At 34.6% G+C, this 141,432-nt stretch overlaps 3 protein-coding genes and 1 long non-coding RNA gene across 5 annotated transcripts; all 4 read right to left on the reverse strand.

Annotated features, from left to right (window-relative positions):
- Positions 1–41,497: 41,497 nt before the first annotated feature.
- LOC129003371 (uncharacterized) lies at positions 41,498–53,858 on the reverse strand. Its single transcript, XM_054431662.1, has 2 exons — positions 53,678–53,858; positions 41,498–41,775 (listed from the first exon to the last, which is right to left on the reverse strand). Exons 1-2 carry the CDS (start codon positions 53,856–53,858, stop codon positions 41,498–41,500), a joined length of 459 nt encoding a protein of 152 aa, XP_054287637.1.
- Positions 53,859–57,173: 3,315 nt separating this feature from the next.
- LOC129002083 (uncharacterized) lies at positions 57,174–78,164 on the reverse strand. Its single transcript, XR_008491534.1, has 3 exons — positions 78,081–78,164; positions 62,080–62,145; positions 57,174–57,242 (listed from the first exon to the last, which is right to left on the reverse strand). It is a non-coding gene; the product is annotated as an uncharacterized LOC129002083 (long non-coding RNA).
- Positions 78,165–90,825: 12,661 nt separating this feature from the next.
- LOC129002127 (ubiquitin-conjugating enzyme E2 W-like) lies at positions 90,826–119,879 on the reverse strand. 2 transcript variants are annotated; one of them, XM_054429718.1, is made up of 6 exons: positions 119,823–119,879; positions 115,478–115,569; positions 114,831–114,933; positions 113,468–113,623; positions 110,506–110,581; positions 90,826–92,526 (listed from the first exon to the last, which is right to left on the reverse strand). In XM_054429718.1, the coding sequence occupies exons 1-6, from the start codon at positions 119,844–119,846 to the stop codon at positions 92,513–92,515; spliced, it is 465 nt and encodes a 154-aa protein (XP_054285693.1). In that variant the 5' UTR covers positions 119,847–119,879; the 3' UTR covers positions 90,826–92,512. The 2 variants fall into 2 exon arrangements, with proteins under 2 accessions (XP_054285693.1, XP_054285692.1); XM_054429717.1 differs by lacking the exon at positions 119,823–119,879 and adding an exon at positions 116,680–116,751.
- A 17,598-nt stretch (positions 119,880–137,477) lies between these two features.
- On the reverse strand, positions 137,478–138,287 carry LOC129003372 (uncharacterized). The gene has a single exon (XM_054431663.1). The coding sequence runs from the start codon at positions 138,285–138,287 to the stop codon at positions 137,478–137,480; it is 810 nt and encodes a 269-aa protein (XP_054287638.1).
- Between the last annotated feature and the right edge of the window lie 3,145 nt (positions 138,288–141,432).

Raw genomic sequence — 141,432 nt, forward strand, 5'->3', positions numbered from 1 at the left:
CATAACTAAGTAGCTAAGCGAGTTTCCATGTTTTCATTTGACTTGTTTGCATAAACACATAATGCTCACTTTAACCTGCAACGGTTTTAACATAATTGAAGTGCAACAGTGATTATTAAGTAATTATGTTAATCGTTGGTTAATGTGTTTAATCGTAAATTAAATATCATAACTTTATAACATTAGCAGATGTAGAATTGTAGAATGTAGAAATGTAGAATACTATACCTATGCATTCCATAACTCTGCATTGGTGTACAAACTTTCAACATAGGCTTTAAAAACTAATTCGTAAGACGATTTAATTTATCAAAAAAGGTTTAGTAGTTATAACAAGAGGTCGCCACGTGGTAGAAAATTCTACCAAAAGTATGTATTGTGCAAACTTCTTTATTTTTAACACACGCTGTAAATAAAACATGTGATTAGAATTTGTTTTGATTTTCTGTTTATATTCTGTTGTTATTTCGTCACCAACATGGCAACCCATAAAGCCCATGTTATTTTTTCTAAAATTTGTAATTAATTTTTTGTGCTTAATTTTGAGCCTATTTTAGTTTATAAAGGGATTCTGCACATCTACAGGAAAATATCGTTCATTTGGTACCAACCGCGTGTAATTCGGTCCAGTAGTATGGTCAGGCTAGCTGAGTAAATTTTGCAAATGTTTTTTTAGTACAGTATATAAGATTCGCGGATGGTTTTACTAGAGAAATTACTTCATACAACGGTCTCCCTTGCCTGAGAAAATGTGGTTTGTTAATTTTACAGCTTAGGGTTGGTTGTCTTGAACCACCGATTTGCAGTATTATGACATATAGTCTGTATGATGGAACCTGCCCCTTGACCCTTCATGTACTCGAGACTAGCCTAGACCTTAAACGATTTTAAACACGTCCCATCATACAGAATATAAACTGTTTGGTGAGTGGCAGGATTATAACTCACACCTCCATAACAGAAGGTCCGCACTCCAAACACGTGACGAGCCATACAGAGCCTCCTCTTTTATTGTTTTGTGGTGCTATTCTCAAGAGTTTTAAATGAGGCAATTAATCTGTTTGGAAAAAAATACAAACCTTTGAGTTGAAAGTTAAGGTTAACCATTTTGCATGCTTTCGTTTATTTTGTTAAGACTATAAAATTGAAAGCGCAATAAAAAACTTCGCGCAGAATTTCTAGACGGAAAGATCGGATATCAAAATATATTCGCAAACTTTCCAGATAAAAAGGTCTTCAAAAATTCATAATTCTTGAACTTTCCTTGTTTATTACAGTAATAGGATATTTAATGTATGGATATTTAAATTATTCTTTACTATACCAACCTTATTGAAAAAATGATTACCTCTTTTTTGGGAATCTATCAAATATACCAACACGATGTTTTGTTGTCGGAACTTCTCCGTGAATTCTCAACTGAGTTTCTTAATAGCTAAGGTCACACACTTAAAATATAAATGGCCTAATATTGTGATACTACAGTTTCATCCAAGAGAATGCGCAGATTTGAGAGGTTTACACAGTTATTCTAAAAGCGTTTGAAATTAATTGATACAAAACGCACTTAGTAAGAAAACGGTAAGAGATTCAAGAAATACAATGAAGAGAAAAGAGTGTCTATTTCAATCACGTTTTTCTTCCTTTCGGGCACTTATTAATGCGGAAATTATATTTTCAGCCAGTAAATAATCTAGAAGTTAAATAAATACAAAACGTAGTTAACCCATTGCAAAACCAATTTTTGACGACAATTCGCTGAATAATAGTTTGCTTTTCTAGCTGAGAGAAACTCATCCAACAAAAACATTTCACTGCGCAATCTTTACTGTCCTTTGTTTTCACAGTGTCAAAAGCTAGGTTTACATCATTTTGACTTTTGTTTGTGAAAACAGAATCTTTTATTAGTCCGGGGTCAGCAAGATGTTTTATTTTCCAGGCTTTTGAAAGAAGACAATGAAAATAATGATTCCGTAGGAATACGGATTATACAAAAAAAATTATATTTTAATGCATATATTAATTTTGTGTGATGAAATTACGGATATATGGATGTGGACCATAACTTATGGTTAAGCTGGGTTTAAATATCTAAAAAAAAAGGCTGACTAAGAATTTGAGTTGGGGTTGATTTGAAATCCGGCTAAAAATCTATATTTGACAAAATTTGACAAATCTAATGAAAGTCATACCTCACATAGTGATTTAAGTTACATATTACCATTATGAATCTGTATTAAAGCATTGACTATAGATCCTAGTTTTGTGACTTAAGCTTACATTAAGAGAAGATTCGAGCAGATTAGCAAATATAATTACTATTAACAAACTGTAGACATTAATGAGCTGCAGCGTACATAAATTATGATTTATGTATAACGCTCATCCCAGTAGTTTTCATTAGGAGTTACTGCATACTTCATCAACTGCTATGAATAATTCCACTTTAGAATGAACTACAGCTCATAAAATATTATCTATACAAATGAAATGAGGGTTTTAGGGTGGAGGGTATTAAAGCTTTAAGATGTGTTTTTAGAGACGATACTTTTATTTTATTTTTATCGGGCGTGTAAATAATATCAATATTTAAATGTATTTCGTAAATCTTCGTTAAATGCATAGTGGTTACGGTTTTGGACGTATGTGAAGAGTGCTGAAGAATTATACTCGGGATATCCACAAAAACTGAGTCACTGCATCAAGCCCAATATCAAGTTAACGAGTATACAATTTAGTTTCCCCATTTTTTTTTTATTCCATCGTAAACATGCACATTTTGCGGACAAATGTAAAGCTTTCATACTTTTTGTCAGTTAAAGTCCACTAAAATTGTTCCGAATACATTCTAGTAAAAATTTATATTGTGAAGCATTTTCTATGCTAAATGAAAATAGGTTAAAAAATAAGTAAATTTTATTCACTGGGAAAGCATGTTGGCTCATACATTCATACGGACTATATTGAGTGATAGGGTGAGGAGGGGAGGAGAAGGAAAATCGCGTTGGGGGTTCCCAGGTAAGACATGCCCTTATTGCCTCGAGACGTCACCACTTACATAATACATGTGCTTGAGAATCATGTGTCTTATGTCAACGTAAACTTATTACTTCAAAAGGAAAAGCAGTATCATAGGAAAATGCTCTATGTTATCCTTACAAAAATATTTTAGGGGCTATTCAAGATTAATAAAAATAAGTGAAATACAGGCTAAAGCGTATAGAAAGGTTTAACATTAATAGAACTAAATACCGTACTAAAATACTTCTTCCTACCCACGTCGATGTATTTAAATTTTGTTATAATTTGCAAGGGATGTGCTACACTAGTTGTCGGATATTAATATACAACAATTTATGTTTAATAACCGAGAGGCTTGGGCCGTTTTCCCTTACAAAATTTTATGATTATTTTATACAAAATAAATAATGCAGTGTACTCTATAGTAAACATTAAACTATTATAGAACTGGTTTTTACCACCGAAGTCATTAGTGTCAAATTTGACTCAAAATTGTACAGTAATGCCAAATATTACAGTAATTAACTCCTTTTAAATTAATCTCCTAGTTAGATAGTTAGATTTTCACAATAATTTTCTTAGTTTTGTTTTAAAATGGTGCACTAATTTGTATAACTAGGAAAACCTATATTCATGTAAGGAGTAAAAAAGCTAATATCATATAATTTTAGCTACTAATTTTCTGCAGGTTAATTAATAAGTTCATACTATAAACAAATAAGATTTTTTTTTTTATAAAAACTTCAGTAAAAGCCTAATTTAATTAATGCTAAATTGTATATATTTATTTTACTAAAAAAGAGATTATATTGGTAAAAATGTCACCACCTTCAAGATAAAAGTCTGACGCATTAGGGATTACAATAAGCTACCTACATCTGGTCTTGATTTACTAGAGAATTCGAAAAGACTAAATTCAAAGATTGGACATAACTATGTGTCACGGGGATTTCTTTCGTATCACGAATAACGTATCACAAGAGGTACAAATCTGCATCAGGAGAATTCCAGAGAAACAATATTTTATGAGGCCAGAGATGTCTTGAAACCAGCCATGCATTTTTATCGATGAATTCATCGATCCTGTGGTTTAAACGTATCTCAATTTCAAACATTTGTTTAACACATTTAAACACTATTTTTTACCGTTTTAACGAATGGTGGTTTTAATTCCTACACGTAGGCCTACTGCAGTTTAGTTCTATGTGAAAATACCTTTTCATATATTTAAGACATACTGTATATAAAAGCAAATTCTTATGAAATTGGTAATAACTTGACTTATAAATTTACAATGAAATCATGGAATTATAATCCTCCCAACTCAATTAAAACCAAAATAAACATCAATCAAAATAAATTACAGATGTTAATAAATATCACAGCCTATATTAATAAGCATAGGACATTTACCTATCTCTTGCTTTTTCTAAATATTGAGAATAAACAAACAAGCAACAATCAAAATCAAATAAATAACATTTTATGTTGATTAATATCGTATATTAATAGGCAAGCATGTTTATTGAAAATCTTTTTTCTCAGCTCGTGTGCATCGCAGGGAAAATCTATGCATACTGTTAGAAACATTTTTGTAGCCTGAAGATGTGCAGAATACCGTTCCTTTATAAATTAAAATAGGCTAAAAAACGGTAAAAAAGTGGACTCGATTTTGAGTTATTAAAAAGCTACATACTTTGTTCAGGATCGAACAAGCAACCCTTTGACTTTCAGGCGAACTTTAAACAATTCAGCCACCCATATATTAAAGAAATGCCATTTCATTAACACAACACATTAACAGTTAGAAGCTCAATGTAAACTTAGGAGTTACGATTTAAACGACAGAGCAGCAAAGTACATTTTCTCTTTTCCCGTCAAAGTTCCCCGACAAAGTAAATGAGAACTGTCAAACCTTATGAAGCAGAGAATAAAACAGTCAGAAACGAGCCACTTACAGTAAGGATTGCAATAACATGGGACTAATGGAGACTCTTTCAACGACTTGCGACTTTGTTCTCTTACTGTGTTTTTGACAACAGATTCTCAGATATTGCGTTTGATGATATTAGAATGGTTTCGTTTCATATTATGGTATCTTTAACGTTACAATTAACTTGTCTGTTAATGTGTGTGTCTGTTAATTGCCTGTTATGTGGTTTCCTCTTAATGTTCTTAATGTATAAAAATATTGTTGATATTTAAAAGGAGTATTTTCTTAAATTAACACCAAGCATACACCATATTGGAATAAACTTCAGTGACCATTCATTGATGTAATTTACAGTACTATTTTACTTCATTTTTAAACAGCATAGTGTATCCATCATTGGATTATTCTAATACCCCATATATTGTTCCATATATTGTCCATGGATTGTTCTTATACTTATTTGTGTACATCCTGGCATTATGATTAACCTTTGGTGTAATAGTATTTATAGTAGGTTAAATATTTTGCATGCCCTTTTTTCTGTTTTAAGAAGTGTAGTTTTTGAATTTAAATAATGTAATTTAGCCTCGATATTATTAGGTTTGGTGATGTGGTTTGACCTATGTGACCTACTATTATATTTGTGCATGACTAAGTGAAGCTTATACGGAAGCTGTTAGGGAGTGATAGAGAGGGATGAAGAAGGATAAGAAGAGATAGGGAAGAATAAGGGGGGATGAGGAGTAATGAGGAGGGGTAAGAAGTGATACGGAGGAATTTAACGGGGTGGGGAGTGATGGAGAGTGATAAGAGGGGTTGGAGAGTGATTGAAATTCGAAATTCATGGGGAGTAATGAGGAGGGATGAAGAGTGATGGAGAGTGGTGGAGAGTGATAGAGAGTGATGGAGAGTGATAGAGAGTGATGGATAGTGATGGAAAGTGATGGAAAGTGATGGAAAGTGATGGAAAGTGATGGAGAGTGATGGAGAGTGATGGAGAGTGGTGGAGAGTGATGGAGAGTGGTGGAGAGTGATGGAAAGTGATGGAAAGTGATAGGGAGTGATGAGGTGGAATACGATGAATAAAAAGAAAACCTTTTAAAACACGATTATATAATGTTGAATGTTGAAAGTTTGTCCTATAAAATTATATGAATGTTAATGATTGTTTGCTATTAAAAAAATTACGTAATAGTTGTCATAATAAATCGTTTATCTCAATGGTTTGATGTAAGCACTAAATATTTCATCGTATATTGAACTATAGTTAACAATACTGTATAGAGATATTTACAATAGTTAGGAGGGTAGCACAAGTTTTGGTCGTGAAATAAATGTTAGTTCCCTGCCCAGAACATCGCAATGCTTGTAGGTCGTATGTTCACTACAGCGTTGCATGTGATGGTTAATTTTAGATTAAAAGATACCAGATGTTCCCAGCCAACACTTTAATTGAAATAATTGTCTTAGTCCATTTGTTTAGTTAGGTGTATAGTTTATTAAATAATTTAACTAACCAACCAAAAACCTTAATAAAAATTCTGGGTATTGGAATATTTTCCAAGGTAACAAAGATCATAGCTTTTGTATCAGAAGGTCCACAAAATAGTGTAATTGTTTATTTCTATATTAAACATTGTTTTTATAATAATAATATTACACGTATAAACTGATAAATATAAATAATATAAACTAAACTAGGGTGAGTTCATTACCATTGCTTAGTAGATTTTTGTCTATCTGGTCAGTGGTATTTTTAACAGTTTTTTTTTTAATCAGGAAACTGTCCAAACCCTGGTCTTTCTACTATCCAAGGTCAACTAGTTGTTCAATAGTTTATAGCACAATGACAAAATGGCATCTGGAGTCGAACCAGTGATCTTCAGACTTGCAAGTGAGCACTATAATCTCGGCTACCGAAACTTAGCAATTTCAATCTTAGCCATACTTAAGTACAAAATAATACAGAGTATAATTATTTTATACGTAACATTTACAATAAAAAGGTAGATTTAAATTGTTTTAGTCAATATTAATAGAATTAACGTTATTTATGTCATTTTTCTGTAAAGAATGTACAATGAAATCTACTTTTAAGTTTAATTGGTTAGCGATTTGCCTATTTCACAGATACTTTATGTGAAATATACTCAAGAGCAAGCAAGATCCAGGTCAAGTATTCCTACCTTTACTTCCGCTCTATAGAGTACTTAATAATTTACCGTCGCATTTACTCTGCTTACAGGCCATTTCCAGTATATGTTCCCTTCTTCCAATGCAAATCAGGCTAATGTTTTTATAAAACTATTTTAAGTTAAATTAAAAAATCTTTTAATATCGTATAAGGTATGGAAATGAACAAAGCAGGCATCAACAATAGGCTTTGATAACTAAAAGATTGTATTTATTCTTATCACTCTTTATTTCTAGCATTTAACGACATAGAAATTGTATTTTTATAATAAATAGATGCTACCATGGACTTCACCCCGTTTGAATTCATAAGTATTAATAAAACTTGCGTAAGTATTGGTTAAGTATAGCTGAAATAAACAAAACAGAATAATACAGTAATACAGTTTATCTATTCGTTTGGATTATTTGTGTTTAAAGGGCCCTGGTTGAACTAACAGCTGATTTCACTAAGTAACAAAATTGTACAAAACATCTGATTTCATTCTATACTCATCCATCACTTTATTTGGATTAAAATACGTCCAGTTGTCAATCCATATTAAGTTATTTCTCGATATGGCATCGAATATTCACTTCCTGCCTGTATGATGAACTATATTTTTCGTCATATAGCAACATTATGATGCTACGACGCGAAAATTATTGTTTTTCGTGTAAAAAATAACCTCTCAAAAAACTTGGTTTGAGTTCTGATAATGCAAACAAACAGCTGTTTAGTAAGTGATAATTATTTCGTCTATTACGATTGTGTTAGTGTACGTTATACTATCTATATGTTAAATTATTGACAACAATGCAACAATAAGCTACAACAACCAATAAAATAAATCGTTACATAATTTCGATTCATGCGATTGCTTACAATCTAAGATTGTAATTGCAACAGCTGACTTTAACACCCTAGGGAGTAAAAGAACTACTTCATACCAGCAATTTATGTATTAAATATGGCAGGGTAACGATAAAGTTAATTTATTTAAGTAAATTAAAAGAGGCACATTAAAAAAAACAAATCTCAGAGTCTCACCCACTTTATTTTCCTCTTTGTTCGACTCAAATAGTTTATGGTCAACTCGGGTGTCCCTTTAAACACATTTGAGCCCATAAAACACCAAAACCAGCTGTGAAAGGGTTTTACATTGTGTAATGTACTAAGAGACAAATTTATTGACACTCTTTTGTTTGAGAAAATATGATTTCTTACGTGTTATAGTAGTGTAAAAATTTCAAGGGTAGTACAATGCATTAATTTGTTAAACGATTACATCACGTTTATTGGAGGTTTAGACACTACTGTTTTAGTGGTTACTAGAACGCAGGACTTGTTTTTTTTTCTTCAGAAGGCAAGGAGTTTTTACAAATCTTAAGACATTTAATTAAGTTTCAGATAACTAATTAAACGTTTCAGTAAAAAAATGTAAAGTTGAATTAATACAATACAGGACATAAAAAAATATGAATTCCTTCTTTTAAAGTCACGTTTAGCTTTGAGTTTCATCACAAATAGTATATGGCTAAGGCAGGGATAACCTTCTCAATTTAGGGGTTATTTTTAAATTGGAACACTACTATAAAACTAAGTTCAACGAACAATATACTTTCATACTTTTATAGACTTTTCACCCTATCGTCACAAGTAAAAAAATAAAATGTACTTTGAAAACATACAGTATTCATTGTATTTGCATCTATTTAGAATAAAATGTATCTATAATAAAATATTTATCAGATGTGTACAGCAAGATACGAGTGCAGAATAGTTTCTGCTTACCTCATGTTGTTTACTAGATACCTAGCTGAATATAGAGGAAAAATATGTTTATTTTTTTATTTTGGGTGAAGATAAAGCGTTGACTTTGGATGCTTCAGTCTATTGCAGATCCATTAGGATGAATAAAGTATAAGAGAGTATGTTCAAGAATTGGTCCAAGGATTATTATCTAAGGCGGATTTTATACCAAAGGTCCAAGAAATTAAAAATTTTAAAGCTATTGACGAATGGTGGGGTTTGAACCCAAAACTTTAGGACACAAGGCACTAGGTTAACCGTGTCTCAACAATGTAAATACAATCACTAAATACGACTATAAAATACAATTATGCGTTTAAGATAACAGTTTCAGAATAACTCTGGATTTAGGTTTCAGTGTAGAACGACAAGTTGTAAGGCGTAGCTGGTATGCAATTCAATTTTACAACTTTAAATTGCTTCCTTACTTATTCTAACTAGAGTTCCTGATAGCGTAATGAAATGCAAATACAGACCTGACGGTAAAACTTTCCAACTTTACACTGAACTCTTGTTATAATGTCAGCATACATATACTACATAACCCTATAAATAAAATCATAAAAGTATTGAAATGTGAGAAAATATGAATCTTAATCAAGGTTTTGTAAATGGTACTATAATATGGAACAGTTTACAATATGTTATGAGAAAACAAACACAATTCAACTAAATATTTGTTCGATCCATTCGATAAAGAATCAATCTCAAAACTTATCATAAAAACCATATTGTAATCAAACGGGGTTGTATGTATTACACATTACTTTTGACTCATTGAATATCAAATAACACCTCGACTGAGCTACATAATGTATTGCGATGTAGCCTACATGAATAATGTATCGCAGCTTACAAATCCATCGACAATCATCTTAAGTTGACGACTCTTACCATCCAGTCAAGTTAGATTATTATTCAGAAATAAACTGACACAAATCTTAATGGTAAAAAGTTTTAATTCATATACTGTCAGTGTAAATTAAATAGGCTACGTTATATATTTTCAGGTCTATGGGGTCTATGTGTGCAGATCTTTATGATGGTTATTGTTAGATAGTTAAATCTGTAAGTGATTAATTCATCAGCTGACTTATTATTATTAAGTTTGTTAGTAAATATTATGTTTATGTTGATGTGTTTAAGAATTAAAATAAAATGGTTCTTTTGTATTTTGAATAAGTGTAATTCTACAGTTATAAAATAGTATGGTAGCCTATTAATCCTTTATTAAAAATTCTTAAATAACTTTTCCTGTTTAGGTTAAGGATTCTTTCATCAACCTCGAATCCGTCTTGAAGTCTCCCTATCCATCCGTCCATAGCAATTGGAACCTTATCAAAAGGAGCCTATCAGTTGTATTGTTGTGAATCCCTAAAAATAAGTAGTCAGGTGAAATGAGTCGTGGTGCAGACTGGAGAGTGAGAAACAAAATAGTTGATGGTGTCGTTGTAACATGAAAGATAAATCACACTTCTACTCAACTCAACTGTCAATTTGTAACAGATTTATAACTGAACAACCAAACTGTTCCCCTACAGTAGACATTACATATTTTGATAAATCTATTCCATGTGACACAAAATCTTTGTTTTACTATCAATAAATTGTTACCGACTGCTATGATAGTAAACCTTTTTAAGGTTTTGTCATAAACTACTATATAGATTACAACGACATTTAAAACTGAGGTTTTTTTATAAACTATTGATGTAAATTAATCAGTGCTCTTTTACACGGAGACCAAAGCATAGACCTCCAAAATTACGAAGTTATTTGTACGTATAGATAGGTAACTGTGAGGGTATAATGCTGATTGAATCAAAAGGTCACTTCTACAAAAATCCAGAATTTTTGTTGATTCGAAATGGAAAGGGAGGACCTGTCTTTACCAACCTTTTAAAAAATGATCCTGTTGAAAGATAATAATTGGTAATAATAAATCCACATTCAATTTGAGCTCATACTTCACTCACATTTTCAGGTTTAAGGTATTGGGATTGCTAAAACGTAAAATCACTTTGATTCTAGAGCTTATTTGTAGCCTTTACGACATTAATTAAGATCTCCCAACTGCTACAAATATTACATTTCTGTCGGTATCATAAACTATCAACATGCTGTAAGCCTATCTGTAAAGTTCTTCCTGTACACAAGAGCTGTAAAACGATACATAATTACTATAGAGGGGTACAATGTACATTTTCAGATAACGTGATAGCTTGAGCAATAATAAGTGTCATAAGTCATAAGTTATTTATTTAGCCAAATTAACCAAATACAATCAGCGTTAGCCATGTCAAATGTCTTACAAATCATCCAATAAAGTCTGACTCTTTCGTTCAATTCCAAACGCAGGCTATAAGTCATAAGTCATTTATTTAGCCAAATTAACCAAATACAATCAGCGTTAGCCATGTCAAATGTCTTACAAATAATCCTATAAAGTATGACTCTTTCGTTCAATTCCAAACGAAGGCTACTAAACTTCGTCCAGGCTTAGGCCTACTATTTTTAGTTCAAGCTATTAAAATTGTATCGCAGTCTATAAAGTTACTTAAGACGAACAAGTCAAGTTTATGTTTGTATACATTGATATGAAACACTATGCATGTATACATAGTGTTCTACAACACAAAGTACCATGTAGAACACACTCTCTACTCCAATCACACACTCCAGTCTAGAGGACGAGTCATCCATATTCATTGACTCCTCTTTGAGTACAAAGCTTTGTTTGTGAAACTCATATTAAGTTACAGAGACACAGATTTGTTCATTGAAGTTGCACTTTCCCTACAATATTTAAGCAATCAAGTTTGTAACATCTTACAATAAATTGGTCATTCTAACATTTTATTACCAGCTCTTTGTTTTTACCTCTTAAATTCCTTTTGATAAGGTGTTTGTTTTATTATGAAATTTAATAAATCCTTATGGTACATAGTACATAGTATACTAAAAATACAAAAGGAAAAGTGACAGTAGGTTTGCAGTGGGAGGAATTCATCCAAGAACAGGAAGAAGGACAAACGGAGAAGTGTATACATACTTATGGACTTTCGATATTCGACCTGACACACACATAAACTTCAGTGTCGTCTTAGTACAAGTTGTCTTACAAACCTCCTCAACTCTGCCCCTTGCAATGTACCATTTTATATAACATATTTCCTATACAGTAGAGGAACTTTGACGCTGTTTGTAATTTGGGTACTTCATTTCACTTTGATAAATCAATATAATTTTGCCTTTCTTTTATCTTTAACAGAGAGTAAATCTTTTTGAAATCCTGGAAATCAATCATTAAGGGCTGTAAGATTTTCTCCAATTTATCGAATCCTTCAAAATTAAAATATACAAAACACTATGAATATTTTAAATAGGCCTACATAGCTTATTAAATATTTCTATTAGTAAAACTAAAATATTTTACATGGTTTGATAACAGAATAATCAACAGAAGCTACGTCTAAAATTATTGCAGTATTTTTAACCTTGAAAACCTCGTTAAATATCATATTAACAGATAGTAAAACGTTAACCCAAGACCCAAGGATTTAAAAACAAAATGGCTTTCACTTGAAGTTGGAGACTAGCAGGAAAATGTAAATGTTTTAATAATGTTTTAGAATGTTTGTATTTTTAATAAGTTGGCTCAAAAGGTAGTACAGTAGAACTCGTAGTATAAGTAATACAGTATTAAAATTAACTCGAAATATTACCTACTCTACTAAAAACAAGAGAACTAGTAACAATAGGTTCTCGTTGTTCATTTCCCAAGAATACAAAAGCCACATTCGATGAAATCTTAATTAGCAAAGCTCTGCCCCAAAACTCGCTCTCGCCTTTAACTAGCTTCTGAGTTGTCTAATTTGTCTAGTATTCAATCTAACTTGTACTCATAGTTCATCTCATTGGATGTTGTTTGATGATTAGTTTGCTGGGGTGTTGTGTTGGTTTGGTTTTCTAGTGTCTAATCAAACTTTCTGGTTGATTGTCTGTCCAGACTATTCATGGAACATGTTTATTGCCATTGTATGCATTGTAATATTACATTCAATGTGTAGTATACACTGATTGTTGTATTAAGTACAAACAACGTATATTTTTATCGCACTCCATTGAAAAACAATATATTATTATACACAACTGTGAAAACTAAGCTAGCAAGTTAAATGAATTTAGAAAATTATTCGTATTGAATTGATTTAGACAATGAAATCGGATTAATGCTTAGTGAAATGTTAGGTTTTCAACAAAAGCTGGACCTATTATTGAAATAAATCTATTGTTTTACTCTTATGCCACTGTTTTGTTATCAATGGGTTGAAATATTATGGGTTAGCTAAATATTTAGCAATTGTTGCATTGTAAAGTAAAGTCAAACAAACGTGCAGTTTTTGTCGGACATTTGGTTTTGGCATTTACCTTTTCATTTCAAAGATAATTTTTAGTAATTAAAAAATGAAAGTTTACAATATACACCATATACAAACTGTTTTTATTATAACAATCAATACCGTGGTTTTGTTCAAATTAAGTAGTAAATTTTTAACGAGCTTTCATTGCATACACTACAATCTATATTTTCTTTGGCTCAAATTGAGAGATTCGTATATATCATCCCAAATTTTGAAACCTAAGTACCGTAAAATACATAACACGACATCAGGGAATCCCCTGGGGCATATTGTAGGGGATCACAGACTTATCTTTCCCAATAACTTTAAAGATACGTTCTTTTACAAAAATCTTCGTACTTTATTCTCGCATTTTGTTTTTAATAAGATTAGGGTTTCAACAGCCAAATATTAAACTATGTTTTCTTATTAAATATTTTATTATTTTGAAGTTAACTACTTTAAATGCTCTACTATAATTTATACTACAATAAATAAATAATAATGTTTCATTTACTAAATCGAGTCGATTAAGACGACTTTAGTCAAAAAAAGTACGACAATAAGAAGATAAATTCCAATTCATGTACATTGTTCTTAAGGATCGGCTGAAGACAGTTTTGAAATATGTTAATGCTAGTTAATATAGTAAGAGGGTTAAGGCATAGTCTCCTCCTCTACACTATGGGCCACGAGAGTCTGCAGTAGGTGGCAGCCAATAGCAAGTCTGGATTGGCGCGACGTTGTAACATCACCCGTTCACTAGTTTTCGACACTAATTAAAATATACTAAACAATATTTTCAAATCAGCTGGTATTATTGGATTTGGCAACAGCGCATGGTCCTCATTGACTCCTTGAAAGTCACGTGGTAAATATGCTCCTCCCTCAACTGCAGACTCTCGTGAACCGTACTGTAATGCAAAGCCGCGGCACGACAAAAGTGGCAACACAGCAAGTCCGGCCTACCAAAACAGCTGTTGCACTAACTCGTAGTGGAGCTTCTATGCAACAATCAACAGTTATGTTTACACTTTTGTCATTACTGTTATTAGCTTGGTAATAGACCACACACCATCGCCGATGCCTTGTATTAGAGAAAGCTAATGGTTAAGGCATTTTCCTTAGAAATGTCATGTGAAATAGCATTGCCCTACATAAAATTTCTATGAAAAAAGGTTTTGTAGAAGAAAACAGTAAAAACTTTTAATATTTCAAAAGGTTTGTATTCAACTGAGTTTCATGTATATGGTATTAATATTTCACTCATAAAATTTATCTTTTCGTTGCACCTTTATTCCTGTGGAAGAGAAAAGTAGTAATATAGATGTAAGGTGCACCAGGGAGACATTTGTGAGGTTGTAATTCCTAGGTAATAACGTTGTTGTAGTCGCTTTGGGAGACTCTCTCACTCCCCCCCCATCGCTCTCTCTCACCCCCCTATTGCCCTCTCTCCCACCCATTCTCACCCTCATTGTTCTTTCTCTAGGTATGGGTTTACAACTATATCCCCTAGTAGTATACCCTACACAATATATACTTGGTCAACCAATTTCAAAACCTTTTGGTATTTCACATATGAGTGGACGTATAACTTTTATGAATTAGAAACCCAATATGAATCGAAGTGTGGGGAAAGAAAGTTGCCAAATCAAACCAACACACTACATTTTGTTAGTTTAATTTTCAGAACATTGCTTGTTTGCAAAAAAACGTGAATACAAGAGGTACAAACTACATCTGAGATTTCTCAGGTAAATGAATGGTTTGCACAGTAAAGGCGAACCTGAATGCATTCATGCTGACGCAAACAAACGATTCTGTATTCAACTATGAATTATTGCTTTGTGTTCCTCTGTTTAGCATGAAAATCGGAATATTTTATGGTTCATATATATAAAATAAAAGGTAAAGTAGAGCCTAAGTAAATCTATAGATATTAAAAACGAAAAATCCACTTTATATTATTAAAACGTTTTTATTAGCTCGCTTTCTTGTCCGGTACAAATTTTGCAATCAATTTTAAACCCACTTCCCGATGAGCTAGAGACTTGAAACTTGAAACATAGCTCACAAATGGAAGACAATGCAACATTATATAATTTAATTTTCATATTTCCCTTAAGCTACGCCCCATGGGTTTGTTTTTATTAATTCGCTTTCTTGTAAATTTTGATACTTCCCGATGAGCTAGAGACTTGAAACTTGAACCATAGCTCACAAAATGGATGACAATTCAATATTATATCATTTAATTTTCATATTTCCCTTGGGCTACGCCCCATGGGCTTGTTTTTATTAGCTTGCTTTCCTACAAATTTTGATATCAATTTTAAACGAAGTTCCTGATGAGCTAGAGACTTGAAATTTGAAACATAGCTCACAAATGGATGACAATGCAATATTATATCATTTAATTTTCATATTTACCTTTGGCTACGCCCCATGGGCTTCCAAATTTTCCATGTTTACATTTGATATAGATGCTTGAAATAGATTTAACATCCACACACACATTAAAAACTAAAAAGGAGAAAATAATGTATAAATAAAAAACCTTTTTAAAACAAGACATTTTTAAACGCAATAAAAAGTAGAAAATACTGTTTAAGTATATGGAGAGTATAAATACTTGTAAGAATTAAAACAAAAAACGTGGGGTGCATGCAATTGATGATAATACATAAGTTCAATAGGTGAAGGTAATTGTAAATTATCTATTACATGCACATCACGTGTTTCGTTTTATATTTTACAAGTATTTATACTCTCCATATATTTAAACAGTATTTTCTACTTTTTATTGCGTTTAAAAACGAGTTGTTTTAAAAAGGTTTTTTATTTATAAATTATGATTTGTTATATTCTCACCAGCAAGGCTTTTTCATAAAAAAGTGTGATTGGGGAATGAAAATAGTTTTAAAGTGTTACAAAATATGTTACACCATTCAATATATTAAGACTTAAATTTTTAGCTGTGCAAGAGATTGTTTTATAATAAATCGTTTTCAAGCTAACTATATGTTTTTACTTTCCTGATATTTTTGGGTTACCCAAATGGGTGCATCATCATCTATTAATCATGAATAACATTATTTTACCAAAGGTTTATTCATACATTTTTCTTCTTATTGACACGGATTAATGAGCCAAAATTGTTTTCTTTTAAAAGTAAGTCTTACAATCTAAAGCACCTACGCGAGTATAAAAGACCAAAGTAATTAATTCAGTCAGGGACAAGCAATGTTATCTGTGGAGCACATTACAAGGGTCAGACCTTCATTATTGATGTGTACAAATGTCTGCCCTTGTCACATTGCACCTTGGGGTTGGTTGAATTGCCACGAATACACTGGATTGTACTTTAAACCAATTATTTAGATTAGTTCTTTAAACAATATTCTATTACCTACTACTTTGTTATGAAATATGAACTTTATGGATGATAAACAAAATATATATTCAAGTTTTGGCTTGATGTGAAATCTTAAACAATAAATTTAAAATAAACTTATTAATGGTATTTTTAGACTTATAAGTTAAACACCTGATATTTGTATAATTAAAAACTATGCAATACTTTAATAGTATGCAAACACTCAACTGTATAAGAAACTAGCTGACCCGACAGACGTCGTCCTGTCCTAATGTGGTTTTATGTCAAATGCTCGTTCATTTTCAAGATGAGCACGTTCGCATGGCTCAATCACGTCTTGGTTGAAGTTCGTTCGCTACGCTCACTCACCTTTAGGTTGGAGCTCGTTCGCTGCGCTCACTTGCCTTCAGGTTAGCTCGTTCACTACGCTAACTCGCCTCCAGGTTGAAGTTCGTTCGCTATGCTCACTCACCTTTTGGTTGCAAATTAGCTGTTGTCATAAATGTAAAAGAAATAATAGTGCTGCACCCTGTTGGTAATCCTTGTAACTTTAATGCTATTGAACATCATAGAACAGAACCAACTTGTTTAATTGAAACAGCTGTTAAGATTCATTAATTCCATTTCTCATAAGGTTAACATGGGAAACTCCAGAGCCACTGGGGCGGAGCCGATTGGACGGATCACGAAATTGATGGTGTATAAACCTATTCCATGAAAATCTACAAGTATGTACCAAGTTTCGTGGCAATCGGTTCAGCGGTGTCTGAGTTTATCACTGCCAAATCTACATATATAAAAGGCAAAGCCCTCACTGACTGACTGACTCACTCACTCACTCACTCACTCACTCACTCACTCACTCATCACTAATTCTCCCACTTCCCATTTACCTAGGAGGCTGAAATTTGGCACACTGATTCTTTAGGAAAATAGGAAAACTAAGTGGTTTTTATTCTGATCGGACTCTCGGGCTCCGCCCCAGTTGCTCTGGAGTTTCCCATGTTAACCTAATGAGTACTCATATTTAAATGGAATAAATTAATCGTAACAGCTGTTTCAATTAAACAAGTTGGTTCTGTGCTATGATGTTCAATAGCATTAAAGTTACAAGGATTACCAACAGAGTGCAGCACTATTATTTTTTTTAATATTTGACAACAGCTAATTTTAAACCAAAAGGTGAGTGAGCAAAGCGAACGAGCTCTAACTTAAAGGTGAGTGAGCGTAGCGAACGAACTTCAATCAGGACGTGTGAGCGCAGCGAACGTGCTCCAACCTAAAGGTGAGTGAGCGTAGCGAACGAAATTCAACCAGGACGTGATTGAGCCGTGCGAACGAGCTTACATATGAAGTTAAACGGGGCAAAGCCCGCGGGTACAGCTAGTATATATATATATATATATAAACATCCTCTTTTATACTTATAGAAAAAAACACAGAAGATACACAACTGTATAATATATATTTTGTATTAAATTAAGTACCTACCTTGTAATTGAAATACCTAAGCATATGTGAAATATTCCTAAGAAACATAAATTCTGAAAGTAAAGTAGTTCATATTTCTGTGGTTTTAAACCCGTTGAATGAACAAGGATTGTTTTGTATCTTTCACATTGTAAAATGTGTAGTAAAAGAAAAAGGTATATCTTGAACGCTTGCTATGCACCCCATGTTTACTAAGATATACACATATTTGAGGTACTGGTATGTAAACAATTTTTACATTAAAACTATCGACAGTGCATATATAATTTAATTAAGAACATAATAGTCAATCTGTTTATTATTTTTTTCATTTGCACTAACGAATTCTTAAACCCATGTTGAGCACTCAATCATGCATCTATCGTTCTAATGTTAACTGATAACTTACCTCAAAATTAGGTAATTTCTTCTAAATATTATGATGATTCCGTGACGGCACCTTAATCAAAGCCTTTCTATCAAGTCATATTCTGTAGTCGAACACCTTAAACAGAACAACCGTCTCTGTATTTGAAATCCTACCACTTAAAATCATAAGATATTGTGTTTCAATAGTTTATAAGAACAAAAATGTAACAGCAAAAACATATTACACATTTTATTGTGTCTGATTTTTTAAACAAATTGATTTCTAAAACTTAAGAAAGAAAATACGTTTTCCGCTGGACACAACAAAGTACATAAAATAAATTGAGAAACATACAAAACAAAACAAAAATGTAATATCTACAAATTTCAAAACACGAGCAATTTAGTGCATGAATAACACTGTACAGAGCATTGTGTGAGCTTGAATAACTTCAAAATGAGAGATTGTCTGCAATAGCCAAGCTCCGTGATAACTGGGCTCTAGCAATTTTGTTTTGATGTAAAAAAATGCAAAGGATGTAAAAAATACATATAAAAAACAGAAGTATAGAAATGTATGTTTGAAAAGAGATTCACATTATTAATAAATAATTTTTTTTATTTTATATATTTTTTAGTATAGCATTAAAAACCATACACTATTATTTAATAATTAATAAACCATCTACAATGACAATAATGTAACGATAAAATTGACACACCCATTAATAAAGTAGAAGCAGCCCTTCATTTTTTGACAAATTAATTTGGTTTCTTATAAAATTAACATAACAAAATCCGATTAACATCTGTAAATTAACATCCAATTTCATAACTGCAACTACTAAAACCCCTAATTAAAATTTTAAGTATTATATAATAACCAATTTATCAATAACAACATTTGCTAATGTCGTGTTCAACATGTGAACACATTATGTCATTAACGCTTAAGATAATCCAATAATCAGGGATCCTGTCATATGTGAGGCAAGTCTGTAACTTCAAAGGGGGATTTGTCACGGCTCTGGACAGGAATGGACACATTTCAGGAAAGGTCTTTTTAACTCTTCTCTCATAAAGTTCAGACTGGCTATTAAAAGCTTAGGAATCATATTTTGTGGTGTCAAGAATAATAAAATTGATATATAAAATTTATAAACTTAAGAGGTTGTAACTGTGCAGCTTACTTCAGGCAACACGTTTCAAACATAAAATACATTTTAAACTAACAATTTATTTCTAACGGTAAGAACAATGATGTAAGTAGTTAGCTTTTCATATTTCATATTAAAGGTATAGAACTGTCAGGTAGTTAAAAAAACTAAAGGCTACAAAGAAAATGAATATGTAGTTAATTCAAATTCTACTAAAATAGCAGTAATAATGTTTGTCTTCTGCTGAATTAAAATTGTTGTACTTTGAACAACTATTTTTGCTGAATAATCAATACTACTAATAATATTCTGCTAAATTACATATATCTTTATCCATCAAGATCATTTTAGTTTAATAAGTTTAAAAAATTATAGCAAAAAAATACTCCTGTTACTCAATTTCTAAATGCCTTTTTAAATCAATGAGTTATTTTTTCTTTGTTCTTTTTTTACGTTTATTCTTCTTTTTTGTTACAGTATGGTCACTTAACAATACTGAAATTGAATAAGATCAAATAATTGATAAAAATGCTGATACAGGTTTTCTTTGAAAGGTCTAGAGAGTTCTCAGAAATTGATGTTTCAGTCTGACGTTTATGTTTCTGACATTACATTTTCTATTTCCTCTTATCTTCCAGATATGTCCAGTTATGGATTTCCGACTTATAAATAGGTATAATAGTAAGAAAAAAATATTTAAGCTGATTGGCCATTGATACAAAATGTATCTGTTAAAGAAACTAAATACTTTGAAACAAATAAGTCTTGTTATCAATTCTTATTGATGTGCAGTAATATGACACATTGTGATTACAGTATGTATGATATCAAATCAAGGGGATTTTAAAACCACACTTGTACAAGTTAAAAGCTTGTATAGCACGTAAATATTAATTACAATTAATGTGCAGTATTTAAAATAGTGGGAGACGGTTTAATAATTTGAAATGTGATAATCACCCAAACGGACAAGAGTTAAGCCGTTGGTCTTAGGATTATTTCACCAATAAATCTTGGTGTAAATTTACGGAGCTTTTAGCATCTGTTTTGAGCTTGCTACTCAAATTAAATATATTGTATGTTTCTATTCATTTTTAATTCTGATAAAAATTCTTATTTATTAGCCTATTGTTTTGACTTTTTTGGCCTAATCTTAAGCCATGATTTTGTCTTCAATACATTTGAGTTACTTTTATTCTACTCTTCAGCCGCATTTACTGCATCAAGTTTAAAACATTTTTAATTTTGATAGTACAGTATATGCATCTCTAGCGTGATACATTATTATAGTTCATCCCTAAGGCCTAAAGTGGCCCTTTTAGACCAAACTCGTTGCAATTTGTGGTTAGCTCAGAAGTACCTACTGTATTTACATGCTTACTCCACTCAATACTACAAACAAGTGCATTGTACAGAAAGTATTTATATTTTCATATTGGCAAACAATAGCAGCAGATTTAAATCAAAAATATCTAAGAAACTACATCGCGCGTAGGGGAAAATGGAAATTAATTTCATAGTCTACAATTATTTACTGTTACACGGTAATAAACTTCTTCAAATTAAGATCAAATATTAAAATGAGTTTTCTTATCAGGCTGCAATACATTATTTTACAATCTGTAAGTAGATTATGATCAATTTATCTCATACATCAGAATCTATTGACGAAGCATTTCATCAATGTCACCACCTGACGTCATCATATTGGTTATCGCTTAACTCGACGATGTGTTCCATACAAACCAACTTGCAGCTTAACAATGTCAATCATGGGTTAAATTATCTCATCACTTCGTATCGACAAGCAATTTTCGTTTTATCAGTTTTAAAACCATATATTTTTATTAAGTTGGTTTCGGGGTAAAAGTAGATCGCTATGAGTACCTTTGTAAAAAATTATAAGGTGGAATCGAGGACATTAGATGTACATTTCCTGACTGCTCAATTCATCCGGTGCCAATTTCGCCGAAGAAAATAGTACCGAATATGTCATTCTCTAATACAAGGCCGCGGTTAGACAAAATTGGCAACGCCGCAGACCAGGCCTGCCGAAATAGATGTTCCACTAATTCAGAACGGAGCTTCTGCTCAATGTATCTGCTTACAAGTCTGTTTTACCGTGTATAGGCCGGCCAGTGCGACGTTGCCACACCCAACCTTGTATTGGAGGATGCTATGTTACTATCGTATCGTTATTTGATTGGGTTCGACATATTGTCACGTGATGTATTACAGTTTACTAAATGCACTTTTATCGATATTTCAGCAAAATAAAACAAAAACATAAAATAATATTAAATTTAAATTAAATTTATCCATGTGTTGGTAAATGCCCTTTTATCAATATTTCAGCAAATTAAAACACAATCATAAAATATTAAATTTAAATTAAATTTATCCATGTTTTGGGGTAGGCCAACACAGCAAGAATTTTAACGGACACAGTTCGTTGTATTTATTAGCAAATGTAAATTAAACCATTTTGGTACCAATGTTTCCAAGTTAAACTTGTATACTGTTAGAAATTTCAGTTTATTTGAGTTAATTAGCTATAAAAAAGTGCAGCATAAAGATACGTACAGTTCATCACACTGGTCAATTTTTTTTATTTTTTTTTTTTAAGTTAAGTGACAAAGGAAAAGTTGATTTGATTTCATAAAACTATGAACAAAATGTAGAAGATTATAGTATTCTGTAAAAACAAATTGTTGGAAGAATGTAGTTTTCAAGACCCAGAATGTTTTAGTCCGGTCTAGTAATTTTAGTCACAAAGTATATAAAATCGAGTTTTCAAATCAAGAATGTTAAATTGACCATTGTTAGTTTACTTCTGCTCCAAATATCAAGGGAACGTATTTCATTACTCTACTTGAAACTTTTGTGAGCGTTTGTTTCTATTAGTTTAGTATTCAACTGTAAACGTCAATGCGAAATATGTGATGGAATTTTACAAATATTTTACTAGCTTTTTCCTTATTTATTTTGTTCACTATAGAATTTAAAAAGTTTACAAATTTGTATACCCTTTGTATTGGTACTGAAAAATGTATGTTCTGGAAATTTGAAGGTAAAATAATACCCCGCTGCAGCAAACCTGCCGACTAAGAAAATCGACTGATTTGATTTTCAATTATTTCTATAAAAAAAAAAACAAAAAAAAACATTAAGGTAATACTTTAATAGTTTAAGTTTAACGAGTTCCTAGGTTTGCTGCTACAGGTAGTAATAACGTGGGGGTTTTAGTAGAATATAAATAGGTTATTATAAAATAAATCTATTTACCAGGTTTGATCAAAATATATCCATAAATGAGCAAACTACAACAGTTTACAATATTCTCTATAAAAATAGCATGGAAATTTAAAATTTAAATTTTTAAATTTTCTTCGTAACCAATTTTGTACAAAAAACTTTTACGTACTAAATTATTAGTATTTTTAAGTTCTTCAAAATAGTCTGGAGAGAAATTGAGATGTTTTGTGTTTTGAGGGTCGAAAATGAGAAACTCAAATTTTTACCCATTACAAGGCGTTCCCATGGTCCGATCATGCTGGTTTGCGAACTCGTTCGACAATGTATTGCTTTAGCTTTAAAACAGTGTATTTAAACCACACTGATCCCATATTTTTATAGACTCATTTGCATTTAAATAATCAGATTATCTGTAAATTGGGAAAAGTGTGAATCCATGTAGCAGGTTTAAATCATATTTATTATCTGCAATCATACTCTCATCAATCTCTCATCAATAGAAAGATTATTTTTGTTTTTTTACTTACAACAGTTTAGTATTAATAGTTTTCAATAATTTTATATGTCTCTCATATTAAGTCTCAATGTTTACATAAGTATCCAATTTTGGGTTGCAGTTGGAGTAATGGATACTAGTGGTCAAAAACTCGACCAAAAATATGTATGTCCAAACTTCTCTATTTTCACCCCACGCTGTAAATTAAACTTGTGATTGGAATATCTTCCATCTGTTTATATTTCGTTGTTATTTCGTCACCAGCATGGCCCATGTTATTATTTTTTTATTTTAAATTCAATTTTTGTGTTTATTTTTAAACGGATTTTAATTTATAAAGGGATTCTGCACATCTACAGGAAAATATTCTTCTAACAGTATGCGTAGATCTTCCCTTCGATGCACATGAGAAAAATGTGTTCAAGAAACATACTTGCCTATTAATATATAGGATAGTGCAAGACTCTTGTCTTTGGAGTCTCAGGTTCAAATCCCGCTAAACTTCAATGATGGTGAGGCAATTCGGACCCTCTCCTGTGGTCAAGGGGAAAATGCCCCTCCTAAGAAGATTATTTTCTTTTTACTTAATAATCCCCTTCACTAAAAGAAAAAAACTGCTTAACTATCATGCAACATCTTTTTTTTCTACTTAGCAAAAAAGCAGCATAATTTAGTGTAAATTTTGTCTACGGAAAAGATAAATTGGTTAAGGTAACAACACTATTTGTTACTTAATATCCTATCAATCAATACACAGCCTTATTTAATAAGGTTCTCGTATTCCTTTATCAGACAGGAAGGCGCAAACAAGGGAACAACGCTTTGAAACAATATACACCATCAAAAGAGTCATCCCACATTGATTGTTTGAAATAAGGTAAAATTTTGATGGGGTCATTGTTTTTGTAGAAGTTCAAAGGCAAAGTTACATAAGGAAAACTTTAACGTATTATAGCCTTCCACTTTAAATTAGGTAATTTGTGTTATGTCAGAATAAGAAAATATTAGAATTTCCTAGTTTGTATTTGAATGTATTGGATTTCTTGAAGCTGTGTTTAAAAAGGTAGAGAAATGTTTATGCTTCATACTAACATCGACATTGTTAGTTGGAATTTAAACATCTAGTTTCTTTATTGGTATTTATAAATTTACAGCTTATACAAGTGCTAATTGCTTAAAATAAATTGCTAGATCTATATTATAAACCAATCTGTGTGTACAGTCCTAGTACATTAAAGTAGACATTCAGTGACACACTCTAGCTAGAATGCAATGCATACTAGATGAGCTGGGTGACCTTAAAGGCTCTTGTACCTTCCAAATTAGAGAAGGTTGTGATTTGATACTATACTGGAAGTAGTGGAAAGCAGAAATAAAAGAACAGATTCTGTAGTTAGTGTAGTGTAAAATAATGGAGGGTAGGTTCCTAACCATACAATGTAAAATAGCCACAGAAAAGTAGACTGTGTAGAGGTAGAAGGCGGGACTTCGTTCCTTGAGGTCCTGGGTTCAAATACCACCAATCACCAATGGATACTATCTCTATGCCTGCATTCATGTTTATGGTTCCGGGTATGTGGATTTGGTTTCAAACAACAAGAAGAAAATCAGGTCAGAAGGACAACATTTCTTATTTATAACATAACAAATGTAATGGATTGATGAAGATTAAACACAATGGATGCACTTTGGTAAAGTGTACAGTCCCACGTCAAAGTTATAGTAAGTTTTAAAATGAATAAACGGTATCAGCAATCTGACACATATTTTCTCCCTTTACCTTGTCTACGACCTATATGATAAATAAGCAGTGGGAGTAGCAATGGTATTTTATGAGTAAAATCACAATAGTTGCAATTACTTTTGGGCCGTAAATTTTAAAGTATTGGGGATTGAAACATTTTGTTACGAGTACCATAGCGTTAAGATTAAATAAATATTCAAACTCTTCTTTATAACCATTGCTTAAGCAGATAAATAAAGGCTGGCAGTTAAAAATACCAGTTATATACAAAATAAACCGCATGCAATGTGTCCAACGGGAATGGGAGCAAAACCACAGAATTTTAATAGAATTTAATAGGAGAGTCAGTCTCTATCTGACCAAACCATTTCCCTGTGGTTTGCTCTAGTAGTATGGGTCAGAATAAAAAGCAGTAATACGGTTGTAGTTCGTAGAAAATTAAAAAATACAGTCATGTCATAAAGTAGGCTACGTTTAGAAAAAATAGATTATGAACAGTTGTCTATAACCGTGAACAATTTATAAATTGTTCAATTGTAGCCTGAAAGAGTTCTGTCATATTCCCGATCTTGATCCCCAACAGCTTTAATGTTTGGTTACCGTGGAAACTGTAAGAACTTTCAATGTTTACATTAGCTTTATTTAGATTTCACAAATTCTTTGTAATTTACATTGTTAAAGCCAGGAATATGAAGAGCATGATTCACTTGATGTCTGTGAAACTAATGTCTGTAATATGAACATATAACTGAGAAAAAACTTATTGTAGACACAAAAACGCTTAAGAAGGTTGCGTCAGATTTACAACAACGAGGAATCACAAAATGTTATGATAATTATGTGAAATTTTTGTATTTTTACGATGGCGAAATTGTATGGCAATCCTTCACTCATATTTAGGTTTAAATACGCACATAGGTGGCATACTCATCTTAAATTATTATGATAATGGCCTTAGGAAGATTTAAGTTTGATATTTAAGTTTCCCTAAACCTACAATAGGGAGGTAAGGTGTTGTGTAATTATACCTAGATTTGATGTAAAAGAATTTGGCAAATCATTTCTATGGCATTATTTAACAATTTTTAATCGTTAAAAACTTAAACCACTGGAATATTAAACAGTTTTGAAAATAGAACAGGAATCTCTTTGCTTCATTAGGTAGAAATAAATATTTTGGAACTTAACTCGAACTTCATGATTGTCGATGCAGATAATTGAAAAATAAACTTAGACTAAAAAAGTTCTTAAGCTCTGGTTTGAAACTTTTTCTGAGAACATTTACCTTAGACACAAGAGTTGGGAGTAGATTGCGTGGAAACTGCAGCGGGAAGTTTCTTGATTGAGTAAATCTAATTGGAAGTAAACTTTGAGCAAATATAATTAGCGTTGTTTACTTGCGATTTCAAAGTAGATTATTTAAAAGGATTTAAATTTATCACCACTGGGTGTTTAAATAAGACAGTTTTCATTTTATTTTATTTTTAGCAAATTTCTCTTAAAATGGATAATCTGTTACCGTAGGTATCATGAAAGACTAAAAACACATTACATTCCCTGTTTCAGCAAATCTAAGAATGAGTCGATATAATTTTATTTTAAAAGGGAATAAAGCTGACATTTTTAAAGGAAATTTCCAGTGAATATCAAATCATGTAAATGAAAATATAACTATTCTGTAGGTTTGCTGCCACCGGAGTATTTTTTTTAGTATTGTATTAAAATTGTAAATTTTACTTTTTTCTGTTTTTCAATTACATAGGAAGTTTTGCGACATTTTGGATTAATTATTTCATCCCATTTTGGCGTGTGAAGAAACATTAAACATAATTCGATTAGTACACAGTGTCGGGAGCCACAAATACGGAATACAATTAAGATTTACACTTTTTAAGTGATTTACACTTTTAAACATCCGCCCCAGTGGCTCTGTAATTCCCCATGTTAATTCTATTGAGAATAATCATTATATGCACAGAAATAACTCAAACATCTCTCAACAATCAGTGCAGATATTATATTCATGAGGTATCTCCCAGCTGTGGGATTAAGCATCATCATTATAGTTGGATTACCACTGTCGTTGGGATTGCTGTTTATCTCAAATGCACAATCAGACTGATTATGTTTGTTATTTTACTTTTGTATTTTGTGGAGAAATATTATAAACCACTTGTTTACTTGTCGTATTTTTACCAGCTGAATGGTTTTAGAGCTTGCCTAATCAGCATATTGCAGATCGTTCCTAAAAAGTCAAAATCTTTTTTCATACCACTGCATGGAAAAATCACATTGCCAACCCAGTGAACAGTACGTAAAATAGCTAATATCTGCTTCATCCATTCTCTCTCGGGTTTGCAAACGGGAATGGTTCAAACCTAAATCCAGCTATCCTTCATATTAAATTATGTTTTTTATAATGATCTTGGCTGAATAACTAGCTGATCTAGTAAGTCAAAAGCTGTCATTCATTCCAAAATTTAAATACGCACATTGGTTCAGGCATGTTGTTAAAACTGATGTAATCTATTTTTATTTTAGGTAGCATAAAGTATTGTAACAAATAGCCAAATGGTTAGAAAGCCTTTTGTAGAAGTTACTTTACTAACTTCGATTGACAGCAGATTGACAAAGTAAGTCTTTGTTTCACGTGTTTTGTGCCTTCAGAGCTTTGTGAAACTGTGCTAAAGTTTGATGAAAAGTTTGATACCTCAATGGAAGTTAGACTAACCAATGCTGTACAAGAAGAAACATAGTTGCTAAAGATAATTTAATAGTTGTGTAACTAGAGCGCAAAGTAGCACTTTGCTGGTTTATAGAGACGGGCATCACATATACTGCACATTAAATTATTCCTGAATCAAGACAAAAACAAAAACATTTTTGTCCTATAGTTCTTGTGTTAAGTTTCTTACTAAGTATCAATAGCAATAATTTACATTTGTATCGATATTTTCGTTAGCTTTGTCTATTAGTAAGGTACTAATTGACTTATTATTGTATTAAATCGTTTTTAATCATGTTCACAATTCAATTTTTATTTTTAGAGTAAATATGATCGGTTCTTAAATTCTTTTAATGATTTATGGCTTATGCTAAACTAATTTAATGAATTATTATGTAATCTAGGTAATCTAGTAGGTTATTGATCTGGAATATGAAAAGTATAAAAGTAAGTTTAGGAATCAACTTATTTCCGTGTTATAATAATTAATAAATTGTTGCTTTTTGAAGTAATTTTAGGAAATTATATTGTTTGTGTATGTAACTGAAATAATTTGTACAAAATCGGTAATATTAAAATAAATTTGATACCTTTTGGGGATCTTACTGGTGACTTACTCATTTAATTATTTTATGAATCAATGATCCGATGATGTTATTATGCAACTTTAAAATTATTATATAATATTTCATTAATAATCTGATTTATGAATGCTCTATCGGTTTTTATTGATAGGATAAATTTGATTACCAATTTTTAAATACTTAATTTGACGGAGAAAATATATTTACAGATTTTTCTTACTTAGATTTTTAATTTGAAGGTCTGTATATTTCATCATATTTCATCAAATTAAATTGTGTTTGAGTTTCAAAGTTGTAGGTACTTAAGGTAATGTATTTATTTTAAGAACAGAAAGAAAATAAAATACCTCATGAAAATACTTGTTGTATATAATGATAATTTTTTAAGGGAATATTTTTTTAAATTATTTAATGTTTAATGTTCACTCAATAATATACTCAAATAAAATCATTAAGGAAATAATATTTTAGACTACTTAAGTATTTTACATCTGATTTACATTTACAGATACGCAAATGATCTGAAAACATAAAAAGTTAAATTGTACATACAGCTATGCAAGTCAAAACAAAACAAATTAAATGTTACTTTAAGTATATTTTAAGTTATTTTAATTAAGATACGTAAAACTAACGAATTCGATTTCACGCTGCAGATTTCCCAAGGGGATCAGCGATTCAGATGTCGAGCGAACTCGGAATTGGGAGAATATTTTCCACGAGATGTACCTAACTCAACGTATTTACCTAACATAAAATTGAATGACAAATTTTCAAAGGTAAAGCATGGGCAGTAAACTTACTATCTGTTTACATTTGAAAATTGTAAATAGTACGTGTTTTTCTACTTGCTAGTTGTAATAACATTTGTGACGATCTTTTCAAATTATAATAAGGATAGTCCTGTAATATTAACATACACCATAACTACTGATACATTTTCGGGAATATAATATCTTGAGATGCTAAAAATATCTTGCTGCATTACTTCCAAACTCTTTAGTTTCTCCAATAACTTAGACGACTTGAATAAAAGTTATGAAAAATTCCGGACTTCTAAAACGTCCGCTCTAGAGTTGGAGCCAGTGAAAATCACAAACTTATGACCTTACAAAGTTTATTTAAGTACGAGACTTCCTTTTATTTCAGACTTTCTAAGTTCCCGTAGTGTTTTTAAATACAGACATTATTTAAATAAGTTATGCTTGTGATGTTATTATTGGCTACTTATATATGAAATTGCTGAAATTAATAACATTTTAATACTACTAACTTTATTTTAAAATAATTTATACAAAAATCTAAGAATCGCTTGGAAAAAAGTGCCGAAAACGTGTGTAAAAGGATTATGGGCCCATTTTATGCCTAACAACAGTGGGATTAATTATGACATACTCAATTTTTATGAAATCTGAATACTCATGGATTTAATAATATTGATGACCAATTGCATTTTTCGAGAAAACTAGACTTTCAGTTTTCCTTTTGGTTTTATTTTTTGAAATAACGAACAGTGGGTTAGTTTCTAATTACAAAGAAATTTTCTATTAGAATTCTATTATAAGATGCAAAAACAAAAATTAGGCTCGGTACAAAATATTGTGTTAAAACGTAGAGGTGACTTATCCAACAATACCTCGATGGTTGACATTGACGACTGTCAATAAAGTTGACGCGTGTCAACCAACCAGAAGCCGCAGCATCTCGCTGTCAAACTATCCATGTGTCAATTTCACCCACAATTTACACGTAACAATATGAAGGTGAATTGTGATGGCTTTGTATCTATTGTTTTCTTTGAGTCACACGACAGGCTGTGGTGTTTGTTACTAAAGAAAAAGTAAATGTTTATAAGAGATTTTAGCCAATGACATAAATATGATTTAGCGAAAGGTACTTAAAGATAAAGTGGGTAAAGTATGGTGTAAATGTTGTATGTATTTCATGGTACATCAATTAAATAAATACTAATGATTAATCCTGCAACCATTAAAACACTTTCAGTGACCAAGTTTTGTATTTTTATCTGGAATAAATTGTGTATAAATTATTCAAACTCAATAACACATATTGGGATGGGATGGCAAGAGAGGGCAAGCGATTGGGTAAAGGTAATAAATTCTATACCCTTATTAGTATAACAATATTTGAAGTCGTTTAACAGTATTTTGTGAATGTGCTAAAACTAACTTACAGTATAAACTGAACAAATTTTAATATTTCTTTTTTACTAATTGCTTCAAAGAACCAAACTAATGGTGAATTAGAAATATTAGTCATTCCGAATGGGTGATAAATTTTGTATGTCAAAAAGGAATAGATAAATAAATAAATAAAATTTCTTTATTTGCAAGCAAGTTTCATGTACAGCAGGTCAGCTTCCTGCACAGTGCATATGTCATCCATTGGGACGAGATTTGCAGCATCTGGGAAGGAGGATAGGTGGTCAAAGCGGTTAAGGCCAAAAATGAACCTTATGGCAGAATTTCGAATTCTTTGAACTCTTGCCAATTCTCCTTAGAGATGCTGTTTCCATATGCAGGAAAGCAATATGTAAAGGCTGGGAGGACCAAGGACCGCATGAGTTGCATTTTGACATATTCCGGCAGTAGAGTTTTAAATCTGCTAAGACATAGTCAACCCACTGCACGTTGAAATGGTTGAACTGCAGATGTGACATGGTCAGAAAAATAGAGGTATTTGTCAAGTACAACACCAAGCGTGTTGAGAGTGTCGCAAACAGACAATCTCATGCCATCAAGGGTGACTTCAATAGCAGATTTAGTCAACTCCTGCATCATAATGTGTGAATGGATGTGTGGATAAAGTTTGCTGAAAATTCATTATTTATCCCAAATAGAACATCAAATGAATAAATACCTGTTATTTTTTAATATCCAATCTTCTTCTTTATTATACTTATAAAAGTCAAATACCAATCACTGACCAGTTTATCTCAAAACTACAAGCCATAGAAACTTAGGAATTGGCATGGAGGTTCCAACCAACAATTAGGTGTGCAATAAGAAGTAGTGTTTTCGAGAAATTCCATCAGTGCTCTGCCCCAGTGGCTTTATGTTTAGTAGTTAAATGAATTTAAAAAACAAGAAGTATAGGCCCTACTCAGGTTGAACATTTAAACATTTGACTTTTGAATTTAAATCTTTGTGAGTGAGGCCACAACGGGTTTGCTAGTACACATATATTTAAAACCCACTCATACAACAAAACTGTGTCAGTTAAACATTGAATTTGTACGATTAGCCACAATGTTCAATCATTAGCAAAAAACGAACAGTAAAATTATATAAATTATATTTGTGTGATTGTTATATGAAAATAGTTGAGTTTTATAAACAACAAAACATTGTGAAACAGATACAGGCAACATATATTCTGTGCATATTTGTGTAACACAAGCCCGCCCGAGCTGTCCCCATATATCGGGTTGTGGCTGAGGTCCAATTTTCCAATTTCCCATTTGAGTGATCCTCTCCTACCTTCATTTTAGATTGTTTCTGTCTTTTTTGTACATTTATCTACTGTATTGTTTCTTGATTTGTTGTTTGATATATTAAATTTATTTTTTTTTAGAAACTGGTGCAATGTAAATTTAAAGAAGAAAAAACACAATATCTTGTGTTTTTAATTCCAGCTTTCCTACAAACAGTAATGATAGTTTATTTGTCTCCTTCGGGTGTTGGCCGCTCTAAAAAAGTACAATTTTTGTAACACACAACACAGTAAAGCAAGCATGTTTTTGAAAACCTTTTTTCTCAGCTAGTGCGCATCACAGGGAAAATCTACGTATACTGTTTGAAAGATATAATCCTGTAGATGCGCAGAATCCCTTTATAAATTAAAGTGAGCTCAAAAGAACTAAAATTTAAAAAATAAACATGGGCTTTATCTTTATGGGTTGGCCATAACACAAGAAACAACAGTGACAAAATAACAAAACAACAAAATGTAAACAAAATCTCTAAAAAATTTAAGAAATTCCAATCACAAGTTTTATTTACAGCGTGGTAAAAATAGAGAAATCAGTAGATTGCATATTTTTAAGGTCGGTTTTTCTGGTGGTAATATACATGTTTGGTTATAATAATAATAACATAATATAAAAACATAATAGCATAATAACATTAAAGGCTTTTGGAAACAAGCTTATAATACTTGGCTTAAAATACCTACTTTGTATGGTCGCCATTTCATTGAAAAGTATTCAAGTATAAAGAAAAACAACATACCAAATTTCTGGTTTTAAATAATTTGCATATCCCAGTAGAATGGTTCAAGGTTTGACCGAAAAGTTTTGTCACATGGTCCCACAGTGTATTTTTCAATCTCACTCTTTCCTCAAGTTTTCTCTATGAGTTATGAGTGCTGAAATGCAGAGTTATACAAATTTCAAATAAAAACTTCACCCAAATTTTAGAATTTCTATTTTCATGAGGCCTTTTGCTATCTATCAAAACACATAACACATCATCACACATAATAAAAACTGTATGGTTTTTATTTTATTTTGTAAATTACACCAGACAACAAATAGATGTCGAGATATGATTGCATTAATGTTTGGTTATGTATGTCAAACATTTTATATTGTTAACTATTAATGTACTGCATTAATCGTCAATTAGTTATATAACCTACATATCTCTAATATAGGTTTAGATTTATATCAAAGGCACAACGGTTTTAAAATAAGTTAACAACTTTAAATTCCCGTGAGGAGGGTCTCAATATAATACCTCAAATAATCTCAGTATCACCTGTAAAACTTAAATTTAAAATTTCATCACTATCCAGTAGTACATTACGTTCTCTGAGAAATCTTGTTTACAAAAATACCACTCTTTTGTTTTTGTGTTGATTTTATAGCCTATATAAATTGTAAAAGAATTTTCGCTGATGTAAAATCTTCTTACCTTGTGGTCAAGAGTTTTCGGGCTAAAGCTATATTTTATCCTCATGTCTCTCGGAATGACATATTGGATAAAACGGGAGCGGAAACTCTAGTCACCTTTCTGGCAATCTATCAAAACTCCCTTTAGAAAAACTAGTGATAAAACACACCCATATTTCTTAGGTTTGGTAAAATGTGAATTTAAAATGTTATGATAATTTTTCTAAAGCAAGTTCAATGTACGTTATATAACTTATTGGTACTCTTACTTATTTTTCTTTTTTATACATCTATACATTTGGCATTTTTTAAACATTTTTTGTAAGGGGATGGACCAAACAATGGTCTAAGTTAATATCTAACAAAAATATGTCAAAGTGAGACTTTTGCAATTAAAGAAAGATATTTGTGAGATAGCATCATTAATTAAAAGCACAATGATAAATAATGGTATATCTCCCTTATATTGAACCAGCGACCTTCAGATTTGAAGGTGAGCACTGTAACCACTCTGCTTATGGAGACTATTTTGTTACACTGTTCTATATTTAAACATATACATTTGTAGCAGCTTAGGTTTTTGCAGGAAGAAAGACAAATCTTTATTTTAGAATATTTATTAAAGCCATGATTGGCAAAACATTTTTTTGTTTGATAATAACATATTTTTTAGTACTACGAACAAAGATTTTAAGAAAATGAAAGAAAATTTTTCTAATCAAAATAAAGTTATAACACAATACTAGATGTAAGTAAATTTCAATTTTTTTAATACCTGCAATAGGACAGTTCCTGTATTTTTTTAATGGAAAATGATATATAGCACAGAAATGGCAATAATTAAAATAACACTTTAGATCAGTTACTATACTCAAAAGCAAACTTTCTCCAAACCAAAATATGCTTTTGAACAATACATGAACATAATACAAAAGATTAATTTTAACATTTATAAACACTTAGGAACTAGGTATATACTACAATGACTAACAAGAAACAAGTTTTGTAGTAATATAGAATGTGACAGTAAAAACACAAATAAAAATATAGCAAAAACATAAAACACTTCTCCTACATAAAACTAGAATAATGTTAACTAACGCAACCTATATAAGAAATGCTGAAAAATAATACTGGTTGTAAAAAGTAGAATTTCCAAGAAAGTAACTTGAAAGCAAAATTAATAATTGTTATGACTAAAATTATATATTTAGGTACAATGTAGTTGTTAGTTGATCATTAGAAACTATTGTAGAGACAATTATAAGGCACTTGGTTCATTGGGTTCTCTAATTAAAAATTCTAACTCGTAATTTGGAGGGGCCAAAAGCGATTCCTTGTGGGATTTCAGTTTAGAACCCCTTCCAAAAACAAAACTAATAAGCTTTGTATTGTTATATTGCACTACTATTCTGTATGATGGGTCCTGTTTCCTAAAACTTTGTCTACCTAAAGGGAGATAATTCAAATCTTTAGTTTTATAACTATTCTCAATCAGTGTCCAAAAAAATTGGAAATCTTAAAATTATTTGGTGACTTTTGGAATTTTCAGTAAACTTACAGTTTTTTACTGCTGAAAGGGACAAATCAAATATTGACTATAAGTTAAGGAATAGAATGTAATTTGAGATTCAACAACATAACACTATTAGCAAATTTTCTGTCCCAAATTTTTAAAACTAAATTATTGATGTTTGCCCAAAATGTAAGCAATATGAAAAGAGGTGTTCAATACTATTTTATAGTTAAATTTTAAATTCCTTGTGAATTGTTGATACCTTTACTGTACTACTAAAATTTTACTTAGTAGTTTATGAGACAATATCTCATCAATTTTGGCTGTTTTAAATTAATAGAAACCCCTACAATAATCGTTTATTTTTTCCATTCGTAGTGGTCAAACCCAATGATGTGGCTGTTGTGATGCTGAAAATGTTTTATATCAGAAATAGGGACGGTTGGAGTTAACGTTATAACACAATTATTGCTCAATAACACAAGATACTTATAGTAAAATCTTACATAGTATATAACATATAGAGAAATAAAATAGTTTGAAACTAAACTAAACGAATAAAATATATATGATGGGTCAAAGTCGATTGAGAATCAATACGACAACATATAATACAATAGTCTTGATTATATGATCTTTGGTTATCCAAACTTTGGTTATCAGACCCAATGATGGTTACATGATCGTAAGTTTTTTTTTTTCTGTACCATCCCATCCTCCCTGTGAACAATTAGTACCATGAAGCCCTGACTGTACTTGGACAACACAACCAGACTTGAAGCACCTGCACTTTGTGCAAATTGAAAACTGTGGCTGAGGAAATGACTGTTGCTCATCTTCTATTTTAAAGTTACAAGGGAATTTTTATGTTACTTGGGATGCTTGATTCAAAATGGAAAAAGTTTGTAGTTTTTCGATAAAACTAATCTTAAAGCTCCAAATAGACGAGGAAGTTTCCCAACAGTGGCAATAGCCAAAACTGCCCAGTTTGTAATTATTTAGTGAATTATAAGTAGATAATGATGGTTATGCTAAATCATAACAAATCTATTAAAAACTTGTTGATAAAAATTAAAAAATTAATACAAAAATTAAAATCTTGCCTGGCATAATAAGTTCAATGGTTGGATGCGAAAGTAAGATACATTCAATGCTAACTCAAGTGACTTTCATGACACCCTGTGCAAAATAAATGCTGGGTAAAACAATGGTTTGTACTTCTGATTGAGACTAAAGCATTGACTAGTCAATCACAAGTACAAACAGGAACTAGTAACAAAACTAAATCTATTTTCTAACACACAATAACTAGATTAGTATAAAAGTACAAAACTAGAGTTTGAATGACTTTGTAATGTTTTTAATTTTATTTTGCATATTCTTCTTCTCTATCTTCTGAAAACAACAAGTAAGAATTAGAATTGTTCTTCCTCTTCTTCATCCTTCATTTCTTCATCCTCCTTTTCTGCATCCCCCTTTTCTTCATCCTTCTTATCTTCATCCTTCTCCTCCTCCTCCATGCCTTTTCATTCGCCCCTTTTCTCTTCTAGAACACAAGAATTAATTGTTGCAACAATAAATGACACAGCTGATCATTAATTTAAACATTTGCTAAATAAAGTGTTTTGATTTGATTTGTAGACCTTTTCTTCAACGCAAGATTTGTTTCAGTGGTGAATACATCCAGGAGGCGCATGGTGTAAGGGTTATCTTGTCCAATCTTTTATTAAAAAAGGACATAGTTGTGTGAGCCAGTCAAAGAATGCACTAGTGTCTGAAATTCTATTTTCTACGTATTCTTTGTTGCTGACCAAGTTGACAGGTCGTAATAATTGGTATAGCTCACAATGACCCGGGGCAGGCCGTTGTACACGAGGAAAATAGTGACATCCAGTATCAATAGAGAGTAGTGGCCTTCAGTAAATATCCATGTATTGTCCTCCTTTATAGAGGTAGTTGATGCTTCAACGGCCAGTACGTAGTGGCAGCCAGGAAAGTCAAACATGTTTGCTTTTAGTGGATGTTGAGCGTCCAGTAAAAGGTCACGTGACCTAGTGGCGGCCATTACTGGACGTGTCTTTTAAGGAACTCACCACCAGTAGCTCACTGGACTCTGTAGGGAAATGTTGTTTGTGTGTGTCCTGCGGTTTTGTTATTATTATTTATATGTGAGATTTAATGTGTATAGTGTTATATATTTATTATTTCATGTGAGTTTAGTAGTTTGTGACGGTAATTTCCCTAACAGCCTCATCAACGGCTTCCTCATACTCCACAACACCATCCATTCAAAAGTTATAATGTTTTTAGCGTCACTTTAACTATAAAAAATAACTTTATCCTCACATGTCTGACACCGCAGATCTACTGGCGTTCACTAGGACAGTTTCAGTGTTTTTTGGTGTTCTGACTGTCAAATTCACTGGCAGCCACTGCCGCTACTGAATGTCACTATTGTCCTCGTGTACAACGGCCTAAGTCATTCCATTAGTTTGACCTGGTAAGAAAGTTTGCGTATTAAACAATCAGTAATTTAGATCAGCACTCTGTCAGTGGCTCACATCAATTACGACGATTTTGATACAAAAACTGGTGACAAATTTAACACGGGGATGGAATATCTAGTTTTATCAACAACAAAAATGTAAATAAACTATTTACATTATTAATTGCGTTATTAAATGTGTCACTCAAGCGGAACGCTGTACCTTCTTGACAAGAATAATTACACGTTATCATCTCATACATTTCAATATGATTAGTCCTGCCCAAACACAATGGCAGTGTTTATGATGACCAAATAAAACTACATTTTAAAGTCCCCTGATCGTAGCAAACTTTTCACACCCCGCACAATCGAAATTCGTCCACACAATTTGTAAAAATATAAGTGCGATTCTCTCAACGAAGTCCTGGATCCATCTCTAGTTTGTTCAGTTTTAATAACAAAATTATGCAAGGTGTTGATTATACATATTGCTACTAGCTCATCTATATATTGAATACGCTAAGCATATTTTTGTCATAATTGTTTTGGAGTGGTGGTGCTACCGATCACCATGTTCAAGGTGTCGTTAGAAAGGTCTTAGCATGTAGTTTTGCCATCAAACAAAAAAACTTTGGAATTCCATCAGGGCTCTGCCCCAGTGGCCTTCGAAGTACCCATGTTATTCTTATGGAGAAAATGTTAGTTTGAAATTGACACTAATATTTGAAACACATGGTTATACTAAAATTTTGCACAAAATCAAAACATGACCAAAAAAATGTTCGACATAATGGAGACTATAAGACGTTGACCAGGACGGCCAATAGGAGGAGGCCGACGAACTTTAACTGGTAGACGCAAACGAAATACAAATAATACTATTGTCGTTGATAGCCGAATACAGCAAGCACCCTTCCGTGCTGGGTTTAAGTGTGCTCTCCAACAGTCGCCAGAAGATTTCACATTCAATTTAGGACTGTTGGGTAATCGCTGCATAAGCTGTTGATTTTGGAATACAATGAGGAGGGTAGGACTAATTTGAAAACAGATGAGAATAGCATTAGCACCAGCAAATTCCAAATTTTTTCTAATTTTGTAGTAGCCATTTTTTGGCATGCTTCGTGGTACTCAACTAAGCAACTGTGATAAAACATAACCCTGTTAAAACAAACTTATAAACACACCCTTTCCATTTGCATAACAATAAGACGTTTTAAATAACGGAAACGGACGTACCAACTGATTAGTTTTACACCATTCTAGCTTTTTTAATAACCCTGTATTTTAGAGAACTTTAATTCATAATTTAAATTAATACTTGTACTTAAGCTAAATTTACATCAGCACGCAAAAGTTACATGGCTTTCAAGTGGCCAAAAAATAGTCTTCTTAAACCTCAGATGACGTGCCACTTTTAGTGAAGATATTTCAATTTTAGTGACTGGAGTCATTCGAGCTGACACCACTAATATTTGTTCCATCAACATTAAGCAGACAATTGTGAACACTAAGGATTACATCCACCTGGCAAGGGTTGGTCAAGTCTCTAAAACTATTTTAAGACCGGAGCATTACAAGAATGTATCTAGGACAGGGAAAAGGGTGCAAGGGAGGGGGGTGGCGGGTATTTTTTACTTATATTTCACGAGGATGGAAATACAAAGATGGCCACTAGCATTCTTAAGCTTATATTTTACAACAATAATAAAGTACGGGGGCCACGAGGGTATGCAGTTGAGGGAGGAGCCTATTTACCACTTGAATTTGTAGGATCCAATGAAGACCGTGTGGTTTTGCCAAATAATACCAGCTGATGTGAAAATATTGTTTCGTATATTTTAATTAGTGTTGAAAATTAGTGAGCAGGCGATGTTGCAACGTCGCGCTAGTTCAGTCTTGCTATTGGCTGCCGCCAACTGTGGACTCTCATGGCCTTGAGTGTAAGTTAGTAAACCATTTAATTTCAAAACCCAATATTTGTAGGGACCTGTAAATCCTTTGTCTGATGGCAGTAATCCCTAGTGTCCACAATTGCCAGCCTTAATGATGTGTCTGCAATATTCCGTTTCCGCAATCGCCTGCCTTAACCACCACAATTAATCACCAGCCCAAGTCACTTGATTTGAGTGGCTCAAGAACATTTTTAGTAGTATTTTGAAAGTTAGACTCTTTCTTATACAGTAGACCTCCTCATATCCAGCCTTGGTTATACCGGTCCTCTGTTTATCCGGCCTCTTCCAAGAACACATTATTAAAATGTTTTTCTTACAGCTTACAGACATTTAGATGCAAGCACTAGTCTTTATGACTGCTCAAGTCATCAAATAAATTGTTCTCACTGTTTATCTGTTTGATTATACATTTATTAGCTGTGTCACTATACTCAGTTGAGCTAGTATAGGCCTAACCTCTGATGAGTTGGTTGATCACCGGTATTTCCAAAGCGGGGTTAATACAGTACAAGTACATTAATTTTTGTATTTCACAAAATGGATAAGAATGCTGAATTGAAATACACGTACCATTTAAGTCCTAATGATCTTCAAGTCCAATTTATTGTCATTTTTTACACCATTTAATATTTTTTGTTACCTGGAATCATAGTATTTGTGCATGCTTCATTACTTTACAACTTATACCTACAAATAATTCTTTTCTTTTTAAATTTTTTTTTAATAATCCCAGAACAGACTGGAATGATACTTTTGACTGCTATATTGATTACCTATTATTATTAGGTATGAATTGCCTTCCCATGGTGGCCGGATATCAGGGATTCTACTGTATGATGTTTGCAATATAAGCTATCAGAACACCAAGCTGTAACGACCTTTACGCCTCTTTCACACGACGCGGCGCCCGCCGGATCCGGCGTAGGGCTATGGGAGTATATGAGTCCTTTTATACTATGTCCGGCGCGCGCCGCGCGGCGAATTCGCCGCACGGCGCGCGAGTTACCGCCGGATGCACCTTGAGCCGGACGATAGCGCCGCGCGGCGTCCACGCCGCACAATTCGGTAAAGGTGCATTGGTTCTTATGGGAGCTTTCACACGGTGCGGCGCGCGCCGCACGGCCCAACCCCTACGCTGTCTCAATTTAGGCAAACTACCTGACCAAGAGGGTGCAACAGTTAATTAAGAAATTATATATCGTTGTATCGGAAAATAATATATTTATTAACAAAATATATTAAGTTATTACAAAACATATATTTTTATGTTCATCCCATGCAAATCGGCCAACTTAAAGTATCAAAACAAAATTTTTCTTTTAATAACTAGAGGAGAATATTTAGTATTAAATTAATAATTTAGTAATTTATACGCAATGAAACATTTATATAATACGTGAAGGCGATTTCTACAAAATACTACTCCTCCGTTAATAATGGACGGATTTTTACAAACGATGTGTCAAAATTAAGTATTGTTTGTGTAGATGCCCCCTTTCACCAATTCCTGTAGTAAAAGTCCTCGGGCTTTGCCCCTCAGGCCATCAAAATCCCAATGTATATCTTATGAAGACAAGATTTTGTTTAGTTAAATTACTCTGAGGTTAAACAGACAAATAATTTGTATTAATTACAGCTGTTCATAGTACACACATGATACACACAAGAGTTTTCGTTTTCAGTTTCGATAGATGGAGTGGAGTGAGCGTTCGTTTTCAGAGTGAGTTCGTTTCCAGTTTCGATAACTGGAGTGGAGTGATTAGTTACATTATCTTTGACTTTACTCTCACACGTCAACGGAAATTGTGACAATTATTCGTAAAAAAACTCCTTTAATATTTTGCAATTGCTCAAATTCGAGCAACAGGTGCACTAGTTTATTAAATTTAAAATTAGCCCATTCATTTTATTTCAACTTTTAAGTGGAGTATTCATTTAAAAGCCACAACTGAACAGAAAATAATAAATATTTAAGAGTGCCGTACGGCGCGCGCCGCACGAAACCGTACTAGTGTGAAGACACACGCTTGTCCGGCGCAGCGCCGCGCGGCGGACGCCGTACGGCGCGCGCCGCTTCGTGTGAAAGAGGCGTTAATCTTACTCTTACATCTTTATTTCTCTTCTTCTCTTCTAATTATTAAACTATAGTGCTGTATTAAAACATTGCTGTACTCACATTTTTTCGTCCATCCCTTGTGCCCTTTCCTGCGTCTGCCTTTTCCTTTACCTTTACCTTTTCCCCGTCTTTTGGATTCTGTCCCGTTATTATTCATGTCTTCTTCTATTTGTATGTCTGCGTCTGCTATTTCTATTTCTTGAACTTCCTCCTCAAAGAACATCAGATCACCTGGTTCGTTTGGTTGATCCACTATCTCCTCGATCCAAACTCCTGAAAAAATATTAAACTTTTTTTAAAGTAGAGCATAAATTGTGGGTTCTTGTAAGTTTTGATTCAAAACGTTTGATTTTTTCATGTGAATGTTTTTCATATTTATATACTTTCATGTGACAGTGATACTCAACTTTTTTAGAATTAGTTCTCAAACCTATACGATTAGGTTACTGGCGACCGTTTTTCAAACTAGCCTTTTCAATTCAGTTCATAGAACTGAAAGGATTCACTTTAAAGTATTGTTTTGTTACTTTACAGTACCATATCCACTACCATATGCAAGTTACAGTACAAGTTTCAACCAATGAGGTTCAAGAATTAAGAGAAAAGAAGTAAAACTGCAATCAGAGCCGTATTTCCCTCGGGGGCCTCGGCCTAGGAGGGGGCTTCACTATGGGGCCTCAATCTTTTTCCTTGATAAATGTATTTTACTGATAATCTCTTTCGCCACCATCGCGGGAGATGTTGATAAATGAATAAATAAAAATGTCTTTATTAAGCGTTTCTCTGGTACACCAGCTTTTCAGAACAACTTTTGTCACTATGCTAAATATCTTATTCTACTATTTGGTCGTTAAACACTTATACAATAATAACTCAATTTTTTAAAACATATCCTTAAGTTTTTCTTTAAATGTTTTGCTAGATGCAACAACCTTCAGGCCGTCGGGTAAACCATTGTACAAAGAGGGACCAAAATATGAGAAGCTCTTCCTCCCAAGCTCAAGAGAAACTCTCGGGAGGTGAAGCCTCCCACCCTGACGTGTCCTGCGCTTGGAAACCTAGTCACAAAGAGAAAGCCTCTCGCATAAATAGTCGGGCTTACAAGGAGACAACACTCTGTGGGTCATGCAGCGTCAACAACCTGCACATGGCTTCAACGGGAAGCAGACTAGCTACTTCTCGAAAGGGAGAGACATGATCAAATTTTTTCAAACAGAAAATGAAACTGATTGTGGAGTTTTGGAGACGTTTCAACTGATGCATGTCTTCCTGAGAAATGCTGTTGCCATATGCAGGGAAGCAGTAGTAAAATACTAACAGTATTAGTGACTGCGCGAGCTGAAGTTTTGCACCCTCAGGCTACAATCCTCTGAACCTATACAAACCTCTTAGTCTCCCTAAGGCTCGCTGGGAAACAAAGGTGACATGATCGGAGAAATTCAGGTGACTGTCAATCACGACGCCAAGAGTCTTTGCCTTCTCACACACTAGAAGACTCCGGCGGTCGAGACAGACAGACACTCCAGCATCTCTAAGGTCTGCACTTGGTCCAGAGGCGCTGCATGCAAGACAGTGCACTTATCAGGGTTCAGTTTGAGCCCATTGACAAATGACCACTTGGAGATGCTCTCCAGGTCAGCCTTGAGTTTGTCAATTGCTTCTTTCACGACAACAGGCTCAAAAGACAAGTGCAACTGAGAATCGTCTGCATACAAATGTGCCATAGAGTTTTGTACACAGTTAGGGAAGTCAGCTGTATAAAGTGTGAAGAGAACAGGGCCCAAGCAGCTGCCTTGAGGAACACCCCATTGTTTGACGAGAAGTTCTGATGTCTCATTTCCAAGTCTAGTAACCTGTAGTCAGTCGATGAGATACGATCGAATCCAGGTAGTGATTTCAGAGCTAAATCCAAAATAAGCAATCAGCATGTCATGATCCATTGAGTCTAATGCTTTAGAGTAGTCAAGCATAACCAGTGAACTGTATCTACCTTTATCTTTGGCATCTATCATATCACTAAAGAGATTTGTCAATGCAGTACAGGTGTTATGGTTCTTTCTTAACCCTGACTGCAATTTAGGTAATATATGATTTTCATTAATAAAATCCGTTAACTGATTAGTAACTATCATTTCCAAAATTTTTGATATTGCTGGGACTAGTGATATTGGCCTCAGATCTTCCATTCTAGCTATAGATTGATGAAATATACGTGACCGTAAAAGATCTTCACTATTACGTCGTTAACGTATGAGATGTCACTCTATCCATCCGCGAAAGCGTAAGATGTCCAGCATTTTATCGCGACTGTGGGAGTCGAAGTCTAAGATCATGTCCGTGATAACTTGGAAGATCTTCACTATTTCGTAATGATTGCAGGAGACGAAGATGTTTCCGGGCTACCGCAAGATGTTAACTTTATCCATGGCCACATGAGACGCTCATGATTCAGGGAAGACGAAGATGATTCCGCTGCGATGGAACAGATGGAGATGGACGTCCCACACGCGTGGAGATGGCGCATGATGTGGACGATCTCTCCGCGACCGCAGCAATGTCCACGATTTTACTGTGACCTTAGAAGATCCTTACAATTTGGCGCAATCACAAATTTTGTATAAACCGATTATAGTACATCAATAATTAATATATGTAGTTTACATTTATTATTTTTAAAACTACGTGATTTTGATCCGATGCCCGAAGGTCAACATTTTTTACTCAATCTGAAAGAAATGAAAAATTTCTGGCCCCAACCTAAGACCCCTAATATTATTATTTTAAAAGTAATAGACTTATTTATTAGCTTGTTATAGAGTAGCTTGTTATTTATTAGCTTGGCGGCGGAGAGAAAGGCAATTTATCAGCTCCATGGGGAGGACCATGCACGAACAGAGGAACGCACCCGCACCTACCAGCTGTGGCAGGAGAGCTGGGAACAGGAGACTCGGGGACGCTGGACCAGGCGACTGATACAGCAAGTCCAAACTTGGGTTAATCGGCGGTGCGGAGAGGTGGACTTCTACCTCACCCAATTTCTGACGGGTCACAGCTTTTTCTGGTCATACCTGTTCAGGATGGGCAAAGCCGTGTCACCCGATTGCATATACTGCCCGGGCATTCCCGATGACGTGGAACATACCTTTTTCCACTGCCAGCGTTGGGAAAGGCCCTGCCTGGAGGCTCAACAGTTAGTAGGACTGCTGTCAATGGACACGGTCATACCGATGATGACGGAGGGTGAGGACAATTGGACCTGTGTGTCACATTACATCCAGGGTATTCTCTGCGCCAAGAAGCTCGACCTTGACCGGGATGCGGTGTAGGTCATAAAGTATCTAAATGCCAAAAACCGCGAGAGCCCTGAGGGCTTAGGTCACATGTTGGCCTGACTTGAAGTAATGTGACAAACAATTCCAGGTCTGTGTCCAACAGAGTAGAGGGGGTTTTTTAGTGAGCAGTCTGTGTCTCACACCACAGGCTGGCTACCTGTGTGCGTAAAAGCATTTTCCCTCCTCTCCCTTAAAAAAAAATTATTAACTTTTATTTTTTTACGATCGGATGGTTGCAAACAAAAGGTCAATTCATAGTGTTTAAACAATACAATGTGTATTTCTAAACCCTTAAGTTCCAACCTTCAAAGAATCAGAAGATAGAGGGGGCCTCCCTGGTGAGAGTCGCCAGGGGCCTCATCAATTCTAAATATGGCCCTGACTGTAATACTTTGAATGTCAACTTATCAGCTGTTAAGAGCAATTTAATCGACTAAACAATGAGTGAGTGATTAGGACAATAACTCGTTGTTGCATCACAATCAGTGGCAATAAGAGGTTATAAACACGAAAAGTGATTTTTTAGTAATTAAAAACGGCCGTAAGTAAACTAGTTTAAGCAACTCTTGTAATTAGCCTTTACGACACTCATACAAGTTTTAAAGGCACTTGCGAAGGCTCATACCTTAAACTTTCTAATAGTGTTGTAAAGCTTTTGGAGTGTATCTTGGCAGGATGTCGGGAGCATACGCCAATCTTACACGACAATGTGCCACGTCAAAGTATAGTGCTAGTGATGGAATTTTGTAAGAGTTGTACCTTGTCATAGGAGTGTGTGTTGTGAGGTTGAAGGGAGCGTACCCCAATCTTACACAACAATGTGCCACGTCAAAGTATAGTCCTTGTGATGGAAGTTTGTCAGAGTGGTACCTTGTCATAGGAGTAAAGGAGTGTGTGTTGTGAGGTTAAATGGAGCATACGCCAATCTTACACAACAATGTGCCACGTCAAAGTATAGTCCTTGTGATGGAAGTTTGTCAGAGTAGCACCTTGTCATAGGAGTGTGTGTTGTGAGGTTGAAGGGAGCATACGCCAATCTTACACAACAATGTGCCACGTCAAAGTATAGTCCTAGTGAAGGAAGTTTGTCAGAGTGGCACCTTGTCATAGGAGTGTGTGTTGTCAGGTTGAAGGGAGCGTACCCCAATCTTACACAACAACGTGCCTCGTCAAAGTATAGTCCTAGTGATGGAAGTTTGTCAGAGTGGTACCTTGTCATAGGAGTGTGTGTTGTCAGGTTGAAGGGAGCGTACCCCAATCTTACACAACAACGTGCCTTGTGAAAGTATAGTCCTAGTGATGGAAGTTTGTCAGAGTGGTACCTTGTCATAGGAGTGTGTGTTGTCGGGTTGAAGGGAGCGTACCCCAATCTTACACAACAACGTGCCTTGTCAAAGTATAGTCCTAGTGATGGAAGTTTGTCAGAGTGGTACCTTGTCATAGGAGTGTGTGTTGTCAGGTTGAAGGGAGCGTACCCCAATCTTACACAACAACGTACCTCGTCAAAGTATAGTCCGAGTGATGGAAGTTTGTTAGAGTGGTACCTTGTCATAGGAGTGTGTGTTGTCAGGTTGAAGGGAGCGTACCCCAATCTTACACAACAACGTACCTCGTCAAAGTATAGTCCTAGTGATGGAAGTTTGTCAGAGTGGTACCTTGTCATAGGAGTGTGTGTTGTCGGGTTGAAGGGAGCGTACCCCAATCTTACACAACAACGTACCTCGTCAAAGTATAGTCCTAGTGATGGAAGTTTGTCAGAGTGGTACCTTGTCATAGGAGTGTGTGTTGTCGGGTTGAAGGGAGCGTCCCCCAATCTTACACAACAATGTGCCACGTTAAAGTATAGTCCTAGTGATGGAAGTTTGTCAGAGTGGCACCTTGTCATAGGAGTGTGTGTTGTCAGGTTGAAGGGAGCGTACCCCAATCTTACACAACAACGTACCTCGTCAAAGTATAGTCCGAGTGATGGAAGTTTGTTAGAGTGGTACCTTGTCATAGGAGTGTGTGTTGTCGGGTTGAAGGGAGCGTACCCCAATCTTACACAACAACGTGCCTTGTCAACTATAGTCCTAGTGATGGAAGTTTGTCAGAGTGGTACCTTGTCATAGGAGTGTGTGTTGTCGGGTTGAAGGGAGCGTACCCCAATCTTACACAACAACGTGCCTTGTCAAAGTATAGTCCTAGTGATGGAAGTTTGTCAGAGTGGTACCTTGTCATAGGAGTGTGTGTTGTCAGGTTGAAGGGAGCGTACCCCAATCTTACACAACAACGTGCCTTGTCAAAGTATAGTCCTAGTGATGGAAGTTTGTTTGAGTGGTACCTTGTCATAGGAGTGTGTGTTGTCAGGATGAAGGGAGCGTACCCCAATCTTACGTTACACAACAATGTGCCTCGTCAAAGTATAGTCCTAGTGATGGAAGTTTGTCAGAGTAGCACCTTGTCATAGGAGTGTGTGTTGTCAGGTTGATGGGAGCGTATCCCAATCCTACACAACAATGTGCCTCGTCAAAGTATAGTCCTAGTGATGGAAGTTTGTCAGAGTGGCACCTTGTCATAGGAGTGTGTGTTGTCAGGTTGATGGGAGCGTATCCCAATCCTACACAACAATGTGCCTCGTCAAAGTATAGTCCTAGTGATGGAAGTTTGTCAGAGTGGTACCTTGTCATAGGAGTGTGTGTTGTCAGGTTGAAGGGAGCGTACCCCAATCTTACACAACAATGTGCCTTGTCAAAGTATAGTCCTAGTGATGGAAGTTTGTCAGAGTGGTACCTTGTCATAGGAGTGTGTGTTGTCAGGTTGAAGGGAGCGTACCCCAATCTTACACAACAACGTGCCTTGTCAAAGTATAGTCCTAGTGATGGAAGTTTGTCAGAGTGGTACCTTGTCATAGGAGTGTGTGTTGTCGGGTTGAAGGGAGCGTACCCCAATCTTACACAACAACGTGCCTTGTCAAAGTATAGTCCTAGTGATGGAAGTTTGTCAGAGTGGTACCTTGTCATAGGAGTGTGTGTTGTCAGGTTGAAGGGAGCGTACCCCAATCTTACACAACAATGTGTCACGTTAAAGTATAGTCCTAGTGATGGAAGTTTGTCAGAGTGGCACCTTGTCATAGGAGTGTGTGTTGTCAGGTTGAAGGGAGCGTACCCCAATCTTACACAACAACGTGCCTTGTCAAAGTATAGTCCTAGTGATGGAAGTTTGTCAGAGTGGCACCTTGTCATAGGAGTGTGTGTTGTCAGGTTGAAGGGAGCGTACCCCAATCTTACACAACAATGTGCCTTGTCAAAGTATAGTCCTAGTGATGGAAGTTTGTCAGAGTAGCACCTTGTCATAGGAGTGTGTGTTGTCAGGTTGATGGGAGCGTACCCCAATCTTACGTTACACAACAACGTGCCTTGTCAAAGTATAGTCCTAGTGATGGAAGTTTGTCAGAGTGGCACCTTGTTATAGGAGTGTGTGTTGTCAGGTTGAAGGGAGCGTACCCCAATCTTACACAACAACGTGCCTTGTCAAAGTATAGTCCTAGTGATGGAAGTTTGTCAGAGTGGTACCTTGTCATAGGAGTGTGTGTTGTCGGGTTGAAGGGAGCGTACCCCAATCTTACACAACAACGTGCCTTGTCAAAGTATAGTCCTAGTGATGGAAGTTTGATAGAGTGGTACCTTGTCATAGGAGTGTGTGTTGTCAGGTTGAAGGGAGCGTACCCCAATCTTACACAACAATGTGCCACGTTAAAGTATAGTCCTAGTGATGGAAGTTTGTCAGAGTGGCACCTTGTCATAGGAGTGTGTGTTGTCAGGTTGATGGGAGCGTATCCCAATCCTACACAACAATGTGCCACGTCAAAGTATAGTCCTAGTGATGGAAGTTTGTCAGAGTGGCACCTTGTCATAGGAGTGTGTGTTGTCAGGTTGAAGGGAGCGTACCCCAATCTTACGTTACACAACAATGTGCCTCGTCAAAGTATAGTCCTAGTGATGGAAGTTTGTTAGAGTGGCACCTTGTCATAGGAGTGTGTGTTGTCAGGTTGAAGGGAGCGTACCCCAATCTTACGTTACACAACAATGTGCCTCGTCAAAGTATAGTCCTAGTGATGGAAGTTTGTCAGAGTAGCACCTTGTCATAGGAGTGTGTGTTGTCAGGTTGAAGGGAGCGTACCCCAATCTTACGTTACACAACAATGTGCCTCGTCAAAGTATAGTCCTAGTGATGGAAGTTTGTTAGAGTGGCACCTTGTCATAGGAGTGTGTGTTGTCAGGTTGAAGGGAGCGTACCCCAATCTTACGTTACACAACAATGTGCCTCGTCAAAGTATAGTCCTAGAGTGATGGAAGTTTGTCAGAGTAGCACCTTGTCATAGGAGTGTGTGTTGTCAGGTTGATGGGAGCGTACCCCAATCCTACACAACAATGTGCCACGTCAAAGTATAGTCCTAGTGATGGAAGTTTGTCAGAGTAGCACCTTGTCATAGGAGTGTGTGTTGTCAGGTTGAAGGGAGTGTACCCCAATCTTACACAACAATGTGCCTCGTCAAAGTATAGTCCTTGTGATGGAAGTTTGTCAGAGTGGCACCTTGTCATAGGAGTGTGTGTTGTCAGGTTGATGGGAGCGTATCCCAATCCTACACAACAATGTGCCTCGTCAAAGTATAGTCCTAGTGATGGAAGTTTGTCAGAGTGGTACCTTGTCATAGGAGTGTGTGTTGTCAGGTTGATGGGAGCGTACCCCAATCTTACACAACAATGTGCCTCGTCACAGTATAGTCCTAGTGATGGAAGTTTGTCAGAGTGGCACCTTGTCATAGGAGTGTGTGTTGTCAGGTTGATGGGAGCGTATCCCAATCCTACACAACAATGTGCCTCGTCAAAGTATAGTCCTAGTGATGGAAGTTTGTCATAGTGGCACCTTGTCATAGGAGTGTGTGTTGTCAGGTTGATGGGAGCGTATCCCAATCCTACACAACAATGTGCCTCGTCAAAGTATAGTCCTAGTGATGGAAGTTTGTCAGAGTGGCACCTTGTCATAGGAGTGTGTGTTGTCAGGTTGATGGGAGCGTATCCCAATCCTACACAACAATGTGCCTCGTCAAAGTATAGTCCTAGTGATGGAAGTTTGTCAGAGTGGTACCTTGTCATAGGAGTGTGTGTTGTCAGGTTGAAGGGAGCGTACCCCAATCTTACACAACAACGTACCTCGTCAAAGTATAGTCCTAGTGATGGAAGTTTGTCAGAGTGGCACCTTGTCATAGAAGTGTGTGTTGTCAGGTTGAAGGGAGCGTACCCCAATCTTACACAACAATGTGCCTTGTCAAAGTATAGTCCTAGTGATGGAAGTTTGTCAGAGTGGCACCTTGTCAAAGGAGTGTATGTTGTCAGGTTGAAGGGAGCATACCCCAATCTTACACAACAATGTGCCACGTCAAAGTATAGTCCTAGTGATGGAAGTTTGTCAGAGTGGCACCTTGTCATAGGAGTGTGTGTTGTCAGGATGTCGGGAGCGTACCCCAATCTTACACAACAATGTGCCTTGTCAAAGTATAGTCCTAGTGATGGAAGTTTGTCAGAGTGGCACCTTGTCAAAGGAGTGTATGTTGTCAGGTTGAAGGGAGCATACCCCAATCTTACACAACAATGTGCCACGTCAAAGTATAGTCCTAGTGATGGAAGTTTGTCAGAGTGGTACCTTGTCATAGGAGTGTGTGTTGTCAGGTTGAAGGGAGCGTACCCCAATCTTACACAACAATGTGCCTTGTCAAAGTATAGTCCTAGTGATGGAAGTTTGTCAGAGTGGTACCTTGTCATAGGAGTGTGTGTTGTCGGGTTAAAGGGAGCGTACCCCAATCTTACACAACAATGTGCCTTGTCAAAGTATAGTCCTAGTGATGGCAGTTTGTCAAAGTGGCACCTTGTCATAGGAGTGTGTGTTGTCAGGTTGAAGGGAGCGTACCCCAATCTTACACAACAACGTACCTCGTCAAAGTATAGTCCGAGTGATGGAAGTTTGTCAGAGTGGTACCTTGTCATAGGAGTGTGTGTTGTCAGGTTGATGGGAGCGTACCCCAATCTTACACAACAATGTGCCTTGTCAAAGTATAGTCCTCGTGATGGAATTTTGTCAGAGTGGTACCTTGTCATAGGAGTGTGTGTTGTCGGGTTGAAGGGAGCGTACCCCAATCTTACACAACAACATGCCACGTCAAAGTATAGTCCTAGTGATGGAAGTTTGTCAGAGTGGTACCTTGTCATAGGAGTGTGTGTTGTCAGGTTGAAGGGAGCGTACCCCAATCTTACACAACAACATGCCACGTCAAAGTATAGTCCTAGTGATGGAAGTTTGTCAGAGTGGTACCTTGTCATAGGAGTGTGTGTTGTCGGGTTGAAGGGAGCGTACCCCAATCTTACACAACAACATGCCACGTCAAAGTATAGTCCTAGTGATGGAAGTTTGTCAGAGTGGTACCTTGTCATAGGAGTGTGTGTTGTCGGGTTGAAGGGAGCGTACCCCAATCTTACACAACAACATGCCACGTCAAAGTATAGTCCTAGTGATGGAAGTTTGTCAGAGTGGTACCTTGTCATAGGAGTGTGTGTTGTCAGGTTGATGGGAGCGTACCCCAATCTTACACAACAATTTGCCTTGTCAAAGTATAGTCCTAGTGATGGAAGTTTGTCAGAGTGGTACCTTGTCATAGGAGTGTGTGTTGTCGGGTTGAAGGGAGCGTACCCCAATCTTACACAACAACATGCCACGTCAAAGTATAGTCCTAGTGATGGAAGTTTGTCAGAGTGGTACCTTGTCATAGGAGTGTGTGTTGTCAGGTTGAAGGGAGCATACCCCAATCTTACACAACAACGTGCCTTGTCAAAGTATAGTCCTAGTGATGGAAGTTTGTCAGAGTGGTACCTTGTCATAGGAGTGTGTGTTGTCAGGTTGAAGGGAGCGTACCCCAATCTTACACAACAATGTGTCTTGTCAAAGTATAGTCCTAGTGATGGAAGTTTGTCAGAGTGGCACCTTGTCATAGGAGTGTGTGTTGTCGGGTTGAAGGGAGCGTACCCCAATCTTACACAACAATGTGTCTTGTCAAAGTATAGTCCTAGTGATGGAAGTTTGTCAGAGTGGTACCTTGTCATAGGAGTGTGTGTTTTCGGGTTGAAGGGAGCGTACCCCAATCTTACACAACAATGTGCCTCGTCAAAGTATAGTCCTAGTGATGGAAGTTTGTCAGAGTGGTACCTTGTCATAGGAGTGTGTGTTGTCAGGTTGAAGGGAGCGTACCCCAATCTTACACAACAACAACGTGCCACGTCAAAGTATAGTCCTAGTGATGGAAGTTTGTCAGAGTGGTACCTTGTCATAGGAGTGTGTGTTGTCAGGATGTCGGGAGCGTACCCCAATCTTACACAACAATGTGCCACGTCAAAGTATAGTCCTAGTGATGGAAGTTTGTCAGAGTAGCACCTTGTCATAGGAGTGTGTGTTGTCAGGTTTATGGGAGCGTACCCGAATCTTACACAACAACATGCCACGTCAAAGTATAGTCCTAGTGATGGAAGTTTGTCAGAGTGGCACCTTGTCATAGGAGTGTGTGTTGTCAGGTTGAAGGGAGCGTACCACAATCTTACACAACAATGTGCCTTGTCAAAGTATAGTCCTAGTGATGGAAGTTTGTCAGAGTGGCACCTTGTCATAGGAGTGTGTGTTGTCAGGTTGAAGGGAGCGTACCCCAATCTTACACAACAATGTGCCTTGTCAAAGTATAGTCCTAGTGATGGAAGTTTGTCAGAGTGGTACCTTGTCATAGGAGTGTGTGTTGTCAGGTTGAAGGGAGCGTACCCCAATTTTACACAACAATGTGCCTTGTCAAAGTATAGTCCTAGTGATGGAAGTTTGTCAGAGTGGTACCTTGTCATAGGAGTGTGTGTTGTCAGGTTGAAGGGAGCGTACCCCAATTTTACACAACAATGTGCCTTGTCAAAGTATAGTCCTAGTGATGGAAGTTTGTCAGAGTGGTACCTTGTCATAGGAGTGTGTGTTGTCAGGTTGAAGGGAGTGTACCACAATCTTACACAACAATGTGCCTTGTCAAAGTATAGTCCTAGTGATGGAAGTTTGTCAGAGTGGTACCTTGTCATAGGAGTGTGTGTTGTCGGGTTGAAGGGAGCGTACCCCAATCTTACACAACAATGTGCCTTGTCAAAGTATAGTCCTAGTGATGGAAGTTTGTCAGAGTGGCACCTTGTCATAGGAGTGTGTGTTGTCAGGTTGAAGGGAGCGTACCCCAATCTTACACAACAATGTGCCTTGTCAAAGTATAGTCCTAGTGATGGAAGTTTGTCAGAGTGGCACCTTGTCATAGGAGTGTGTGTTGTCGGGTTGAAGGAAACATACCCCAATCTTACACAATAACGTACCTCGTCAAAGTATAGTCCTAGTGATGGAAGTTTGTCAGAGTGGCACCTTGTCATAGAAGTGTGTGTTGTCGGGTTGAAGGGAGCTTACTCCAATCTTACACAACAACGTACCTCGTCAAAATATAGGCCTAGTGATGGAAGTTTGTTTGGGTGGCACCTTGTTTAACTCAACTCAAACCTGTTATGTTAATTCTATGTAATTCTAAAGTACGTAATAGTCCAGTGCATTTACTTAAAAATTGCCTATGTCTACATCTTAATTGAAAATTTACCTTATACTGCCAATTAATATGCAACGAACTCTTTTTAAATTTTTTTATGTTATCTGATCACCGAAGGAACTAATGTTTTAGAGGTTGAGGTTTTTGTTTGACTAAATACCCCGCACTAACAAATATGCACAGTAAGGAGGCTACAAACCAGCTGTACCTGGGGCTGTAGATGAGCAGGGCTGGAGGTTTTCTGGAGCTGATGAAGAGCTGGGCAGGAGGTCTGCAATCGGTGGAAGTGGAAAACTATAAGCTGTGTGGAGTACATTGAAGGTCAAAAGCACGTCTCTTTGTCGTGTGAGGTTCATTTCTTGATTCTCCAAATTCAGACTCCCATCCATTAGTTGTTTAATTATTGTTAATCTTTGAGCCACTGGGGAACAAATTTAATAAATTTTAGGAAATGGAGTTCAAGTATTGAATGAATTTCAATAAACGTATGTTCAAATTTCTATTTCAAAGATATTGAAATAGAGCTAAAACAATCTTTTTTGGAGCAACACAGCTAGAAGATAAATATGGACAGTATCCTAAAACAACATAAAAATATTCCCCATACCGTACGTCATCGGAGTTATTATTACTATGTTATCTCTGCCTTTGGAAGAACCTTTAAATAGTATTACAATTGTTTTGGTGGATCTTTTGTAGTTAAACACTTCCGTGATTTCATCAGTGTAATATGATTTTATTTCAAAAGAAAATATTTTTTTGGAAGACATATTGTAACTTCACAAAGGTAGGTAGGGTTTATATCCTTTACGGTGTAAGTTAGATTTTTACTTCGTCACGTCGCGTCAGTTCATATCGTACTTCTGTACAAATGAATGAACCCTCTAGCATAGTTGTGAGAAATTGATTGTGGGGTTACTGTTAAAGCTGGAATTTCTTGACATGGGGGATGTCAGTTAGTTGTCTCAGCCTTATCAATAACATAAAGTTGTCAATAAAATCTCTCTACGGAATGTTAGGTGTAGTGGAATACTTGATGCGAAGTTGGCTTTTATTCTTGAACTGTTAGGGACCTCCTAGTTCATATGATCTTGCGGCTTCATCGGCAACAAATAATGCAAATGACATAGCAATGGGACATTTCCTAAAAGCAAAAATACTGTAAATTGGCAGTTATGAATATATTGACGTTTACATATTGTTAATCAACGTATCTTATAAAGGATTATGTGATCTAGTTTAAAAGGAATATGACCTTTCTGTCGTGAAAGGAGCTGCTTAAATAGTATTTTCTCTTTATACCTACCATATTTTACAGCCAAAATGTCGTGTTATTTTCATTAATGTTACCAACCCAATGCGCCAAAGTCCATGGTATAGGCAGGTGCAAATAATTTGTCAAGATAGGTACCATTTTAGGCAAGAGGTAAGGTTTCTATGTTCAGATTTTATTAGACACGATAAGAGCAGATATTTCTACTTGAATATTTGATATGTGTAGAATAATATAATAAAATGTAGGCAAGAGTGGTGGAAAAGGCAGACACCAACCCGTTAAATAGATATAAGATAGTTCAATAAGAAATAATTTAAGAATTGTTATGATAAAAGGATTTTCCACTGATTTCGTAATGGAACGTTATATTGTAAAACATGACATGATAAAGAAGAAAATCAATTTTAAAATCAGAAAATATATTGCAAATACTTTTTTGGTAAAATTCAGTAACTCCCGATAAATGTGTGTTGTTTGAAATACAATTTAAAAATGAACAGCTGTTTCATAAAAAAGTATTATTCACATGGCCAAAATGTAAACAACTCTGTGGAGGGATCTTTAAAGGCTTCTGGGGCAGAGTCCTAAGGGATTTTGCTTAGTTTTTCTTTTGATAACTCATCTACAGACCAAGACCTTTCTTTGGACACCTCTACCAAGTTTCTACGCCCAGTCGTTCTCTCAAATTAGTGTGGACAAAGTTTCTAATTAAATATTTAGTTTCCCCCATGTTAATCTTATGGGAGAAACTCCAACTTTGATGGCCTGTGGGGCAAAGCCCGAGGATTTTTATTGCAGGAATTGTTGAAAGGGGGCGTCTACACAAAAAATACTTTATTTTGACACGTTGTTTGTAAAAATCCGTCCATTATTATCGGAGGAGTAGTGTTTCGTAGAAATCGCCTTCACGTGTTATATAAGGATAATACAAGACATAATAAACGGTATCAGCAATCTGACTCATACTTTATTCATAAGTATGTGGCTTGTCAACAACCTTTATCTTGGGTAAGGGGTGGGAGTATAACTGAAATAACAAAAGTTATTTTATACTGAAATAACAAAAGTTTCAATAACTTTTAACTCGTAATTGTTACAGCAATGGCGGGTTGCACTATTTTGTTTGGAATTATAAGGACCATAACACATTAATTAAAATTGAAACCGGTTTTTCACTCAAATTTTATTTTTTGTTATTATATGGGAAATTAACACAAGTATCAATAACTTTTGAACCGTAATTTTTACGGAAATGGGATTTGTACCATTTTGTTCAGAATTTAAAGTACTATTACATAACAAAATCTTTACCAAAATCTTTCAGGCCATTTTTGAGACAGTTCCATTTTTGGTTAATTTATGGGTTTAAGGGAAAATCACCATTAAAAAGAGATATAAAGAGATATATTAAAGAGAGAAAGAGATACCACGGATTGGTACCTACATACCAAATTTCATGAAAATCTGACTACAGGTGTGGCCTGTAGCTCTGTACACATCCACACACACAGACATCACTTTGAAAACAACTTTTTTGGGTTCAACTGAAAAATTTTGACGAAAACATTACTTTCTCCAAATACTACTACAGTAGAGTCCCGCAAACTCGGCACTCGATAACCCGGCAGTCTGGATAACTCGGCCATCACCTGGCTCAGAAAATTAGTGATTTTTTTAGTTCGAGTTAAACATGGACTCAAGCCAGCTCAAGTCAAATCATTCACAACTCGTACCAAGGATTTGTTGTACTATGTCTGATGACTTAATACTGACCTGTAAAAATAAATATAAATAAAAAATGCAATTAAAAAGTTTAAAAATTTGTATTGCTCTTATTTTTAACCCTAGTTTCTGATAACCCGGCATTTCACAAACTCGGCACCCTTCCAGTCCACATTATGCCGAGTTTGCGAGACTCTACTGTATATCGGAAGAAAATAAAAATGAAATACGTAGTCCCAACTCATCATGGATTAAAATTTTACGAGAAAATGAATCATATTTTGGGAAAGAAATGTTCTATGTACTTACCAAATAGGATTTAAGTTTGAAAAAAATATTGATAAATTTATGAACAAACTTAAAGAATTCATGGTAAACAAACCAAAGTATTTTTAGATGAGTTTTTCCACCTCTGTTCAGAACAGAAATAAAGATATGTATGAGATCAATGATGTTTAGTAATTACTGATGTATAATTACGGTAATAATTGACACTATTTATATTTTCTAATGTGCAAGAAATAAATGAAGACCTTTTCATTTGATTTCTTTGCTACACAAAGCTGTTACCAGTAATCTGCACAACAGGCTACTGTAAACCCATAATTGGCATCTTACATTACAATAATTAATTGTTTAAATTAAAAGTTTAGTTTTAGTTTCACCAGTTTCACTCACCGTCAAAGGGCTCAAATCCAAGCATTTCCTCCAGAATTTTATCAACATCCCATTTGAACTCTACAAGGGGATCCCAGGTATTCAAGCCTTCACCTCCCTGAAAAAATAGTTAGATAACAGTATTGCCAAACAACAAACAAGTTTTCCACACACATTTCCACAGTAAACCCCCCAATTTTATTCTGTCATCAAGCAGGAATCCCCACAAACTCAAAACATGAAAAGATAAATTTGTAATGATAAAGAATGATAATGCTACCCTGAAACTTTCGAAGATTTTCTTAGAATTGGGTAAATATTTTTATATTCATTGTAAATTGCCCGAAAATGGGGCTTATTGACCTTAATATTATTAAGATGGGCTTATTTTAGCTTCGTTTTGCCCGTCCCAATTATTACTCATTTATTGTTAATGTTCAATAAGTCAATACTTTATTAAATACAGTACAAATTATTTTAACAATAGGCTTGCAACAACCCTTAGTTCAGTCAGTTAAAATTTAGTCTCTTATCTGACTATCTCTCTATTGATAACACTCAGAACCATAATTAGGATAGTCTAGGGTGGGCTACACACTGAAACCCCCAATGGCCAATATAACCTAATCCATGAAAGTATTTTATTTTAATTTATTATTTTTTACATTTTTAGCGAATTTCCCTATAGGGAAGTAGCTATTACCGTAGGTGGCACGGTAAGACCTAGACCCGGGACCGATTTACTTTTTCATTTTGATGTCCCCAGAGGCCAAAAACACCATTCGTTCAAATTTTTATATATATATACGTCCGTGAACGTGATAACTTGAGTAATTGTTGTCCGATTTTGATGAAATTTGGTTTAAAGGTGTAAGGCGGGATAAACTTGAATTAGTTCGCGAACCAGCATGATCGGACCACGGGAACGGGGTTTTACGGGGGTTTTTATGGGGTAAAAATTGGGGTTTCTCATTTTTGACCCTCAAAACACAAAATTTCTCAATTTCTCTCTAGACCTTTTTAAAGAGCTTAAAAAAACAAATAATTTAGTATATTAAAATGTTTTTGTACGGTTATCGGTAACGGAGAAAATTTAAAAAAATTATATATTTAAAATTCCCATGTTATTCTTATGGAGAATATTGTAAAATGTAGTTTGCTTGTTTATAGATAGGTATATTTTAAACTTGGCTAATTTATTTATTTTATACTAAGCTATTAATATTTTAGCAAAAAATACACTTTATTAGTTTCCTTGTAGCAGCATACCTATAGGTACTCGTTACACCTAATGTTATTAAATAGGTTTAATTGAAAATCAATTCAGACAAATGGAAATTCGCTTAGTCGGCAGGTTTGCTGCGGCGGGGGTATTTTTATTTCACTTTAGGTACTTTTGGCACTGAAGGGCAGGTAATAAAAATCCATTCTTGCAGTTTCGGGGCCATCACAGCAAATTATAATAACAGCGAGACTACAATTATTTTACACACTTTAATTAAGTCAGCTAATGATTTGCAAAACAATGTTGATGAATGCAAAAAAAAACCTGATCATACGAATTAGGGAGTATTCTACGCAAATATTGCAAGCAAACTATACACAAGTTTCATTATTTTCTCTGGTAAAATACAAATATTTAATTGGATTACAATTCCTCAAACCATACGCAAAATTTAAAACGTTGCTGGGGACGAATAATTGGGTAAGGTGGCCGATAAAAAAGGGGCTGAATCTTGACACATTGTTAAATTTAATCTTTAAATGTTTACAAACGAATGCAAAACCAAGGTAGCAGGTAAAAAAGAGGGGTGGGTTTTTTATCGTGAGGCACGGCACAATTCAGTGGAAGTGGATTGTAGTTGGATACGGGGTTTGTATATACCCAAGAAGACTTACTAACTATAACGAAACGATCAGTATAATTTCTAGAAAATATTCATACAAATAGACACTTCAACTATTACAAAAGTTACAAACGTATTTTCTAATAACATATTTTATCGTGACGTGCTCAAAAATTCCAGTCCGTCAACGATAAGATAAGACAAACAATAACTGCAAAATGAACAACAATCGTAATGTTTAAAAACGTCTGAATTCGTTTATTACATTATCAAATATTTTGAGAATACAATGAGGCAGGAGATAAAAGACGAGTCATATCCGGTCTTATCGCGCAGGTGCACTGGCGAGTGGCGATAGTGATTGCGTCCCAGTCGCGAAACTCTCCAAAGCATTGTATCATAGATAAAAGGAATAAAATAAAGATGTGAAACTACAAACTGTTATAAATATCGATGTAAACATCTCCACGCAAAAGTCATACAAAAATCCATTAATTTTACTAAATCAGTCGCAAGAGGATATACGGAATACAGTACTTATATATTCATATTATAAATAAGACGCGTTTAAAAATATATCAAGGAGTCAAGGATGAACCGGGAACGATTTTAATTATTAAACCCAGACAAAACAAACTATGAATATATAATAATTCATCCAAATCAAACATAGTGGTTTAATACCAATAAAACAACAACTATTGTACGAGATTGTACAGTGTTGCCAACTTCCTTTCCCTTTCACCCATTCATACAACATTTTGACTAATTGTAAGACGTACCTTTTTCTATTTTCAGATGATTTTGCTCTGAACACAATATTTTTCCTACAGTTACCTAACAATGTACATGTTCTCTCACTGATTTGAGAAAGCAAAGTGGCCAATTCGCTCATCAGTGAGACAATGTTAACATTGTCTCACTCTAATTACTTTGTCTCACTCCAGATTTGCAACGTGAAGGCGCGAAATAGTGAGCGCGTAACATGCAGGCAACGTCGTATGCGCGCGAAATACGTTGGCAGCACTGGCTGTAAATCAGCTGGTCAGCTGATGTACTGTTGTATTTGTCACTTCACATTAAATGTTATATTAAAAGTTCACCTCTGTGTAAAAATAGGTTATGTTTCTTTACAAATTTATTTGTTTTATGGTAACTGTAGGAAAAGTATAATGTGCAACTCGAGTTCAAAGTACAATTGCCTCACTCGAGAAACCCTGAGTAAGGATTTGAGTAAGGATTTATCTCGAGTGAGTCAATTGCTCACTTTTCTCACTAGTTGCACAAATAACTAATCCAGCACCAATTGCGTTAATATGGTTTTTACCATTATATCTTTTTGCAGGATGATAAGCATTACACTAACACCTCAATGTAAAAATCCGTAAGTATAACGGCTGAAAATTGAGTGATACGGGGAAAACTCTTTTTGTATTGGTTATTATAGATTTTTTATCCAAAGTTTTAAAGTAAGTTTTTCATTGATTGTTAAGGTGAGAATGAGATAGTGAATGAGATAAGAGGACAATGCGTTAAACTGCGGGAAAACACCGGGGCAAAAGGGTAGGTCATTAAAAATTACGTTAGTATCAGTCCAACTAAAATTAATTATTACACATGATTTATTATCATTTATACATATACAAGACGTTATTACGTGTCTTTGTCACAATATGTTTTTAAAATAAGATATGTGTAATAGGTGTCCCTAGTAATTTTAATGGCTAAGAATTGGATATCCTAAAATATTTGGGGATCGATACTGTATCGGGTTCGGCCTAGACAAATCACGAAATCCCTAGGGCCTCTTCACCTACCACGTCAGAAAAAGTGTGACACTATTTACTATGTTTTATTATTCTGGTCTATCACCGGGTCAAGTGTGTGGTGACGGTGACGTACAAGGGTCCAGGATGATAATCGGCCACTGCCTAAGTGGCGACTGATATACTGTATGGGGTGGCCCACGAAGAGGTTTAAATTTGAATCCATACAGGTGTTTAACGGGAACCCTGACAAACTTAATTGGTTTCTTGGATCAAAACTAGAAAATAACTTCATGTAGGTCCTAAGCTCATTCATTTTCTATTTACACGTTAAAATGGGGTTTTTAGGGTTTTAGTGTATTTGTTAAACATTTTGACCTCTAGATTGAAGGATATACAGAACATTTTGTGTAAATATCCTCGTATGGTAATCCCGCACTCGACTACTCGTGCGGTAAACACCTGTTTTCCGGTATAGTAACGTTTTACTATTCGTGAGTCATCACCTGATTTGTTTACGGTGTTACAGTTCAGTGACACTAATTGTTAACCAGCTGTTTGATTGAAAAATATTGTTTGAGTAAGGCATAGCCTAAAACTGCTCAAGTGCAGATTTACTGAAACTGGAGTAATCCAAATTTAAGATTGCCAACCCAAGAGTTGGACCAGGTAATCCAATCCAACAATAACTAAGTGGATAGTTTTTTTTTTTTTTTTTAGGAAATTGGTAGTGATGTTTAAGATGTCACTAGTCTTCTTGAACTCACTAGTCACTATATAGTCTCTTTGTTGATTTGATTTGTTGATTCATTGTTTTTGTTGTCTATTTATTTTGGTTGTAATGAAGTTATTTAAATTGATTTATGTTTTGTCGATCGATTGTTTTATCAAAATGTGTCGATTTGACTTTGACAAATTACTAATCACCTTATTAATTGATTGACTGTTGGATTTATTGACTGTCTCATTGGTAGATTTATTGATTCATTTATTTATGTATTTGCTCACACATATACAATATGTATATGTATGTATTTATGTATTCATACATCTATTGATTGATTAATGGAAGTAATATGCTGTATCTAACACAATCATCTAAATCGTATCATTTGCATACAAAACTGTACACATGGGGCAATTTAACTTAACCAACAACTTATCGTATGATCCTGGTATTATAACTCAACATCAATTTAAACTTGTTATACTATCTTTTATCAAGTAAGTAATAAAACGGTCAGGTTTGGAACATTCTATAAATCCTTTCTATAAACATTACAAACATATAAACAATCACATTGTTATTGAAATACTGAAAATTATCAAACAAAATACTTACATTAGCATTGTCAGAGAGATAAAAGGATTCATCAGAGTTTTCACCCATCTTGGCTCGTTTCTAAACCTTGAACATAACTGAGAAAATCAGGATATTATAATACAAACAGGTAAGTTCCTAGCACTCTATCAAAAACCTTTCACGAAAAGTATATTTATATTATGAAGTGACTCACCCGAAGAGTCTAGGAGAAAAAGTTTATCCTGAAAAATACGAGATCAGTTAACTCTACACTCGTATTACAGTCGGCAAAGAAGTGGGTGTACACAAACTCAGCCAAAGCTATATAATCATAAGATAAACTCCACACAGATAACTAAATAGTATTCAAAACAATAACATCCTGAAAAAATAACAGTTATTTTACAAAATAGATGACCAACAAACATAATGAAAACCACAATTATTTAACTATAATTAATCATGTATCAGCTGTTTGTGGTTCGGCATCGTTTATGTTTAGGTTAGGTGCATGTTTACTTTAGTGTTGTAGTGAACGATAAGGATATATTTAGTCTAAATCTATGACATTAATCATGTATCAACTGTTTGTAATTCGGCATTGTTGACATTGTTGTTATTTAGCAGTAAGTTTAGGTTAGGTTCATGATTAGTTTAGTTTTTCGGTCAACGATAAGGATGCTAAATCTACAAGAGTGTACGTTTTAATCTATGACATTAATCATGTATCAACTGTTTGTAATTCGGCATTGTTGACATTGTTGTTATTTAGCAGTATGTTTAGGTTAGGTTCATGATTAGTTTAGTTTTTCAGTCAACGATAAGGATGCTAAATCTACAAGAGTGTACGTTTTAATCCATGACATTAATCATGTTTGTAATTCGGCATTGTTGACATTGCTGTTATCAATGTGTTAGAGGTGATCCAGTTAAAGGTTTCAATTTAAAAGTTAAATACGAGCATTGCAGTTTGTTTACATAGTATATTTTTATTCATAAACATTTGTATGATAGTGACATTTAAAAATGAAAAGTGATATTTGTATCTTATAATTCAGCTCCTAGCTCTGGAATTGAATTGGGCTTGTTTAGGCAAACACTTAAAGTACACTTCAATTGTAACTTCGTTGCCGACCACTTGACTTACCATCCTGTGCATTTTCTTTAAATTAGACCAACGTACAAAAACTTCCCCCTTTGAAAAAAATTTTTACTATTTAAAAACGCATTCTTCAATCAAATAACGTTCCACAACAAATGGCATAAACATTGTAGCAAAACATCAGCTGTTGACATAAGGAAACCATGCACTTACTAAAAGTTGTAACCTTTAACTAAATCACTTTGTACATAATGATTAAAAATCTAAAAGAATGCAAGTATATTTTTTAGCTGAGTGAGAATGAAATTAGCATGCTAGTTAGCTTTGACTTAGCAGGTGAGTCATGCGTACGTGCCAGACTAGGCAATCTCGGAATGTTTATGCCCAATCAAGAATCAGCTGTTCCATTTAGCAGACTTATCACAACTAGGTATTGTATCCGGCACGCCTCGGCTGTAATCAAAACAACTCCGGGCATGGTTGGTACAGAGCAAATGCAAAGGTTAGTCAGGTCACTGGATAAAGTAGTTTTTTGGTACAGAATTGAGCTCAGTAGTCCTTTATCTTTGGAATGTTAATGGTCTTTGCTAAAGAAAACTAGATTGAGAGTAAGATCACGAAATTGAAAAGGCAACTTTTGGAAACATGTATTATGAATTGATTGACCGAGCAGAAGCTCTCATGAAAAACCAACCAATTCCAACCCCATTTAGGTCTGTAGGTTCAGTCTAATTTCTACAGTCAAATTAATCTCATTTTCACACCGCAACTCACGAAGTCACGAGTATCCGGTCCGTAATAATTTCAATCTGAATTCCAACTCATTCAACTAAGCCTACATTCTTTGAAAGGCATCTAATACTGACATTAAACTGTGCAATACTCTCCCTCTTCGAATCGAGTCCACATTCAGACCCGGGATGCTTCAAAAGTTGTTTGAAATCATTTCTCGTGGGTAAAGACGGTGACACACTACCGATCTTTTCCCCGGGGTCTTGGAACGGAGGAGGGCGGAGGGAGGGAGGTCGGAGGGAGCATGTTCGATAGTGTGTCAGGGGTCCGTACACCGATCCAGACGGCGAACCAAACATCACGCCGAGCAGGGAGACAAGCGCTCTGGAGGCGGTTTTTTGGCGAAAGATAAAAAATTTGGTCCGATGTACGATAGAGTGGCATGGTATATTTTTGCCCCGTACGCCGTCGCGAGCGGCCACCTGCGGTAGCGTTGACAGTTAAAATTGAATATATGACATTTAAGGTAAACGCACCAGTAGCTGACAGTATAAGAAACTATACGTACTTAATAATCCGTGGTTTTGAATAAATAGGAACTAAAGAGATATTACGGATTTTATGGGATTCTAAATTTAGTGTAGTTTTAAAATTTGTCACACAAAAAGGGTTTTTAAAATATATTTTATAACATTTTTGAACTTAATTCAAACTTTGTACGTGTTCCAGTGGCTGACAGTGAAAAAAGTGCTTGTACCAGTAGCTGACTATGTGTTGTCCCAGTAGCTGACACTGGAACTATAAATGTACTAGCTGCTAAACCTAAGGGTTTTATAATTTATAAGACGAAAAAAATCTAACTTAATAATTAAGTTATAAATAAAATCATGTAAAACGTTATTAAGAAAATTTATTTTACATATTTTAAAACAAAAATATTTACATTAAAAAAATATATATATATTTTATATATATTTAAAAAAAAATATAAATTTTTTAAATATATTTGGCTTATTAATTAAAAGATTAAAATCATTTTATAAAAATGTGAGATTACATAAATTAAATTTCGATGGGTAAAACTAATTTAATATTGTGCAAGTAGCAAATATCCCCTGTCAGCTATTGGAACTTGTATGGCTTTTGTGTACCAAAGCCTGACATTGATATAATTTGAAATCCAAAACCCCTAGAACCCCAATTTTATCATGAAATTGTCAACAAAGGTATAATTGATAAAAATAATGAGCCTAACCATTAATAATATTTAAGAAATTTTGCGAAATGACAAAAAACCAAACTTACCTTCTTAACCGTTTCATTAAGGGAATCGACTAAATGTGATGTGTACAGACAGGGTTGCTTTCTAACCACCACCATTCAGCGAGTATGTGCTAAATTTCACAGATTTTTTTGTAATCAAATCAGGAATAAACATATGTTCTTCTAACAATGCAATCATGTGTAAATATTTTTAAGAGACCACATTATAATGTAAAGAAACTCAAACTGTCAGCTTCTGGAGCACTGTCAGCTACTGGTGCATTTACCTTACACTCTTTAACTGATAAAATAAATAAATGTTAGATAATATTTTGCCGTTATATATTATGTTGTGATGGTGCATTTATGTTGTAATTTTGTGGTTTGTTTGGTCAAGGTTGAAAATGTATTTTCCAGGTTGAAACCGTTAAATAAATGATACCATCAATAATGTTTAATTTGAATTAAGTAATTGATGTTATACTTAAACTCTTTCAAAATCAATATAGACATTAATATTATTAGAGGTAATTAAAATGATAATTTTGTAACATGTTTTTACATGTCTTAAATTTTGTAACATGTTATTACATGTCTTATTACCGTTTTATTATTACTGCCTCCGCGCTCTCTGACACACACGCTCTCCATCTCTCTCTAAACTCCCTTGCTCCACGCTCGGTAGAACTCGTCTGGTCTTGGTCTTTTCGGAGAAATGTTCCGATTTAAATTTTGCTGATATTTGCCTCCCTTCTCCCTGCTCGGTTCGGAGTCTTGATTGGGGAAATATCGATTGTGTGTCACCGCCTTAAATTTATATTTAAGATGTTAGTTGATAGTCTTAGTAAAGTGGACTTGGCTAATGCATGTATTTTGTCAATCTAGCTTTGAAATAAATGAGTTATTGAGTTATCTATAGCCGTCTACGACGGCGGGGTAGAAATCTGAGCCAGATAAATGTTTTAAACCGATTGGTGGGACGATGTAATGCTTCATAAAGAACAGTTAGAGAGATATATATAATACAGAGTCATGTCTTTTAACTAATAAATATACCTAGTAATAATGAAAACGCGAAGTAAAAATACCTGAGAAACGGCTAACTTAAATACAATATCCCCGCCACAGCAAACATGTAAAATAATTTCCATTTGCATGATTGTATTTTCATTTTCATTATATATTTTTTAATGTTATTTTTACTCCCTATTTATCCCGTAAATCCCTGTTCCTATTAATCATGCTGGTTCGCAAACTCGTTCGAATAGATATAGGTTTACCCGTTTAAACCAATTTTCATAAAAATCTGATCAATTTTGCTTCATACAAAACGGAGATTTGGATTGCTTTGCATAGCAAATCTTTCAATAAGTATAAACTAGCAAAGAAAATTTAGTTTTGTGAACAGCAGAATCTCAGTTTTATATGGGTTAAATAAAATGCTCTCTTTTGCGATTAGCACGAAAAATAAAATCAATATCTAGGTTGGAAATTGGAGGTCAGTCACTCTCTTTCAACTACAGGAAAGCGAACTGACCTGAGTGACCCGACACCCCAATAACTGGAATGGCCCGTTTTGAAAGGAAATCTAAGAAATTGCATGAAGTCCATTCTGAGTAAGGTAGGGGATTAACGGGACATCTGTATTCTGTTCACTCATATTTGCTTTGCATTTCCAAGTATTGGTTGTTTATGTTTTGGACTAAACAATAGGTCGAATATTTTGTACCAGATGCCTGAAACTACATTTTACAACAGGTGTTTCGTTCCTTTTCCCAGTAATCTATTCATGGTTAGTTCCAGAATTAACAATAAGGCATCTGCTAGAGTTTCTAACACAAACGAGAGAAATTCACTAGAATTAAGTCTTCGCACCAATTGTTTATAAGAAATTTTACAAAAGTGTCAGAATTAGCATACTGTTATAATCTACAAATGTTAACATAATATACATTCAAACCAGCTATTATGAAATAAATATACAGTATTATATATCGGATGCATTGCACGACGTCCAAGTGCCACGACGTCCAATAATATTTATTCAGTGCCACGACGTCCAAAACATAATTTTTGAGTTGTTGCACGACGTCCAAGTGCCACGACGACCAAAAGTACAGCAACTGCCAAAAATATAGTCTTTCTACAAGCTTTGGACGTCGTGGCACTTGGACGTCGTGAAACAGCGCACTATAGAATTGTAAAAAAGTAACATTTGCACGACATCCAAAGTCGCTGCCAGTTGCACGACGTCCAAGTGCCACGACGTCCAATAAATATTTGACTGTTGCACGACGTCCAATATAGCTCAGCGCTGTTGCACGACGTCCAAGCTCCTTCATGATGACCGGTTACGATGACCGGCTACTTTCCGAACAGTGTTCTCTCGTGTAAAATGCTTATGGAACGTTTATTAGTTATATATACATGGGTATATGTTCTTGTTCAGAAATATATATACTATGAATATTTGAACCATTAATTGAAACATCATAAAGTAAAAATACCGCAGCAAACCTGCCGACTAAGCGAGTTTCCATTTGTCTTAATTGATTTTCAATTAAATATATTTTAATAACATTAGGTTTAACGAGTACCTAGGTTTGCTGCTACAAGGAATCTAATAAAGTGTGTTTTTTTTGTAAAATATTGATAGCTTAGTACAAAATAAATAAATTTGATCAAAATACAAGATATATCCATACACAAGCAAACTACAACATTTGACAGTATTCTCCAAAAGAATAACATGGGAATTTTAAATTTACAATTTTTTTTAATTTTCTCCGTTACTATTAACCGAACAAAAATACTTTTATATACTAAATTAATTGTTTTTTTAAGCTCTTTAAAAAGGTCTAAAGAGAAATTGGTAAATTTTGTGTTTTGAGGGTCAAAAGTGAGAAAAACCAATTTTTACCCCATAAAACCCCCCGTAAAGCCCCGTTCCCATGGTCCGATCATGCTGGTTCGCGAACTCTTTCAAGTTTACCCCGCTTTACACCTTTAAACCAAATTTCATCAAAATCGGACAAAAATTACTCAAGTTATCGCGTTCACGGATATATATATATATATATATATGTCTAATTTTGGGAAATATCACCCTTTAGGGAAATATATATATACATATATAAAAATTTGAACGAATGGTGTTTTTGGTCTCTGGGGACATCAAAATGAAAAAGTAAATCGGTCCCGGGTCTAGGTCTTACCGTGCCACCTACGGTAATAGCTACTTCCCTATAGGGAAATTCGCTAAAAAAACATAAAAAGAAAAAATAAACAAGGCAACAGTTGGAAAACTATAAGGTTTACATGGTTTGAAAAGTGATGACATTTTGTTAACAACCAATAAACTTCATTATGTTTTGAGTCATGTTTTGAGTAAGCTTTTAAATACTTATTTTTTCAAGACTAGATGAATGTACATTGATCAATATGATCTTTGAGAACTATTTTTTATACCCTCATTTTAATTTTTACTAGTATAAAGAATAGAATGCCTTTTTCGAACTGTTTTTTAGGCTTCAATTAAATGTTCTTATATCGCAAATATTTTATTAATAGTATTCACTTAACATTGACTTAATTTTATTTCAATAAATTTTGTGTTTGTGTTTTGATACACCACTTATTAAATTGCAACCAATGAGAATATCATATAAATAAGTTGTACACAGGGTTTTTTTGTTTCCCCAACTCTAAAATACAACGCACATGAATTGAAAATGTTATAGGATTAATAGTACTGTAGCGAATCGAATATCAATAAAGTTAACGTATAACAATAAATTTACATACTCCTAGATTATAATTGAATGTGTTTACGAAGGAACACCACAACCTCAAAATTCAACATACAGTTGATGTTGCCAACTAGCGTGGGAGCGGAAGTCCTGATAAAGGCTGGTTCTCGGAAAAGTAATAAACTTGTAGTTTGAATGAAACATTTTTTTTTTATTTTGTACAGGATTCATGGGATCCTCAGCATCAAGTATAAACTGCAAAATTTGCGTCGAAGGTCTGATTAGACCTTCCGAGATTTAGACCTTCAGCAACTGATCCGTTTTTTACCTTCCTTTAATTTATTCTTTTTCATGTTGTACTTCATGTAACATACATAGACTAGAGGGCCGCTCATGCCCTTGACAAATACAAATCAATATCGTCATTAGACAAGAATTAAAAAATAAAATTTATTAACAAAACCTACCACGGCATATTCTTGAACAAGTGTGCCTACAAACCTACGATAAGCATGTTTGTTATTATTATACTTAACCTACAAATGCTATGACTTAGGGCATACCTGCTTTCCTAGATACAACAAGCGAACTAATTGCGAGTGCGACGTGAACTTAGAAAAAGATTAGTAAGAATTTACAACTGTGAATTTCTCAGAATTTATTGACAGTTCAGACGAACCTATGGCCACAGACTACGGAAACCTACAGTATTATTGTATTAGTATACTGTATTTGTATTATTGTGTTACTAGCAGAGTACCCGTCCTTCGTACGGGGTTGGCATATAAGTATAAATGCTTATTGCAGTTATGGGAGAGGACACGATTAAAAAAAAAAACTGGTCTTTTAATTTATACGGTATCCTATTGTGTAGCACACATCTACCATAGTCCTGATGTTCTACCACTGCACCTAAACCATGGAAAAAAGTAAAGTTCTCATTGTGTACCACAACTTTTTTTTTGCTAGTTGGTTCAAATTAGCTGTGGTCATTAATGCAAACAAACAACATAATAGTGCTGCACCCTGTTTGGCAAGCCTTATAACTTTTTAATGCTGTTTAATATCATAGAACCAACTTGTACAGTTGAAACGGCTGACAAAATTCTTTAATTTCTTTAAATATGAATACTCATAAGGTTAACATGAGAAAGTCCAGAGCCAGAGCCACCGGGGCGGAGACTGAAAGAATTTTCGAGGTAAGAATATGTTAATCGGGGATGTCATCTATCATCATACCAAATTTCAACCTTGTCGGTTTAGTATTTTTCGCGTTTGCTTGTCACAAACATCCATCCATCCATCCATACATCCATACATCCATGGTTTGCACTGTAAACATAAAACTATCACAATAGTTCCAAACCGACAAATAGAAATATAGGAAAATATAAATAAATATGGAAAATAGGGTAATTTTCTAACATATTTTAGTGAAATTATATAATCAGGCAAATGGAAATTCAGTCTACAGATTTGATGTGGCAGGGGATTATATTACGGTTTACACAAAAATAAATCAAAACACAAACCACATAACACTCAGGAAAAGGGCCTAGGGTGATAGGGCAACGATTATAGAATCTTAATTATTTCCTATATCCATGATGAATGATTTCTTTTAAAACGAATTATTCCTAGTAAAATCTTATTACAGCATTTCACAAAAATAGAACAGACTCTGTATAATCTAAATATATAAAAGGCAAAGCCCTCACTGACTGTGACTCACTCACTCACTCACTCACTTACTCACTCATCACTAATTCTTCCACTTCCCATTTACCTAGGAGGCTGAAATTTGGTAGGCTACACCGATTCTTTGGGCATTAAATAGGAAAAATAAGTAGTTTTTATTCTGATCGGGCTTTCGGGCTCCGCCCCAGTGGCTCTGGAGTTTCCCATGATAACCTTATGATTTTTCATATTCAAAAAGAATTTCTTAACAGCTGTTTCAATTAAACAAGTTGGTTCTGTTCTATGATGTTCAATAGCATTAAAGTTACAAGGATTACCAACAGGGTGCAGCACTATTATTTTTTAAATTTTGACTGCAGCCAAAATGCATGAATGCATGAATGAAGTTTGTTCTCAATGGAAATAAATAAATTCATTTAATCATTCATTTAATTTGCAACCAAAAGGTGAGTGAGCGTAGCGAACGTACTTCAACCAGGACGTGATTGAGCCATGCGAACGAGCTCACTTGTGAAGTTAAACGGGGCAAAGCCCGCGGGTACAGCTAGTATATCATAAACATAAACAAATGAAGTAACTGAAAGAATCATATCTATATATTAATAGGCAAGCATGTTTCTTTAAAACCTTTTTTCTCAGCTTGTGGGCATCGCAGGAAAAATCTTCGCATACTGAGAAAGATATTTTTCTGTAGGTGTGCAGAATCCCTTTAAAATTAAAATAGGCTCAGAAATAAGCACAAGAAATGAATTTGAAATTTGAACAAAATTAACATGAGCTTTATGGGTTTCCATGCTGGTGACGAAATAACAAACAAATATAAACAGAAAATCAAAACAAATTGAAGAAACTCCAATCACATGTTATGTTTACAGTGTGGGGTGAAAATAGAGAAGTCTGTACATTACAAATTTTTGGTCGAGTTTCGACCACTGGACGACCTCTAGTACTAATGAAATTACATTAACATATGGTTTGACAGTTACATTTAAGTAATGTAAAATAATGTTTACATTCGGACTATTAACATAATTATTTTAAATTTATAATCCTTACCCTCCCTGTTCTGATATTCGTGCATTATTTAATATGTTTGAACCAGCTGTGTGGAATTGTGAAATCAAAATTCATTTGACAGTTACTGGTTGTTTACATTTTTAAATTATGTAGGTTTGCTCTTGTTACCATGGATACCATCAATAATATTTTAAAATCCCTCACTTCAAATTTTTGAAAGCCCACGGGGCAGAGCCCTAGGACAATAACGAAGAGGGAATAGTTGTATAATATGTATCCTCGGAGCTGTAGCTTCATTTACGTGCAATTTGAGCCCATGGTTCAGTACTTTTTGAGATTAGGCTATCTCATACAAACACACAGACACACACACGCACACACACACACAGACACCACCTCTTCTTTATAATAGTATAGATAGATTGATAGATTATTATTATAGTATTATATATTGTCTGTGCTATGGCTAAAATACGTTTTTATTACTGCATCAGCTGGAGACACTCTCTGAATATCTGCTTCAACCATTTGTTGTCAAACATTGATCTCGTAAAATAGTGAAATTATTTTTCGTATGCACTAATAGAGCAAGGTTTGTACTAAAAGAAAACCTTCTCTTAGTTTAAAAAATACATGTTTCACAGGAAACATTTTTGACCATTGTAGTAACATCATTATAGCTTAAAAAGTTGATAAGTGATAGTTTACATAATATTTAGCACATTTGACGGATAAACCTTTTTTGAATTCGTCATATTATAAGTGTATGAAAAATCATATATCTGTGTATCAATATCTACTTATCTCATTTCTGTTCAATGGAAGTTATACAATTTCAATGATACCGGTACTTAAATGGGAAGTCTTACAGCTGTTATAAAACTGTGCATACATTTTATCTTACGAGTAAATTTGCTACCAATTGATATCGTATGACAATTCTATTCTACTGCAGTCCTTAGAATTCTACCACTACTCACATTAAACCTACCATATTTACTTTTGGTCTAGTGATTAATTTATTGTAATAATCATACAATATAGTGAATAGTGTAGTCATTTATTTATTTCGTTTCAATGACATAGCTCTATTTTGTAGAAATCAATTATGCAATCATAACAACAGAAATACTGCATCATTACATTTTACGGTTACATAGTATTTATTTTACATATAAAAAATTTAAGCTAATACAATAATTAGTTCAATTAGAACCATTGAATATTGAATAATTTAAACATTAATCGAAGACGAAGCTGTTGACAACTTTCAAACAGTTGACTAGGCCTAGTTGCCTTCAAAACTAATATTTCAATAATTGCAATGCGAACTGTATGCACTGAGGTCGGCAAACAGTGTTCACTGTGTGCAGTCACTTTGGACGTCGTGGCACTTGGACGTCGTGCAACAGTCAAATATTGATTGGACGTCGTGGCACTTGGACGTCGTGCAACTGGCAGAGGCTTTGGACGTGGTGCAAATGATACTTCTTTACAATTCTACAGTGCGCTGTTTCACGACGTCCAAGTGCCACGACGTCCAAAGCTTGTAGAAAGACTATATTTTTGGCAGTTACTGTACTTTTGGACGTCGTGGCACTTGGACGTCGTGCAACAACTAAAAAATTATGTTTTGGACGTCGTGGCACTGGAAAAATATTATTGGACGTCGTGGCACTTGGACGTCGTGCAACACTCCCTTATATATCTGACTGCGTGAACAGGGTGCGTAGGACGAACCCTCAACATATAGTCTATAGGTACCAAATTTTGATACCGTACTCAGTTTTTAGGTATGGCAGCCTATGTTCTTCTAAATTTTTTCAGAGGACCTAACAGTGAAATTTGGTAATAGACAATTTTAAATATTCAAAACTTTGAAACTGTAAATTTAATATGCACGTATATAATTTAAATTTAACACGTTAAAATAGCAAGCTAGGTAGGCCTACCCAATAGATAACATTTAAAGTTTTTAAGAGATAAATAAAATCGCATCTGACAGACACATGATTATTATTCAAAACATGTGTACATACAAAGAACAATATACAAAGGAACCAAACCGAAAGTTCTGGAACAACATGTGTTACACAATCGAGTTCCAGGAAAATCGCTATCGCTAGACGAGTGCAGACAGCTGACATTGCTGTGTCGATGTTGGTACAAACATTTTTTTAGACGCCGTTGGTACCACTGTTGTCTCAGAATTCCTTATCAGCAGGCGTGAAATAATAACAAACTCAGCATCAAGTAAACAGACGTCATACTGTGAAGGGTGAATCATTGCGTTCTAAACAACGATCACATAAGACCAAGTTCTAAACAATGCACCACTTCCAGTGCCACCTAGAGCGCAAGAAAAGATAACGCTTATCATGGACGCAGGCAGGAGGAGGGGCGAGAGTTAAGACTACGAAAATATTTATGTTTATAGGGTGAACAGAAAATGCGTTGAAATACTGTGTGGCATCATGGTTAAAATGTGTCGTAAAAAATACCCCCGCCGCAGCAAACCTGCACACTGAGAAAATTCGGTTTTTTTAAAAAACTATTTCTTAGTCCGATTTATTTGTAAACGACGTAATGTTCAACGAGTAATTAAGTTTACCGATAAAGGAATTTAAATAAAGTAAGTGTGTTTTTTTTTGTATTAGTCTAATATAAAATAATATGATTCTTTGTTTTAGCGAATTTCCCATATAGGGAGTAAGCTATTACCGTAGTACTCATGGTAAGACCTGGACCCGGGACCGATTTAATTTTTCATTTCGAGGTCCCTAGAGGCCAAAAACACCATCCGTTCAAATTCACATATATATATATGTCCTTTAGCGCGATAACTCGAGCAAATATTATCCGATTTTGATGAAATTTGGTACAAACGTGTAAACCTACGATTATTCGAACGAGTTCGCGATCCAGCATAATCGGACAATGGGAACGGGGGTTTATGGGGGTTTTATGGGGTAAAAATGGGGTTTTCCCATTTTTGACCCTAAAAACAAAAGATTTTGCAATTTCTTTTTCTACCGTTTTGTAGAGCTTAAAAAAGAAATTATTTAGTATATTGAAGCGCTGTTGTATGCCTAACGGTCACGAAGAAAATTCAAAAATAGTGTTAGTTAAAATTCCCATGTTATTCTTATGGAGCAAATGAATATTGTTGTAGTTTACTTTCTTATGGATATACAGGGTGTCACAAAAAAGTGTGATGGGCTATACAGGACCTAATTCTACATGCAAAAATAAGTCAAAAATGAAGAATAATTTTTTTTTGATTTCGGCTTGGTTTAGCCGTAATCCGCCATTTTGTTTTTTGGGGAAAATATTTATTATTTCAAAATCTTTTTGAGATATTTTTACGAAACTTGGTAAAATTGTTTACACTATAGTAAGTAATATTTATAAAAAAAATTATTATTTTAACTTTCCAAATTTCAAAATGGCGGCCGTTTGAATTTTTTAATGCCAAATTTCATGAAAACCGGTACCTAAATCAAAATTTCGTAAGAGACAAAAGTTTTAGTATTTATTATGACAAATCCAACAAAACAAAAATGAATAAAATCTGTTCATAAATAAAGCAGCTGTGTTTATTTTAGTAATTTAGACTGAAATTACTTAATACGTTACATAAATTATTACATTACATTTAATACATTTTAATATTAATAATTTCAATCCAAAATACTAAAATAAACACAGCTTCTTTATTTATGAACCGATTTTATTCATTTTTGTTTTGTTGGATTTGTCATAATAAATACTAAAACTTTTGTCTCTTACAAAATTTTGATTTAGGTACCGGTTTTCATGAAATTTGGCATAAAAAAAATCAAACGGCCACCATTTTGAAATTTGGAAAGTTAAAATAATAATTTTTTTTATAAATGTTACTTACTATAGTGTAAACAATTTTACCAAGTTTCGTAAAAATATCTCAAAGGGATTTTGAAATAATAAATATTTTCCCCAAAAAACAAAATGGCGGATTACGGCTAAACTAAGCCGAAATCCAAAAAAAATTATTCTTAAGTTTTTACTTATTTTTGCATGTAGAATTAGGTCCTGTATAGCCCATCACACTTTTTTGTGACACCCTGTATATTGATAAAATTTGGCAAATTTATTTATTTCATCCTATACTATTGACGTATGGTCAAAAAATACTTTTTATCTTCCCCGTAGCAGCAAACCTAAGCACTCGTTAAATATCTAATGTTATTGAAATAGGGAATAAATATGTCTTATTTGTGGAAATATTTTAGTAAAAATGTAATCAGACAAGTTGAAATTCGCTTAGTTTGCAGTTTTGCTGCGGCGGGGGTATTGTTTATATTTACATAGTTATTTTGTAACCAAGGTGGCAACCCATAAGGCCAACGTTAAAATTTAAAAACGTTGAGTTACTTTAACATTATAGGCATTATCAAAAATTTAAATTGGTTACGTCCAAACCATCCAAACATTTGACTTACAACCTTGGTAAGATTGGCTAAAATATGTTAACCCGTTGGCAGTGTTATGAAGATTGCATTGAAGTTGATCCCAAAGAGCTTCGCTTCGCTCCGCTCAATAATTTTATTCTTATAATACTATTTCATTATTTTTACCCTATTTATTTAGTATTTACTTGGCTAATGCTAACTGTAACTTATTAGACTATTGTTGATTTGGTCCAATAAAAGGTTTGATTTTAAATTGGTTGGGCAAATAAACTTGGTAACTAAATCTTTGGACGGGATTTTCCACAATCCCTCCACGTGGGAATGTAAGAAGATAAGTTTTAACGATTCTCAGAATCAGAAATTACTCGCTTTTAGTATTTTATTGGCATTGTTGCCGTATCCGGTGACCTCTAAAAACCCGTTAAAACATAATACGCACACGAACATGTAAACAAAACAATTATATCTTAACCGGTAAACGTATTTAATTGAACTGTATCGTTATTTTAATCTCGCCATTTTTTGTTAACTTAAAAATCGTACTGGTTTTATAGAGTACGGTAAGGAGATACTTTACAGACACAATTCTCCTTGACTAGGATGTGTATCTTTTTTGACTTGTTGTGTTGACAACTGAAGGATCAAAATCATCTTTGCGATTGCGAATCATCTTTTGTGATTGGCGGGATTTTAACGCACGGTTTCAGCACTGAAGACTCGCGCTGCCACGCCCTTTTGGTACAACGAATAGTTCATTATAACTATACGCGGAACTATTATAATCGCGTTTATTACACCAGCACCATCATAATTTTTAAAACTTGATAAATTTGGTAACTCGTAGAGGGCAAAAACCTTCCCATAGTTTCGAATCAGCTGTTAAAGCTAAATCAGCTGGTCAATTGTGAACAACAAATCACATAACAGGTTTACTATCCTTCAACAGTGATGAATACTCTTCATAAATGTATATGTTTTACAAAGGTTTTACTTTTAATGTGCAGAAGGCAATTGAAAATAGGGTTGGCAAAGAAATATAAAACAAGACTGCAAGTCACATTGACATTGGTAACCTTGTCTTAAAATAAATTTATACCCGACGTTAACCGATGATATTTTGGTAACAATGTTACCACGTCAGGTGGACGATATTTTGGTAGCATTACCACTGCAGTACCTTGTCCGAATGTCCGTTGTCGTTGTCGTATTTGAACAGGGTCTATTGTAGTTTCCAAACCAACTTGGTAATTATTTCAGAAGGCATACACTTATTGAGTAGCTTAAACATTATTGTTAACGGTCGAGAAATGTATAGGTTTTTATCTTGTAAGATGGCTTAAAATATTTGTTAAACTAGTAAATCAATATCAAATATACTTGTTACAACTGTAAAAAGTAACACAGATTCTTCAAATAAAATAAAAAAAACGTACATTTTGCAATAAATGCAAATTTCGGTATTTTTTTAACTGTACTATAGTTTTACCACGACAGTAGATAAAACATTCTGTCTAGGGTAGTGTTTTTACCATAAAACCATATACTGTTGCGCAATATAAAAATGAGTTATATTGTACCAGCAAATCAAAACTCAAATCTGAATGTTTTATAATGTAAACAGAGTCTCTTGTTTAGCTCAAGTCCACGAAATACAAAATAAAACCAACACACTTATGGGAAATGCAAAATAACTTTCCAAAGCATTTAACGAAAATACAGATAGGAAATTTAATTTACATTTTTCAAAAGAGCTTTATCAAAATCTAAAAATTCCATGCAAGCCTAGTTGGATCACTAACGTCAAATATAATTGAAATTGGTTACGTCCAAACCACCCAAACATTTGACAAAACAACCTTGGTAGGTTTGGCTAAAATATGTTGAAGTGCAGCTGTTATTGAAGTGTTATAAAGTTAGTCCCAAAGAACCCATGTTAAATAATCTAAAATCCAAGGTTTACTAAACAAAAAATGATAACAAGTACTAATGAGTAGGTAATCTATATTCTACTTAAATACATTCACATACCTTGACAGCACCTACAGTAGTCGATTTCAAAGCACTGCGGCAGACACTTGTTGACAACACAAGAACTAAGCGAAGACTGATTCGGATTCCGGGATTCGATACACTAGCAAGTTGGTGAGGCGCTGGACACTGTAGGGGAAGGAGCGATAAGAAACCGACCAATGGGAATGTCCGAATCGGATGAGGGAGGTGTGAAACGTTCAAGCGATGAAGGCGCGCCGCAAAGACCTGCGAAACGACGGCGCTATAGTGAGGGGTGGGGGAGGGGGCAAGCCACTGCCACCTACCACGTCGACGTACAACCACAACCACTGCCCTGCTTGCTTGAATCGCATTCTCAAATTCGCGGAAAATTACACCAAACACCTGGCACCTGGGTTGCAGAACATAGACATGATTGAATGGATTATTAGGCTGGGCGCACACTGATCTAGCATTTCACCTGAAGCAAAATGTTGCACAACGATTCGCTTAGCGTTTTGTTTCTTTGCTTCTCCAGGTGCTAGAGGTTCAAGCATGATTCAGCATTTTGGTTTCAGGCAAAGATAAGAACAAATATGTATTATTAGCGAATTTCCCTATAGGGAAGTAGCTATTACCGTAGGTCTCATGGTAAGACCTAAGCCCGGGACCGATTTACTTTTTCATTTTGATGTCCCCAGAGGCCAAAAACACCATTCGTTCAAATTTTTTTATATCTATATATAGATATATATATATGTGTGTCCATCCGCACGATAGCTTGAGTAATTTTTGTCCGATTTTGATCAAATTTGGTTTGAAGGTGTAAGGCGGGATAAACTTGAATGAGTTCGCGAACCAGCATGATCGGACTATGGGAACGGGGGTTTATGGGGGATTTTATGGGGTAAAAATAGGTTTTCCCATTTTTGACCCTAAAAACACAAAATTTCACAATTTCTTTTTAAACCATTTTGTAGAGCTTAAAAAAACAAATAATTTAGTATATTGAAGCATTATTATGCGCCTAATTGTTACGGAGAAAATTAAAAAAAATTGTAATTTTAAAATTCTCATGTTATTCTTATGGAGAATAAGTCAACTGTTGTAGTTTGCTTGTTTATGAACATATTTTGACAGAAGTTGGAAAATACATTAATTTCTTACTACACCACAGTACCTTTTAATATTCTACATAAAAAAACGTTTTTACCCTCCCTGTTGCAGCAAACCTAAGTACTCATTAAACTAATTCTGTTTAGATAGGGAATAAATGTGATATTTTTAAGGAGACATTTTAGTTTAAATCCAATCAGGCAAATGGAAATTCGCTAAGTCTGCAGGTTTGCTGCGGCGGGGGTATTTTTACTGGTCCTCTACTACAGTATTGTTTTAACATCTGTGACGAGGAAGTCAACGTAGCTATTGCTGTACAGTATGTAAGTTTTTTATGCTGGACTAAATAGGAAGAAAACATTGAGTTCGCCCAATCAATCTTATGTTAGACAGTAGACTTTCCTTATAAATTTAATAAGATACAGGGAAATTTTACAATTTTATTGAATACGGTAATTGAAATTATTATTAAATAATGTCGTGATGGTTAATGATTGTAGTCGTTGATTTGGTAACAAATCAAAATTATTTAAGCCCCATTGAATCAGGAATTCCCCCAAGGAAGCGTACTTGGACCATACTTGTATTCTCTATACATCGGCCTACCAGAAAGTGTAAACATTATGGTTGCCACATTTGCGGATTATACGGCCATTTTATCTGTTTATTATCCCGTTCAAGTTACAGCAAATTTACAGCTAAACTTTTACATTTACTGAAATTTTACATTTGTTTAAAAAATTGATGTTTAAAATTAATGAAAATAAATCAGCACACATTACTTTTACCTTTACCCTAAATCAGGCATGTCATCCAGTATCAATGAACAATATTCACCTCCCTCAAGTAAAGGAAATAAAATACTTGGGCAAGCACTTAGATGCAAAGCTTAATTGGAAGGCACATAATTATCTGGACAACATCTAAATTTAATAACAACTAAACTTAATTGGCTTCTTCGATCTTAATAACAACTTACACAAAATACATTTTTAATGTAGAAAACAGTTCTAAAAACCAATTTGGACTTATGGGATTCAGCTTTGGGGATCAGCAATTAGGCCTACCTCAAACATTGAAATAACAGAAAATTGATTTATTAAAATACAATTTTTATTAACAGAGTTTACAATTGCATTAAATTTAGACCAGATTAAACAATTAAAAGTGCTTGGATTAGAAAATTGAATAAATTATGAAATATCAGGTATATTTTTAAAGTTTGATTAAGTAGTTTTTTTCATCGCGATAAAAAGTATCGTTCAATACTCGTCACGAAAGTTTTATTTCGGGACTCGATAGTGTTTCGTGTTTCCCACACTATCGATACTATTTCTTATGACGGGAATAGCCCACCTATGTGTTTTCCTTCCACCATGATGTATTTCTAGGAGTTAAGAGTCTAGGATTAGGTTAGGTTAGGTTAAAAAAAGTATGAGGGGTAATGTTTAATTTGTTCGAGAAGCTAAAAAATAAAACCTAGGCCTACTGAAGTACTGCATACGTAAAATTTCCATGATATAATAAAATACACAATATGAAATATGTAATAAAATAAATTATTTAATAACATTTTATCATGCTCAAGTATTGGTGCTATTTTAGACTATACAACATTTTGTTCACGAACTTGTCATCTCAAGTCATTTTGAGAAATGAGAACCATTGTTAATAAACATGGATTACTGACACAGAAAAATATACTAAAATTTAAAAATCTGCATTAAAAATAGCATACCTCTATAATTGTATAAGACTTGATAACAGTTAATGTAATGCCATATTTTATAGTTTATTAACTTAACTAACATCGGGTTTCCTCTATCAATCAATTAGAAGAATGGTGCATTGATTTTTGTGCTTGGCATACAGAAAATGTTATCGAAACCAATGAACCCCAGTGATTTAAATCTACTTTTGGAAAAATATTAAAAACCCCGTGGCCCGCCGCAGCAAACCTGCACGCTAAGGCTAAGCGAATTGCCATTTGTGTGATTGGATTTTTACTAAAATATCCCCTTAAAAATGTCATCTTTATCTATATATTAATTTGAAACTGTTTTTCTTTGTGACAGCTATTTTGAGAGAACGGCTGGGCGTAGAAACTCGGTAGAGGTGTCTAAAGAAAGGTCCTGGTCTGTAGATGAGCCATCAAAAGAGAAACGTGGAGAATTCCCTCGGGGCTCTGCCCCAGTGGCCTTTAAATTCCCATCCCATGTTATTCTAATGGAGGAAAACGAGGTTTTTGTCACAGCTAATTTGAGAGAACGGCTGGGCGTAGAAACTTGGTGGGGGTGTCTAAAGAAAGGTATTGGTCTGTAGGTGAGCCTTCAGAAGAGAAACGATGTAAATTTCCTTGGGGCTCTGCCCCAGAGGCCTTTAAAGTTCACTCTGCAATTTTGTTTACATTTCGACCATATGGATAATATTTTACACTACTTTTAATGAACCAGCTGTTAATATTAAAATTGTATTCAAAGGTCTACTGAAACTGTCAAAATGTTTACCTACATTATTATTTATGATTTTAAATTTATTCTCCACTGCATGGCAAATGTTTTATAGTTTCAACAAAATGATGAATTTATGATACGTTTGAAATGTTTTGTTAAAAAATCTATGCTTTATTGCTCTTAGAAAATTGTAAATTATGAAATAAGTGTGACTTATCAATTTCAAAGGAACATAACTATTCCTTATTGGGTTAGCTTATACATATTGTAAGGTTGGCACTTGCCTTTTTTTCCTACTTTCAATCACCATTTATTTTTAAATTCAAGAAAGAACGCCTGAGATTCATTTATTGGTATAACAGTTTTTGATAATCGGGTCGAAAATTGTGTCATAGATGAGTACGTTGAGGATGAGAGCTGTGTTCAAGTTTTGGAATAGACTAACTACGGAGTCTATGGTTTTGGTAAAGTAGGTGAACTAATGTCAATTCAGGTATTTAAAAAAAAATGTGTACACAGTTTTTACTTTGATGTACACATGTAGCTAGGTTGAACAACGCATCTAAACCTCACTACATACAAAACATTCGGAAACACAACAGTGTCATCACATCTCATCGCATTTGCATAATTTGTTACCAATGCTGGACTAGGATATGGATTTGGTTCCGCAAATTTAATGTTCAAGATTTGTGATAAAATTTCCTACAATTATGGTTCATTCCAATCCACGAAATACATGCGCAGCTTTATGTGATCTATATGGCCAAGGCAAAACTACCCCATAAGTTAATGAATTATCAAGTAAGAACAGGATGATTAAATACATGGGTCGATGTGGCAAGAGAAGGATTTAAAATTGCTGAGATCGAAGTAAGAATGTTACTGCTTTCTGAAGAAATAGATATTTTTATAAAAAAAAAATGAAGATTTACTTATAAATCCGGATACAATCTGAATGATTTTCCTAAATCAGATGGAATTAGTGGTTAGTAATAAATATTGACTCTTTCCGTAACATAATAGACTAATTATATGAACTCATTCTCCCATATAGTGAAAGTGGCTTTGGTATGAAACAAACTCATGAAAAAACAATTATAAGACTCCTAAAAAACCTTTTGGGCAACCTAAAGCCGATAAAAAGAAAGGTAGGAAATATTGTGTTAAACGAATTCATCAATCACGTTGTTTAGGGAACACAATCGTCATACTTATTATTGCTTATCCTCCCTTCATATAACTAAGATTTTAATGACTTCACTCTATCCAACGCAGTTAGCTGAATTTACATAAAACCTCAAGATTAACCGTCGATTTCGACGGGGTTCAACTAGTTACCTATTTAAATGAGATTAGTTTTGACGAGAACTTAGATTTGCTGCTACGGGGAAGGTTTTTATAATTAAATGCTAAGTTAATAGTATATAGTAGGAAATAAATACAATTTTCAAATCTGATCAAAATATGTTCAAACAAGCAAATGACAAAAGTTCACTCAACATCCGTAAAAATAACATTGGGCATTTTATTTTCTCTTTATAACGGTTAATATACTGCACTAAATTATTGCTATTTTTAAGCTCTACAAAATGAATAAAATTATTACATAAAATTAAAAAGAAATTAGAAAATGTTATGAATTTAGGTCAAAAATGGGAAAACCCATTTTTACCCCCATATAAACCCTCGTTCACGTTGTCTAAGCAGGAAACCCACTAGTCCGACGCTCTCCGACACTACGCCTTCCGTCAAGTCTCCGACACCTTCCGCAATTTTAAGGCATTAACCCATTGGTCCAACGGGTTCCGACAGTAGGCAAGAAATACACCACCACTCCAACAGTGCCAGTTGCGATGGAACATGTGATCACATACTGAACAAAAGCAGTAGTTAGGGAGACAAGAGCAAATAATAAAATAAACGGTATCAGCATTCTGACACATACTTTCTCCCATAAGTTTGGCAACAACCTTTATCATACGAAAGCGGTGAGAGTAAAAATAAGGAAATGGGATTAGTACAATTTTGATCAGAATTTAAAGAACTATTAAATACAAAATGTTTATCAATATCGTTCGGGCCATTTATGCGAAAATCCGATTTTCCTGTTATTTTATGGGGTTTTTATGGGAAAATAACATAATTTACAATAACTTTTGAATCGTAATAAATAAATCCATAACATTTATGACGATCTCGTTGGTATGAGAGATTACAATGGTCAAGGACCTTCCTAGACCCACCTTGATAACTCCGGTTACAATTACTTTACTACAGGGAAATTAGCAAAAAGTACAATACAAAACATAAACAATAACACCCCCGCCTCAGCAAACCTACCGACTAAGCGAATTTATATTTCCCTGAATTGATTTTCAATTAAATGTATGAATTAACATTAGGTTTTATGAGTACCTAGGCTTGCTGCTAAAGGGAGGGCAAAAAGTGTGGTTTTTAGTAAATATTAATAACTTAGTATACAAAAATAAATTTACCAAGTTTGATCAAAACATATCCATCAGAAAGCAAACTACAATATTTTACAATATTCTCCATAAGAATAACATGGGAATTAAAAAAAAAACATTTTTTTTTATTTTCTCCGTAACCAATAATTGTTTAAAAAACACCTCACACTTGTGATCACATGTTCCATATCTGTTCCTAAATCTAGGCCTGGTGCACTCAGAGTGGAGAAGTGACGGATCCGACATCCGACAAGAATGCCCCAGAGAGCAATGTTGTCGTGACGTGGCGGATCGGAAGGTGTCGTGTCGGACTAGTGGGTTACAGTCCATTTAAAGTCGTGCAAAGTCATTTTGTCGGAAGGTGTCGGAGACTTGACGGAAGGTGTTGTGTCGGAGAGTGTCGGACCAGTGGGTTTCCTGCTTGATTCTGATCATGATGGTTCGCGAACTCGTTCGAATAAATGTAGTGTTACACTACACTCTCTAGTTATAGCTAGGAGGATTTATAGTGCTAAGGGACACATTATAAATGTATACAGAGTGTCATAAAAAACCGTACCTACAATACAATCTGTTAATCTGGTCAGTTGGCAATGGTAGTACAGTACATGCCTCCGTCGATTGCAAAAACTACACTAGCGCTCGTAGGTTAGATTTCATGTACTACTTGAGGGCCAGTCGGTTAGCAGTACGACTACCCTCGGCGAAAAACTACACTCGCAAGTTTTTGTCGTCTACGGCTACGGGTAGAAGCATAAAATAAAACACTTCATAATATTTCTTTTATTCTGTTTTACCATTAGTAAACATATACTAAAATAATATACCTTGATTGGATACTATATGTAAATCTATGCACTATTAAATGTGTTCTATTGTCATTTTTAAAACTTAGTTCTCGCCAGGGAGTTGTGTACCTGGTTGCATGACACGGTGAAAATATTTTCCGTAGAGTCGGGTAAATAAATAGAAGGCTTACTTTTATTAAGAAGTAAAGCTTTTTATTTACCTCCCAAAAAATAAATCAATAATGAGAGGCCTGCCTCAAGATATATGGAGTAAAAGTCTTTTACTCAATGCATCTTGGGCCTGCCTCCCTCTCGTCTCAGGTGAGGGTGAGGCCGGGCCTCAAAAAATCTCAACGTGTGTATAGAGAAGGTTACATGTAATTAAAATGTCCAAGGTACGCGAGTTCATTTACTGCAGATGCAAAATATAATGTATATGGTCAAACCTCTTTTCTTACACTGATTTGTTTGAATAACAAGTGAAGGGTTATGCTTAGTACGGAGTATGTTTTATGTTTTATCTATGACAGTACTTACTCTCAGATTTACACCTTTCATCAGTTGTGGTTGTGCTTCCTTAGCACACGATAAGCAGAATTGAAATTAATTTTTTACAGTCACCCAACAAAGTGGACTTCCTTGCACAGATTATAGTACCACCTAGAAAGCCTTACAGTACTTTGTTGCACACCAGTATTCCAACCAAACAACACAAAATAATGCGCTTGTATAAGGCACGTTAAGCCGCGGTCACACTAGGCTGTTTAGCAGCCGCTACTAACCAGCCGCTGGCAATATCGCCAGCAGCCAGCTGGATCTGAAGGGTTCACATTATTTACGGGTATGCTTGAAAACACGTTGCGACGTTGGCACTAAAATCGATCAGCTGGTGCAATGTTCATTTGTCATCCCATTTGAGTATTTGACCATACACCGACTTAAACCTATAAACATGTGTTTGACATAAGATAATAAAATAAAAATCGCCAATTATATTCAGATTTTGATCAGTTTTCATTCAGAGTTGTATTATCTAATTTTTGAAACAATTTTAATTTAGACCATTTTAGGTTTGTTAGCGAATTTCCCATAGGGAATATCTATTACCGTAGTACTGTACTCATGGTAAGACCTGGACCGGGACCGCGATTTACTTTTTCGTTTTGAGGTCCCTAGAGGCCAAAAACACCATCCGTTTAAATTCATATTAATATTATAAAGGATGAGTTTTAAATGAGTTCCCGTCCTACCTTTTTCTACATTTCTTAAATCAACTCCGGACCACGTCAGATCATTGTAGAGTAGTAAGTACAGTACTTCATTTTGAGTGGGTATACATTTTTGGCCGCCATATTGGATACAAAGTTTTTTTTTATTTAAAGGTAGGGTTGTGACCCATCGTTTCAAACTAGATTTTTACGCTGAATACAGTGCTGCAATCCGTTAAAAAAAAATCTCGATCCATTCTAAAGTGATGAGAACTTGTTATAACTTTATTTTTAGCCCATTTTAACATTGTGCATTTAGAAACTAAGACCACAATCGCAATATAGTGCTAGATAAAGATAAGTATACACCACCAGTCACAGTCATTTTCAACCTATTTTAACTTGATTTTGACGGATGTATTGTTTTCTGACGCCATCTTGGATTCGCCATTTTGAAATTAGATAGATTATTTTAAATATGAAGGTGGTGCTGTGACCCATCATTTTGAATTACTTTTCTATGCTGAAGTCAATGCCGCAATCCGTTGTTTGTTATCAAGCTGTCTTGATGAAATATTACAATTATTTTATTTAAAATGTTACCATTTCAAAAACAAAATATGGAAATGAAAAATGGATTGTGCCATCGAGTTCAGCATAAAAAACTAATTCAAAATGATGGGTCACCACACCACCTTCATATTTAAAATAATTAATATCATTTCAAAATGGCGGATCCAAGATGGCGGCCGAAAAAAATACATCCGTCATAACCAAGTTAAAATAGGTTGACAATGACTGGTGGTGTATATTTATCTTTATCTAGCACTATTTTGCGATTATAGTCTTAGTTTCGAAATGCACTATGTTAAAATGGACTAAAAATAAAGTTATAACAAGTTCTCATAACTTTAGTATGGATCAAGATTTTTAAAAACGGATTGCAGCATCGTATTCAGCGTAAAAATCTAGTTTGACACGATGGGTCACAACCCTACCTTTACATTTGAAAAAAAACTTTGTATCCAATATGGTGGATCCAAGATGGTGGCCAAACATTTATACCCAGTCAAAATGAAGTACTTACTACTATAAAATGATCTGACGGGGTCCGGAGTTTATATCTTAAGAAATGTAGAAAAAAGTAGGGGGGGGGGAACTCATTTAAAACTCACCCTGTATATTAACACAGTGTATTATGTTAACACGATAACACGAGTAAAAAATTATTCGATTTTGATGAAATTTGGTATAAGCATGTAAGCCTACATTTATTCTACCAAGTTCGCGAACCAGCATGATCGGACTACGGTAACGGGGTTTTATGGGGTAAAAATATGATTTTCCCATTTTTTACCCCAAAAACACGAAAGTTCACAAGTTATTTCCAAACCATTTTTTAGAGCTTAAAAAACAAATAGTTTAGTATATTGAAGTGTTATCCTAATGGTTACGGTGAAAATTTAAAAAAATTGTAAATTTAAAATACCCATGTTATTATTATGGAGAATAAGTCAACTAATGTAGTTTGCTTGTTTATGAACATATTTCAATCAAATTTGGAAAATACATTTATTTCTTACTAAACTCAAATCAAATGAAATCAAAATCATCTTTATTTTGCACAGAAAAAAACTGTATAATAGCGTCACAAGAATATATAATAAAACTAAATTATAAATGCTGTTAGAACTAAAACGTAACTGAACAGTATCTTAATTCAATCGGCAACTTAAAAAATCTTTCACAGTGTTATAAGAAGATGCGTGTTATCGCTTGTTCTAAGAGTATGCGTTTGACCACTCTCCCAAATTTGTCTTTGTCTTGCTCCACTTTCAGGGGTTCAGGCAACACATTGAAAAACCTAATACTGTTGTAAAAGAGGTGTCTCTCAAAGAACCTTGTCCTGTGCTTAGGTAGCTTAATATTGTTTTTTTGTCTGAGAGTGTACTGCATTAAATGGAACTGCGGTTGATACAGATGATCATTTCTTTTTAAAAACGATAGACAACTCAGTATGTATATAGATGGAAATGTGAGAATATTGTATTCCTTGAAGAGAGGCTTGCAAGAAGTACGACGGGATATTCTGAAGGCTACTCTTAGGGCGTTTTTCTGAAGACGGAAGACAAACTTTGTTCGTACGCTCTCACAGCCCCAAACTGTCACCAAATACAACAATAACGGGTAAATCAGTCCATAATAGGCACTCAAGGTTACACGAGAATCGGTAAACTTCGAAAGACCTCTAATCACAAAAATTCCTGTGCTAATTCTTCTGGATATGAGCTCTATATGGTCATGAAAGTTGAGCTGCCTGTCTAAGACCAAACCAAGAAACTTAGCATTGCTGCAAGAAGAAATCTCTTCGTCACCTATCAAAACAGTCAGTGGGACTTGCTTTTTTTGAGCTTTTAATATATGGTATTGGAGCATTTTTGTTTTATTGCAGTTTAGAAGAAGTTTGTTGTTTTGGAACCATTGCAAAGCTCTATTGGAACTCTCAAATGCTATTGTCTCTAGATGAGCCACGTCCTTAGCTGAGACACAAAGTGAGGTGTCGTCGGCTTATAAACAAACATCTACATTTGAACTTGGATTATTTGATACAAAAGAAGGCAAGTCATTAATGAAGAGCAAAAACAGGATTGGGCCGATGATAGAACCCTGGAGAACTCCCCGAATAACAACAGACGAAGCAGAGGTAGCATGATTACGAATTCCTTGGGAGTCAACGAAGGGTATCCGGACTGATTGAGTTCTTCCTTGAAGAAAGGATGACACCCATTCGTGAGCTAAGCCCCGTACTCCAAGACGGTAAAGCTTTTCCAGAAGAGTAGGGTGATCAACCATATCAAATGCTTTAGACAGGTCAAAATTTATTCCCAGTGCAGCGTCTCCAGAATCTAGGGCTCCTGACAAGAATGATACAACATGATTGACTGCGTCGAGGGTTGATTTTCCTTTTATAAACCCAAACTGGTGGGAAGACAAGATATTATTTTCCTCCAAAAATGACAAGAGTCTGTTCAGAAACTATTAACATTTTACAACAAAAAATACTTTTTTACCCTCCCTGTTACAGTAAACCTAAGTACTCCTTAAACTAATTCTTTTTAAATGGGGAATAAATGTTAAGTTATATTTTTAAGAAGGCATTTCAGTTTAAATCCAATGGGACAAACGGAAATTCGCTTAGCCTGCAGGTTTGCTGCGGCAAGGGTATTGATTTGTTTGTGAGGATGTAAAATGCTGGACCAGCTGATTGTAGTCATTGTATACCATTGCCAACTTATTTTCAAGCGTACACGTCTTACGTGCCTTTGTAAAACTAAAACACACTGTTTTGTGATGTTTGGTTGGAATACTGAGTGGAGTGTGGCAAAGTAAAATGAGTGCAGCAAAAGTAAGCACCGTCAATGCAGCAATAGGCTACTTTGCGTGCTGTAATCGGACCAAAGAAGCCTGCTTTGTCAGGTAAACTGTAGACAAAATATAACGTATAAAACACGAGTGCAAAGTCTCTATGTGTACTAGATAAACAAATAACTATTTCCTACAGGAAAAAGACTAAGTGATTAAGGACCAAGCATTTGAGCTTTGAAGCAATGATTGTCTGATTGAATGAATGCAAGAATGATACTAGTTAGCCACATGTGGGCTTTTTGCACTCCCCTTTTAGACTTCAGGGCCTATCAAACTTAATTGCATACTGATACACTTTGGTAAAAACCACTGGTAGCATTTTTTAGTAAAATTGATAAAGTCAAAGCGAAAAGAACTGACGATTCAAGACAATTCCTTAAAAAAATCAACAGAAGGCTGATCTTGTGGTCAGAGAGCGCAGTTGGTTTGGGTTAGGTCTGGCCAATTACAAATTTTAACTGTGATAAGGTTGAGACCCAGCGGTGCAGAGCTCACAATAAACTGTTTGTCTTCCCAACTAATGGACTGAAAATAAAATAAATGTATCAGAAAACTGAAACGTATACTTTTTCCCTTATAGCTTGTCAACAACCCTTAAAATGGATGAGCAGTGAGAATAACTATGATATTTTATGGGGGAAGTATAGAAATGCAGTAACTTTTGAACTATGATTTTTACAGCATAGGTACTAATATTGGGGTTCCGGTTTCGGTTTTGTAAGCGAGTGCTGAGTTTCATTCCTGAGCTACGTCACCCAAAGTAACAGTGCGGAACCTCAAGTTTAGGTACCTTCCGTTACAGGTGGTGGCATTTGGCAGTTATGCTTTTTTACATTAAAATGTAAATACAAAGTTAAAAATTGTTAGTTTTCCCATCAATATCTTTTGGAAAAATCACCTCGAAACTCTGGACGTCCAAGGGGAGTAGCCCGTGAGAAACTCAGGGAAATGAATAGGCCCAAGACAATCATAGATATGTGGATCCATCTTTGTGTTTAATTTTGGCTGTCTCGATTAAGTATTTTAGTCGGGCAGACAGACAGACAGACACCACCTCAATTTTATAATAGTATAGATTTTACTTATGTTAACTTTTATAGTTATGTTAGGTTATAAATTATTGTTAAACTCCAGTCTTTGTACATTTTTGCATTAATGTACAATATTATACGAGTCAAAGAATTTGATTTGAAGTCTACCTACAGCATACATATGGAACCACTTTTTGTTTTGTGACCCATTCAGGAATTACACTAATTTAATATCCTTAACAATATAAACTACAAATTGTAAAATATAATAGGGGTAAGTATAGACAGAGATTTAATTCCAGTCTTTAATAAATACAAACATGTACAGTAATCTTAACAATAGATATATACAATCACTGGGGCCAAGTTTAGCTTGGAATGCAGTGGACCTTTGGCCATTTTAAAACAATAACAACATTTAGACTATTGAAATTTTGTTTTCATTTCCAAGATTTACAATTTTTGAATCAATCAATTTAGCTTCATCTAAATGAATAATCATGGTCAGTTTTTCTTTCTTGTGTATGTCCTTAAACATTTGGACATATAGATCAAACTAATAAGTTATACTATGTAGAATTGTATTCCACAAATAAATAGTTAAAAACAATTATTAAAATTTTAAAATGGTTATTGGTTAAAAATCATCAGATAAGTAAATAATCTGGGTATAATAATTTAAATATATATAATACAGTTACATAAAGATATTATAACCATTCCCTTTAGAGTCACACAAATTTACTTTAAAATCATGCAAACAAGATTAAAAATAGAAAATAAAATCTTAGACAACTTTTTAAAACTATAAATTTAAAACAAAGGTTTTTTTACTTTCAGGGCATTGATTTGCCACCTTTCAACCAAGGTAAACAAATTACAGAATGAATTATGTTTTTCATGAAGATCATTGTGTGTGAATCATTGTTTAGCAAAACTTCTTTGATAGACTGATAGTAATCAATCCATCCTACTGGATTTAAAGTAATAATAAGATAATTAATTAACGTTAAATATATCCAGAATATAAATTATTTACCTTATGTACAGTCATAGATAGTAAAAAACACAATTTAAAAATTTAATAATGTACCGCATTAACAGTTACTATTATTTAAATAATCTATCATTTATGTTTATTAAATCTGCTGTTCAGGAATTAAATTGGCAATTATTTATTCAACTTGGTATCACAATTTAATAAATTATTTTCTAAACAACTCCATTAGTCCATGACTTAATGTGTAATTGTTTCAATTTTTAATTGCTGTTGCGTACAAGCCTAAGATTTAAAAACTATCTATTAAAATAAGCAAAATCTACAGTTAAAACTAAGACGTAGGATAAAGCAAAGAGCCTGACTTAGAACAAGTGATGAAGCGTTGAGCTGCTTAGAAATAAAAGTCATTCAGACGGTCAATAAATACAACTAATTTTACAACTAACAAGATCAAACTCTCAAGTATCTTTGGCTTGGAAATAATAATAACTAAACATTTGTCTACTTTTATCTTTATCAAATTATGTTTTGGCTACGAAAATTATTAAAATTGATCCAACAATGTTTATAATACAACTTAAAAAACTCAATCATTTAAAAGTTCAGATTTAAAAAAATATTTATTTTGAAAAACTATTGTATTTTTTGTTTGTGATCATACAAACATTACGTAACAAAATTAAAAGCTTAATTGGGTGAATAATAATCTGCAACAAAGATACTAAAAGAGAGAAGAGCGCAAGCAAAATATACAAACCTGGAATACAGAAAATCCTTACAAATAATAGAAACCAAACAAGTATAAACTACATGATTTATGAACAGTTTTCTAAAAAAATACAGGGCTTTAAAATGATTTTCACAGCATTTAAAAGTCAATCTAGTAAATTTTTATCAACAGTTAGCGAGAAGATTAAGAAGTATTTCGTATCCTCCGATGCCTGACCGCGGCGAGGTGATTTTGTGGTTGATTTGGTTTCATACGGAATCATCTGAAAACATAAAAAAGTTTATTACTGCAAAAGTAATTAACATGAACTACATCACCTTGAAAACAAGAATGTATTAGAAATTACTAAAAATCATCATGAACAAGTGTACAGAGTGAGTTGGGATGGTGTGGAGGGTGGAATGAGACAGAACTCTCAACAACCCTTGGTGTCACACCACTAGATGCTAGTGGCATTAAATGAATTAAATTCATTAATTGCAATTAATTGTAGAGATGACTGTACAAATGTTATCGTCAATACCTTTTTGTAGCTGAAGTTAACAAACAGCTGATGCAGATTAATTTCACTGTGATCATTTTGATTTACGTGTATAAAAAAACTGTGTTGGTTGGTTTGGACTAAACGTTTTAAAGTACAGTTTATATTCAGTATGGTTTACATACACATTACTGTTAAATGTTTTCAAGGTTAATTTACAAGATTGTCCAAGGATTTTTGATTTGTCACTTTCAAGGGCTGTAGGACGGAAACTGGATTTTCCCCAGCCTTGTGACCAACTCCAATCGATTTCCGTGGCCAATACCCCATATTAAAGAAAGAAATTAGAAATCTGCGGACAGAAAAAAAATGTTCCCGTACATATGCTTGTTTTAGATTATAGAATTTATTTGTAAACATTGTAGGCCTAGTTCCAAAAGTCTAACATTGGACCCCTTAAAACCCTCTGGGGCGGTGCGCTTTTGAAGGATCTGCACCAAAGTTCACACAAACCATCCTTGAATAATGTTTAATAAGGCCTGAAAGTTTCATTACAATATGTCGAGCGGTTTTGGAGTCCATAGGGTATATACATGCAGACTTCCTCTTTTATATAGGTATATAGATATAGATGCGCATTACCTCTCGTGATTGCAATGTAACTGTGAATATATCCTGAGGTTGTGACAAAATCATTAATGTCTCATGTTGTCAAAAGAAATGGCAAACACCTCCTGCAGTCAGGATAATATTGTGAACGTCTTCCGTAATCAGAGAAATCGTGGACATCTTATGAGGTTGCAGTAAATTTTATCAACATCTCCCGTGGTCGTGGTAACATTGTGAGCATCTATTGCGACCAAGTGTTAACGTGATAGTCTTCAAAAAACGTGATAGTTAAGTCACAGCAAAATTATAAATGTCATCTATTATTGCAGAGAAATCAGGAACGTCCCTTGAGGTTGCAGCAAATTTGTGAACGTCCTGTCAGGTCTTGACAAGATAGTGAATGTTTCCTACGGACGAAGTGAATTCATAAACATCTCTTGAGGTCTCAGCAAAACTGTCATATGTTTGTTGTTCTTTAATATTTATTTAGTTATTATTAAGATCATCTGGAGATTGTTTTTGTATTGTATTTACAAATAATTCAGTTGGTAACATTTTATTCCTAAGATAAAAATTGTTAATCAATATAAAACTTCTTTATTTGACATGGTGGCAGCGGTTTAGTTTTTAAAAAAAAATGCCAAAAAACAATAGATTATCAATCAGAGGAAACAAATCAAATCAATCATCAGAAACACATAATGTTCTAGAACCAAGACAGCAGCAAAATAGAACTACATCAGTCATGTTTCAACCTCCTGAACCTTTTGATTCAAAATATCCAGAATTATGGGAAAAGTGGTTTAAGCGATTTGAAAGGTATAGAATTGCATCAGGACTGGACAATGAACCTCAAGTAAAACAAGTAAGCTGCTTGATTTACTGTATGGGGCCTGATTCTGAGGATATCTTATTGTGATGATGTGGAGTAGTATGAGTATAAATGAAGATACCTGGGCCCTATATATCTTCCTCTAGCCACTGCCAAATCACCCACATTTCCTGTCGTAACCCAACTCTATTGCAAGAATTAATCTAACTCGTCAAAGTGCACAATATTACCTTAGCTGCCTATCACAGCCAGCTTTTATGTTCATAATGTATCTAATTATAATACCGGGTGTTTCTAAATGAATATCTGGGTTTTAACGCTTTATAACTTTTATACTATTAAACTTACCACCATAAAATACGCATCATACGAAAAAGCAACTCAAAGAGTTTATGCCTTCCAAAGACACATTATTTAACAAAATCGATCCAGCAGAACTGTTGATTTAATTGTACAAAGTTAAAAAGTAATCTCCAACTTTTTTCATCACTAGAAATTCGGAGGTTGCTTGATGTTTTTGCAAATAACTTTGAAATGGTGAGGAAATCGACCAAAGTGGAAGGTAATATTCCGAAAGAGAATAAAATTTCCTACAATCTACTATTATGCATTTCATGAAAATACTCAATAAATGTGGCCTAAATTTGGCTTAAAATAAAAAAAGTGTGAAATTTAATGTTTGCTATGTTTATTGTCTACATTGAAGACGGGGATTTTCAATTTTTTCATTTTTGAGGCAATCTTTGGTACCTTTCTTGAGTATTTTCAAAAAATGCATAATAGTAGATTGTAGGAAATTTTATTCTCTTTCGGAATATTACCTTCCACTTTGGTCGATTTCCTCACCATTTAAAAGTTATTTGCAAAAACATCAAGCAACCTCCGAATTTCTAGTGATGAAAAAAGTTGGAGATTACTTTTTAACTTTGTACAATTAAATCAACAGTTCTGCTGGATCGATTTTGTTAAATAATGTGTCTTTGGAAGGCATAAACTCTTTGAGTTGCTTTTTCGTATGATGCGTATTTTATGGTGGTAAGTTTAATAGTATAAAAGTTATAAAGCGTTAAAACCCAGATATTCATTTAGAAACACCCGGTATAATGAACAGAGAAATATATATATATGGACTTGTTCTAATTCGTGAAAAAGGTTACTAGACTTAGCAAATGTGAATTCTAATTTACGATATTAATTGCCAGACCACGACCCTTCGAGAACCTAATAAACTACATGATTGAATTACTTTTGCCCTAACCTACACCCTTCCCCAACCCCTACTTCTATTAGCTAGACATCTTAGGCTACAGTTACTTATCCAGTTAGATGTACAGCTCCAGGCGCTCGACACTACACTGTACTGCTCTTGGTTCGCTGCGCGTGCCTACCCGGGTGACTGCGCGCGCATCGTAGTCATGTGACTTGCGCTATTGTAGCGATCCGCTACATCCTCCCCCCGGTGGGGTTGTTTTTTTTTCTTTTCCTAGTTTTGGGGTGATTTTGGGGTTTGGGAAAGATGAAGGACGAAGAAATTTTTTTTTTTTTTTTTTTTTTTTTTTTTTTTTTTTTTTTATTGTGCTCGCCGTGAGATTGTGTTGTTGTGACATCGATGTCGGTGTGGAAATGTTCCAACAGTTTTCTGCACTCCTTTTGGTTTGACTCATTTGAGGTTATAATGTGTGTCGGTCTTGCTTATAAACTATTAACTATTTTTTTTTTTTTTTATAAACTAAAGGTAACTATGGTTTTGAATGAATTTCTTATAACTATGTTTGGTGGGATTGCTTAATCTAAACCTGCTCTAAGAAATGTGGGCGGGCGTATATCAGTGATAGATTTAATTAAGTTGGGTTGAGAAGATCTGTTGGCTGATGAAGTTGGATATATGATTGATGATGAATTTGGGAATGTTGTTGAAATACTGAAGGTTGATGAAATTAGATGGATGTATTGAAGTCTGGTTATTGCTGGTAAATATGGAAGGTTGCTGAAGTTTGATGAGTTTCTTGAAGTCGAGTAGTTGGAAGAATGAAGAATGAAGAATGAAGTTGTGTAAACTGATGAATGAAGCTGGAGTAGTGTTCTGAAGTTCTTGAAGGTATACTGTTGTGATGTGATGTGACGTAATTTCGTAATTAGCTCTTGAGCCCTTACTAAATTCGGGGCGCTAATTATATCGCTGGACGCCTCTTAATGATGGATGAAATGCGTTGGGTTTTGAAGTTGATATGAGGTTGATGATACGTTTACTCAGATGTGAATTTGGAGATTGTTTTGATTGATGATTAATTATTTTGATGTTAGTTATCACTGATATATTCCCTGGATATTCGGTAAAAATTGATCGCGACTACTCTACTTAAGTTTACTATTGATACTTATGATCTAAATGAATTTACTAATAATAAGAAATTGTTCTACTTAATTTAAAAAAAAGAATTTAATTTACTGAGTATAAAAGGGAAAAAATCTAATGTTTATCTACTTAAATGCTATGGATTTGATTGACTGGGAGATATATTACTAAATTTCTGTTGATTTACTAATAATTAATTAATTAACTAGTGTGACACACATTATACACTCTTTCAGCTTGGATGCTATTCATGGTTGAATGGAGTTTCGAAAGTCTGTTGGTTGATGTAAGGAATGATAGTGTTATTGTAAGTGTAAATTCATTCGAAGCTCCTCTAGTGCCAATTACCAAGAATTATGCACAGAGGTATTAAATAATAATTATTTATTCCACCGACGGCTTAGCACAACTTAATTTTTTAAATAAATATTGTTTTTAATATGTTCCTTCAATGTGAAGGATTGATCAGTGCTTGGTTTGATTATTTAAATAGGGCGGAAGTAGAGGTTTGAATGGAACAGATGTTTGTACTGATAACGGCAGTGTTATCTCGTGGCTGGCGCTTGCTATTGTCTGTTTCCTACTAGTCCATTTCTTCTCTGTCGCTCAGCAACATAAATATATTTATATATTTTTGTATTTTATTTTAACGCATGCAAGTGTATAACACATAATAAACATTTAAATTACCCTTTATAAATATATAATACATAAACTCTTCTTCTACGCTCAGAGTTCTGCTTGTTATTTACAAACATATGGATTGTCGTGTGCGCTGTTATCTACTTTGATAACGATTGTATTACGCCTAAATACCATATATCTTATTTTAATATACGTGGATGACTTTACTTACTTAATACTTTTTATGTAATGTTGTATTTACCTTTGCGATTCAATTGCTTATATTAACACAGAAATACTTAATTTTACTTAATTCTACTTAGTTCTACTTAGCCTAATTGCCATAGTTTAAGTCTAGCTTGGTCTGTAGTCAGTTGTCTGTATCGTTCCTGTGTTGTCATTTTTCAGTCAAGTACTGTTAGTGAGTGTTTGTTGTCATAAGTAAACTGTCGGCTGCACTATTCATATGACAGTTGCAATCTGTCATAAGAATGTGTTATGGCGAACGATTCCCGTCATAGCCAATTTGAGCAAATTAAAAATAAAAAATTACTTAAAAAAAATTAGTCGTTTGCTCAGATTGTAAGTTTTAAGGGGATTGAAAAAGTTGTTGATTACTGGGGTCTGGAAATGCATTAAGTACAAACACTATGACGTGTTTCGCTGCCAACTTGCCACGTGTTGTCGCTTCCGGCTTTCCGGCCAAGCGGTGCATCGAGAGGTGTAGCCGCACCCTCTGTGAAGGTACGGCTTAGACTCAACTCCCAACACCCTATCAGCCGGGGCCGGAGTTGTATTGTGTACCGTATTGTTGAGAAGTATTGTTGCGAAGTATTGTTGTAGTCAGTTACTCGAGATTTCTTGCTAGATGTTCACTTATAACTAATTAAACTAGGCTAAGGTTCTATTGTGCACTCTGACGACGTTTATTTAATAAATTGGTTGAAAAAATCGTTTCAATTGTGAAATGTGGGCTTTTGTCACAATCTTACCTGTTGAGGGGTTTACTAGCTTTACTGACACTGGTGATGAGAAACTGTCAATCACGCACGGTTTTGACCAGGCGTATTGGAGTTTATAATTGACGTTGTCTATTGCTTTGGACTGTGGGTGCATTTTATACATTACCCAATCGCCTACTTTGTAAGGATTGGATTGACGACCGCTGTTATAATATTGTGTGCGTTTTTCTCTTGCCTTCCGTAGGTTATCAAGTGCATGTTGCCAGCGATTGTCTGTGGTTGGTTGAGGTTCTTCCCCAATTAATTTATTTAAATCCCAGGCTAATTGTAGTGGATGGTTTATTTCTCTCCCCAAAAATAAGCTTGCAGGTGTCGAACCGGTGCTTTCATGTTGAGCGGAATTGAATGCTATTTGAAACCAATGAATGTTTTGATCCCATGTTTGGTTGTCGGAATTGTGATATATTCTCATAGCAACTTTGAGATTTTTGTTGACTCTCTCTACGTTGTTTGCGCTTGGGTTGTACGGTGATGTAAATATGTGTTTGATTCCGAAGTTTAAACACATTTCCTTCATTTGTTTTGATTTGAAAGATGGTGCGTTGTCTGATACTAAGTATTGCGGGAAACCGTAGTGTGAGAATATGTGTTTTGTGAGAAGTGTAGTTGTGGTGGCAGCTGTCGCGTTTCTAGCTGGTAAAAGAATTACAAACTTTGAAAATGCGTCCACCACAGATAGTAGGTATGAGTTGCCTGACTTTGTCCTAGGAAGTTTGCCTACGTAGTCAATGTACACTTTTTGGAATGGTTTTGTTGCTAGATCGGATGATAATTCGCCTACCCTGGTGTTCGGAGCTTGTTTGGATCTTTGGCAAGAGAGACATGTTCTGACTTTGTCGGCTATTATTTTGTTTAAATTTGGTGACCAAAAAAATTGATTTATTTTATGTATAGTTTTCTTGATTCCTAGGTGTGCTGATGTAGGTGCTAAATGGTAGTATGTGAAAATCATGTCAATTAGTTTCGTGGGGAGTACTATTCGTGGTGTCTTTTGGCCGGGTGCTAAATGCATTAACACTCCGTCCTTTACTGTATATGCCTGGTTTCTATGTGGGTCCCTAATAATTTTGATCAACGTGGGGTCGTCTCTTTGATGTTCGTCGATGTTTTTGAAAGCTTCTGGAATTTTCATCAAAATGTTTACTGAATGTGTATTAGTGTCATCGTTTAGTGTTACTACTGTTGGTTGTGTGTCGGCGTCCTCGTATAACCTAGATAGACAGTCGGCGACTGGATTATCACTGCCTTTTATGTGCTCAGAATGAAATTGGAAAGAGTTAATGAATGTTATCCATCGCGCAATTTTACCTACTTGTCGTGGATGATTTAGAAGCCAAGTTAATGCTGAACAATCTGTTTGAAGTGTAAACTCCCTGTGTTCGAGGTATTGTTGGAATTTTGTCAATCCGAACACGACTGCTAGGCATTCTAATTCAACTGTGGATTTGTTTACTTCGTGTTTGCTTAGTGGTCTCGACGCGTAGGCTACTGGTAATAAACTACCTTCGTGTTCCTGTGCTAATTGCGCTCCTAGTCCTGTGCCTGAACCATCTGTTTGTAGGATGAATTTTTTATTGAAATCTGGGAGTCTTAAAACTGGTTGCGACGTTAGAGCTTTTTTAATACTTTGCAAGGCGGCTTCCTGTTCAGAGCCCCATTCAAATGGTGTATCTTTGCGTTTGAGTTTGTTTAATGGTGCCGAAATGTGTGAAAAATTCGGTATGAACCTCGCGTAATACGCTGTCATCCCGATTAGCCTAGAAATCTGTTTGACATTTTTGGGGGTTGGGAAGTTAAGAATTGGTTGAATTTTTTGTGTGTCAAATGTAACTGTGCCGTTGCGAAAAATGTGGCCTAGGAATTCGATGTGATTAGATGCTACAGTCATTTTTTCTGGGTTGATCGTAAGACCTGCGTTTTGTAATCTAGTTATTACTTCCTTTATTTGATTGAGATGGTCTGAAAATGATCCATTTGAATAAATTACCAAGTCGTCGAAAAAATTGAAAATGTATTTGTATTTTATGTCTCCAAATATTTTATCTATTAACCTTGTCAGAACCTGTGATCCTGTGGCTAATCCAAATGGTACAACGTTGAACTCAAATTCCCCAAATGGGACGACGAATGCTGTGTACTTTTTGCTTTGTTCTGTCAACGGTATTTGCATGTATGCGCTGTTCAAATCCAACAATGTATACCACTTCGCTTGACCTAAATATTGAAATGCTGATTCGACGGTTGGCATTGGCGTAGACTCTAAATTAATCAAGTCGTTGAGCTTTTTGTAATTGACTACAAATCGCGTTTTGTTTCCTTTTTTGGGGACTACAAATCCTGGACTACTGTATTCGGAGGATGATGGTCTTATCACGCCCTTTTGTAATAGGTCGTCGATTTGTTTTCGTAATGCTTCGAGCTTTGGCGGTGCGAATTGGTACGGCCTACTCCTTACAACCTGCTGAGATTTTAATTTTATGTCATAGTGTATCAATTTTGTTTGCCCTAATCGTTTCGATACTGTGTTTGGAAATGACTGTAATAATTTGTGTATTTGTTGTATCTGGTTTGGTGTCAAATTATCGCCCAAGGTGTAAGTTTTGTCTTCCTGTAGATTACTATCGTGTTGGTCTGTGTGTAATATGGCCATGACCGGTCTTGTCCCGTATGGAAATGTTACATTGTGATTCGCCACGTCTATGATTGCTTTTGTTTTGGTGAGGAAATCTAACCCTAATACAATGTTTATTGGCAATTTAGGTGCTATTAGGAAACTGAATGTCCAAGAGAAGTGTCTAATTTTAAAGTGTAGCTTTGCCATGTGTGAGAAAATTACCTTGTCGCCTGAGGCTGAAATAGCGAATTGATTGATCGGAGTGATTGATTTTGTAATTAAGTGATTATTTTTGATTGTATCAAAAAAGGATCGTGAGCAAATTGACGTCGTAGAACCTGTATCTATGAGTGCATTTGTTTCAATGTCGCCGAAAAAAATTGGTATTGTACATGTTTTTAATTTAGGAAAGTTTGGAGCATTTTTGTTTTTATGGCTATGTGTGTGTGTGTCTTGGTTGATTGTTGTGTGTGAATAGGCGCTATGACGTGTCGGAGGTGCGAGAGCGCCAATTATCGGCCTCCTCTGGAGTTTAACTGTGTATTGTGTGTAGGTGTGTGTTGGTCTGCAGGGTTGGTGGGCGGGCGGTAGTGTCTGGGGTCATTGACCTGCCTCGGTGCGCCGTGATATGCACTGTTATGCACTGGTGTCCTATAGTATGTATTTGGCTGCATATGTGGTCGATGTGGGAATCTTGGTTGCCCATGTGGCTGTTGCATGTATTGTGGTGTGTATTGCCTATGTTGAGGTGTAAATTGCCTATTTTGAGATGTGAATTGCCTGTTTTGAGGTGTGAATTGCCTATTTTGAGGTGCGAATTGCCTGTTTTGAGGTGTAAATTGCCTATTATTTTCTGCTCTGGTTTCCCATCGGCGTGATTGCGAGTTGCTACCCTCCTCTAACTGTCTCACAACTTCTAATTTTGGGATAAGCGCTATTAAATCATCAAGTTTGGTCGGCGGCGGAAACCCTGCAAGACGTGCCCTATTTGTCGCGTTTATACCTGTCAATATTACCTCCAGTAAGTCGTATTCTGTTGGTATTAGGATTTCTGCTGACTCTTTCACCTGGATAATGAAATCTGAAAGTGACTCGAATTGACCCTGTACCCTATAAACTGTTTGAGTCAGGAGCTGTTGCTTTGCCCTTTCTGGGAGAAAGGTACTAATTATAGTAGGAATTGTTTTACCCTTGACCTCCCAGTTCTCCTGTAATGCCATGGTCCAAATATCCCTTAATTGCCCTGCTGTTTTGTGTAACAATGCTATCGTGATTGATTTGTCGTCGGCTAACTTTAATTTCTCAATTTGAATGGCCGTTTTCAAGAAGGCTAACAATTTGCTTGTGTCCGTGCCGTCGCAGTTGGGAGCTTTCGACGCTAGATCGTCGACTAATCTCGGGTTTGTGTGGGTGTGTGTTGACTGTGTTACTGGTTTGTTTTGAGATAAAGCTTGAGCGATTGAATCGCCTATGGCTTGGGCTGTGATTCTAATCATTTCCGCCGTCTGATCCGCTAAGATGGGTGTGTTTTGTTCCGTGGGTTTTGGTGTGTCTGGTACCGTTGGCACTTGCGCTGTCACCGCGTTCTTTAAAATGACCCTATTTTCTTCCAGTGTCTTGGCTGGGGTTAAGCCCCACTTCTCGCACTGTAGAATTGCGCTTTGCGCATCAAAATCTCGTATCCATGATACCCCTGTGGGTTTTGTTTCCCACTCGTAAATCTTGGACATCTTGCCTTGATCTACTATTATTTGAATAGTAAAAAAATTCAAGACCTAAAAACCTTTTTGATATCAACTATTTTACCAAACAGGTGGGAAGAGTTTGGGCCGGGCAAATTGTAATTTAATAAGAAAAAGAGAGGAATTATTTAAAAAAGGTGTGAATTTTGCCTAATGATTGTATTTTACTGCAATTGGTGTGTCAAATGTTTGACTAAGATCTGATTCCCTATATTGTTCAAATGTATGTCGTCCCTACGATTTGAATGTCTGTACGTGTGTAAATAATATTTATTTGAATTTAAAACATGTGTTAGAAAAATTGGCTGGGTATTTTGATTTGACAATGTGTGTAAAAATGTGTTGAATTGAGTAATTTTATCTATTGTGTGTGGTGTATATTCTGACCTAGGGAAATATGGTAATCCTAACAGTATCAACCTGGTGCCTAGATAACGTTTCCTGATTACCCTGAGCAATGATACATATTGCTGTGTCATCATTGTTATTGATGTATTGCTGAATATGTCATTGGTTCCTATCCATAACAATAATGGTATTTCACTGTTGAAATATGGATTTGTGATTTTGATTTGTTTCTTTAATTGTCCAATTGTTGCGCCTGAAATTCCCATACTGTATTCTAATTTTAATTTACTACCTTCTCGGTTAACAAAATATTCCAGACGTTTAGTCAGTGAATCGCCGAGTATCTGAATTTGTATCATATTACGGTATCAAGGTGGTCGAAAGAGTGTAGCAGGGTAATGGCATGTCGGTATGTCGGAATTCTTTTGTTTGGTTGTAGTGTCGGGCCTGCATGTTCAAGGTCGCTGCGAGTGAATGAAACTTTGTGAACTGTAAAATATAAAACTGTAATGCATTTTATGTCTGACATCTATTGCTGTACTGATTGTTGTGTTATTGTTGTACTAAATTACATGAAATTTTATGTAAGATAATAATTTGTTAATGTGAACAATGAATTGACTCTGTGGTTTTGGCTCGATTCAGAAGGAATCAACACTGTCAATTAACGGCCTAAATTGACTGAAATGTTGCGAAGTGACGATTTACTCAAGCAAATGTTGTTAACAGGCTCTTGGCTTTCTTTTGATTATGTAGTACATTTTTTTTTACATTTATTATTATTATATATTTTTTTTTTTACGTTTTAAATGTTTTTCTGTTTTTATATTTATTTTATATATTTATTTGTATTTTTGTTTAAGATGAGCCTGTAATAACTGTGTGTAATGTATATTTAAATCGTGTATGTTTGCTTGGAAATAACAAATCTGGCCTTAAATCGTCGCTTTATCTTTGAACTTCTGTTATCTAACATTCCAGTTCTGTTCTAAGTCTGTCTGGCCTATTAATGACATGGACTCTCAACTTTCACTAGCCCACCTCAAATATCAAAACTTTGCTGAACAACTTAAATTCTAAACACAACTTAAATTAAGGTGATGAGTTACAACTAAAATATGTCAGACTACGCTTTAAAATACTATTTTAATCATTAATTAATTCACTGCAGTACCCTTTCGGCTGTAAAAATTATGAAATAAAAATTTTTGGGGATATTTATGACTTTTTGGGGTTGGGGAGGTGACATACAAATGAATTTAAAATTCCCCCCAATTTTGAATTTTGATTTTTTGGTCGTGGCCTGTAAACTATACTGATGTGCACTTTGACTCCTAATATTTTGCTTTCGGTAATAAAAATATTCATCAAACACTCATTCGGCCTGTCGTCGAGGTATATTTAGTTTAATTACTGCCTTTCAGACTTGATGTCGAACTCGTGAGTGATTACATAAATGCATTTAAATATATTCATCAACTTGGTTTAGTAAAATATTAATAAAAAACACCAAAGTTCTCCTAATTCTACTTTGAAATTAAAACATCCTCATTAAAATTGATTTTTAAATTTTCCTTGGAAATAAAATAAACTGAATGATATTGATTCACATTTCATGACGTGCCTAGCTATGCATGCTCGTGCATTCCAGGTCGCCACGTGGTGCCGACCTGCAGCCTGTCGATTTCCTGTCTGAACAAAGCACTTGGCTGGTCTGAGACACGTTTTAATCTATTCTATTTCTGTTAAAATTGCATTTTTGGCCGGATCTTGACGCTCTGCTACCACTATGTGATGATGTGGAGTAGTATGAGTATAAATGAAGATACCTGGGCCCTATATATCTTCCTCTAGCCACTGCCAAATCACCCACATTTCCTGTCGTAACCCAACTCTATTGCAAGAATTAATCTAACTCGTCAAAGTGCACAATATTACCTTAGCTGCCTATCACAGCCAGCTTTTATGTTCATAATGTATCTAAATATAATATAATGAACAGAGAAATATATATATATGGACTTGTTCTAATTCGTGAAAAAGGTTACTAGACTTAGCAAATGTGAATTCTAATTTACGATATTAATTGCCAGACCACGACCCTTCGAGAACCTAATAAACTACATGATTGAATTACTTTTGCCCTAACCTACACCCTTCCCCAACCCCTACTTCTATTAGCTAGACATCTTAGGCTACAGTTACTTATCCAGTTAGATGTACAGCTCCAGGCGCTCGACACTACACTGTACTGCTCTTGGTTCGCTGCGCGTGCCTACCCGGGTGACTGCGCGCGCATCGTAGTCATGTGACTTGCGCTATTGTAGCGATCCGCTACATTATCAACAGCACACCTCTCAGAAGATGACAAAGCCTCTTATGAATCGGTAACAGAAGCCTTTGACAACATATTTACTGGCAAAAGAAATGTCATATACGAACGAGCAAAGTTTAATTCAAGATCACAACAACCAGATGAATTATTTGATACATTTCTGGCAGACATAAGCTCAATGGCCGAACACTGTTCATTCAAAAACCTTAAAGCAGAACTAATACGTGATAGAATTGTAGTGGGTATAACTGATAAACGTTTATCGGCCCAATTACAAGAAGATTCAAATCTTACATTGGAAAAAGCAGTTCAAAAATGCAAACAAAAAGAGTCTATCAGCAAACAAGCAGCTGAACTAGAAATGATATGCCAAGGAAAACATGCAGAAGTTGACCGAATCAAATCAGACCAAAAACAAAGTGCAAGATTTAACAAAACCCATGATTTAAAGACAGCTAGGAAAGAATGTTGTTGGAACTGTGGAGGTCCAATGCACCCCAGGCACTTATGCCCTGCTAAAGATTTAGCATGCCATTACTGCCAAAAAATCGGTCACTTTGCCAAACATTGCAGAAGCAGATTATTAGAGACTAAAACAACGGACAACACGAAGAGACTCAACGAAATAAGACGTTTGGACAAGCCTGACAACACTGAAGCTTCAGTAGCATATTTAGGACCTGTGAATGCTTCATGCTATGACTCCAGTTCTTGGTATGTAGAAATATTTATCAATAACCAGTTAGTTAAAGCGAAACTTGATTCAGGCGCAGAAGTTACAGCCATTCCTTCAAATGTAATTCATGCAAAACTTATGAAATCTGACCGTATACTTAGGAATGCTGATCAGAGGGAACTAGATGTAAGAGGTATGTTTATAGCAGACATAGCTTACGATGGGAAAATGGTAAAAGAAAAGGTGTATGTTGTTGCAGGATTAAATGAACCTTTACTTGGAATTCCTGCGATTAAATCTTTAAATCTCATAACCCTCAGAAAACCCAATACTGCAGGACTTAACTCAATTACCTTAGACTCTGTATTAACTAGCCACCATGAGCTTTTCATTGGTCTGGGTAGCATTCCAGGAGAATATAAGATTGAATTGAACGAAAACGCTCAACCACACTCGGTTCGAGCTCCAAGAAACATATCAATTCCTTTACGTTCAAAAGTGGAGACAGAATTGAACAGAATGTTGGACTTAGGAGTGATAGAAAAAGTAGAGTCTCCAACTGACTGGTGTGCACCAATAGTACCAGTACTCAAGCCCAATGGTAGTCTACGTTTGTGTGTTGATTACACTGAACTTAATAGGAATGTTAAACGGCCAAAGATAATACTACCAGATGTAGAAGAAACACTAGGGCAAATTGGACGCTCTAAAATATTTTCAAAACTAGATGCCCAGTCAGGGTTTTGGCAGATAAAAATATCACCTGACACAGCTAAACTAACTTCTTTTATTACTCCATTCGGAAGATTTTATTTCAAGAGATTACCCTTTGGCATTACAAGCGCACCAGAGTTTTTAACTACACAGATGTTTAAACTTTTAAATGGTATCGATGGGGTATTATGTCACATGGATGACATACTTATACATGGCCGAACACAAGAGGAGCATGATTACCGGCTCACTCAAGTATTAGATCGCTTAAAAAAAGCAAAGGTTGTACTGAACAAAGAAAAATGTTCTATTTCCCAAACATCTGTGAAGTTTCTTAGAAACCTGATCGACTGTGATGGTATCAAGGTCGATCCTGATCGTATACGAGCACTCGAGGAACTTCCCCCTCCTAAAGATATTGCGGGAGTTCGACGATTAAATGGTATGTTGAATCAACTGAACAAGTTCATTCCAAACTTAGCTGATAAAACTGAATCATTCCGTGAGCTTACTAGAAAGAATAGACAATTTTGTTGGACAAGTCAACATCAAGAAGCCCTATCAGACATTATACAGACCGTCAATGAATCAATATCTTTAACTAAGTATGATGTAAATGCTGAAGCTATTGTTATAGCCGATTCATCAGCATATGGATTGGGTGCAATGTTACTTCAGGTTGAAGATAAATCTCCCAAAGTAGTGATGTTTGCTTCAAGGACCTTACAGGACTGTGAAAGACGATATGCCCAGATAGAAAAGGAAGCTCTTGCATGTGCATGGGCCGCAGAAAAGTTTTCTAAGTTTTTAGTCGGAAAAAAATTTAGAATCCTAACAGACCACAAACCATTAGTTTCGCTCCTTGGAAGCAAAGACCTAGACACAATACCAGCTAGGATTCAGAGATTCAAAATGCGATTGATGAAATTTGACTACTCCATCGAACACATTCCCGGAAAAGAAATGTTTACAGCAGACACATTAAGCCGAGCGCCGATCCCAGATTCTACAGATGAGTTCACAAAAGAGGTAGAGGCACACATTAAGGTAATACAGGGTGTCCACAAAAAAATTTTTATTAATTTCCATGACCATTTACCATTGATTTCCATGACTCACGAACTTTACACGCAAATTATAATATAACATACACACACAAATATAACTGCCTGGACATGTTATTTTGCAGAAAATACTGGAATATGTAATAACAGATAACAATGGAGTACAATAGGTACAACAATGAACTAAAACAAACCGAAAACTCATAAAATAATACAACTGTAATAAATTGAATTGTCGAACATTTGTGAAAAATCCTGAAAAATGCTACAACAGTCCGGGTTACAGCTGACTAGAGCATTGAATGGTCCCCTCAAATCCATCCATAATTGGAAATTTCCATGACTTTCCATGACTTCTTGCCTATTTCCCTGACTTTCAATGACCAAATTTTTTTTCCATGACTATCCCTGACTTTCCAGAATGTGGACACCCTGTAATATCTTTCAACTTTCCAGCAACACAGTCAAGATTGGAACAAATAAAGAATGCCCAGATCCTGTGTGAAGAATGTCAGATGTTGGTGAAATACACAGAAAATGGATGGCCTAAATATAAGAAGGATGTGCCAGAGAGTATGAGAAAGTGGTATACCTTTAAAGACGACCTATCTATAATAGAAGACTTGATCTATACTATTATAAAGAAGAGGTGGTGTCTGTGTGTGTGTGTGTTTGTATGAGCTAATCTCAAAAACTACTGAACCTATTGGGCTCAAATTGCACACACATGAAGCTACAGTTCCGAGGATACATATAGAACTATTCCCGCTTCAATATTGTCCTAGGGCTATGCCCCGTGGGCTTTCAAAAATCGGAGGTGAGAGATTTCAAAGTAAATTTTGATTGATGGTATCCATGACAACAAAGAACAAACCTACAAAGTTTAAAAATGTAAACAAGCAGTACTAACTGTCAAATTAATTTTGATTTCACGATTCCATACAGCTGGTTCAAACATTCATTTAAATACTGCATGAATATTAGAACAGAGAGGGTAAGGATCATATTTAAAATAATGATGTCACTATCCTGAATGTAAACATTATTTAACATTACTTAAATGGAGCTGTCAAACCATACGCTAATGTCACTTTATACTTACATGCCAACCCCATACGAAGGACGGGTACTCTGCTAGTATGTTATAAAGAAAGAATTATTATCCCATTTGAACTTAGAAAAGATATCATTAATAAACTGCACGATGGTCATTTCGGGTCTACACACACAGTCCTCCGAGCGAAACAATCTGTGTTTTGGCCAGGAATTACAACAGAGATACATAACTTGATTGAAAATTGTGACACTTGTGCTAAACACCAAAACCAAAAGTCAGAAAAAATGATTCAATCAGACACTCCTGAATATCCATGGCAAAGAATAGCAGTTGATTACTTTGACTTTGTGAAAGGCAAATACTTGGCTGTTGTGGACTATTATTCACGGTACTTGGAAATGATAAATGTGTCCACAATGACTGTAGATGAACTAATCAAGAAGATGAAAGCCTGTTTTGCTCGACATGGGATCCCTGAAATCGTAATTTCTGATTCTGGCTCACAGTTTACAAGCTCAGAATGGAGAGCCTTTGCAGCCGATTTTGGGTTTAAAACTATTTGTTGTAGTCCCTTACACCATCAGGCAAACGGTGAAGCTGAAAGAGCAGTCCAAACGCTTAAAAAGATGCTTACAAAGAACAAAGACCCCACTCTTGCATTACTGGAGTACAGGTCAACACCAGGTCCATCAGGGTACAGCCCTTCGGAATTGTTGATGGGAAGAAGACTAAGAACCCGACTACCGTCATTGACGAAAGCTCTCAAGCCTAAAATGGTAGATCACAAGACATTTAGAGAATTGGACAAACTATATAGAGCAACTCAAGCAGATTACTTCAATAAACGGCATGGAGTGAGAGATGAAAAGCAATTCACTATTGGATGCAACGTGTATATTCCTGATAGGAGAGAAGATGGGAAGATAGTTAATAAGGTAGCTCCAAGATCATACACAGTTAAGACAAACGAAGGAATGTTACGTCGCAACGGGGTAATGCTAAGACAACTACAACCCAAAACATCTGATGACCCTGGAACTGAGCCTAATTGTTTTTCCTCATTTGGTAGACAAATAAATCCACCAAGAAGAACATGTCTTTAAAAAAAGGGAAGAGAAGATGTCATATGTTTGTTGTTCTTTAATATTTATTTTGTTATTATTAAGATCATCTGGAGATTGTTTTTGTATTGTATTTACAAATAATTCAGTTGGTAACATTTTATTCCTAAGATAAAAATTGTTAATCAATATAAAACTTCTTTATTTGACAAAAACCTTTAACGTCTTCTGCCAGTATCGGTAAACCGTAGTCTTCTGCATTGGCAGCGGAATCATGAACATTTTCCGTGGTACCGCAAATACATCATTTTCGTCTTCCTCAATCACGGCAAAATAGAAGATATTCAACTGTGCAATCTTTGTACTCTTTCAGCAGTTGCTAAAATAAAAGATCACCTTGATAATAGAGCCTATTTAAATGCTTATAATATGAATAACCCCGATCCGAGCTTGACCCAAAAATTATTTCTGGCTAACTCATGGCTCGGTTCAACCCGGAGAAATTTTTGGGATTTGCAAACTTTTGATTCTAAATTTGACACCATGGCTGCAGTGCATGTCAAGTATAGTCTTCAGTTGTTTTTGTCAAGCTATACTCGCTAGTTTATGTAACCCTAGTGCCTAACATCACGGTTGACTATCATACTTGTGTTGCTAAAACTATTTATTAACCTAAATCAACTTGTGTTGAAAAAATGCAACTTACCATGGTACCACCATTTTGTTTTCTTTGGATTTTTGTTGCAGGTCTTAACATAAAACGTATTGTCTGGAGGCCGCTTCTGAAAAAAAAAATAAAATATGTAATTAAAATTTAAATAATACATTTATTGGAGAAATTCAGAAATTGCTTTAACGCTGACATCCTATATTTACAGGACAAACAATAAACTATACATTATATATATATGCTTTTGTGACACTATTTGCATAAATTAAGTTGAATTGTAGACCTAGAATTTCAAAAATAATCAAAATTGCTTGACACTAAATCATTTGGTTCAGATGTGGATCATTTTGATTTATTGCCTATTTTATGTAGTTCTATCATTTGCAAATTTTGCCTTGTTTCATCCATGTTTAGAAATAGAGCCAACTTTGTTTTAATACATTAAACAGCTTCAGTTGAATTTAAAATGAAAAATAGGCTACAATAAAATTAAGTTTCCACAACAGACAAGGAATTTAGTCTTAATGAGTTCACAGTACTGATCAGAATACTAGATACAGTGGAATTTATAAATTTATTAATTATTACTGGAACGAGTCCATGAATGGTACATATAAATTTAGACAATGAGGAATGAATTAGCATTTTAATAAAATTTTGAAGATGAAAAAACTTAATCTAACTGATTTATTTCCATATTATAGTCCAATCAAAAAATTTAGTCGGTTTGAGGGGAAGTTTTTCTGGGTTCCTCCACCACTTTTCTTCTTAACAGCTGATTATTGGCAGTTTGAGCTTAATAACAGCTGTCCATCTGTTGTTTCAAAGGCAAGGTACGGTGGAGGGGATAAAAATTGCTGCCCCTACAACTGCCTAAATTTTATGAACGGAGTATAATGAAATGGGCTATTTTAAAAATAAATCTAGCCTACAAAAGAACTGTAAATACATAAATTGCTGACAGAAACAATCATATGTGAGTGCCAGGGCAGTTAAAATAACAGGGTAATAAACTTCCCGCAGTTCTAAATTGGGAGTATGCTCACATCCCGTCATAATGCATGCCATGGTATGGTACAGTGCAAAACAACTAGTCCCTTTTGGTGTGAACTCAAGTCTTAGAGCGGCCACCACTCATGCGAATAATGCCCGGCTTAGGATGCCAACCCAGCCCTCCAGACCACAACTGAAATAGGTACCCTTTTCCTCCATCATCTACCATACCATTCATCTCTTATCCCTATCCAGCTTTGCCCCTTTATATCCCTCATCTCAGTATCCATTCTTCTTTCACCAACTCTTTTTTTATCACATTTTTTTGACTCTCTCTTAAACACATTCTTTCACATGTTCATTCTTCTTTTGCTTTTTCTACTCTCCTTCTAAAGCTTTCATAAACATTGCTGATCTCTCCTAACCCTATCACACTTGATTTACTTTAAGTGGCATTTAATACGAAGAATTCACAAAATCTCCAAAGGGAAAGCAGTCCAAACCTAAAAGATTCAAACACCCAAAGCCTGTATTCTGCTCCATTTATTTCTGACTATTGACCATAATTTAACCTATTGGCCTATGTCTTAGGCCTCCCTTATCTTAGGCGTATCTTTAGGCCGGCGAGCAGCAGCTTGAGCGGCCTGAGCCTTAGTAAGCAGCGGAGGTGGCTATGATACAAACGGCACATTTATGACACTCATAGAATTTCTGGTGTTGTAGGAGTCAGTTTATTCAAAGATGGCAAACTTTGCTGACCCGCGAGACGTATTTGCAAATGTTGTTATCTGACATTTCTCTTTTAAAGATAAACTTAGTTATTAGGACAACTATACGACGGCCCTGAAGGGACACTAAGTTTCTTTTTGTCTTTCATTTTACTTCGACTTTTTTCTCGAAGTAGTTAGACTTTTTTTTCAAAGTACTTCGACATTTCTATCTAGTCTAGTTTTACTTCAACTCAACTTCAATACGAATACGTTCATTCTATTCTGTTTCTAATTCTTTCTCTGTCTGCTGTCTCCACTGTCTCTCGTCTCTGTCGCACTCAGACCTAATAAAATCCTTGACAGAGTCAATATCAGAAATAAAAGTGTTTCCTTCTATGAAGTCCGAACTTCTTGGTATACCTTTTAAGTGTCCGCTCACTTATGCAAATGTTATGCTTCAATAAAAGAATTGCAAGCATTTCAGGCTGTTGAAGGCCTAAACTAAAATATTGTTCAATCAGTTCATTAATGTCATATTCCTTTATGTGACCTAAAGCTCAAACCCCTTTCTATCTGCCAATTCTTATCAAAAATATGTCTACAGCAGAAACACCCCTACATCAACAGTTAGTTGGGTTGTGGTTGCCGTAAAATTATAACAAACTATAATAAGCACATTCGAGAATAAAGTCGAAGTACTTCGAGATTAAAGTCGAAGTACTTCGAGAATAATGTCAAAGTACTTCGAGAATAAAGTCGAAGTACTTCGAGATAAAAGTTGAAGTGAATGAAAGACAAAAAGAAACTGGAATGTCCCTTCAGGGTTGTCGTACAACTAGGCTCCCACTTCGTCCCATAGGTTTCTGGTGACTGAAGTGTTTTTAGAACCTACATGCAGGTCATTCCACAAACATTCCCTGGACTGCACCTCACTTATCCACACTTCTATTTGAGAATAACTCAACTTCAATTCTGTCTTCTTGAGTTTGGCTGGAGGCTCGCGGGTTTGCTCTGACATTTTCAGCTGAAGCAGCGAGCAGCGTTTTCGTGAAAATCGGTTTGGACTTGGAACCAAGAACAGTGTCGCTCACTGCCATTTGCCACTCAGACGTATCATGGCCACCCTCAACAAATTTACACGTAACTAAATAAGGCCCGATGTCAGAGCAGAGCAGCTCACGCTGCTGGTATAGTACCCAGGATCTTATACATTTTTCCCCCTTCATTGGTATATTATGCTCATAATAAATATCAAACTCAAAATCAATACACTCAGTAGTGATAGCACAAGTTACCTTCTCCTTACAGCTGGATAACATGCTGATGATGGACAGGCAGACGGACTGTACGGACAACGCGGGACTCCAGTCTTCAGTCAGGATAGACAGGCAGATGTGTCCGTTGCTGTAGACATGCGGGTGTACTGGGATGTTTGAACCTACGAACATTACCTGCGAAACAATAACACAAAACTCTATATTGGTTACAGTACTAACTTGTGTCAATTAACATCTTAAACACACACAAGTCAAAGACATGCACCTATTTAATCTTGATACAAGAAAAATAGATACCAAAGAAAAAGTATACAAAACTTCGGATCAGTCAATTAATCTTCAAGTCTTTAGAGGTAGCTTTATAGAATATATTTTAATTTGTAATAGCTTTAGAAATAAACCATTATGGAAGGGATGGGCGGGAGTGTAAGTTACTTTTAGTTCTGGATGGGAAGGGGTTTTTAATTCCTTCCTTATTTTCAGGATGGGAACAGTACAGGATTTTTCAACACTTACAAAACTTGAACTGCTGGCCCATCACAAACAGGTATTTAGGCTGCCTATCACATCATTTTTGAAAAATTTGTTGTTTAAAGGCACGTCTGATACAAACCCGCGGTTTGCATATGATGCACTATGGGCCTGAGAGATAATTTGGCCACTCAATCAATTATCAATTATTTAAGATGGGATCGCCACTGTGCGGTTTTTAACCCAAATATGAGTGGTACGATCTTGTAGTCTTGTTTGTGACTAAGGCTGACATGTTCCTTAGACACAGCTGTTAATTAATAGCCCATACCGCCAACGGCAACTAAGGGACCTACGTGGGGGAATAATTCTCTTTCCAAAAACACGCCTAAAACCTCTAGCATCCCATACTAAAACAGTCTTGGTCTGGTATCATTACCAAAAGAACAGCAGAATTAGCCTTGGTACTCATAAATTTTGTAATACAGTAAGTATTTGTAGCAATCACATCATGACTACAATCTGTAATTTTTATCATATCTTGCGATCGCAGAGTCATAATCTGATAATATGACATAGGCTAATTATCTTCACTCTCATTTGCAGCAACTGCAGAGACATCGTCACTCACCATCACGACAAAATCACTGACAGTTGAAACGAATCCAGCCCAGAGAAAATCCCAAATTAAATATAACCCAGCCCAAAGATTGGGATTTTGAAATGTCATGATTCGTCCATTACTATTTAATTCAGGTTGTTTCTTAAATGTTTATAGTATTATGTTAAAAGCTAATTCTGAGAGTGTATCGTGTCTACTGATACAACAACTTATGAACTGATGTGATTTTATTTAGTAAAAAAAAGTAAATCTGATTTTTTCTAATAACATGCAAAGATAACCTCTTACCTCCGGAGAGTCAAATGGGTATTTTGAGCTAAATTTGAACTGTAGAGTGAAGTTCTCCCCTTCGTATAACGTTCCATCAGCACCTTTCATTTGTATAGTCCATCTGATAACAGACAAAACAATAACATTTAAGTAATTCAAAAACAAACTGTCAAACACTGCCAAACTGATCTAAAAATACTATATTTTTAAACTATTTTAAATGTTCAAACTAGTTTGATACAAGTGATCAATTCTTCATTTCTCAAGATTCACTCTTGGCTCAGTAGCCATTTTCTCATTTTGGCAATCAGTCATTTTTGCAGACAAGACTTCCGGCTCACACTTACCTGATGAGTGGAGAGAATTGCTTGCTAGCCTAATCTCAGTCAGTGCATTAGCTTTGAATTTGTCGAAAAAGTCTGGCATGCATAATTACTTCAACAAGTCAAATTTATGTATTTCAAGATTTTTGGTATGGAAAATTTATTATAAAAGTTAGTAACACCTGAGCTTTAATTTAGGTTATATACTGATAACCTGGTATTTCTCAAACTCAGCACCCTTTTAGCCCACATTATGACGAGTCTGTAGGAATGCACTTAAAAAACTAGAGATTTATACATAGATAATGAGGAATTCTCTGAAGGTAAATAAATACAACTCACACATTCAAGTTTTGTTCTGCTAAACTGCTATCTACTATGACGCCTGGAGGGGGCTCTTTTACGAGGGACATCAACTCTTTCTGCAGTCGTCTCTGTAACATTGTAAACAAAATATTGAGCTTCCAACAATGAGGAAAAAATTTTGAAGAAAAATTTATACCATAACTTTTGTTATAAGCTATAGGCTAGTGAGTAGTTCCCAAGGCTATCACCGAGGTTAAATTTGTAATCTAAAAACAAATTAGCTTTCCCATTCAACTTTATCATTCAAATGTTTATTTATGTGTCAAACCAATGTTGCACCAGCAAATGGTTTAGCCAGTTAGTTACAGCAATCAAAATCAATTCATTATGGTAAATTTATAAGAACAATATCTTAGGTACCAACATTGTATGGTTGGACTAAAAAAACATTTTTAAATAGGTACTGGTATGCTTTTATCAAGTTATTTATGGGAGTTTGGTAGATTAACTTATTTACTAGTCCGAAACATTTAAATAGCTTCAATTATCAATTATTTAAGATGGGGACGCTACTACGTGCATATTTTGACCCAAATATGGGTTTAGTGGCGCGATCTTGTAGTCTTGTTAGTGACTAAGGCCGAAATGTATAAATAAATATAGGCTATATACATCGTAAGGCAAGAATTAGTAAAAAACTCAAGGCACTTTTAAGTTACACAACTGAACTGCTAGAGAAAACTTAGATAAATTACAATAATCCACAAATGTCTCTAAAACAATTGGCGCAGGAGTCACTCTAGGCTCTGTACTGGGCACAATTATTTTATTTTGTTGACTGCTTGATTATAAAGCTGATGTTAAAATCCATATGAGCTTAATTGCTGCAAAGAACAAGAATGGCTTTTCTGTTAAATGTGAAAATGTAAAGTAACAAAAGTTCTTCACCCTAATCCTAAATAGCCTACGAAGTGTAGGCCTAACAGATTACATTGACTACATTTTTATCTCATGCTTTATGTTAAACCAAAATATGTAAAAACCAAATACTGTATTCAAATTTTCCATTTTATCACTGACTGTACCATGTTCACAAACTGAGCACATAAAAACTTAACTATTTCGACTTAGATTAACTAATAAAAGGAATCATAAACCGTTATCAACTAGACCTTATGAACAATTAATCATTGAACTGGAATGCAAACTTGTTATCTGACAATAAAAACGATAAATACCTCCAGCCGAGTCTCAGATGATATTTCTTTTGCTGCCTTTTTGAATAAGGAAGACATTTTACACAAGTAAAAGCGTATATTTTAAGGAGGAAAGAAAAGTAAGGAAATTAAAGTAGAGTTACAGAGTGAATATTCACAATCCGAAGGCTAAGAGAAAACTGAGAAACCACTTCACAATAGTGTGAGTTAATCCCATTTTGTTTTGTTGTAAGGCTTCATAGAACACGTGCAAACGTGCTATTGGTATCATGACAATGTATTTAATTAAATTAAATGTAAAACTTAACAGCTCTAGATTCATTAAAGTCTTAATAATAAAAAAAATAAAGAACTAAAAATTTTTAAAAATGTTTTTTAATTTGATCTGATTATGTCAAAAAGAAGTCTAGGCCTACTGTCGTTTTGATAAACGTTTCCTGTATAAAATTCTTAATACCAATTGAACTAATGTCGTCTTTATTTTTCATACTCTTCAAGATGAATTTTACTGAAATAAAGAATTTAAAATTGTGTATTCCTCAAGCCCAATAAAGCAGAATCTTTTTTGCAACACTGCATAGTTAGTTCTGGTACAGAGCTGGTTTCTGGCCTTTTTATAGGCTAAACAAGAAAGTTGTTTATAACAACAAAAAGGGGTCGGCCCCAAAGCAGAGCATTTTTAAACTTTCTGCATCTGACTTGGGAAAATCCGAAATTCAAAAATATGTTTCTGCGGGCTTACGCGGTCCTAGTTGCGTGTAAATAAACCACGTGTGTGATAGATATTTGGAAATTTTCAAACACTCGTATCGGATAGGAAACGCCTACTGTTATTTACATTCAATCGCTTTGCTACGTAATTCGGTTATTCTATGCGTTCTTCCTCAAGATCAATGCACCAAATATTGACGTTGCAGCTTTCGTTTGTGTAATGCATGACGTTTTGTAACCTTACTGTTTGCAGAGAATCTTTCTGCTGCAAATAAAGTTGTCAAATATCTACAAAAAAATTATTTTCTGCAAAAAAAAAAGAATTTTTCTTGTTATGTAGCATTTTTTGCAGAAACTTATACAAAAAAGTTAAGTGTAAAAAAGAGTCACGTGGCTCTAACTTTGCCTGTATAAAAATAATGAAAAAATTAAAAAAAAAACCAGTCAGGCTAGGCTTTCTGCGACACTTCTTGTCATTCAGCAACAATGTCGCACTTGATGCCTGTAGTTCTGCTTTGGAGGGGCTCAGTAAAATCAGTTGAAGCATGGTAAATTTACTCTTAGTTTGTTTTTTTTTTTTTTTTAAAGCATAAGTTTGAGCTCTTATCAAGCTTGACACCTACCTTAGCCTACTTCCCTGCATTTCAGAGCAATAAAGAATTCCAGGATATTTTTCAACATGTTTTCTACAAATAAGCTAATCTCAACATAAGTAGACTGCTAAAAACAATTATCCTGAAGAAATTGTTATATTCCGCTGTTTGTACTATCACATTCAATAGAAATTCGGAAACTCTGCATCAGATTTAATGAAGTCTACAATGAAGTATGTGGTAAATATAGACTAAATACTATCCCTGAATTCACAACATTGTGGGCATACCAAATTAGTTAGAGTTTTAGGACATTGTTAACCTCATTTTGGCTTTCTATTCAACTTATTTATGTAGCCTAAGTGGGCTGTAAGTTAATTTATTTCAAACTAGGCCTACACACCGATTTTCTAAGACAGAAAATTATATTTCAATTCAGTAGGTATCCTGATATTTCCTAAGAATTTTACATAAAATCATAAAATTATAAACAAAAATTGTGTGTAGGTTTAGATTATTTAAATTTAAGTGCATTACAGTTAAGTTACCCAGTGGGGCACACAGGAGGGATTATGGCTAACATATCTTGTAGTGTCAGTGTTCGCAATCATAAAATTAAACTATAACCTAACCCAACCAACCAAACTTGCTGATAATATAAAAAATATATAAGATAAAAATCAAATGAATGTTTTAAACTTAGCCTTATAATTTTTAATTATAAAACTTATTTTAAAATTTAGTATTCTAAAATTAAACTGTCATAACCTAACCTAACTAACCAATCTTGCTGATAATATAAAAAAGATACGAGATAAAAAACGAATAAAGGTTTACTATTTAAAAACAAGTTCTGTTCATAAATAAAATTATAAATGCATAAAATTCTAAGTTAAGAAGTGGTCGCATTCAAAGCAAAATCTTTGGCAAAAAGATAGTGCCCCCGGCTGGCTTCGAACTGGGGACCTTCTGAACACCAGTCCGAAACGCTACCAACTAAGTGCCACGACCACCACTGGAAACACATCGTCTCGTTACGGTAATTGTGTTGCCTCAAGAGAATACATTAGCCACTATAGATATGACGTCACCACACCTTTAGCCATCGTCCTTCCCGTATGCTCATTTGTTAAGTTACCTACCTAAAATAAATAATAAAGAGTGTAAGCCTAAGAAGTACTTTGCAGACCGAGGGAAAACACTATAGGTAACTAACTAACTTAACTAAGTAATACTCAAAGTTAATGTTGGATTGTCTGTTACACTTAAGTTATCTTAGTTGCAATGAGAACAAGTTATCTTAAATGGACCTAGCTGGAGATTCGGAGACAATGTCAATGTTAGAAAAACAGAGTTATTTTCCTAAATAATCTAGCTTTCTTTAACCAGTGATTTGCTCTCCTCATAGCTTCTTCCTTTATGTTATCTAAAAAAATATCAATTACACCTTAGTTTGTTATCTTAAAAACTGATAGGGATGACAAAAAACTATAAGACCAAGACCAGTATGGACTCTAAAATGTCAACTGAATTAAAACAAAATTGGTAGTGTATTGTTTTTAGTTGTGTTGTATGTGGATGTGTTGAGGGGTGCGAAAAAATTATCTTTTGTATTATTACGTACTAGGCCTACATTTGAAGTAAATAATTTACGATAAGTTTTAGTAATAACTTAACTAGTTCTACAAGCTAAGTCTCTTGGCAGTTTTTAGTGAGGTTAACGTATGTTAAATTTCAAGGTGTTCTATTACTTGTGGTTTTAAAATAAATCAACGGAAACAAGATAATATTGATATTCTTTTAAAACTATAAAATAGTCCTAAGTATACGATGGAGAAGTAAATAAAAACAATATCTCACCGCTGACGGCGATAGAGACGCCATTTTCTTTCTTCAAAAACCTAAATAAAAATATCCAAAACAGAAGACAGGAGGCAGACGCAAAAATAAAATAGCAGCTGACAACAGAATGGAGATAGGCAGTTGGGGATAGATTAGCATTTTAATACATTGATCTTTACAGTTGTTGCATGTATATGTGTAATCGTGATTAGATTTTTACATTTTTAAGGGGTTAATAAATAAATAAAATAAATGAGAGGGAAATATTTTTTTATAAGTAAGCTTGTCAATGTACTTTTTACAAGCAAGTTGTGAAAGTCAACGTTTTCAATGGCCTGGTGGCTGACCAAGAGTGGCACAATGGCGGCCGTGGCAGTGGTCTTGAACGTGAGACAACAGATGGTGAGTTAGTAGGCCTAATCATAATATATAACTACGTCAATGAGATGACTGTAAACCACGGCAACCATTAGCTTTAGGTTGTTTTACTTTGTTGCGTAGGAATATAGGATACTAAGTACTGCTAGTTTGTTCCTAGTAATCTTCAGAGCCTGAGCTGATACTGACTTCAAAATTTGACAATTCCCCGGTCTCCAAGGACTGCGGCGAAGACTTCGATGGTAAATGGTAAATGGTATGGTAAATCCTTCTTTAGTACAGTTAAAGACATTTTTGATGTTTTTTTCCGCAATTAAAATTCTTAAGCATAATTCTGTCGGTGAAAGAAACTCTCCAGAGGAAAAATAAAAAAAATAAGTAACAACCTGATGGACAAGTTAAAATTGTATAGGCTCGGTGAAGAAGCTCAAAGTTGGTTACAAAATCTTACCTTTGTAAATAGGACGCAGATAGCTAAGGAAAGGTGGATGATGGTGTCCCTTCGAAACCTCTCCTAAGAACTGTGGAGTACCTCAATGAAGTGTACTCTGGGGCCTCTCGGCCTCTGTTGTTTATTATTTACACTGCTGACATGGATGAAGAATTATCTCACTGCTCACTGTTTTAGTATGCAGATGATTCGCAACTTGTCTTTTCTTTCAAGCCCATAGATAGCTTTCAAGCACAACAATTGCTCCTTTATTACGTTTTTCTCTAATTCTCGCAGTATGTATTCTTTAAGTCACAAACACGATCTCAACGTAATTCTGGAGAACATTATGTTGAAGGCTACTCAGACAATGAAAGTTCTTGGTCTCACAATTGACGTGGAGTTGAAATTTTCTAAACAAGTAAAATCAATCGATCAAAACTTTCTCCCATATGTGTGTCAACAAACTTTATCATGTGTAAACGGGGAGAGTAGGAATATACGGAAATGGGATTTGTACAATTTTGTTAATAATTTAAAGGACATACAAAATTTTTAACAAAATCGTTCGGGCCATTTTTGGGAAAATCAGATTTTTTTGTTATTTTATGTGTGGTTTTTAAGGGAAAATAACATAATTTACGATAACTTTTGAACAGTTATTTTTACAGAAATGGGATTTGTACCATTTTTTTCAGAATATAAAGGACTATAACATAATAAATTTTTATCAAAATCGTTTGGGCCATTTTTGGTAAAATCCTATTTTTCTGTTATTTTATGGGGTTTTATGAGAAAATCCCCATTAAAAATCAAAACTTCGAAAAAAATAAAAAAACCTATCAAAATTATAAGGACTATAACATACAATGTTAAATCAAAACCCGAATTTTTTTCTAAAATCCTCTTTTTTGTTATTTTATGGGGTTTAGATGGGAAAACTATCTCATTTACAATAACTTTTGAACCGTAATTTTTACAGAAATGGGATTTGTGCCATTTTGTTCAGAATTTAAAGGGCTACAACATACTAAATCTTTATCAAAACCGTTCGGGCCATTTTTGAGAAAACCCGATTTTCCCAGTTTTTATGGGGGTTTATGGGAAATCCCTATTAAAAATCAAAATTTCAAAAAAATGAAAAAAACACCTGGAGATACCATGGATTAGAACCTACATACCAAATTTCAGCGAAATCGGACCACAGGTGTAGTCCCTAGCTCTGTACACATCCAGACACACTCACACACAGACATCACTTCGAAAACCACTTTTTGGGGTCCAGGGGGGACCCAAAACGAAAATATCCACTCAAAACTCAAACTCGAAAATTTTGACGAAAACAATACTTTCTCCATATACTATGGTATAGGGGGAGAAAGTAAAAATACTGACCGAAGATGTAAAACCACAAATAGTGAAGTCTTTGGTCATGTCTGTCATTAATTATGCTTTGCCTGCCTTTGATCTCAGTCTGTCAATTAAACATACTATTAGAGGGAATTTGACCACATATCTTCTTTTAGATTAGAAAGACAAGTGGGATGTTGCCTGTGCAGACAGAACGTTTGTTAGAGACTGTGGCTATTGTTCACAGGGTTGCCAACACTAGCAGACCCACTTATTTAAAAGATAAGCTGATAACTACCCTAGTGAAAAAAATCCAGTTACTGGCCAGGTTCTGGCCCAGGTTCCAGAATTGGCAGGAACCTGGGCCAGAACCAGAACCTGGCCAGTACTGTTCCAGAACCTGGCCAGTACTGTTCCAGAACCTGGCCAGTACTGTTCCAGAACCTGGCCAGTACTGTTCCAGAACCTGGCCAGTACTGTTTCAGAACCTGGCCAGTACTGTTCCAGATCCTGGCCAGTACTGTTCCAGAACCTGGCCAGTACTGGTCCAGAACCTGGCCAGTACTAGTCCAGAACCTGGCCAGTACTGTTCCAGAACCTGACCAGTATCGATCTAGAGCCTGGTTAGTACTGTTCCAGAACCTGGCCAGTACTGTTCCAGAACCTGGCCAGTACTGGTCCAGAACCTGGCCAGTACTGGTCCAGAACCTGGCCAGTACTGGTCCAGAACCTGGCCAGTACTGGTCCAGAACCTGGCCAGTACTGGTCCAGTACCAATCTAGAGCCTGGTTAGTACTGTTCCAGAATGTATTGGTTGTTTGAGCTTGCGAAGACAACACACTTTTACATGAGAATGATGTGAAAAAAACATAATTGTGTTAGTATTTTATCACGTCTTTCACATTTTCTCAAATTAAAATACAGTAACGTTTTTGTATCCATAGTTTTTTGTATTTTACGTGAATAAGTCTTTAAATAAATTTACCTTTTTACATGAGGGAAAGTAATTTATCGATGGGTTTTCCAAAAAATAAAATCTGTATGCTGATATTTTTACGTTATGGGTACATGACGATTGTTTATGTTATTTCCATTAACTCTTTTGTAGAAAATGATTATAAAGGGTCACTCTTGCCTTACACTTTCCAATCAGACAAATACTGCCATTATCTTATCACAATTTCCACTCTTTTCTACTTACTGAAGTCAATGAAGACTCATTAACTTTATATAGGCCTAAACCATGGTTATTGATATAAGAGCATGTTTACTTCTTACTGAAATGGTTGAGGACCCCATAATTCTGCATTTTATGTAAGATTAGGTACTCAATTACAATAGACACTGTTATAATAAAAAAAAAAACTTATTTGTTATTTCCGTGCTATTCAAACCGTCAAACGAAATTAAAATAACCAAATATATATTAGTCTTAATATTAACAAGAATCTCAATCATACCTATTATCAGACAATTTTACGGATTGTTACACAATTTGTAATTAAGGTTAACTAACTTTTTAAAATATAACAATATTGATTGTTAAATTAACAAATTTCTATTGAAACTGTTGGTAAAGATGGCTTTAGGCCAGCATTTTAGGGATTTTTATATAGGCCTATACATTTTAGGCCTACCTTAGTGACAATTCAAAAGACAATGCACGATTTAACATAGGATTATTAGGTCTGCTAGCTCCTTTGTTGGTAAAAGAATTATTATTTGTGAATTTTCTTCTATTTTAGTCAGCAAGGTAATACTGCTGTTAAATTGATCATCCATTACGAAATCTTTAACTTTGTAAATGTTTTTCTATATTTGAAAAGTTATCTCACTAGCAAATGTGTAGGCCTTAATCAATAATCAGCATTACACTCCAACATGTATGTATTTAAAAATATTACATTAGATCTTTGCACTTATAAATGATAATGAATTTTAAATACATAAAGATTATCTAAAGATTGAGTCCATGAGCCATTTATGGGATGCAGTCTTCGTCCTCCTCAGTCGTTTCTCTCCTGAAAAAAAGTAACATTATATTATTAACATTGAATATATTCAACTGGTATTGGATGTAAATTTTTAAGAGATCACTCATAAACAGATGTCTTATTCTAAAGCACAATCACCTGGCTTCTTTCAATTTACTGAGCCTTTTTTTGCCATTAACTCCTTAAAAATATCATTTTGCTTTGGTTGAGAAAATGTTGCAGTTTCCAAAACTAAAAAGTGTTGGTTTTAATTTGTTTGTATATATTAGTTTTGATATCTTAGAGGGATTGGCTATGTGCAAATAAATCAGGCATCAACTCTGCAAGGCAAAATGAAACATTTAGGCTAAGTTTTTACATTTTGCTTTGATGGTCACTGACATCATCTATTAATCAATCATTTGGTATCAAATTACCTTGCTTCCTACTTGCTAACAATTTGATTTCTTGACGGTCTTAGCCAATCTTTTATCACCGTCTCGATGTCTTTTTCTTTGGCCTCTGGAAACTGGTTGAAAAACAGCTTAAGTCTGTAAGAAATAACAAGAAGTTTGCTATTATTAAGTAGGCTATGTAGCACTAGTAATGTGTCAAAATCTAATCTCAAAACCACCAAAACTTTGAAAAAGGTTTCAGCTTGAAAAAAGGTTCTATCAGCAAGTTTCTAGATTCAAAACTTTAAATGGGGGAAGACAGACAAAAAGAAATTAAACCTTTGACAAGAACTTCATGCAAATTTTTTTTAACTTTAACTTTTTGCAATCTCATGTAACGACAATTTGACGTTGGGAATAAATAAATTTGATTGAATCAAAATCAGCTTAATATATTTCTCAATGCTGTAAAAGGGTCTAAAAATCAACCATAATAAAGCTTTCCCAGATCTACTCAATGCTTAAATAGGGTACAGTACACAAAACTCGGCATGGTACAATAAGGCGCTTCGACAAGCATAACCCACGCACATAAAATGTGCCGCATCGGGTCTGCCTCCGATTCCCATTCAATTATCACAAATTTCAAAAGTATAAATACAATAACCAAGCTATGTAGGGCCTACATAAATTTATTAACAACATAAAATTTGTTCTAGCCTAAGTACTTTCAGTTAAGAAGTAAACAGACTTATCCTATAAAATATGTAATAGGCCTCGTCCATAGCGTGACAATAAATACGGTAACAAATTAAGTTATTCTAGCCTAGATAGGAATTGGTCAAACAAATACGTTAGATAGGAGTACATTTTCGGTTTGTTGGAAGTTATTTTTGGTAAGCTAATGCTCCCTAGCCTAAGTTTGATTTACTGCGCTTGGCTGGATTTTATTTTCATCCTACCTAGCAGTAGCCCAACTTATGCCTAAGGAATTTATTTTATGAAATCAACTATCCTTTAATGGCATAAGAATTAATTAGGTAGGGCCTAACAATTGAGTTACGGTAGACTATTTAAGATAGTTAACTTGTAACCTAACTTTTAATCTAGGCTTTGACCAAGGCTGACTGCATAGGTTTAAGAAAATGATTGTAGTAACTTAAGTTAGGTATATTCCTATATAGCCTAGGTTATTAAAATTTGCAGATTTGAAACTGTGGCCAATGATTCACCTAAGTAAGGTTAAAAAGTTATATATCGCATTAGGACATGCAGTAAAACGTTAGGACTCCGTTCAAGTAAAAACCGAACTTTCAAAGAAAGCCCTATCAAGGCTATAGGCCTACTAACAAATGCACTAAGATTAAATCCAATGCAACTTTGTTAGGTAGTGTACAAACTTATAACTGTAAGCCAAAGCCTGACTAACTCATTTTAGGTTAGTTTTCTATAAGTAAGTTAACTTTACCTACTTATTAACTACCGGTTTATAACTTAACCTAACTTTAATCAGTTTAAAGTAAGATTAGATGTTGCAGAATTTGTATTGAACCTAATTTTTGGTGTGTAACTCACATGAAACTTATGAACTAAAGTAGGCCTAGGCCCAATGTTGTTTTGAATTCCTTACCTTGGTTTGGGAGACAGCCTCTTCAATAACGATATTCTTTGGTGAAAGATAACTAAAAAATGAAGGTAAACTACCTAACAACATAAATCTTAGGCTACTAATATAATATTGATACGATTATACACTAATACATTTTAATTTTAAATGTAAAGGACTAAGTTATACTTTTGCAAAGTCGAGAGGTTAGGCACAACAGCCAAGCAAAGATGGCGACGCCGATCTTTTGACAGTTGGACAGTTGGAACAGAAAAACCAGTCCCCTCCACAGCCAACACGCGCATAGAGCCTGTCATTACCTCATTCTGGCGCAAAAATTATTTTTTTAAATTGAAATCTTGCTAAATTTTTCTAAACAATAGTTAGTTATTTTAATCAATCTTTTATTTTGGTTTTAGAGATAATTATTTAAAAATAAACTGTATCCAATGACACATACTTGTCCTTTGTATGGGTATGTGCATTGACTATTTAAATGTGGTAGTAGTAACTTTAATATTTTACAGGAAAAAATCACAAAAGTTGCAATAAATATAAACCCTAATTTTCACAACACTGAGAGGTTGCACCATTTTAATTTGAATTATAAGGACCCAAATATACTAATTTTGATAAATATATAAAAAAAAACACAGTTTTCCTCTATAATATATTATGGAAAAAATAACATACAAGTTATAACAGTAACTTTTAAGCCGTAATTTTACAGTAAAAGGAGTTGTAACGTTTTGTTCAGAATTTAAAGGGCTAACATACCTACTAGTTATTTATTAAAAAAAATTGAGCTATTTTTTTTTGAAAATAAGATTTTGCTATTATTTTATGGAAAAATCGCCATTAAAAAATAAAATTTCAAAAAAAAAATAAAAACACTTTGAAAACCCGTGGTTTGGTAGCCTACCTACTTGCTGAATTTCATCACAATCGTACAACACTTTCAGTCTGTAGCTCTGTAGAGATCCACACATTATGTTTTATGTCCTGGAAATACCTTCAAAATGTATAAATTAATCGTTATCAGTAATCTCCAATTTACCAATGTTAATAACTTGTAAATAACAACAAACACATGGACCAGAGGCCATAATCAGCCAAGAAAACTGCCAGATATCAGCCCAGAACCTGGCCAGTATCAGAATATAGTTTTATTGCCATTAATAATACAAAGACGTACTGGGCTAAAGTCACTAAAACTATCAAGTAAAACCAGACCCATTAAAATAAAGATACAAACTTCAATATCAGCCCAGTACTCGACAGAACCTGGCCAGTACCCTCCAGAACCTGACCAGTATCGCCCAGAACCTGGCCAGTACCTGGCCAGTATCGCCCAGAACCTGGCCAGTATCAGTCCAGTACCTGGCCAGTATCACCCAGAACCTGGCCAGTATCAGTCCAGTACCTGGCCAGTATCGCCCAGAACCTGGCCAGTATCATCCAGAACCTGGCCAGTATCGCCCAGAACCTGGCCAGTACTTGTCAGTACTGTGGCAGAACTGGTCAGTTCTGTGACAGTACTGGCCAGAACCTGGACCAGAAAATTTTTTTCACTAGGGTAGGAGAGATGTTAGAGAGAGGAGTACAATTAAAAAGTTTAAATTAAACAATTTAAAATGGCCGCCATTTTGAAAATAAACATTAGAAAACATATTTTTTTGTAAATTTAGAATCTTATTCTGTTAAGCTCCATACCAAATTTTAACTTGATACATTAATCCATTACGGAAATATAAATGTTTAAGTGAAAAAACAAAAATGGCGGATAGCGGCTAAACAAAGTTAAAATACAATTTTACTGAACATTTTAGATTCATTTTTGTTTGTAGAATATGGTTATGAATAACAAGTTCAGGAATTTTTGTGACATTCTGTATACTAAATATTTTTTTCAAATCAGCTGGTATTACTGTATTAGATTTGGCAACACCACACTGTTCCTCATTGGCTCCTTCGAAGTCACGTGGTAAATAGGCTCCTCCCTCAACTGCAGACTCTTGTGGACCAACAAGAGTCTTTTAATTTTTTTGTTTTACATTATTTAAGTTTATGAAAGAATATTTATCTGAATTATCTGTCTCCGTTTGAATTTACATTGGTCGCTGTCCTCTAGTGGTAGTATCTTGTACTTCGATGGCAGAAAAAAGGTTCGATCCCAGGAATCCAAAACATTTGAATGGTTTGGACTGCTTTCTCTTAAAAGTGTTGTGCGATCCTTCATTCAAAAATACCATTGGTGAGGATACTTACCAACATTTTTGTTAAAACTCATCATGTATCTTTTAAGAATGACAGTAAGGTATGGTTTGTACAATCTAACATAATAATGAACTTGTATATTTTATTAAGTAAAAAAGCAAAATATATACAATTTAAAATAAAACTTTAAGTTTGTATTTCAAATCTTTATTAAACACTTGAATTTCCAGGTAAGGGGTTCAAGAACGACCGCCTTTTACCGATATGTGGGACTTGAACCTTGTGCACTTGTCCGAGGTGGCGTACTAGGAGAAAGTGATGGGCAAATCGTTTGTAGCAGACGGGACACTGATGACAGCGCTGGATGTTACACTCATATCTCATGTGACGCAAAAGGCTTGGCCTCACCTGGTATGTCCGTGAACACTTTGAACACGCAAACAGCCCACCTGGAAACGAGAAAGCACACGTGATAGGCTACATGGATGCTCAAAATATCAGAAATATCATAAGTAAGAGTAATCAGAAGTGTTCTTGGGCACCCACAGGAAATAAATTTTGGGGGGAGGCAAACCAGTATATTAGTATTAAAACGTAATTTTTGGCCTGAAAAGTATTTAAATGAACATCTTCAATTTGCTTGTTTCTTTTTCTTTAATATTTTCACAATCAGAAAGAGCATAGTGAATTTCAAATTTAGTTTTCCTCAGAAGGGAATGTAGCTCCCACTGGCCCCCCTACCCATGTCTGATTTTTTTTTGCCTGATTTCTTAGATGCTTAAGTTTATCACCATATGCATATTTTGCAGGCATGAGAGGTACGTTCAGGTCGTCTTTTGATATTGATCTAAGAAGATTGAAAGCAATATAAGAATACCCCCGCCGCAGCAAACCTGCAGACTAAGCGAATTTCCATTTGACTAATTGGATTTACACTGAAATGTCTAATATTAAAAATACAACACTTATTCCCTATTTAAATAGAATTCGTTTAACAAGTACTTAGGTTTGCTGCATCAGGGAGGGTAAATCTGTTTTTTTTTTTTGTAAAATATTAATAGTTAGTAAGAAATAAAAACTTTTTTTCAAATTTGATCAAAATATGTTCATAAACAAGCAAACTACAACAGTTTACTTATTCTCCATAAGAATAACATGGGAATTTTAAATTTACAATTTTTGGGAATTTTCTCCGTAACCATTAGGCGCATAATAACGCTTCAATATACTAAATTATTTGTTTTTTTAAGCTCTACAAAGTGGTTTGGAAAGAAATTGCTAAATTTTATGTTTTTTGGGTCAAAATGGGAAAAACCTATTTTTACCCCATAAAACCCCCCGTAAACCCCCGTTCCCATGGTCCGATCATGCTAGATCGCGAACTCGTTTGAATAAACGTAGGTTTACACGTTTGTACCAAATTTCATCAAAATCGGATCATTTTTGCTCGAGTTATCGTGCTAACGGACACATATATATATATATCTATATATATAATTCCGTAAGTCAAATTTTTGTAAAGAAATTGTGAGTGACTGGATGGCCGTAGAAGGATGGGAGGGGTCTTATTTTAAAGGTCTTGACGTGAATTTTGAGGGAAAACTATTCATTTTTCTTATTTTTTTACCATAAATTCGCAACAGAATAAAACTTTTCCCATTAAAACAACATGGGGTTTAATTTGTTTACATCTTTTGAAATTAAAACAGCTGTGCCACAGATTTGAAAACAGTGATCAATACACACATTTGGTTTACTTTTAGCCAGTCAACTATGAAATGTATACTATAATAAAACTGAAATATTGAAGATTAGTCGGAAAAACGTCTGCATTCTTTGTTTATATTTAAATCATATACTCAAGTTTCATTTTTTCATGCTTTTACGTTATTGTCGTGTTAAAGGAATAAACGACATAGAATAAATATTCTGTATAAATAATCAAAGAGTCTAAATTAAATCTAACTTCTGTTTTGTTTTTATTTTTAAATCATATGTTCAAGTTTATTTTAAATGATGTTGTTTTCTTTATATTTCTATACATTTTAAGGTTAAGTTTGTGTAAATATATACAACTAAAATAACCTATAAATGTTATTGGTTCTAAAATGGTGTATTTGCATTCCTTCGTAAGTAAATTTTTTTAGTGCAGTGAATATACAACGTAGAGTACTCATATTCGATCATACTTTCATAAAATCACCAGGGATTCAAGATGTTTTGGTATGTAGGCTGCTGGATATATATTCTTTTCATTATAAGTACTGTAATTAATATGAACGCCAGGTCGCCAGGGGAATACCACAAAGGCGGGGAACTGTTCATAGGAATGACAGTGCGCGTAGGAGAGCAAGAGTAGATAATGACGAACTTAATCAAGATATGTTACAACCCCTTTTTAGGAGACCCATGGTAGACGAGAGAAATGTAAAGATCCATGATGCAGGATTATTGGACCAAGAGTGCATTCAATGTAGTGCTCTTCATTTTAGAGAAGAACTAACGAATAATCATTTTATGACATGTTGCCATAACGGACTTATTAACCTTCCTCAGTCAAAAACTAATCTATCTATCTATATATTAATAGGCAAGCATGTTTCTTTAAAACCTTTTTTCTCAGCTCGTGTGCATTGTAGGGAAAATCTACGCATACCGTTAGAAAGCTATTTTCCTGTAGGTGTGCAGAATCCCTTTATAAATTTAAATAGGCTCAAAGATAAGCACAAAAAATGAGTTTAAAGATTTGAAAAAATTAACATGGATCTTATGCGTTGCCATGCTGGTGACGAAATAACAACGAAATATAAACAGAAAATCTAAACAAATGGAAGAAACTCCAATCACATGTTTTATTTACAGTGTGGGGTGAAAATAGAGAAGTGAGTAGCCTACATTACATATTTTTGGTCGAGTTTCGACCACTGGACGACCTCTCGTACTTATTTAATACGCAAGCAGTTTTTTTGTGACAATTACTCCTTCGAAACTACTGAACCGATTGTCATGTTTTTGGTGTCATTGGAAAGGGCGTAACGTGAAGTTGTGCAGGAAACTTTCTTTTTAGGGAAATAATGAGAGAGTGAGGCCCTGGAGCCCTTTAAAGTTTCGTATTTCTTCATAAGATTAACATTGGAAACAAAAATTGTTATGAAACTCCAGCTGTTGTCAGAAATCAAAAGTGAGAAGAAGAGCATATGTTAATTGTAAACAGTCAATAAGTTTGCTAATTTAACAGTTTGCAACAAACATTTGCTGGCTTGGTTGAAATTCGTTTTAAAATAGTGTCTGTAATACTTAGCAATTGCTCGAATTCGAGCAACAGGGACACTAGTGTAGAACTTAAAAGTTTGTTTGAAGAGAGCCCACAACTGTATAAATTCATTCGACAATGCAACAGTGCGATGGCTTTTGCTTATTTTTCAGCCAGTAAGAAAGATATTCCAGGAAAAGGACCATACTGTTTCAAAATTCAAGGACAGATTTATCGTTCAATCTCAGATTTGCTGCCTCAACATGATGAAGACCCCGTGTATGGCCAATTGTACATTATTGACACATCAACAGCAACAGAAATTCGTCAAAGGCGTCGAGAAAATAGTGACTTAAAACCTGAAATATTGTCAAAACTAGCTGAAATTCTATTAGAAAATCCATTTGCACAAATTTACAAAAGAGCTTCGGAAGAAATGGTTGTACAAGGTGACAGTGAATTAGAACTTAGGTTTGTAGACAGGATAAATATGGATCGTCGTAGGTATAATAAGCCTACTGCAGATGAAATTGCAGGCGTCTTCAATTCATCTGAAGGCGAACCTCCAATGAATTTTTAAAATTCCAAACAGGGAAGCTTTTATTTATCCTCATTAACCACAAGACCAAAGCTACCTTAGTAAACCAGTATTTATTCACAAACAATGATATGTTTGCTGCATTTTCATGTTAAACCACTGGAGTGATTCAAATTATTTATTGAAAATGACATCAACAAAAGCAAACAAAGAAGAACAACAAACTGGTTTTTACACAAAAGATATGGTGTAGGGATGCCTATTCTGACACATAGATAATGTTATTCTGAGTTTGTTTAAATACCGGTATTGCAAAAAGTTGTTTTACATTTGAGCTTTTTAGGGACTTATGTCCCTACAAGCCACTAGTAAATATATGAACATATAAATATATATATATATATATATATATATATATATATATGAATTCGAACGGATGGTGTTTTTGGCCTCTAGGGACCTCAAAACGAAAAAAAAAATCGGTCCCGCGTCCAAGTCTTACCATGAGTACTACGGTAATAGCTTATTCCCTATATGGGAGATTCGCTAAAAACATCCGGAAGATGTTATACATGCTGGCAAAATGTGCAAATAGTGATCTACTAGCATCAAGAACTCTGGAAAAAACAGATCAACAAAATCTATCAACAAACTTTAAATCTTAAAGATATTTTATCCACGGTTTATTACAGTACTCAAAAAAATTCTTTTAAGTGATAAGTACAATCATAAAAAAATTATTGTCTCATATTCTGCCTGCCCAATATAAGTTATTGTCAAATATAGTATGTGGCTTTAACACTGAAAAAATACACTCATCATCTAAATATTGTTATAACATAAATACACTAAATGGTATACAGATTAAGTTCATAAAAAGCAAATGTACATAACTTTTCTAAATCACAGAGAATCATTAATGCTGGTAGTTATAAATGAAATTACTACAAGTTTAAAGTGTTAAAACTTTGTTGGTAATCTGTACCCAAATCCCCAAATGATTATTGTAAGTTCAAAAATTGTAAAATTAGTTTATAAAGCAGTTAGTTTGTACCAGCATCTAGTACAGAAGCCAAGCTGAACTGAGTTTACCTGTAGGACAAACTTAACTAATATCATGCTGATTAGTCCTGTTTTTGTAGCCATAGGGAAGTGTGTCAGGCTATATGAGGGGTTGAGAGGCCAAGGGAGATATGTGACTTTTTAAAAAATGTTGTCATGGTAACGGGTTTTGTTAAAAAAGGGTGGAATTTCAACAAATAATTCATTTATATCCCTTGGCCTCCAAACTAAACACCTAAGAGTTGGAAGCCAAGGGGTATTAAGTGAATTTATTTTTATTTTTATTTTATTTTTATGACTCTGAAAAAAATACAATGACATTTTTTAAAAAGTCACTTATCTCCCTTGGCCTCTCAACCCCTCATATATAATCTTCTTTTGCTTCATTTTCTGACCTAAATGATAGAAGATCTAGACTGTGAGTTGACATTACTCGATTCACTCTATATCAAGTATAAATTTTATATTACTTTATTTTTATTATCATCAGGTTTCCTCTGAATCTTCACTCCCAATTAAATATTTGTTTGAGAATAAATTTTGCGGACATAGTTACAATTTTTTTATACTATCATTGATTTCGGATGCTGCTACAATAATGTGAGTAGCTGAGTGGTTATCGTGCTCGCCTAGTAATCAAAAGGTCGCTGGTCTGATCCAGCAAAAAGTCTACTGTAGCTTTTTAATGGTTTGATACCGGGCCCAGCTGTCCTTGATCCTATCTATTAAAACAGCTGGTTATAGTGCGTAACAAAGCTACACAGATAATTTCACTCCATTCTACACTCATCCTTTACTGACATTTGGGTTTAAGTACGCACCTAGGTGGCGTCCCCATCTCAATTGATAGTAATAATAATAATACATCGTGTTTGCTCAGGGTGTATAGCTGGCCGAAGGATCTGCCCTACTCACACACATGCAGGCCTTGCACGCAAGGACGCAGGGGATTAGCATGGACCATTGAAAGTGTGTGCGTGAGTTGGGTTCTTCGCAGATATGGTCGAGCTCTAGCCGTACTCCCTGAGCAAACAAGATATAATAAACTCATCCAATTGTAAAATAAGATTAATTCATTTAAAAACAGCACCTATCGTGTAAAAAAATAACAATTTACAAAACATTTATCTTATATAGGCCTACAGACTGTAAAAATTTGTAAAATCAAAATACCTGATTTGATGTTTAATTCTCAAAGAAACCAAGAAGCTATTTATCTCAATATCCATCCGAACGAGCCATCCATAGATCTGGGGAGAACTTGCCTCAGGTGTTTGGCAAGTTTTGACAGATAAGTTTTTTTGTAGCAAACTAAAGGCAAGGCTTGCCATAAGTTTACGTGTTACCTGGACACTGTTTTTCATTAAGCTCTGCCACAAACAAGAAGGTGAGCTGCTTATGAACACACCAGACCCAGACCTGACCAAGATGTATGAACCTGCAATCTTCAGTTGTCTCCTTGCCAGGGAGTAAAAGCCTTTGACCAAATGACTTTGATCATACCTGATTGTATACTACATTTACAATACTGGTAACCTCAACATTACTGTCTCCACATTATTTCTTTTGGGGGAAGGGTTTTGGGAAAACACGCATACAGGTGGCCAGCGTGCAGTGGCGGCCGTAGACTTTGCAAGGCAGAGTTCAATCCTCCGAAGCCTCTCCTCCTTATACCTGAAATACAGCTGTGCGGGGCCCCTAAAAAGTGTGGGGTCCTAGGTCCCGCCTTGTTCGCCTTTATGTGGGGCCGCCTTTGCCAGCATGTAGTGTTTGGGTCACATACAGGTTTAGTACCTTAAACAAAACATTTTCTCACTCAAAACCTCTTCTGGCCTGGGAACACTTGCTTTATTTTATCAGACCTAGGCCAAGTTTCCCAACTTTACAAATTTTCTCCGTTTTTGCACAAAAAAACAGATACAGTTCTCAGTAATTTGAACTAAATTATGTTAAAAAAAAACTGTAGTTAGATATAAAGGTTATGTTATGTTAAATAAAATTCAATTTACAAAATTTTTTTCTCATAAGTCAAAGTCACAGCTTTTATCTTAAAATAAATCCTTAGTAGTTGTCTGTAACATGTCTATGTCTATAGAATATTTTTAAATGATCAGTTATGTTGGAAATTATTTTGCCAAATTTCCAGATTCCAAATCCCCCAAATTAAATTTTAATTTGTTTAAAATTTAGTCAATTAAAATAATGAATAATTTACAGTAATTCCAATTCATTTTAACCTGTAAGTATTATGTTTTATATCCATCAAGTTAATTGAGGAATTATTAAATTTCTATACATCTCTAGTAAGATAAACATTTTTACTTTTTTCATTGTTTATAAATTTATTCTACTAATAGTCAACGTTAAAATGGGCAAAATAAAAGGCATTCTATAATAATGGCATCTCTAATTTTATTAAAAAATATGTACAAAAGATTTATTTGTTGTATAGAAAAAGACATTGACATTTCAAAAACTTAGAGTTATTATACAAATTATGTACAATAACTTGAACTGTACACAGTCTACAAAAATATCATCTAGTTGTTGTCTCTTTGAATGTAAATGAAAAAAATTGATATTTCACAGCTTTTAATAGAAGTTTTAAAATATTAACAGCAATATTTATTGGTTGTTGACTTACGGAACATATTTTTTATCATAATGTATTATATGATTTACATTCTGAGATATAAAAACTATAAATACATTACGTTTATACCTGAGAATACAATGTTTTGTGCATACACAAAAACTCTTGTGTAAAGATTAGTACATTTTATTGCTGATTACCCTATACAAGACTTTTAATATTGATTTGTTTCATACAAATATTTGTACTTTGATTATGATCTATAAAATAATAAGTATACTGTATTGACCTTGTTCAACAAGAACTTTGAATGAAACATGTTTTTGAAAACTTAGAAATTACAGGTGACAGTGAATTTTAACTTAAATTGGCATTAATGTTTGGTCTATAATACCATAGATAAAACATACTCCCCCAAGTAGATTTCTCATCCTTATGCAACAGCTGAAGACAATTTTATTGTTAGTTCTGTACGGTTTATGTAGAGGTCGTGTTTTGTTTACAATTTGTTTCCAGTTATTACAGTAATTTAAAACCTCATTTAGAGAAATATTACGATCTAATCATAAACAATAACTTGTCTCCTAGTTATATAACCAAACAGTAAAGCACAAATCAAGAAATTAACCCTAAAATAATAGAAACAAAATTTTGTCGACACTAGCGCCCAGTGTCACACATGAACTAGACACGAAAAACGTGCTTCAAAATTTACAATGGGATGACAAGTCTACTTGTATTGGTTAGTCTATGATAATACAAACTGAAGAATCAATCAATCAAGACTATAAATTTTCTGCTATCCACAAAACGGAATTTATTGCTGGTTATTTGCGAATCTCAGTCTTCTTCATAATGGCACAGTAATAAATATAAACTATATTCTGATTTGCTTCAAAATGAATCAGAAATAACAATAACAAATCCAAATTTGTTAACTGGCAATAAATAAGTGGAAAAAAGCAAATATTGTTTAAAAATGTAACAATGCAAAAAGTAAAGCTTTAGGTCGTTTTATAAAATTATGCTGGGATTGAAATGTATTAATAAACCAACAGATATAAGATACAAACTCTTTCTCATCTTATTGTGATACCAGAAATTGTATTGAATATTTTTTTAGTCACATGCTATAAGATAAGTTCAATAGAAAATTCTAAAGTTAGGCAACAACACACAAAAAATGGGTAAAAGTAAAGATGTAAGAAGCTCATTGGTTTATGACACATTATCAACTTAAACACTATGTTACAGTGCATCTTCTAGTGGTGAAGAATTTTAGAATGTTAATATTCTATAACAAATTTGTACATTATGTGTACACTCACTGTTGTCCACATCAACAAAGTAAATGTGTATCTTTCTAAAAGAAGAAAAGCAATACAATTTCACAACCAAACAAAACAATATATAGAGACACTCTTTTAAATTCCTTATCCATAAAACTAACTCTTAACGTAAAAGCTCCTTCATATATGGTTATTCAAATTCACAAAAATAAATAAATGCACATAAAAAAGAAAATCAATTTCAGAGTGTTTAATTTTTTTGTAACTATTAATTAAACAAACTTCTTTGTAACCAACAATATGTGTTTCTATGTTATTCACTTTGAACAAAAATTAAATTTTTTATCATTTTTACTAAACAAAATATATAATCTTTATTTAGTTATAAGAGGAAATATTGAGGTAATATGTTAATTTGTGAAACATTACCATCACGTTGAAACAACACCATTTTCACTTCATTTACGATCAGTATTTTTTCCTAAGGCAAACACTTGTTCAAGGTATCCAAATGAGAACTAGTTATCGGAAGAGTTGAGTTGTTTGTGGAGTTAACCTCACTTTTTCTCCACGTAGTTTCAGACTTTATCTATGAAGATGAAGCCTCTCTTGGCGGAGTTTCAGAGATAGTCAATGACGAAGGCGTCTCCCTTAAACCACCCATTTTAATGAAGCCTTTCTGATTCTGACTGCATGGAGCCGTATCCCTTAAACCACCCATTTCCATGAAGCCTTTCTGATTCTGATAGCTTGGAGGCTTATCCCTTAAACCACCCATTTCCATGAAGCCTTTCTGATTCTGATAGCTTGGAGGCTTATCCCTTAAACCACCCATTTCCATGAAGCCTTTCTGATTCTGATTCTGATAGCTTGGAGACGTATCCCTTAAACCACCCATTTCCATGAAGCCTTTCTGATTCTGATTCTGATAGCTTGGAGGCTTATCCCTTAAACCACCCATTTCCATGAAGCCTTTCTGATTCTGATTCTGATAGCTTGGAGGTGTCTCCCTTAAACCACCCATTTCCATGAAGCCTTTCTGATTCTGATTCTGATAGCTTGGAGACGTATCCCTTAAACCACCCATTTCCATGAAGCCTTTCTGATTCTGATTCTGATAGCTTGGAGACGTATCCCTTAAACCACCCATTTCCATGAAGCCTTTCTGATTCTGATTCTGATAGCTTGGAGGTGTCTCCCTTAAACCACCCATTTCCATGAAGCCTTTCTGATTCTGATTCTGATAGCTTGGAGACGTATCCCTTAAACCACCCATTTCCATGAAGCCTTTCTGATTCTGATGGCATATCAGATGAGCGTGAAGGTTAAACTTGTGCGTAAACTTCCGCTTACAAACCGGACACTGAAACCTTGGTTTGACACCGCACTCGTACGTCATGTGGCGAGTCAACGTCCCTTTTGTTGCGTAACTTTTGTGGCACCTCGGACACGAAAAATCCTGCGTCATCCTTGAGACGGTGTTCAATATCTTTATCAGCACTGAAAAACAACAAAATATTAGAGCTTTTGTTGAAAGTGTCAGACTATTTCAAACTACGAGTTAATAATTGAACATTAGAGTTAGTTGACAGACGTAAAAGAGTTGTCATGCAGTGAAAATTTGTTTGTTAATTTGGTAATTTTTTGTTTGATATAGCGTTTTCTTATGCAGTAAAATCTTAGGATGAGTTTTATATTTGTATGTTTATTACTAAACACAATTTATCTGTATTACACCTTTGTCATTTCACATTATTAAATGAGTACTTTTCAATTGATTACCAATAAAACCACAAGATGTAAAAAATTTAAATTGTGAAAAATGGATAAACTTTGTAAAAAGTTAGCTATAAAAAGTTGAAATACCGTAATCCTTTCATGGCATTAAATTTAGATTGTGAAATATATGTGTTTATTTGTTAGATCAACTTTTAACACACAATTCAAAATTTTAGAAAGAATTAGGCACATAAGCATTCTAAGAGAGCCACATACTTTTGCCACTCTCATTTTGACCTGGACATAAACGTAAGCTCTTAAACAGAAAGTATTTTTGCCAACATTTAAACAGTGTACAGTCACACACAAGCAGTACAATACAAGTTTAACAATGCAGTAATTTTCTTATAGTACAATTTTTGTGTGTACTCATATGAAAGAAGTTAACCTTGTACCTTTGACTATATGGATAGAATTAGACAACCCCACTCCAAGTTAAAGTTGTAACCAGTTTTGAGCCGGCAGAGCAGTATGCTGATTTAAATTATGTATTTCTTATGAATGCACCCACGTTTTAATCAAATCAAACTAAAAGTAAAACTTATTGCAGCTTTGTTAGAGTACCATCTGTTATGGCAATAAACTATCTTAGTAACAACAGTTAATTAAGGAGAAAATATAGTTTTAGACACATCTGTAGCGCAATCTGTGAGTGGCTTGTTTAAGTGTTTTCTTTTTTAATAAAAAAATTGGTAACACCTTCCATATAGATAAGATGTCTACTTCAGTGTCCAAACATCATTGCTTGCACATAAAACAAATAATGCTTTTGAAATCAGCTGGTGGATTTACAGCTGATTAAATAAAGCAGCAATCTCGTTTCCAACAGGAACATGGACCAGTGAAAATTGTAGATTGTTTAATAATGGTGATAAAATAATCATTACTTATTTTAATCGTTTAGGCAAAATATATTTTAACATAGTGTCCATAATTTTGTGTGTCAATCATCATTAAGTGTAATAAATTACTAATGTCTATAATTTTTAATCAAAGGAAAAAATCGCTATAACAAAGGATAAAAAAAAATCTAAAATCCCATCATAATCAACAAGCAATCGTAATCAGTTTGAAAAATAGTTTTAAGCCGTAGATACTTTCTTGAGGGAAACGGAGCGAGTGCCGTTCCATTCTTTGCCGTGGGGATCATAAACTGTCAAAACCATCAGATAGGCCCGAGTGCTGTTTGATTCCCAAGAGCGTAAGAGTGATACAGGAAAGGGATATTAGTGGAAAGGGGTGTAGTGGGCAGGATGTAACGGAGAACGGGTACAGTTTCCAAACTGGGATACCCTAATATTGATTTGAAAATTAATATAGAATCGATTAGTAAACCTTCATTCAATGTTTTCGTAATTAGCAAGTTTGGTTAGGTTAGGTAATAACAGTTTCATTTCATCCAAAAAAACAAATTCTGCTCATCCCTACTGGTCAATCTTTCCACCCCCATACCCGCCGCACTGTAGAACCGGTTACTGATACCTGGCCGGCGCTCGCCCCGCCAAGCCTCAGGCTGTTAAATGACCCTCGTCAAAGTGTTTAGGCAAAGGGCACTTGGCCCTGCACTCATTTCTTGATTAGCTATCTAACTATTTCTGAAGGACTTTTACATGACATTTTTACATATAATGTGAAAAAATACTACTTCTGGAAAAGCAGTCACTTTAACTGACATCCAATATATCTTTTTACTAATATTTAACACCCAATTGTTTAAATATTGGATAGAGGAAAGGTAAATAACATAAATAATACATAGTAAAATTTACAAGATTTTTTATCTAAAATAACACCAACAACCAATAATAATCAACACAATATCCAACAGTCTACTGTAATGCCTTTTGTTTCTTTCAATATAAGAGTCTCGTATACATATCATGGTCCATTTACAAAACTTTGAAAAACTATGCAATAATTTTCAATATTAAAAAAGTATATTTTAAGATTTCAAAAACAACCTTTGATATACAAACAGAATTTTAGCTAACAGTTATGTTTATTTTTAGGTAAAACATAGCCTAATTATATCCTTTATTCGAGAAAGCGGTGTATCCAACTTGTGTGAGTGTGTATTGTGTTTATGATTCTGTTCTAAATAAACTAGAAAATTCTACTTTGTGATAAGCAAATAAATCTTTAGAATTTAAATGAATGATTGCTCATTCATTTGCATTTCAACAACAGAACATAAGTTATTTAATTACCATAAAACTGGTCTACATTATCAAAATTGCGTGCTTAATTTAAATCTAAAATTATACTTGAGGAATTTAACTGTTCAAATTCTAAAGTTTCAAATAAATACCTCTGCCGAACAAAATTGCAAGGGAAACAACATATTTTCTGAAACCAACATTTTTAATGAACAATGTAATGCAAATCGCATTCTCTATTGTGTGGAATATATACAGGGTGTTTTTTTTTAAACTTGCATCTTTATTTATGTAAAAGCCGCAATAGATAGAAATATGCAGTTTGCGGGAATCATCTATTGACGTAGGGGGCCCAATTGTTTTGAATTCTACGTTACATTCACATTCCCCCCCTTTCCCCCCTGCCCCCAACTTAATTTTTTTAAATAGCAAGGTACCCCTTGTAACATATCAAATAAAGGGCATGAAAAAAGAAAATTTTTGATGAAAAAAATTAAAATCGGCTCATGAATTTGCTGAGATATTCCCCCCCTCCCCTCCCCTAACTTATTTTTTTTAATAGCAAGGTACCCGCCTTGTGACATATCAAATGAAAATAACATGAAAAAA

This window comes from Macrosteles quadrilineatus, unplaced genomic scaffold, assembly GCF_028750875.1.
Source record: "Macrosteles quadrilineatus isolate MER2022 unplaced genomic scaffold, UCM_ALF_1.0 Scaffold_9__3_contigs__length_116548681, whole genome shotgun sequence".
Lineage (NCBI taxonomy): Eukaryota > Metazoa > Arthropoda > Insecta > Hemiptera > Cicadellidae > Macrosteles > Macrosteles quadrilineatus.

Coding starts and splice junctions, on each gene's coding strand:
- LOC129003371 (XM_054431662.1), bottom strand. CDS start 53,858: ATGGATGGGAGTCTGAATTTGGAGAATCAAGAAATGAACCTCACACGA. Junction 41,776..53,677: donor CTGCTCATCTACAGCCCCAG/GTACAGCTGGTT, acceptor ATATTTTTTCAG/GAGTTTGGATCGAGGAGATA.
- LOC129002127 (XM_054429717.1), bottom strand. CDS start 116,736: ATGTCTTCCTTATTCAAAAAGGCAGCAAAAGAAATATCATCTGAGACT. Junction 115,570..116,679: donor CATCTGAGACTCGGCTGGAG/GTATTTATCGTT, acceptor ACAATGTTACAG/AGACGACTGCAGAAAGAGTT. Junction 110,582..113,467: donor TATCCAGCTGTAAGGAGAAG/GTAACTTGTGCT, acceptor TTTTTTTTTCAG/AAGCGGCCTCCAGACAATAC.
- LOC129003372 (XM_054431663.1), bottom strand. CDS start 138,287: ATGACGTACGAGTGCGGTGTCAAACCAAGGTTTCAGTGTCCGGTTTGT.